General features: G+C 44.4%; 1 protein-coding gene across 1 annotated transcript; it reads left to right on the top strand.

Annotated features, from left to right (window-relative positions):
- Window positions 1–12,606: 12,606 nt before the first annotated feature.
- Window positions 12,607–122,427, top strand: LOC130111955 (C-myc promoter-binding protein-like). The gene is made up of 33 exons (XM_056279262.1): window positions 12,607–12,725; window positions 33,112–33,442; window positions 38,231–38,477; window positions 42,589–42,658; window positions 44,210–44,379; window positions 49,908–50,164; window positions 50,844–50,910; window positions 51,153–51,211; window positions 51,833–51,977; window positions 52,174–52,349; window positions 53,116–53,216; window positions 54,657–54,664; window positions 55,060–55,270; window positions 57,543–57,688; window positions 58,033–58,071; window positions 72,087–72,220; window positions 86,671–86,800; window positions 89,145–89,351; window positions 90,793–90,921; window positions 94,372–94,513; window positions 97,796–97,900; window positions 98,209–98,358; window positions 98,634–99,823; window positions 100,260–100,488; window positions 101,490–101,590; window positions 109,887–110,062; window positions 110,643–110,801; window positions 113,570–113,750; window positions 116,581–116,835; window positions 117,525–117,642; window positions 119,822–119,984; window positions 121,629–121,693; window positions 121,796–122,427. Exons 2-33 carry the CDS (start codon window positions 33,132–33,134, stop codon window positions 121,930–121,932), a joined length of 5,778 nt encoding a protein of 1,925 aa, XP_056135237.1. The 5' UTR covers window positions 12,607–12,725; window positions 33,112–33,131; the 3' UTR covers window positions 121,933–122,427.
- The last annotated feature ends 2,172 nt before the right edge of the window (window positions 122,428–124,599 follow it).

The following is a 124,599-nucleotide window of genomic DNA, read 5'->3' as shown; positions in this document are numbered from 1 at the left end:
GTAATGTGACTTTTAGTTGATTATATTTATATACTATGTTTATATCACTGTACAACGCTGCACATTACGTGACGTTTTTTTTACTGTTTACCTGCACTGGTGCTAGGTTGTGCAACATCAACTTGTGCACGAGTGGCAGGTGTCTCCTCATTGACATGCTTTAAAAAAGTTATGTTTTTGCCACATGCACAGCAAAAGGCAGGGAAAGCTGTAAGTGCAGATCCACAGAATGGACAGTACATCTGCAAAAGGAAAAAAAGGACAGGGTTTAGGTATGGAAGACTGTGATAAGAGGGCTTTTTTTTACATATTTTTTTTCTTTAATTGCAAAAAATACACATACAGGAATCAACATAACGGCAATGTACACACAACTTCAAACAGAAAACAGAAACTGACAGTGAACAAAACACACTCCCCATTTCAAATACAACAATGTTCTTCAAAATGAAAAATACATAAACTGAATAGAAAATAATGAAATTTAAAAAAACCCAATTGCATTAAAATTGGAAATATAAGAATAAAGAAGCATTAAGTCACAGAATGTCAGCGGATTATTTAAAGATGTTGTCGTAGTAGTTTAGCAGTGTTGTACTCTTGTTGTCTTCTACTAATCTAGTAGAACTTCAGAGAGGTTCTAGTTGGGAGTAGAACATTTCTGCTTGTGTATGAAGAAATTTTTTTCTATAAACTTTATTTTCCAATTTTCAAGTTTTTTTGGAACAGGTATACAAAGCACACGAACAACAACAACAACAACAAAAATAAACATGCAGGAATCCCCCCTCCCCCCCAAGGCTCAAAAAAAAAAAGGACTACGCAGGGATTTCTTATTCCAATTCCACATAATAACCATATATTTGAAGAAAATATAAAGTTGTACACATATATCTATAAGTATTTTCGTTACAACCAGGTAAATAAAAAGTACATTCAATAAAAGGGAAACCCTTCAATAAAGTCTATGAAAGGACTCCAGGTCAAAGTAAAGTTTTTGCGGGTTTTACATATTTTATATCGGAGCTTTTCTAAAGGTAGAAAGGACAGCACCTCCCTCAACCACTGCAAAAATGATGGCGCTTTATTTGACTTCCAGTTAAATAGGATAAGTCTGCGTGCTAATTTGCCTGCAAAGTTGTGACCCTACAGTTAGGGAGTGGTATGCCAAAGACGGCTGTGTGAAAAATAAGAGGGCTTTTTAATGTACTGTTATAACTGGTGCTTTATATCAATCTAATCATAATTTTATCTTATTAAGCAGGCTAATCTACGTGCAAATATGCAGCCTTGTATCGTCTGGTGTAAAATACAATAAAAAAACGTCACGTAATGTGCAGCGTTGTACAGTGATATTGTAGCAGACCAACAGCGCTACCTAGTGGTGGTTAAGCTAGGCTCTCATATACCCCGGATGTTGACTGCTGCGACAGTCGGAGAGCTACAATAAAGAGGACAAGACGTTGGGAATTGGTCTTCGGCTCAAATCACTGTTATGGATATATTAGCAGTATAGGATACATCCAGATAACATAGCGAAAATATTACAGTGGCGACGACGGATGGGATACCTTTAATGTGAGAAGGTAATCCCGGTAGTTAATAAAAGCGGACGAAGCAACGTGACGCTACAAGCTAGCTTGCAGCCAGCTAGCAAGAAAAGACTAGCTAGCCAAGCCAAGCACAAGCATGGCGCATTTCATCGGCAATATTGCTGAATACAAGGAAGGTAAAGAGGACTTCGAGTCGTACCTTGAAAGATTGGAGCAATGGATGATCGTTAATGAAGTGGAGGACGGTAAGAAGGCCAATGTTTTCCTGTCTGTGATAGGCGCAGAAGCCTATGGCCTACTAAAGAATCTCTGCATACCAGAAAAACCGAGTAGCCTCACGTATGCAGTACTGAGCGGGAAACTAGCATCCCATTATAAACCCAAGCCACTAATCATAGCTGAACGTTTTAGATTTCAGAAAAGAAACCAACTAGAAAATGAGTCAGTGTGTGACTATGTGGTTGCTTTAAAGCACTTGTCCACACATTGTGAATTCGGTCAGCATTTAAATGAAGCACTGAGAGACCGATTTGTTAGTGGTTTAAAGGTGGAGGCTATTCAGAGAAAGTTGCTCGCAGAACACAATCTGACTTTTGCAAAAGCATGTGAGCTGGCCTTATCTATGGAAATGGCGTCAAAGAATACGCTGGAGTTTGCCAGCAAACCAAGCGGAGCTGCAACTGTGAATAAGATAGACAAGAAGAGAACAAGCAAGGGTGTGTGGAGAAGCAAGTCGTCCACCAGCGAGTGGAAAAGCAAGAAACCTACCAGTGATAACTCTAGACCACAGAGAACAGAAACGCACCAACCCTGTTACCGATGTGGAGGTAACAACCATGCAGCTCAAGTATGTAGATATAAAACCGAGACATGCCACAAGTGTTTCAAGGTAGGGCACATAGCAAGAATGTGTAAAACTAAAAATAGACAGGGACATACACAGTATGTGGCTGAAGACCACAGTCCAAGTGAGAGAGGAGATGGAATTGAGGATGAACTGTTTGGTGCGTATCCGATGAATACAGTGTACTCCACGAATACAGTTGGTAAAGGAAAAAAGGACATTAAGGTCAGTATTAAGTTAGAAGGAAACCCTGTAGACACGCAGCTTGACATAGGAGCTGCCGTAACCCTGGTATCTGAGATAGCGTACAAGGAACATCTCTCACACCTGCCACTGAAAGAAAGTAAAGTGCGTCTGTCAACCTTTTCCGGTGAGAACATTCCCTTGATGGGCCAAGTGACTGTCAATGCGAAATATGACAACCAGAGTGGAGATTTACCTCTTGTGATTGTGAAAGGTGACAGACCAGCCCTCTTTGGCCGTAACTGGCTGGCCAATTTTAAACTAGACTGGGCAAGCATATTCTCAGTTACACCAGCAGGAGGCAGTGATAACACAGATGTAGAGGCAGTGTTACAGAGACACAAAGCAGTATTTGCTGAGGAGCCTGGCACTATTCGTGAATTTAAGGCAAATATCAAAGTGAAGCCAGATACAAAACCTGTCTTCAGAAAGGCAAGACCAGTGCCATACGCACTAAAAGACACAGTTGAAAAAGAGCTAGATAGGCTGGAAAAAGCTGGTATTATCTCAAAGATAGACCATAGTCAGTGGGCTGCCCCGATAGTAGTTGTACCCAAATCAGACAAGTCAATTCGTATCTGTGGAGACTATAAAGTCACAGTTAATCAGAGTGTGGAAGAGGAGACCTATCTCTTCGCCACACTGGCCGGGGGCACTCTCTTTAGCAAATTAGATCTCTCACATGCCTACCAACAGCTTGAGTTAGAGAAGGACTCAGAGAAGTATTTAACAATAAATACCCACAAAGGACTGTATGTTTATCACAGACTTTCATATGGAGTGTCGAGTGCACCTTCTATGTTCCAGAATGTGATGGACTAGATACTACAAGGCTTAGAGCATGTGACCTGCTTCCTCGATGACATACTAGTCACAGGCAGAACAAGAGAGGAGCACCTGAGGAACCTAGATGAGGTTTTGAGCCGACTGGAGAGCTACGGGGTAAGAGTGAAAAGAGCAAAATGTGACTTCATGCAGGAGAAAGTAGAGTACCTGGGGCATCTGATAGATAAAGAGGGACTTCACCTCACTGAGACAAAGGTTGCCGCCATCGTAAATGCACCCCAGCCCACAAACGTCACAGAGCTACGGTCATTCCTAGGACTGTTAAACTATTATGGCCGTTTCATGAAAGATCTGTCGACCGTATTGCAGCCACTACACCAACTCCTGAAGAAGGAAGTCGAATGGAAATGGACACCAGAGTGTGCAGCAGCATCCAAGGCTGCCAAAGAACAGTTAGTGAAAAGCTCAGTAGTAGTAGACTACGACACGCAGAAACCACTGAGATTAGCTTGTGACGCATCCCCTTATGGGATAGGTGCGGTAATGTCACACATAATGGAAAATGGGGACGAGAAACCAATCGCCTTTGCGTCACGTACGTTGACAGAGGCAGAGAGTAAATATAGTCAGATAGAGGAGGCGTTAGCCATAATATTTGGCGTGACCAAATTTCATAAATATCTCTATGGCCGCAAATTCAGTTTAATAACTGACCACAAACCCCTCCTTGCCATCTTAGGACCCAAGTCAGAAATCCCTACACTAGCCGCTTTGCGTATGCAGAGATGGGCACTGAGGCTTATGGCTTATGTCTACAGTATAGAGTACAGAACGTCAGCGGACAATGCAAATGCGGATGCGTTATCTAGACTGCCGGGGAAAGAAAAGGACAAAACAGCGGAGGAGAACAGCATTTTTTTATTTCTCATTAGTAGATGAGCTACCCGTGCAGGCTACAGAGATTGCACAGAGCACTCTCAAGGACCCAGTCCTATGCAAGGTACTGGAACTGACCCGGTCTGGATGGCCGAGTTACATCAACGAGGACACACTGAAACCGTACTTCAACCGAAGGAATGAACTGTCTGTGGAACAAGGATGCATTCTGTGGGGAATTCGAATTATCATCCCACCAGCACACAGAGAACGACTACTGTACGACCTACACCAAGGGCACCCCGGAGGGTGCAGGATGAAAAGTTTGGCGAGGGGCTATTTATGGTGGCCTCAGTTGGACAGTGATATTGAACGTGCAGTGCAGCAATGTGATGCTTGTCAGAGTGTGAGGAAACTACCAGCAGTAGCACCACTACACTGCTGGCAGTGGCCTACGAGAGTGTGGCAGAGGCTACATATTGACTTTGCAGAGAAGGATCAGCAACATTTCCTAGTGTTAGTAGACAGTCATTCAAGATGGCTTGAGGTGATCCCCATGGCAACAACTACCGTCGCCAAAACGATCAAAGTGCTGCGGAGCATCTTTTCGTCCTACGGTCTTCCTGAGGAGATCATCTCGGACAACGGTCCACAATTCACCTCGCTGGAGTACAAAACATTCCTGAAAAGCAACGGCATTAAGCAGACCTTGGTGCCAGCTTACCATCCTGCTTCTAATGGTGCCGCAGAGAGAGCAGTCCAGACGGTGAAAGCTTCACTTCTGAAACAGCTGCTCGATGAGAAGAAACAAAACGTCACTATTACAGTAAAACACAGGCTCGCCAACTTCCTGTTGTCATACAGGACCACACCACACAGCGTTACAGGTTGCACACCATCAGAACTGTTCCTCAAACGTCAGCCTAGGACCAGGTTCAGCCTGCTGAAGCCAGACCTCACTTGAGTGGTGGGGGACAAACAACAAAAGCAGAAGGACTATCATGACCAACCCGCCTTGAAGCTGAGACATCTGTCAGAGGGGGACTCAGTACTGATCCGAAACTTCCGTGGAGGAAAGGAGAGGTGGACGAAAGGGACAGTGGAAAAGAGACTCGGACCAGTCACCTACCTGGTGTGGAATGGAGTGAACCAACGTTCAGTCCACATTGACCATCTGCTGTTCGACCGACCCTCCAGTCCTCCTGAGGCATTTCAGTTTCAGGATGACCAGATGGGTATCAGCAACACCTACCCTGCAGTTGCGGATTTGGGGGGGAAAGGCACACCTGGAGCCATAGGTGCTAGCCCATACTCACCTGAAGATACACCCGTTCCAAGGATGCAGGCTCCGGAGAAGCTTGCAACACCCTTACGAGGTTCGGTGGGCAAGGCCGTCGCCTCCTCACCGAGCATCCACTTCCCCTGAGGTGGTTGAGCGCCGATACCCTCAGAGAGAGAGGGCACCTCCAAAACGACTGTCTTTGTAAGATCAGCCGAGTTCCTGAATAAAAGAGTTCCTGAGAGACTAAATTGTTCAACTCCTGTTCAGAAAAAAAATGTGAAAAAAGAGTTCCTGAGACTGATATGTAAATGGGCAAATGTGGGTCGAAGTGGGTTGTGTAACCAGTAATGACCAAGTGAAAGATGCTGAAAGTAATTTGCCATATCAGCATGTTTTAGAGTGATAATATTTTATTAGGGGAACTTCATAGTTTAAGGGGGAGGAGTGTAGTAGACCAACAGCGCTACCTAGTGGTGGTTAAGCTAGGCTCTCATATACCCCGGATGTTGACTGCTGCGACAGTCGGAGAGCTACAATAAAGAGGACAAGACGTTGGGAATTGGTCTTTGGCTCAAATCACTGTTATGGATATATTAGCAGTATAGGATACATCCAGATAATATAGCGAAAATATTACAGATAAACATAGTATATAAATATAATCAAATAAAAGTCACATTACCGTTCCCGCTGAATGTTGAAACAGTCAGCTGTTCCAGAGACGGCTGTTCTGTCTCTCTCCATCCCGTGTCTTTCCATTGAGCTGTTACGCTGAGAGCGCCCCCTGCAGGTTTGGAGCGTTATGAAGCGTTTTTCTTTTGAAGATCGTTCTTGGTTTGTATCGTTTTGTCCTTTGCATCGTTTCTCTATTTGCAGCGCGTTTGATGATGCTGCATTTGTCTTTGTTTTTTTCAGCACGTTTTTTCATTTGCACCACGTTCCTCTTTTTGTACCTCGTTTAGACTTGTGTTTGAGTTTGTGAATTTGAATCGTTTCTGTACTTGAAGCTGTTTTCCTCAACTGAGACGCATTAGTCCGTCGCAGTGCGTTTGGCCCTTGTCGGCCACCGTAGGAAACCCTACGTCACAGTATTTAGATTTCAGATAAGACAAAACTTTTTTCCTCTTAACCGGCGAATGTAGACCCTTAACATTTAGGCTCAAGTAGCACACACCCTTATGTGACTGCATACTGCGCGTGTGCATTATGTTTTTTCTTACCCCTATCTGCCTTAGTAGACTCACACAAAAAACAAGAAAAACACATAGCGTGGGCATTCAAAGAAACAAACACATGAACAACTGTGAGTTGTGTAAACTCTGCCATGCAGTCTAACACTGCTTAGCTCTAAAACAAAACAGAATGGTCCGCGACTCGTAGAAATACGCTGCTCTCAGACCAAACCGGCATGGCTTTCAACTATTGCAGACGATTGAACGACGTCAAAGAGCGAAATGGTAGCCTAATTTAACACAATTAACTATGAGCAAACATGTTAATGTTACCAACACTATGCAAGTATGCAAAGCCTGTTTTCAACCTCAGGCAGGGTGCACTGACATAACAAAACTATTAGGCTGTCAGGCGAGTTAATGTTATGCTCTGCCTGCAACCAACTCTTTCACACGCACTCACCCCCCCCCCCATGTGATCAGACGATTGCCTTACAACATTTAAAGCTAAAATCAAAATTCACGTCCAACAAATAGAGAACAGAAAACAATAGCCTAATACGGCTTTAGCCTAAGTGAAGAAATGAATATTAAAGTATAGGCTAATAAAATAAACCCTGACTTAGTCAGATAAACACAGGCCAGCTCATTGTAAAGTAGAACAGACGTTTCAAATGAGCTTGGACGTTACCTGTACGTTACGTCTTTGAGAGATTGGCAATCCTGCCCAAGGCTTGATTTAGGGGGGGGGGGGAGTTATGTTCTAACGTTATGGGCAGTGAGGAACGATGTTCAGAAGTCTATGGGCCATATGGATCAGCGGTCAAGTGTGTGGGCTCCAGTTAAGTCAGTCACAGGGTCTTGATGTACTCTAGGGCTTTTCTCGGGTCCTCGAACACATGTCGCTGTCCTCCCTGACCCTTAGGGTTGATGACCAACACTGCCGGAAAACACAGGGAAAATGCAACTCGGCGTTCATGGAGCATCTCCTTGCATTGCTTGAATTGTCTGCGTTTATCATTCACCGCCTTTGCATAGTCAGGGAAGATCATGATGCTTTGCCCTCTCCATTCCAGGTTACCCTTGTTTCGGCTTGCTTGCATGATCCGGTCACGGTCCTGAAAGCGCAGGAACCTGGCCACAATGGCCCTCGGTGGTTGGTCGTCTGTTCTCCGTGGGGCTAGTGCACGATGGGCTCTGTCTTTGGGAAAGTCCAGACCCAAGATATCCGGGATCACCTCGGTTAGAAATGAGAGAGCCCTTTTATCCTCACAGGACTCGGGAAAGCCTACGAACACAAGGCTGTTGCGGCGGCCTCGGGAGTCTAGATCATCATCGAGTTCGGCCCGGGTGGCAGGCGGGTCCTTTTCGCTATCCTCCAGGAAGCCTAGCCGACCTTCGACGTCGGACATGCGTGTGTTAATGGCAGTCAGTTTGGACTCCATGGAGGTGATGGTTCGTTGGATTTCATCAAGCTTGTTGTTGTGCCCAGTGGACATGTTTGTCAGGAGGGTGAATATATTCTTGATATCGGTGGCCACGTTGCTAGCTCGTTGTCTGTGATGCTAGTAGTAGCGTCAGCCAACCCGCCACGCGTGTCGCTGCTAGGTTGATCAGGAGAGTGCTCTTTTTGACGTTGCGTTCTTTCCTTGGTGTTTCTTTTCTTTTCCCGACATTTCTTCGGTTGTAACTTTGTTTTAGCTCAGCAAATATTAACTATGGCGTCGTTCAACTATAATTTAAAACTTATTTTAAAAGCCACGCTGGTCGGAGACGGTCTTCAAGCAGCAATTCTCAAACTCCGCGTCACGTGACCCCCTTTTCGCTTTCGTTTTTTTTTAAAGTTAAGGCGTTAGTAAAGTTAAAGTTAAAATTAAAATTAAAGTCTAATTCCTCCCTCAGTCCAACGACATGTAGATCAGATGAATTGGCCATACTAAATTGTCCTTAGGTGTGTGTGTGTGTGTGGGTGTGTGTGTCTGTGTACCAGTGGAAAGCACACTCCAAGTTTCACAATGAATCTTCACTCTACTAAACATCACAGTTACCGTAAATAGATTACACACGTCATTAATATTGCATTTGGAGCACAAATGTTGGCACACACACACACAAAGCTTCGCAGAACATTTCGAAAATATATGTAGACTTCAAATCAAACAATAAACCTGGTATATCACCAAAATTTGTGTAAAACGGTTGCAAATAACAGTTTTTCTCTCTCTGTCGTTTTAAAGAAAATAAATGAAAGTTAAGGTGTTAGTAAAGTTAACGTTGAAATTAAAGTTTAATTAAAGTGCTCTGGTTTCCTCCCACAGTACAAAGACATGTAGGTCAGGTGAATTGGCCATACTAAATTGTCCCTAGGTGTGTGTGTGTGTGTGTGTGTGTGTGTGTGTGTGTGTGTGTGTGTGTGTGTGTGTGTGTGTGTGTGTGTGTGTGTGTGAGAGAGAGAGATGGACTGGCGGCTTGCCCAGGGTTTCTCCCCACCTGCCGCCTAATGACTGCTGGGATAGGCTCCAGCATCCCCGTGAACCTTGATAGCGAGATAAGGGGTTTAGATAATGGGTGGATGGATGGATGGATTTTTAAAGTGTTTCTGCTTCCTAATTCCTGGTTAAAGTTTTCACACATTGGAAATTGTGTTGAGGTGACACGTCATCCCAGGGCAGCAGGGGGCGCCAGAGTAACCGGAACTGTCGCATATTCAGGCACATGTAAAACAGCCACGTCTCATGGTCCAGATTACATTATCACATAAAAGTTTCATTTGTATGAGCAGAGTTGTTGTTGTTGTTGTTGTTGTTGTTTTACCACAGATCAACACATACTTCTGCACTGTATTTTCCACAGCCTCCATAAACGCAATGAGTACTAAGAGTGCAGATGATCCTGGAAGAATCAGTATATCCTACTATTATTGCAGGGGCATTTTTTTTGGGTTGAATTTAACTTGTTAAGTAACCCGTCAGTAAAGTAGAAGGCTGTGCTAAATATAACCCTGTTATTGTTTCAAATGCCCTTATTCTCTGACATGAGAGAGAGAGAGAGAGAGAGAGAGAGAGAGAGAGAGAGAGAGAGAGAGAGAGAGATGTAGTCGGCCTAAGACATAATTAAAACTAGCGTTACTATTTCCCTGAGCAGATTCACCAGAACAAAGTTTGCAACGCGTTATAGTGTTGCCCAGTTATCAGACAGGCAGTAAGGCAAATGTATTTAGCAGCAGTTTCCATGAGATGGCAGCAGAGAAATGTGACAAACCAGTTAAACCAACATAAATCTGTACTGTCATATGATTTAACATAACTAATGCTGGCACCATTATTATCACTATTATAAATCAATAATAATGATAAATTCTATTTATATAGCACTTTTTATACATGAAATGCAGCTCAAAGTGCATTTGCATTAGAAGGGAAAAAATTAAAACAATAACAAGAAGAAGAAAAAAATCAATAAAAAGCCTGTTTATAGAAGTGCTCTGCAATCAAGGAGAGAAAATGAAAAGCAATTTAAGAGCATGTGAGATTATAAACGTAGAACATTACAACGAAGATTAAGATAAAAAAGATAAAAGTACAACTATTTTAAACAAGGAACATCATTTGTCGAACAAATAAAGCATGCCATAAGTATTAATCAATATTAGTTCAATATTAGCGTTAATATTAGTTGAATAGTCGTCTCCCATTGTCAACTCAAATCAAGCCAATTTCATTTGTATAGTCCCGAATCACAGTTAACAACCTCAGAGGGCTTCACAAAGTAATTAAAAAATAGATCGATAGAGTTTGTAACATATGTAATATCAGTATATATGTGTGAAGGCTAAGTTGTAACATCACTGAGTTTACTCAACCTGCCCAGAAATGTGATAAAACAATTTCACATAGGTAGATTCCATATGAACTTTGCAGGAACAGTACTAATACATTTGTATTGTACTGGGGAAGAGCCCATCAGATGTTGTAGGTGTGTGTTGTCTGTATAGACAGACCGCCTCAGCAACCAAGAAGAGTCTTGATAGAAAAAAAAGTCTTAAAGGTCACAGTGCTGACCAATGGTGAGACATGTCCTGTTTCTTAGAGCGCTCATGCTGCCACAGTACTCCATACAGCCATGCCATTATGGATTGTGCCTTAATTGCTTATTTTCTGGTGTACAAATGGGTTCTGGGAATGAGGTAGCCATGTTAACTGTAATAAAGACTGGTTAGGACTTCAACATTAATAAGATGAAATGCTTTGTGTCTTGTCTCTGTCCCACCCGGTCATCATAAAGGCCCTACATTCACTCACTGCGCAGCCAGTCTATCTTCTCATATTCACTGGCCTTCATCACAAAATAAAGAGGTTAAAGTAGAGGATTAATCACACAAAATATTAAAACTCATGATAAAAAAGAGTCCCCAGGAATAGAGTTTAAACTGTAAAGCCAGCAAAAATTATTTTCTAAATGGTTGGCACATCTCTGCCACTTAGGTTTAAATTTCCTCTTCTTTTGTTCTTCTTCATCCCATGTATATTTTCACAAATGAACACAAACATTGCCTATAAAATCTTTTCCTGACCTGCAAAATAGTGAACTTGTGAACTCAGTTGGAGGTAAAAGCTGGTCGTTGTTAGTTCTTTATTGGATACAGAGAATATTGACTGTGGACCTGTTGTATATGATGTAGAACTGTTGTATATGATGTAGAACTATTGTATATCGTGTAGAACTGTTGTATATCGCGTAGAACTGTTGTATAACATGAAGAACTGTTGCACATCATGTAGAACTGTTGCACATCATGTAGAACTGTTGCACATCATGTAGAACTGTTGTATATTGTGTAAAACTGTTGTATATCATGTAGAACTGGTCTGATGAGTCAGAATCCAAATTTGATTTATGCCTAAGACTTGTCATTCATGAATTGTGTTGATTTTGTATCACTCTTGTCTTTGCTGAGTTTGTTGTCATTTGTGCCTTTCCCCGTCTTTCAGTTTTGCAATGAAATGCCTTTGCAAACGTGTTAGACTCTGTCTCTTAACTGTTATTTCTCTTCTCATCCGGTTTGCATTAAATGCATATTATATCTACATGCAAAGTTGGTCAAAGATAGTATAAGGCAGATTTGCCTTGCACTATCTTTGACCAACTACTAGCAGTCTTTGACGACTATTTAAGGATGACTAAAAACTTTTTTGTTCAGTTTTATATGTAGTGTTTAGTTATGCTGTATGTAACAGATCATAATTAAACACTACTACTACTATATAATAATAATAATAATATGATGATGATGATGGTGGTGGTGGTGGTTATGATCAATCGATCTATCGATCGATCAATCAATCAATCAAGTTGCATTTTATATAGCGTTTTTCTTTTATTATATGTAATACTGCATTTATAAAAACCTTAATATAGCATACATATTGCATACCATTTTTTCACAGACTAATTAGGTTATACTAGATATAGTCCATAACATATGGGCTCGAAGCACAACACTGAAAACTGGTACTGGAGAAACTGGAAAGATGTCACTTGTTTATTCTGTACAGCAGAACAACAGAGCTGAGTGAGGTTTGTTTTATTTATTTATTTATTTGTAATTGCGCTCGCCTATAGCCATCGCCCTCCCGTGCGGTGTGCACAGCGCTGTAATTGGCAGGGAGAGGCAGGTCGGCTCTGTCAGAATGAAAAAAAGAAAAAAGAAAAAATAGAAGTGATGCAAACGTCGCTCTTAAAGCGGCGCCCGGCGGATTCGCATCACAACCAAAATGGCGGCGGGGCGCAGAGCCGGCTCGGCACATTGAATGGTCTGGTAGAGGGGAACCAAAGAGAGAGAGAGGGGGAAAAAAATAGCCAGAAAAGTTATCTCACCGTTTCTGCACCGACGGCGCCGTAATGCAACAGTGACGGCAGGCGATCGCGGGGGAAGTTACGTGAGGATTAATTTCGCATTCGCAAGTGGCGTAAGTATGAAATGATGGACCGTTATAGTGACTGAGGAGGGATTACACCGAACAGCTGCCGGGTACTAGTCAGGCGAACCGACTGGAAAAGCCCCGCTCCGGTGTGCTGCCTGTCTGTCTGTCCCTGTCTGATCGCACAGCACACGGCATGACAACCAATTGCGCTGGGTTTTCCTATTTTTTATTTTTGCAAATGGGGGAAAAAACCCTATTATATCGATTTGGTGAATTGATTGCATTTCTCGGAGCTTTACGGTGAGCCCTCCACAGCCACGCATGTGCCACAGGTTGTTTGCTGTCGTGGGTAATCCAGCTTTAATAGATGGTGCAAAGGAAAACTAGTCGCAACACACCGACGCACTCGGCTCCTCCAGCACTATTTGACGCTTTCATCCGCCAGTGTGCAGTCGTTCATTGCTATAAATAACTCAAAAACACTGGTCTCTCCATATCTCGCTGCACCGAAAGATATTTTAGGTCGTCCGGTGTTACTTCTGCCCCCAAATAACGATAACATAACGTTCTTTCTAGTTTGCTGGATGATGTGTATATATAGACTATGCCCTTGCCCGTCTGCAGCAAAGGACTAAAGCATAGTCATTTCCAATCGTGTTTTGGCTATGATTTTCAGTCATTGTATAACAGCCATCCCAAAGGATTAGAGATAGATCTTGCCGGTGTCTGTTTGAAGTAGACAAGAGATGAAGAGTCTAGCAAGAAATGAATAGTGTCAATGGAAAGCGTCATGTTATGTAACCTCCCTTGTTATTGAAATGCTGTGCCACTTTTGGAAATATGTTGGTCGTGGGCTTGCCCGATATGTCCTATTAGGTTGACACTATTAAGGTAGAGGAAATGGAGCTGCTGAAAATGTAGCCCAGCTGACATCTGTGAATTTTAACATGTGTGGCAGAGATGGGGTCCTGACATTCCTATGTATTGCATCACAACATTTCCCCACTCTTTTTAAGTTTTGTTTAGTGACACCAAGGACAAACTTGCCCCTTCCAGACCTTTGAATCTGCCCACTCCATTGAGTTGAGTGTAACGACTTGGCAATTCTGTCTGATATCAGGCAAAGGATAGCAAGTCTGGTTAAATCGTATGTTATCTCACAAACGTTCTCACAAGACCATGGTGAGATTCTCAGTTTCGTGTAAGAAAGGTAACACACTCTGGCCCCATCGCAAGTTGGTCATTTCACTTTTTGCGAGTGCTGATCTCCACATCATCTCCCCTTTGGTGGTCAGCTCTGTTGTTATACTTCTGACTGACAGTTTTTTTTCTTTTTGTTTTTTGCGGCCATGTCTGTTCTTGTTGAGAGTGCTGCAGGCTGCCACGTTGGAATGTGGGAAAAGCAAAAAGGAGTTGTGCTTGAAATGAAAACTGCATCGTGTCACACGTGTGAGCCCAGGACAGTCGGCTTGGCGAGGCCCTAGTCCTGCGCAGATCCCAGAGGAGGATTTATTGCAGTTAGTAAAAAGATCACAGGCCAGACGCAGCCAGACGGTGTCTGCTTTGCTGATTGAAGGCTTCAGGTATACCCAGTAACCCTGATTCCCTGTGACCTGACAATTACTCAAGGGTTATTTGCCTGTCTTATTTCATTTGAATCATTTCGCTGAGACAAGGTGTCCCTGATGCAGATAATATGGTCCTTTTACATTGTAATGCAGAATTTATGTAATTCCAATGATCTCCTGTCATCCTAAACAACCTTTTTCTACGATCTAGAGCACTGACACCACTCTGTTTTTACATAGAGGGAAGCTGACATTATTGTTTTGTAAAAAAAAAAAAATTGTGACATGTGATGTCAACATGAGCTTCATGCAAAAGTGGTACTGCATATTTCCCCCTGAGAAAATGTGAGAATAACCTTGAAAATTTGCCTCAGGGACCGTCACGGTGAAGTTGGTTTCCCACTTACTTACTATCAGGCAAACATTTTGACAGCGCTTGCTTCTCAATGACATCACGGGTGGCACGGTGGCGCAGTGGTTAGCGCGGTCGCCTCACAGCAAGAGGGTCCTGGGTTCCAGCCCTGGGGTAGTCCAACCTTGGTGGGTCATCCCGGGTTGTCCTCTGTGTGGAGTTTGCATGTTGTTCCCATGTCTGTGTGGGTTTCCTCCGGGGGCTCCTGTTTCCTCCCTCAGTCCAAAGACATGTAAGTCAGGTGAATCGGCCATACTAAATTGTCCCTTGGTATGAATGTGTGTGTGTGTGTGTGTGTGTGTGTGTGTGTGTGTGTGTGTGTGTGTGTGTGTGTGTGTGTGTGTGTGTGTGTGTGTGTGTGTGTGTGTGTGGGCGGGCCCTGTGATGGCCTGGCGGCCTGTCCAGGGTGTCTCACCGCCTGCTGCCCAATGACTGCTGGAATAGGCTCCAGCATCCCTGTGATTCTGAGAGCAGGATAAGTGGTTCAGATAGTGGATGGATGAATGGATTGTTTCTCAATGACATCACAGATTAAAGCCTTGTTTTTTTCTAGTTTGGCAGAGAAATTATCATTTACTCATATTTGGACTTAGCTTTGTGCCTTCATAGGAGTCATTTTAGTATGTTAGGATAAGGTTTAGCCAAAATGGTATGTTTACCTGGGAAAAGATGCAGAAAGACTAAGCACAGCATGACGAGGGTCCCGGGAATTCTGTCCATAAACATTAATTACCTAAGAACTGAGTATTCCCTGAAGTGGGAAAGACAGCATGTGTCCTCAGTTAGTGGGTGGCCTGTAGCATTACATGAATTACACTGGGGAGGCGGGGCTGGTCTTCAGGGCTGGCCCTGGTCTACTGTTAAGATGCAGTTTGCTAGCAAATATTTCTTTAAGATAACACAGTTTGTTCAGATCAGTTGATCGTTTTTTTCTACTTGAGGTTAATAATTGAATGGTGCTCAAATTTTCCAACTAAAAGAAAATTTGGTTGTTTATAGTGGCACAGTGACACTTGCACATTTGCACTGTTGCTTGGCAGGAAGAAGGTTCAGGGATCCCAGCCCTTCTGTATGCAGTTTGCATGTTCTTCCCGTGGTTGTGGGTTTCCTCCCATAGTGCAAACACCTGCATGTTGGCTGAATTGGAGACTCTAAATTGTTCGTTGGTATGAGTCTGTGTGTGTATGTGTGTGTGTGTGTGTGTGTGTGTGTGTGTGTGTGTGTGTGTGTGTGTGTGTGTGTGTGTGTGTGTGTGTGTGTGTGTGTGTGTGTGTGTGTGTGGGTTTGTGTTTGGGCGCTGTGCTGGACTGGTGACCTTCTAACCAAGACTTCCGAGGACACACTCAAGAGATGCTTTTATACCTAAACAGGTATAAAGGATGAATGACCCTTGTCCTCATACTCTGAATGAACAGGCGCACTTGCACAGAAATGGCTGGTGTCTTTCCACTGATGAGCTATACGCAGCCTGAGGTGTTCTCAAGAATTAAGGGGTTTTCCCTGTTTTAATCAATTTTCCTAATAGTGTTGAGAGGCAGGGTGCTTAAAAGACTGAAGTCGAGCACACAATTCGTTCAAAGCCTCTAAACTAAAATGCTGAGTGAGAAATCTGAGAAGTCAAACGGAAAAAAACACAAATATTGTCCTTTAAATCATCTTGTCTTACTTGAAGAAGTAAAAGCAGTCGTCAAAACGATGTACTGCCAACAAGGGAATCCAAGGATCAAGTTTAGAGTTTAGGCAGGATAGCAAGCTTCTCTTTCCCAGAAACATGGTCCACAGGGCTCTGCAGAAGCACTTTACCTGTGTTAATGTGCAAAGACAGACCAGTGGCATCTGGCTGATCTTCAAGTGGCTATTTATCCTGATTGTCATGAAAAAGCTATTCATTCACTCATGTTTTTTGTTTTTCTAGCACGGTTTTGCCTCCAAGCGTGAGCTCTGTTGAATGTGTTTCAGGATACACACTTGGTTGGCATTGCCATCTTTATTGAAACTAACTGCCTTTCTTTGTTTTTCAGTTGAGTGTGAAATAAACATTAAAAATGAAGCAACATCCCTATAAACACATAGTATGCTTGCAAAAGGGATACAATCTTTAGTGATTTGCAAGATTTCAACTTTAATGAATGTCCAATGAATGTTTAGAGACAGATGTTCATTGCTGATGGGAGTTCGTGTTTTGCTGCTTAGAAATACTCGAAGTAGAGATAATAATAATAATAATAATAATAATAGATGGAGGTCTCTGTCAAGGAAGGTTCGGCATTGCTGTGTCCCCTGTAGCTGTTTATGTGTGAAGGCAGGGCAATCCAACTCCTGCTGTAGGCATAAAGATTACCCAGCATGCAACTAGAGCACTCACATTCACTTACATACGTCCCAATGTCCCAATCAGTGGGTGCTTTAGCCTGAACACCCTCAGAGTTTCATGGGCATATGCATTGTTGCTACTCATCGGCTGACTTAGTTGGACTCCAGTATCTAAGGCTGACAATGCTGGGTCTATATTCTGCCCACTGAGCTCCCATCCTGTGTGCAGTCAGCAGCGATGCTGCTTGAGATTGGTGTAAAAACCTGTTCTCACCTCAGCGGCATTATATACCATTCATTTTCAGACCAGCTAATGTTCACAGACACAGTGAACGTGGTCATCGGACCTCTGCTGTGGCGAGTACTAACCCTTTGGACATTTGAGTGTGTTGATAGAGAAAACTATTCTGTGGCCAAAGTGCAAAGAAAACCCCTTTTCCTAACAAAGCTGTTGGTCTTTTTGTAGCTGTGCTGCTTGTCTGGAAAGTCGTGCAAAGGGAATAATCATAAAAGCCGAGTGACTTCAGAGGGGTTTGTTTTGAACGACATGCAGAGGAAAAAAGCCATGGTTCTCTCTCCCTTTTTATTCTGGAGGCGAGTGATGCCAGTTGTGAGATGAGTCCCAAGAGGGAAAACAATGAGAGAGGAATACATTTTCCAAAGTTGCTCTGTTTTAAAAAGTATTGGCCCAAATGGCTCCTGAATGAAGCCACAGACATATATTTTTGACTTTGAAAAGTACAGCTCTCTGCTGTTGTTGCTGTTGCAAAAATGCACTTGCATACTTAGAAGCATCTTTCTTGTTGAGGCACAAGTACAAGTTGAGGCTTAGACAATAAGTTGAGCTGGTAACCCATTTGCAAATTCTGTACTAGATTTATTTTTGTGAAGGGAGCTTCACTCGTAGCATTTTAGGAAAGCTTGTTCAATGAAATGGCAACAAAGATGCAACCAAAATCTACCTTACCAAGTGGATTTTTTTTTTTGTGGATCCCCCCCCCCCCCTTTTCTCCCCAATTGTACTTGGCCAATTACCTCACTCTTCTGAGCCATCCCGGTCGCTACTCCACCCCCTCTGCTGATCTGGGGAGGGCTGCAGACTATCATATGTCTCCTCCAATACATGTGGAGTCACCAGCCGCTTCTTTTCACCTGACAGTGAAGAGTTTCGCCAGGGGGCGTAGCGCGTGGGAGGATCACGCTATTCCCCCCCAGTTCCCCCTCCCCGCTGAACAGGTGCCCCGACCGACCAGAGGAGGCGCTAGTGCGGCGACCAGGACACATACCCACACCTGGCTTCCCACCCGCAGACACGGCCAATTGTGTCTGTAGGGACGCTCGACCAAACCAGAGGTAACACGGGGATTTGAACCGCCAATCCCTGTGTTGGTAGGCAACGGAATAGACCGCAATGCCACCCAGATGCCCATGGAAATGTTTTAAGAATACCGTCAAACAAATGCGTAATTTATACAAATAGAAGAATCATCAACATTGCCAACTTATTAAAGTCCTTGTGTTTCAAAGAATCCTTTGCAAAGTAAACTGCAGACATTTTAAGGCACTGCAGATCCGTTGTTAATAGATCTGTTGTTAATCAACAATTTCCTATAAAAAAGTTGACTCACGACCCACCACTCCCCAGATTAATGCATAATAAACACAACAGCCAGGCTAGCACAGTGATTGTGTTGATGCCCTGCCCTCATAGGACTTGGGTCACTCTTGCAGTGATTGTAGCAAACAGATATTGATTGAATAGGGGTGTAACGATCAATCGATCTGGATTATTGATTCAATGATCAATGATGCAATATCATTGATACAAAGTGAAAACATTGAGCCATATCCCCATCTTTAAGATATACCTAGGATGTGAAAATTTCAAAGCTTGATATCTCTTAACCACTGAGCCCACAGACAGAACCTTGTAAACCCAAGGTGATGAAGCATAGATGTGCATGGTTTATGTTCATAATTGAAGGGTCATCAAGGGCTCTTTAAGTTAATTGATAAAAAAATATTTGCACTTAAACATAAGAAATATGGCACATTATAGTGAACAGCAACAGGTCTATTTTTGTTCTTTTTATTAAAAAGAATTGGTTGTTTTTCATTTAAATCTCTGCAAGAGCTCAGTAATAAAATTGTTAAATCAAATTTTAGTTGCTTTTTGTGAGTTGATGTAAATGTACAGCAGCATGGTGGTGCAGTGGTTAGTGTGGTCGCCTCACAGCAAGAGGGTCCTGGATTTGAACCCCGGGGTTGTCCAACTTTGGGGGTCATCCCGCGTTGTCCTCTGTGTGAGGTTTGCATGTTCTCCCCGTGTCTGCGTAGGTTTCCTCCTACAGTCCAAAGACATGTAGGTCAGGTGAATCAGCCATACTAAATTGTTCCTAGGTGTGAATGTGATGGCCCCGTGATGGACTGGCGGCCTGTCCAGGGTGTCTCCCTGCCTGCTGCCCAATGACTGCTGGGATAGGTGCCAGCATCCCTGCAACCCTAATTATGATAAGTGGCTTGGATAATGGATGGATGAATATAAGTATAACTGATTGTGTTAAATGGGCATATGCTATCATCTCATATCAATCGCAGGCCCCTGAATTGAGTCGAAATCATACCGTGGCAGACTTTATGATATCAGCAAATATCATATTGTTATCAAAAGAATCAATATAATATCGTATGGTGACGAAACTTGTGATTTACGCCTCTACTTTTGAAGGTGTTTGAAAATGGCCAATCTTGTCAAAAATGCCAGCTGTCCTAAATATTTGTCTTTACAATTATCTTTGCTTTCTTGAGGGGCAAAGCAGCATGTCTTATCTTAATTTGTTCACATCCCCAAAGGCTAGAGGTGAGCATTCAGGTAGAAATTATTTATTGCCGCTATAATGAAACAACTTGGTCAATTTCCGCTCCTCTTATTTTCAGCAGTTGTGCATGAAAATGACCTTTTCGGGTTAGATGATATAAGCTCATTATTTCGATAAAGTTTCCCCTCAGTCTGTTCACTCTAGCACAAAAACATCCTTAAACATAGTAGGCAAACCCTCAAAACTGTAACATGGTGACTGTATTGTTCCAGTCTCTCCTGAAGACTTCTGTCCAGTGTTTTTCTGTTTTCAAAGAGTGACAGATGAGGGGGTGTCCAGGTGGCGTAGCGGTCTTTTCCGTTGCCTACCAAAATGGGGCTCGCCGGTTTGAATCCCCGTGCTACCTCAGACTTGGTCGGGCGTCCCTACAGACGCCAATTGGCTTTGTCAGCAGGTGGGAAGCCAGATGTGGGTATATATCCTGGTTGCTGCACTAGTGCCTCCTCTGGTTGGTTGGGGTGCCTTTTCAGGGGGGAGGGGAAACTGGGGGAATAGCGTGATCCTCCCACATGCTACGTCCCCCTGGCAAAACTCCTCACTGTCAGGTGAAAAAAAGCAGCTGGCGACTCCACATGTATCGGAGGAGGCATGTGGTAGTCTGCAGCCCTCCCCAGATCGGCGGGGGGGTGGAACAGTGACCAGGATGGCTCGGAAGAGTGGGGTAATTGGCCAAGTACAATTGGGGAGAAAAGGGGGGAAATCCCCCCCTAAAAGAGTGACAGATGCTACTGACCATTTGCAGCCCCCCCTGAAAAAAACAAACAAAACAACAACAACAACAACAACACAAAACAGTAAATGTGGTTTTGGTGAGGGGTAGGAAACTCGATTTTTTCCCCCTCCATTTTGTTATATGGATCCCAAATTTCACCAAATCCTTATTTTACAATCTAATTTATTATTTGTAGACCAGGGTAGTTATCTTGTGAAGATGGACGAGATGAACTTCCCACTGGCTACACAAAATAGGCTGTGTGATTTTGTAACTCTATTCTTAGGGGTAACAAGATTCTTTCTGCGTTTTGCTCATGCCTTTGTGAATATTTTTTCATTTGCTATACTTTCTTAATCAAGTTCAAGGTTGCAAGAGGCTGGAACCTATTCCAGCACGAGTTAAATGGAAGGCAGGCAGGGAGACACCATTGGCACAATGCCGGTCCAGCACAGGGCCAATATACACATAACCACTTGCACACCATTTATACCTGTGGTCTCTTATTCAGCTAAATTGTCTCTGGTTAACAGATGGAAACAAGAGCACCTGGACAAAACCCACATAACACACACTGGGAGAAAATGCAAACTCCACACAGAAGGACTGAGGTCAAATGCAGGAACCTCTTGCTTTTAAGTTACACAACTAACCACAAAGCCGATGTTGTGCTTGATTTATGGCTATTATGAATGCACATATCAATGCACATATGCATGTTGCTTTGAGAGCAGGAAGTAGCAGGGATTATTATTTATTCATATTAACCATATCTCACTGTTGCGTGTCATATGTGTCACACAGCTGGTCAGAGTGGAGCAGATTGAACTGAGTGGAGTTTCCCTCTCCTTTCAATTCAACATGATCATCTTGTATCACAGGCACGAAATCACACAGAAAAACAAACTGTCAATGTCCCTCAAAGCCCTCTCTCTCCCTGCAGATATCACATGACTTGCCAGCATCGAAAGAGACAGGAACTGAACGCCCACCCCTCTGGGCTAACTGGAAGCAGATGCTTGGCCAGTGAGGCTTTCTACTGGCCTGTGTTTATGTTCTCGAGCACATTCCTTTCAACCTCTTCCACGTGTCTGTACGCTGTGTCCATCTCTCTGCAGGACACCTCCACAGCTGGAGGTGCAAGCACTGACAACTATCAGAGCCCTGACAGTCCCTTCATTGGTACTCATCATCCATGGTCCTCCCAGGTTTTACACAGCTGGAAATCGTTGCCCTGTCATGTTGTCTTAAGACGAGCCTTGGTGGAGGAGGCTAAATGCTTGTTGGATCCTGACATGTTATCCAACTCCTCCCTGAAGTCCAGCTGTGGCTTTTAGGTCAGAGAGTTTGAGCTGAGGAGCTTTGTCTTTGACTTTGGCATCAAGCCCTTATACCGACATGTTTTTGGGTTTCTGGGTTCATGGCTCGTCTCTGCCAAGCCTTGTTTCTCTTGCTTAAACTGGTCATTTCAAACTTTTTCATATAAACAAACGCCCGTTTCATTACTATCTATCACCGACTATGCTAAAACAATAATGATTCAGTTTACTCTCAGTTCATGAAGGCCTTTGCTTCTGAAAGTGTGTACATTGTAAAAACAGTGTCAGTCTCACCCTTTCCATGAAAAAATTTTCAAGCTGTGCATATGAACCATGATAGGAACTGATGTGTTTTACTTCAGTCAGTAGCGATTGGTCCACCAGAGACCAACCGCTGCTCTTCTATTGACCAACCAGAGAGACGCTTTGCTTGGTCCAACAAAAATAATATATTTAACACAAGCTTGGATTGGATATTTGTGAGCATTGGATATTTGGATATTGGGTATAGGATTGGAGCATTGGATATTTGTGAGCAGTGATTGGCCCACCAGAGAGGATAAGGTAGAACTTCCTCTCTGGTGGAAATCTTCAAGATTGCCATTTTAATGATCATTCACACAGTTCTGTAACCTACATGATTTCTACTGACTAACCTGTATAATCTGTGCATGTAGCTGAGCCATGGTGTAAAAGTGTCTTTTCAGCATATTATTCACATGATATTTAGCCCTTTATAAAATCTCGGGTAAGCATTTGCTTATGTTACAACCTGGAAAAGCCCTATTTCAAAGCATTCGTGCTGCTGAGGGCCCATATAATTAATTATTGATTGACATAAATATTTACTATAGTGTTTCAGGACCATTAAGCAGGACTCAGATGATCTTTTAAAATGGGTGTGTGTTGAGAATGACCTTCCATCAGCATTGAGTGCTTTTTACACTGGGAGAAATCAGTGGTGACTCCTTTCTAGGCGTTAGCTTCAAAATCGAGGCGAGCTTTCTGCCAGGGTCAGTCTGCCAAAGCGAAGTAGGGCAGCCAGCAATGAAGGTATTTAGATTAGCCCACTTACACTGAGATGTAGATTTTTATTCTTATATGATGGGCCCAGGGTGAGTCACTATTCTAAATGCATTGGATGCGGTCCCTGAGAGAATGATCCAATTATGATCTGTGCTTGAAGACACATGCGGGCGAGTCTTGCATAGCTGGATATCAGGAAATGTTGTCGCGCTTTCTCAGTGTACATGCTGCACCTAAATTAAACTTTTACGGCTACACAGCCATATGGCAGCTAACCCTTCCTTGACGTTTGTGGAGTTTGTTCTGATCCAAGGCAGTTTTATAACATCTCCCGATCCAACCTCACAGGAAATGTCACTGGAGTCTCTTTTCAAAAGTCCTATGCTGTTACCAATGTAAAATGCATTTTCATTGTAGTTGCTGGTGTTTCCATGGTGAGCTCAGTGGGGCAGATTTCCTCCATTCCTTCCTCATGTAGAGGAGGCGGAGAGTGATACAGAGCGAGAGTGAGTGAGCGATGGGGATGTGATGAGCACAGGAACGGGGGTGTGTCATACTTAAAAAGTGTTGTGTAATGTGTGCCACGGTGCTGTCTGCATTTAGTCTGAAAGGTATATTTAGTAGGCTGGCAGGATGGCTAAGATGGATGGCATTCTTTGACTTGTCATGTGGCTCTGTGGTCTTACATGGGAGTTATGGCAGTGCTATCATGCACTCTTCATCCATAGAACAACAAAAATGTTAGATAGAAATAGGCGCTAGCATTGATTAAAGTCTCAGTGAGGATTTCTTTCACTTGTGTGAAATTTTTATTCTACATTCTACATGTGGGTATTTTTTCCTCTCGTGTCCCAGCTATTCCATTCACCAACAGGGAAGCAGAGAATACATAGTTTACAGGGCAGCTTAGCATTGCCATCTTTGTACTGTGGGGCCCTGGGCTCACCCCCAGCCATATCACAGTCATCTGCCAAGCTCAGCGGTCCTTTAACCAGATCCTGATTCCTATCTGGGTTTGGGGATTGTTGTTTAGCAGGTGACCCTGCTCTCTGACCTCATTGTGGAGGGGGTGAAAAGTGAAAGACAGTTTTCCTACAGCATTAAAAGTTTTGGATTATTTATATTATCAGGGTTACCACTAGGGCTGCACAATATGGGCAAAATATGCGATGTGTGATTAGTGTGTTGCATATTGCGATGACGATCAGACATATGATATCAGAGCAACAGCACAACGTTCATGCAAGGAGCAAAATATCAGTCTAACTGTGGCCGTTTCAGAGCTTAACATTACATATGATATATCAATAGGTGTGCTGAAAAAGTCCCTGAAAACTAAAAAGATTGTAATTTAAATCAAATGAGATTATTATTGACCAGTCACTGAGTTCAGTGGCTATGACAATGTTGGATTGTGATACAAATTGTTCATGCAAACTCCCACTTGACATTTTGAAAGCATTGTGCATCTTGCAGGCATCTGTAAACACTTAAAAAAAAAATTAAGTCATTGCTGAAAAAAATGCATTGTGCGGCTGATGCAGGATTCTGATTTGCTTTGGTTTTGATTCCACAGACTTCCAACATTTCTCATGTTTTTAGCATCTGTGTTATAGTATCAGGTACTGTTAATCCAAACTACCCCCCCTCCCCCAATTGCCGGCAGTGCAATTTAGCAGCATATCTTGTGCCACATATTTTGTGATTGTGTGTGAGCGCATCCAGAATCTGTAAAGCCCACTCAGGCAAATTTGTAATTTGGGATATTGGGCTATACAAATAAAATTGACTTGACTTATGTTACCTCGATGGGTTATCATATGGCATATTGCTCATAAAACTGCAAGAGGCTGGAGATTGAGTCGGAAGGATGCTGACATTACTCGTTTCAGCATTTTATGAATAAAATTAATCAATTGGTTGAATTTGGGGTGGTGGTAATAGGTAATTTGTAGCGTCTGATCTTGTGATCATCAACTGCTGGGCCATCGCTCAACTTGTTGTGTACTGTCCTGTGTTCATGTGATGTCATTGTGGTTTTTTTTAATCCAAAGTACCTCCACACAATAGATGGAACTGTATTGCCATTTTCTGCACCAACTCCTCCTTTGCATTCAAATTGTTTTCAAAACCATTTGGTTTATTCCTAATTCGTGTGTATTCTATGTAGCCCATCTCTGATCTGTTTAGTTTACATCACATTTTTGGAAGGCCTTAGCTGATCAGGCCATTTGGTTTATATGCAGAGTGTGGAACATATAGGGACTGATTGCCTGATTGTGCTCATTGCTGATATTGCAGCCCTTTGCGATGTGTATATCATACATTTTTATACTGCGACAACAAGGAAATGATATGTCATGTAGCCCTAGTTACTACTAATAGACTTGACAGCCTAAGATGATCAGTTGGTTTGAATATTAGCCAAGGTAATTGAGTCATGTATTTGGTTTAGTGACATTTGTTAAATTAGATGATGAAATGCATGAGTATCAATTGGAAAGAACATACCATGTGTGCTGGGGCCTGATTACAGTGTCCTGGGTTGGAATCCTGCTGCACTTAATTCCCCCTCTAGTCTCCACCTCCCACTTCCTGTCTCTCTCTAATATGCTGTGTGTAATAAAAGCTAAAACTGCCAAAAATAATAAAATATGTTGATATAATGTCATTTTATAAACCAACTGAGATTCCTTGTACACCCATTACTTCATAAATCTGTCCTTAATTTGAAGTGATCTTTTTTGCAAACATGCAGGGAAAGAGAAATGGTCCTCTTTCCCACCTCCTTTCCCTGGTTCTGATGTGCTGGGATGTGAGTGTCCCAGCCTGGTGTGTAGAACTGGAGGCTGAACTAGAGACTCTTGTCTCAGATACAGGATGCTCTACAGATGTGAGGTCCTTTGAGCTGTCTCGGCCATTTTAGGTTCAACCAATTCTTTTCCAGCTGCACAGCTGTTGTTATTAATGAGGTCTCCAGCCAAAACAAAGGTTGATTTGAATACTGCGTCCAGCCGAGTTTCTCGGTAAATTACAAGGATAAATGTACAAACCATACATTGCTCTCATTCCCCTCTTCATTAGCGGACTTGAACCAGGCATCACTTTTACGAAGTCCTGCTGTCACCTCCTCTTTGTGAGAAAGTGATGAGGTGAGATACATTTGTAATCTGAGAACACGTTCCAGAACACAGTGAACCAGTGTTTCTCACTATCTGTCAATAGTTGGAAGAGACGGCCAAAAGAGGAAAGTTCACTATTTCCTCTCTTGGATGAAAGTCAGGACTCACTGACCCTGTGATAATCAAATAGTAATGTTATAACATGCCAAGTCTTAGTTAATGGATATTCCCCGATAAATGCCAGACAATATTGTAAATGCTTTTCTGATTTACATGTTGGTTATCTACAGTATATCAGAAGTATCTACAACCACATGTAAACATGTATCCTCTGCATGGCTGATGCAAGTAGTGTGTGCAATATCAATATGGAGGAAATTGTGCCTGTTTCATGCTTAGGCATCTGACAGACTGAAAGCTATTCAAAGGTATGTTACACCATAAAAGATATAGTAGAAAAATCACTACCTTACTTGGTAGAGTGAGTGAGACTCAATAATTTTGTCATAGGTTTTAAAAGACAGTCTCTGAGGTAGATAACCTCCTCTCCCATTGATAGAAGAACGCCATACACAGATGCTGGATGTCAGACTAGTGCAATTAGCATCAACCACGTATATGGTGCAACAGTTGCAAGGAGCTATGAGTTATGCTGAAAGCCAGTAAAACAGTAATTGATGCAAGTGTGTGATTGCTGGAAGCTGGAGCAGCTAGCTAGCTTTGCATCACATAGATGCAAAGGCTGTTGGCAGCCTTTGCATCTCTGCCTGAGCCAGCACATTTAAGCCAAAACATTTAAGGCCGTCAGCACACCCTGTTAATGAGACCACTCGCCCCACACCCTCTGACACCATATGCTTAGAATCACAGACCTTGAATCCTGGTTACCGTTGAATTATATAGTATAAAATAAACAAACTCTTAGATTAGAAAATCTGGTTGTAATAAAAAGCCTCTCTCAAGAGTCTGGAAATAAAAAATGCAAGGTTTTCAAATCTGACCCTCCCACGCCCTGTGAAGAACCTTGCTGAAGAAACCAATGTCCCATTTCACAACTGCCCTATGTACAAAAGGTATGTTTGAATTGAGCCTCATTTCTTACATCCAGTTGGCATGTGGGCTCCACAGGAATGGGCTAACCACAGCTCCAGGCTTCCTCTTTGTTTTTGTTTTTTTTGAACCAGTTCCCAATTTTACTTCATGGTCATTTAAAGTCAGAATTCAACATTCAATACTTTCAAATTCAGTTCTTACATTTCTGATTCAAATCTCTGCAACACACATCTGGGGATTCAGAAAAAAACAATCGAGCAAAGATTTTACAACCACTATATCTGAAATGAAGGAAAACTGTATCCTAATACAGAAAACTACAAACACTATCTCAATGCAACTCATATCCATTTACAACAAATACACCCCTAAAGTAAACTCGTACGATTAGTAACTAAGATAGCTTTGCACTGCTGATGTCATACTGCTTATAGATATAGCTTTAGAAATAAACTTTTCTTTTTGGGGGGGGGGGTTCCCCTTTTTTATCCCCAATTGTACTTGGCCAATTACCCCACTCTTCCGAGCTGTCCCGGTCGCTGCTCCACCCCTCTGCTGATCTGGGGAGGGCTGCAGACTACCACATGCCTCCTCCAATACATGTGGAATCGCCAGCCACTTCTTTTCACCTGACAGTGTGAACTTTCGCCAGGGGGTGTAGTGCTTGGGAGGATCATGCTATTCCCCCCAGTTCCCAGTACATTTATATATTCAAGGTAAAAGCAAACAAACTAGTAACTGGTAACTGTTCCCTGGGTGCTGCAGCTGCCCCTGCTCCTATACAATAGGATGAGTTAAATGCAGAGAACAAATTCATTGTGATACAATTCGTTGTAAAAATACAATGTCAAATAAAGTGACTTTCATTCGTTCAACTAAGTGGTAGCAAAGTAGTAAAAAACACTGAGCATACAATGGAGCCATTTGGAGTCATGGCTTATAAACAGGCAAAACCCAAAGTCTAAGGCACTCATGAATTCTGCTGTTGCAAATGTTAAAAGCCTTTAGTCGAGGCACAGCAGACACCTGACAAGTCCCAGCAGCAGTCTTGGTCAGGCTGTACAACAAAACGCTACAGACATACAACTACCCACAAATCACACACATCACAAATGAGCCTCAGCTGTGTTGGTAGGAATCAGGAAGAGAGGCATATGTGGCTTTCGGCCCATAAGAATACCATTAAACCCAGCAGCAATATGTATTCATTTAAAATCTCACTATATCTGGAAGACACCACAGACTAAATTGTGACCCAAACTTCAACAATCACCTCACAGCAAGAAGGTTCTGAGTTCGAGCCCTGGGGGAGTCCAACCTTGGGTGTCGTCCCGGATCGTCCTCTGTGTGGAGTTTGCATGTTTGCATGTCTGCGTGGGTTTCCTCTGGGTGCTGCGGTTTCCTCCCACAGTCCAAAGACATGTAGGTCAGGTGAATCGGCTGTACTAAATTGTCCCTAGGTGTGAATGTGTGTGTGTCGGCCCTGTGATGGACTGGCGGCTTGTCCAAGGTGTCTCCCCGCCTGCCACCCAATGACTGCTGGGATAGGCTCCAGCATCCCCACGACCCTGATCAGGATAAGTGATTTGGATAATGGAAGGATGGACGGATGGACTTCAACAATATTGAAATACAAAGCTAGAAAAGAACAGGTCCAGTAATCAATAGGAATTGCTAAACAGGGAACAATAACAAGCTAAACAGCCATATTGAATTCCTTCAAATGCATAAAAGAAGTGGAATTAATAGATACATTGGAATTAAAGACAGAGAAATGTAGCTTTTAGAGCAGAAATGCTGAAGGTTTCCCTCTGGAGCAGTTTAAGTCTGTCTCCAGCCTTATGAATGCAGCTGTCAACTCAGTGACAGCGCCTCTAAAACAGTCAGCATTACTGCCATGGGCTATGTTATAGTGTTTAGCCATGGGTTTTCACGTACTTATTTTACATTATTTTCATCTTATTTCGTTCTCTGTACCAGTGCGTACCAACAATGTCATGCTAAACTCCTAGTGCATGTAATGCACATGGCAATAAGCAAATTTCTGATTGTGATTCTGATTTTCATTACCGACTCCTGTTGCATATTTATGTTCAGATACTTTACTTTAATTTTCATTTTGTTCGGCCAACACAAAACCGTCCATTGGAATTCGAAGCAGTAAATGACAAAAGGGGTATTACCACTGATGAACACATTGATCATATTAGTTTTATATGCATGTAAGAAAAGATTGGAGTCATTTTAATGTGATTAGAATGACTGCATCTGCCACATTGGAAGCAGCCATGAGGCTGACAGGCAGGCCAAGCAGACTTTTGGGCTGGGGATAAATGACTGCATGTATCCTCTTCACCAGCTGTGGGTGCCTGTTAAAAACACAAATCCCCAAATTGCATTCAGATTTAAATTGGACAATACAAATTCAAAATGAAGTAAAATCATCACCTGGAGCCTCATGAAAAAACATTTTATTTACATCACTTTCATTCGTTCTGTGGTCCCAAACAACTAAATCAGTTTTCGGGAGCATGTAAAGCTTTGTTTGCAAATCTGGAGGACCTAAATCCAAATCTGTAATCATTGATGCCTTCAAAGATATGTTCTCATCTGCTCCATATATGGATAGGAGTTAGAGTACATCTGTCTAAAAACCTGGGAAGGATTTTTGTCACAGGCCACATACACACTGGTATTGATTATGACCCTTGGATTCAAGCAGGTATATACTGATCAGCCAAAACATTAAACCCACTGCATGGTAAGTGAATAACATTGATTATCTCATTACAATGGCACCTGTCCAGGGGTGGGATATATTAGACAGCAAGTGAACAGTCAGTTCTTGAAGTTGATGTGTTGGAAGCAGGAAAAATGGGCAAGGGTAAGGATCTGGGCAACTTTTACAAGGGCCAAATTGTGATGGCTGGATGACTGGGTCAGAACATCGCCAAAATGGCAGGTCTTGTGGGATGTTTCCGGTATGCAGCACTCAGTATCTACCAAATGTGGTCCAAGGAAAGACAACCGGTGAATCGGCTGCAGGGTCATGGGTGCCCAAGGCTCATTGATGCATGTGGAGAGTGAAGGCTAGTCCGTCTGGTCTGATCCCACAGAAGAGGTACTGTAGCTCAAATTGCTGAAAAAGGTAATGCTGGCTATGATAGAGAGGTTTCAGAACACAGTGCATCATGGCTTACCGCGTATGGGACTGTGTAGATTCAGACTGGTCAAAGTGCCCATGATGACCGTTATTCACTGCCGAAAGCACCTACAATGGGCACGTGAGCGTCAGAACTGGACCATGGAGCAATGGAAGAAGGTGGCCTGGTCTGACAAATCACACGTGTATGTTGTTTACCTGGGGAAGAGATGGCACCAGGATGCACTATGGGAAGAGAGCAAGCCAGTGGAGGCAGTGTGATGCTCTGGGCAATGTTCTGCTGGGAAACCTTGGGTCCTGGCTGTTACTTTGACATATACCACCTACCTAAACATTGTTGCAGACCAGGTACACCCCTTCATGGCAATGGTATCCCCTGATGGCAGTGTCTTCAGGAGGTTTTAATGTTTTGGCTGATCGGTGTGTATGTGTTCTGCTTGTATTTTTGGTGCTTGTGAGAGCAGAGTTGGTGTGATTTATGTCTCTTCTCCCCCAAGTTCTCCCAGCTTGCTGTGAACAGTAATACTAACCATGTTTATGTTCTTTGCGCCAAATGTAGAACCGCTATTATTTTTGTGCTCAAGCAATTAAAAGTAGACAACACAACAGCATTTAGCTGCAAAAAACAAAACAAAACAAAAACCAAAACAAAAACCAAAAAAACCCCCAAACAAACCATAAACCCACAACGCAAACAAAATTAAGTCAAATCCCAAAAACATGCACACAACACAACGGAAGTTGGGAGGGGTGGAATTTGATGTCTCATTTTCATTTTAAACTAACTTCTGCCATAACCACACCCCCAAGTATATCTCAGGGATTTTGCCTAATTTCAGTGGATAATAGTTTGTCTAAGGCAATAATCATTGGTTGGTGAAAGTTGAGCCTTATGCTGTATTTCTCTCACATTGATTATTTAAGTAGTATCTCCTGTGCTGATACTGCTTGTCAAACAAAGTAAAGCACCACACTAAGTACATACCAAGTAAACCTCTCGTTTGAAAACCTTAGGCAACGTAGGTTGATAGTTCACTAGTAGTCTATTTCATTAGTTATTCTCTTTGAAACTTGGTTTTCATCTGCTTGTGTTGGTTCCCAATGATAATCTTGATAATCTCCCATATCAGATATACTATATATAACAATATATTGTTGTGTTGTCTTGTTGTTATTCTATGTAAAGTACACTGAGAGAGCCATGAAACCAGAGTCAAATTCCATGTGTGCAAACCTACATGCCAATAAACATAAACATGACGAACATGATGTCAGAGGACAGCTGCAGTATTTGTGGGTGCTGCATTGAGACTCATTGCATCTTGGTCCAAATCAGGTCCAAATTTATTCTAACGAATTAGATTTATTCTAATCCATTAGAATAAAGGCTTTTTTGTCTCTCTTTTTTCCCCTATTTGTATACTGCCAATTACCACACTCTTGGTTGTTGCTCCACCCCTTCTGCTGATCCGGGGAGGGCGGCAGACTACCACATGCCTCCTGCGATACATGTGGAGTCACCAGCTGCTTCTTTTCACCTGACACTGAGGAGTTTCACCAGGGGGAAATAGCGCGCGGAGGATCACGCTATTCCCCCTCCCCCCTGAACAGGCGCCCCGACCGACCAGAGGAGGCGCTAGTGCAGCGACCAAGACACATAGCCACATCCGGCTTCCCACCTGCAGACACGGCCAATTGTGTCTGTAGGGACGCTCAACCAAGCCGGAAATAACATGGGGATTTGAACCGGTGATTCCCGTGTTGGTAGGCAACAGAATAGACTGCCACACTACCAGGACGCCCCAGAATAAAGGCATAACAATACCCAACCAGTAGTGGTTAGGTAGTGTTTTTTTTTTTAACTTCATTATCCTGCATGACTTCAGTCCTCTACTTTTTGGAGTGCATAGAGCATCCTAGTCCATTTGGACTACTTTTTTTCTCCTAAAGAGTGCCTTATGGTGAATGTTCATTTTTAATGCCTTCATTTCATTTCATTGAGATGGGACTCCAGCTGGGGAAAAAAACTCAAGCTTGGACTTTTTTTTGTTGTTGTTGTAACCTCTGCGATCAGGACAGTCACATCTAATTTTAAGAGTCACCAGCTGTCTCCAGCAAGTAGTTAGTGAAGGAATAATGGCGTCATACTTTCCACATGGCCATGTAGAAGAAAAAAAAACAGATCTGGAGTAGTTAATGTTTCTGTTACTTGAATTTTCAGCATGGGTCATACTGCCAGACTGCACTAAGGGCATGGAAGTAGCATAGTGTGAATGCAGTGTTCAGGCTGGTCTCTTGCTTGAGGGCTACACTGCTCAGTGGATGAATGTAGCTGAGATGATGAAAAAGGAACTGTCACTGTTCCTCCTGAGCCATGTTGTTAGGATCTTAAAGTAGATAAATCAGCAACCAAAATTTCATCAGCGAAGTATGTTTTAACACACAAGAATTTAGAGCTGGCGGACTGCTGGCACAAAATGATAAAACAGAAAAATAGAATGAAAAACAGTATGGTGAGTAAGAAAGTAAGATTGACTCAAAAGAAAATTAATCTAGGAAATAGAAGGTCTCTTAAGGTCTCTGTAAGAATCTGATTGCAGTGATGGGTGCCAGTAATACAAAGAAATCCCTAGAAATCTATACAGATTGAGAGAACATTGCATTGGTTGTGTAGCGCAAACAGTTTGTGACTGTTTGTATAGGCCCAGTAATGGACTGGAAACCTATAAAGAGTGTCTTCCTGCCTCTTACCCAATGTTTGCTGTGATGTACTCTTACCCTTAACCCCCAAATGGAGTAAGTTTAAAGAATATCAGGATGCAAAGATCTAAAACCTTTCTTTCTCCTCCTGTCTCACCCTGCAGGCAGTTGGCGGGGATGGGAGATGCTGGAAGACAAAGGTCCCCGCGTTGCCGACTACTTTGTTGTAGCCGGCCTTACCGACGCTTCCACTCCACTGGAACAGGAGATCCACTTTGACGATGCCTGCCACAAGACGGCCAAACCCAAGGCGCCCATAACTGATGTTGCTGTGGTGATACGCTCGCTGGGCGAGGAGGTGCCCCCAGGGTTCACCTGCGTGGAGACCACACCCACTGGCCTGTCAGCTGACTTAAACAACGGTGGCCTCATGGCACCTCAGATCTTCCTGTGTTACAGGCGGGGTCGTGACAAACCCCCCCTCACTGACCTGGGGTAAGTGCGTTTAGGTTACTGCATCCTTGAGCTCTACTTCTGTGTCTGACTGCATTTGTGTTGTGCACAGTATGCAATGCAAAAAAATACAACTTATGATAAAGTGGAGACAGTGATATGTTTTATTGTGCAGATGTTAAATATACAAGTACTCCGTTTTTTTTGTTGTTGTTTTTTTTCACTTTGCATCTTGCACAAAGAAAATTATAATTGCCTAAGTGGATTTACTCCCTTCCCTACCTGATATTCAGGTAGTCTTAGATTCACAGAAACTCTTTTCTAGATATTCTTGTTCACTCTTGGTCTTCCTGTGTTAGAACGTTGCTCCATGTCCTTTTTATCTGATCATAAAAACAAGGCAGGATCCCTGTAAGTGCATACTTTGTTGGCAGTCGATAAAACCTGCCCTTGAACTTAAAAGGTTGCTGGAACACTGGCTAGTCTTCATAGATAGGATAGAAATTTGAGCTGTATTAAGTCTTGTTTTTATTTCAACAGAAATACACAAAATACAGGCAAAATCAATATTTCCCCTTCAAGAAATGCAATAAACCATATATAATGGGCAGTTTTTTAAGGCCATCGTTCCTCAAGTCGGTCATCATTGCAGCCTTAGCTCAGGCTCAGTGCCATCGTGTCCCTTCAACTTCATCAAGCACCCAGATGTACTGGATGTTTTTTTCAGCACAGATTGTCTTGGTGGGTGCTTGGGGTTCTTTTCATTACTCTGCCAATGTGCACTACCAGCTCCACCTTTCCATTGTAATTTGTTATCGCCAAACTGATTCATGCTCTCATAGTTTTGGATTTAGATGCAGTTGGTGAGGTTGTACCATTTACACACCAGTGTTGCAACATTTTATTGTCATTGATAATTGATATTACCATCATTCTCTTCTACAAGGGGTTAATCACTTCCATCTTGTGCGTTTTTGCATGGTTACTCTGAAAGTTTGGAAACACCACTGCTCATTTGAGACTGTAAATGAACCAGGTATGATACCAGCAAATAACACTATGAGGCTAGACAGTGACACCCCTCTTTTCCCATGTCCTTGATTAGTGATCAGCATGTTGGGTGCATTGTTGTGGGCTTTTATTGATTTTTAAAGCGACAATCCGGGATTTTTAAAATTTTTTATTTATCTTGCTGACACCTATGATGATGATAATTGTAGTGATGTTTGACACCTAGAAATCTCAGAGATTCATTCAAAGTGAAAGCGATTGACACTGCTGTTGTGTTAGAGCCCTCCCTGCTACCAAATAATAACATGTGGTTGATCCTGGGTTGTAGCTTTGTTGTAGGATCAGTTTCTAAAGGTCTTCTACAACCTCCGCTTTATCTGCTTGTAAGCCACAACAATTTTGCTTCATCTTCACACTGCCATGTTTTTCCACATTTGCTATGGCGAAGATGTATATAACTGCTAAATGTGTGATCTGTGTGTGTGTGTGTGTGTGTGTGTGTGTGTGTGTGTGTGTGTGTGTGTGTGTGTGTGTGTGAAAGCAAGACAAAGACACAGACATAGACAGAAACCAATAATGGTGCATTTGTGAGCACAGTCTGAGTCCCCTCTTCTCATTCAGATATTCAGAATGTATGTAGTTGAGAGGGGTCTGGTAGCATACTTGTGGATACCTCCAAACTCCTTCCACCTCCGAAGTTGCCCTCCCACTGTAAGGGACAACCGTCTGTGAAGCACAATATATGCAGAGACATATTTCTCCAGCAATGGCACAGCAAAACAGACTTCTGCATACTAAGGGACCATTGCAAAAGCACACACTGAGAAAATGTAAAATGGAATATCATGGAACCCCATTGACATAGAGACTTCAAATGACTTTAAACTGGCTGCATTTGAAGGTCACTTGAAGAGCCCATTTGAACGCAATACATGAAAGAATAATTAAACTCTAGATCATGTTTATTTTTTAGCTTTAAACGTGTTTTTTTTTTTTTTTTTGATTTTGAGATACTTTATTGATCCCCATGGGGAAATTACGCTCTGCATTTAACCCATCCTAGCTGTGTAGCTAGGAGCAGTGGGCAGCTGCTGTGCAGCACCCGGGGACCAACTCCAGTTCATCTTGCCATGCCTCGATCAGGGCACAGACAGGAGTATTAACCCTAACATGCATGTCTTTTTGATGGTGGGGGAAACTGGAGCACCCGGAGAAAATCCACCGCAGACACGTGGAGAACATGCAAATATACCGCTATATAATATAGAAAGAAAAGTAGAAAAGAGAAATTTTGTACCACCATCTAATGTTGGAAATTTTCACTCTGCTGCCCACACTGACCCTACCCCATTAGTGATGTCAGAGTACCTCTTCCGAGATACTATAGCATCAAATGGTGGATAGAAATGTAATCCGAGAAGAAAATTTACTGGCTACAACTGAGATGGGATCAGGTGCACTCCCTGATCATAAGGACAAATACTCCATCACCCTCCCCACAATGAATTTTTCAGAATTGTGTCAAAAAAAGCCAGTCTGGAACCCTGAAACATCAAATTCAACATCCTGTTTGAACAGAAATTTTCCGGATTGTAGCTTTTGCCAACTGCTAGTGTTGGCACAAGAATATCTGCTTAATCTTTGTAAACACAAAAACTGGTGTCTAATTAATGCCACTGGCGTTGTTCTAATCCTGTATTTGAAATAGGAAAACCAAGTCTGTACGGTGACATCAGATGTCTTCATGTCGGCATCATCACTGCATACTCCATCATCTTCTGTTTTGAGCAGAAGAAGTTAACTGCTAGTGGTCAATTTACTTGCTCCTCGGGCTAAGAGAGACAGGCAGGTGGTGACATTGCCGAGGGCATCGGTACTATTCTCTGACGCTGCAGAGCACAGTGCTTATCAGGCGCTTACACAGTGGCTGTCCTCAGGCCGCCTCAGCAACTCTTGTCTGCTGATAGCATGAAGAGAGTGCACCTCCATGCCACAGACAGGACTGAGGAGGAGCTGTGTGTATGTATGTGTGTGTGTGTGTATGTGTGTGTGTGTGTGTGGCCATCATACTAAGTGCCATTTTACTTTTTGCTCCATGCAAGACTGATCCGTTGCAGCACTGTTGTTCCACCAAATAGGGAAATCATTTGGAAAATAACACTCAGTTCTGCTTTCAGCTCTCAGAAGGTGCTGCAGTCCACCTGCACAGTTCCAGTTTACATCATCTGAGATGGTTAGGGAGGATAAGCGTGAGACACGTTCGTGATGACCAGCTTCTATTGTAGTTGCCACAGATCATCATCCTGTCCCTCCCTCTCTCTGTCTTGTATGTGTGTGTGTGTGTGTGTGTGTGTGTGTGTGTGTGTGTGTGTGTGTGTGTGTGTGTACAGCATTACCTGTTCAGTATTCATGAGGGTACAATGGCACATGTTGAGTGTTTCATATGGTGTTGAGCTGTCACATTAACTGAAATTGAAATCTCATTCACACCATCATCAGTCTATGTGGGTCACCTGTCAGGCTGTAACAAAAGATCATTAGGTCATTACAGTGGAGATGGCTCTCAAGTTATCATGTCCAAAGTAGCTTTTTTTCTTTATGAATTATTTGAATATTTGGACATTCAACTTGTTATTCTAAATTCCAGTTGATATTTTCCATCTAAATACTCACAGCGTTTCCCATTTAATTGTGAAAGAGCATCATTTTCAAGCCTTTGACCCATTCTGACACCTTAATGAAAAGCAATGAGTGTTAGGCCCATATTAGTATTGTTCTTAACCTGATGCCACCTTGTAAGAATAGATGGGATGGTTTTGGAGGAATATTACTTACCTCATTAAAACAGACTTAAAACTGGAGCTGTGCGCTGTTCAGTGGCCGACAGTTGTTAACAATTTTTCTCCAAGTTACTTTAAAGTTCCTCTCCGGTGAATTTTCACTCTCAGTTATTGACATCACAGAGAATGCTGCTCTTTTGGTTCACCAAGTGCCAAGTGGGCAAATTGTCTCACAGACTCAGTTATACACAGGGGAAATGGGGCACCAAGCCAAACCTTACATGTAAACTTGGAACAACAATTAATTTATCCAATCTAAATGTAAACTTCATGGATCAATGCTTTCCCCAGAAGCAGTGGACAAATTTGCTGGTACAGTCTTATCTGTGCAGAAACTTTATTTTGTTGGTGCTTCGTAGCTGCATTATATAACATTAACGTTTTCAGACTTTCACTAGTGCATTGTAAATTAAGGGCATGTGGTGAGGAATTTATTGCTTCAATTGACCCCTGTCTAATCAGGATTGAGCAATTTAGTCTCTCACCCTCTAATTTCAGATGGTTATTAAAGGTGCAACATTTTGTCTTCCCTAAAGCATAATAAGACTAGTAAAAATATCATAAGGGGCTGCTGAATGGCACCCACTGAAAGAAAGTTACCCCCCGCGGATTTCAATTTCTGCATTGAAAAACACAGGGGCACCGGGCAGTTGAGTTTTTGTTGCTATTTGATGACTCAAAGACTTGACTCACACTTGACTCACACTGACTCACACTTGCAGTCCTCAGCAAACTATTTAGCGATCACAGCACACTGATATCTGCTAAGGGTGTTCAAAAAAGGAAAAAGGAGATGTTGGTAAACTGGGAAATGTGTTGGGTTTTCCAATTGCCTTTTAGGTTTGATTATGTATGTTTTGCTTGCTAGAGGGCTCGAACATTAGAGTTCAGCATTCAGGGAGAAATTGTACATAGCAGGTTTAGGACAGTGATTACACAGTATGTGATTGGCTGATACCTATACCCTCCCTCCCCCAAGGGTGCTGTATGAGTGGAAGGAGCGTCTGAAGCAGGGCTGCCACCTCATCCAGACCACACCTTCTGGTCGCCCGGCCAACATCAGTAGCACTTCGTCACAGCGAATCTACGTCACGTATCGCCGCGCCCCTGAGAGCCAGCCCCACGCTGCCCTGGCCGTCACTGACATCTGCATCATCATCCCGAGCAAGGGGGAGACGCCGCCTCACACCTTCTGCAAGGTGGAGAAAAATCTCAACAGCAGCATGGTGAGCAGAGACCCCAGGGCTGCAACACTGCCTCTGGTGCAGAATGATGATGAGGTGTTAGAGGCTGATCTGAAGGCTGGAATGAGAAAAGATTAGGTTAGATTATAATAGATAAAATTAGATTACATACAATCAGACAAAATCACATTAGATAGTAGTTTATGAGAAACTGGATCTTTGCAGCAGTCGATAACAGTGCACGGCTATGAGAAAATAGGATGGAAATGGGAAATGGGGATGCTCTGGTGGTTCAAATAGGCATGTACGATTTCTGAAAGCTACACCCGGCGTTTTAATTTCACTCCAAATGTATTCTCTTGCTGTGCGCCCTGAACAGGACAGTTTCAATTGGACATGTAGAGGTAAAACTTGCCAAAACATAGAAAATGGAGCAAGGAAAAATTGAAAATAAAGAAATCAACAGAGCAAAAGAGTGGCTGATGCAATATGTTAAGCAGAAACACAGCATAAATGTTGCTCAAAAGCAGAAAAATAGACTGACATTACATTACCACAATGTGTTAAAGTATGAATTTACAAGCATAGGTCTGATCAATATAGTAGTGATTTGCAGTGGCCTCCACATGGGTGTACAAGCAGCCTATCTTCAGAGCATGCACAGCAGTAGATGGATAGTTTATGAGGAGAGAGTTGTGGGCAGTGATTCGCTCCTCTTCTTTTCCTGTCAAGGTGATGCAAAATGAAAAACCACGTAAAAGGGACACACTGACATTTAAAATGTTCTTTGGCACAGCGTTTTTTTTTTCCTATTACATAGTTGTCTGAAATTCAAAATGTCAAGATGTTTTGGTTATCAAGAGTCCCTGCTCCTCAACCACACCCCTGGTGCCAAAATCTCATGATCCCCTCTTCGCTGATGCTATTGGGTTAGAATTTCATGTTGGTGATAAGAACTCTTGAAATGTCACCAGTTATAATTATAAAATATTTGTAGCTTAATAACAGCCATGAGCTCACTTTGACAGAGTGCTGATGAGAGCTGTTTAGTTCAATCCTGCACTCTGTTATGGGATCTACATTTTAAAATCTGAATGCGTGAGTACTGAAAAGAAGGATGCTGCTACATACAGGAATAGCTTGCCACTGTTCTGTTTTGCATCAAGTGCAGGAAGTGACCTACCACCACCCTATTATCCCTAACGTAGCTGAAAACTAGATATTCAAAAATATCTGGTAATAATAATACAAAGAAATGCCGTGTTCATGTCATAGTGTCTTTATGCTGAACATCCCACCAAGGCATATTCCTACTATGTGCAGCTATGTGTAAATTTCCTTGCCGTCAATACATTTGAGCTTCAACTTGAAATGATCCACTGATGTCTGAGAGCTGCCCTTGAACGGTACACTTCAAACTGGCAATTTTCCTTTATACAGTCCTTCAGAAAGGAAAAAAAAAAAGAATCTTAACTTAAGGCTAGAATAGGGCTGCTCTTATCTGACCTTTTCTGTTCGGAGTCAACATTTTTTTTTTATTCTTCCTCTTGACAGACACAACCAGATTGGCTCCTGGAGAGATGCTCTGAGTTGTCTGTGCACTCCGTTAATGGAGAGTTGTCCAAACAAGTTATTTGCTGCCTCGGGATATTTTCTTTTAGTGTGGGTGGATATCTTGTTTCGATTCCAACTCAATTTTTTTTTCCCACAAGAAACATGGAGCCCACCAACCCATCCAGCACCACCACCATCCTGACACACACAAGCCTGGGCACGCACACACATGCACATTGGCATGCACACACACACACACACACACACACACACACACACACACACACACACACACACACACACGCACACACACAAATCAGCGTTAGCTTGCTATATGATAAATGTCCTTGCTGTGTCAGCTGGGTCTGTTTTTGTCATTGGGTAGTACAGGCACATCCCCGAGCAGCCCTCGCGTGTGCATGGGTGTTTGCAGACATTTGTGTAGCTGCGTGTGCATGAGCATAGAATGGGTGCAAGTGGGGAGACCTTGGGGAGAAACACAGCCTGGGTAGCAGTCTGCAGAGATTTGTCATACTTTTTCAACATGTAAAAAGAATGTTTTTTTTTTTTTATTATTTGGATTTTCCTCCCAAATTGTATCCGGCCAATTACCTCACTCGTCTGAGCCATCCTGGTCACTGCTCCACTCACTCTGCCGATTTGGGGAGGGCTGCAGACTACCACATGTCTCCTCCGATACATGTAGAGTCAGCCACTTCTTTTCACCTGACAGTGAGGAGTTTCACCAGGGGGATGTAGCACGTGGGAGGTTCATGCTATTCCCCCCAGCCCCCCCCCCGAACAGGTGCCCCGACCGACCAGAGGAGGCGCTAGTGCAGCGACCAGGACATACACCCACATCCGGCTTCCCAAACGTAGACACGGCCAATCTTGTCTTTAGGGACGCCTGACCAATGGAGGTAACACAGGGATTCGAACCAGCGATCCCCGTGTTGGTAGGCAACGGAATAAACCACTATGCTAAAAGCATGTTTTAAAACAACTAGCATCAACCGAAATCCCTGATTTAAATTAAAACAAAAACTGACAACAGAATAAGAAAAGAAAAAAGGCGTTAAATGATAAAATGACTGCAAGAAAACAGGCAGGTCTAACTAACAGGCAGGTTGTTGTATCTAACAAGTAAATACAAGAATTGTTTTATTCCTCAGGCCATCAGCCTGTATATAGCGTACAGGTTTCATCAACAGGTCTCTTAGCTGGCCGCTTGCGCTGTTGCATTTTTCAAAATTGATTTTACTGATTTGGATCAACTGTTCTTATTTGAATTGTTTTACTCTGTCTCAATGTGATCAAATGTGTTTTATTGTGGTCTTATTGGGTATTCTATTGTTGTTACCGTGGATTTTATTAGTGCCCGACCAATATAGGATTTTTAAGACCGATACCAATTTTGATATTTGAGGATTTAAAAATCCGATAATGCTGTATCGCCGATATTGTTATTTTTTTTCAGAAAAACATAACATAAACAAAGATTTTCTCTAACATTTGTTATATGTAGTTATTTAGGAGTCCTCACCAAGCTAACATGACATAATGCAATTTAACACTAAACTTGATTTATTGTCATAAATAGTACCTTAAACAAAAGTACAGCAAAATATCTTAATGTTTTAATAAATAAGAGTCCAGTGCATAAAAATACAACAGAGTAAACCTTAACACTGCTGTTGAATGCATCTAATACTATATGACTATCTGCAATGAGGACTTGCAACTTTGGGATTTCACACTCCATGTTGGAAAGAGAAGCTAACTTTGTTTGGCCATGTTAAATACTTGTTCAGCTCACATTTATTTACCTGTCCCCTCTGGTCTAATAATATCCAACGCAGCGACTGTAACTACAGACATGCGAGTCGCAGATATATTTACCATTGCTTCCTATAAGCAGAATAAGTTAAACGCTATAATATAACCGCTCATCAATGTTAGCGGTCTTGCACTGATCAACATGGCATTACCTAGCTTTGTGGGTAACCTAATTTAGCCTTATAAACTGCTGTAAGCGATGTTGCCAGAACATTTTTAGAAGTGATGAGGGAGAAATTATGGGACCATTGAACCGACCAAACCGGAGTTAACACGGGGATTCAAACTGGCGATCCCGTGTTGATAGGCAACGGAATAGAATGCTACACTACTTGGATGCCCAACAGTGATTTCTTTAGGTGGAAATTAAACTAGTCAATACTGAGGGAGGTTCAGATGGATTGAGATGCATGAAATGGAAGTTGGAACAAATGTGGAAGTTATACCTTTGACACACGCTTCCTCACATGTACACAATTATTATCACAACTACCCACATTCAAATTGGCCAGTGTTTACAACAATGAGCTCTGAAGATAACCCTGGTATATTTTAGCTTAGTGTAAGGAACATTTGTCTTTTTCAGACATCTGGTTGTGGAAGATATTACGCAAAGCTCACCTCCAAGAGCAATCCCAACTTGGTTGTCACAAACAGAGCATTGTTTACAAAGATATGTCTATATGTAAATGTTATGGCAACATCCATACAGAAACACTTCGTCATGCTCATTCAATTTTGCCTCCTTTTTTTTTTGGTTTAGTGGGGTTCTGCTGTCTACCTGTGTTACAAGAAATCTGTGGCCAAGACCAACACATTAGCCTACAAAGCAGGTAAGTGTCCATAATACCTCAGCTATGAGCAGCACACAGATGTTATTACTGACTGTTATCTCCTATAAGTGGTAAGAGTTTATAACCCCCCCCCCCCAATTAAAGGCCATAACAGGATGAACAAGATTAACCAAATATTCAAAGAATCAGTCTTGCAGTGATGTGGTCACCTTTTTAAATCTGAAAACAAAGGTTGATAACAAAAACAAAAAGTGACGGGCTTCACGTAAAATAACTTTGAACTGTTAATGCTGCAGAGCATTGTGGGTTGGCACGCTGTTCAGGCTGTGTGCCAGCCACAGCTAACGGGTCCGGGCTTGCAGGATGTTGAGGTGTCAGATTTGAAGTTTCCAGAGAGGCGTATGGTACTGTAGTGTGCTTTACTCTGAAGGGACTTGGCTATGTACTTCACAGGAATATCAACATCTTTGGCTCATTTTAATTCAAACTGCTTTGACCTCTCAGCGCAACAGCACAGACACCAGAAAATCCATGACCAGCTCTGATCTTCATACTCTGATAATCCTGTTTGCTCAGGGTTTGTTTTTTTTTCTTGTCTTTTAAGCTGGTTGACATATTTTTCCCCCCATCCATTTGTTGAACATGCCACAGACTGTGAATGGAGTGATCCTATCTCTTTCTGGGTGTTGTTTTGAATGAGTCAGCCAAGAGATAGGAAGTCTGACGATGGAGGAACCCGACAAACTCAAGGCTGGGGTTTTGGGGACAGATTTTGTTTTGCCTCTTTCATCTTTACAGATAGAGCGATAAAGACATGCTGACCTACAAATGAACAGGATAACGTGTGTGGCTTTTTGAAGACCAGTCAATATACATATTTAACAGTGTACAAATTTCCCATAGTCTGTATATTATCTTCACATTAGCCTGTTAATTATGGTGGAAAAACACAAGCACAGTGGTATGAGACTCTCTCCTATTCTCCTATTACGTTGTCTGTTCTTCTAAAGCGCTGTAATTGTACACCTGTAGATATTTGATGAATTATCAGATAAGGTAAGGCATTGTTTTGGATTGTTAATGGTACTTCCTTGGATCTTTTTTTTACCACCCCACTGGTAAATGTGCACAGAGAGGGAATACAGGTAGCTACTGTGACTTTCTTTACTTTGTAAAAGATCTTAAATTAGGGCTTTAATGGAGATCTTGGTTCTGTGTTTCTCACTTATATTAAAGCCATAGAAATAATGCTCTGGCTGAAGCCAGTTGCTGCTCAGAGTAGAGTAAGTGTAGAAAATAAAATCGTTACTTGTGTTTTTCTGACTTGTAGCCACTGACAATGACTAATTACCCAAAGGCCCGAATTACCCACCAGTGATTGCTCTTATACAAAGCCAGCTGTCTCTAGTGCCAACAGTGGTTCAATAATGCTGTAAATTAGCACTGTGATAATGATAAATTAAAGGTGACTTTACTTTATGTTAACTCAAAGAATGGTTGTGTGTCTGATCATTACTGGTTATTACAGGGGAGGGTTTGCACTTTGCCACTTTAGTAAATCGAGACTTCGGTTTATTTTCCCTCTCCTAGGTTTGTTCAGCAGATATCCAGAAGAGGACTATGAGTCATTCCCCTTGCCAGAGTCTGTCCCTCTCTTCTGCCTGCCCATGGGGGCCACTATCGAGTGCTGGCCCACCCAGACTAAATACTCTTTCCCAGTCTTCTCCACTTTTGTGCTGACCGGAGGCTCTGGAGAGAAGGTGAGACATATTAATGGGCTTGTTCTCTCTCTATCTCTCTCTCCCTAGCCCCTCTGTTTGTTTGTTTGTCTGTCTGTCTGTCTCTCCCTCGCTGGCATACATGCGCTCTCAACTCGTTCTCTTGCTCTTGCTCCCTTTCTCGTTTCTATGCCCTCTGTCTCACCCTCTCTCATTTTCTTTTTTCTTTCTCTTTCTTTTGCCCTCCCCCTCGCCTTGTCTTTCTCTTTCATGGCGTTAAACAATCCATGTCTCTCACGGGGAATCATGGGTAATGTAATAGACTGTGACTGCTTTATCGTATGAACAGGCCCTAACTGCCATCCAAATGGCTGATGGGGCCCCAGCCTCACAAACGAAACCTCAACATGGAAAGTGGGGCAGCCATACATATTCATGTGTACAGCCAGCCACACACATTGCACACACACACACACACACACACACACACAATAGAGTTTGTGTGAAGAGCTGCCTGGACTTGTTTTACCTGAGAATGGAGACCATGGGATGGTCTCTCTCTCTCTCTCTCTCTCTCTCTCTCCTCTCTCTCTCTCTCTCTCTCTCTCTCTCTCTCTCTCTCTCTCTCTCTCTCTCTCTCTCTCTCTCTCTCTCTCTCTCTCTCTCTCTCTCTCTCTGTCTGTCTGTCTGTCTCTCTCTCCCCCTCTCTCTCCATCTCTCACTCTTTCTCGCTCTCTCTACTCCCATTTACACTTGGTATTAAAATGCGATCTGTATCCAGATACGTTATCCGGATAAGAAACGATCCAATCTTGCCTTTACATTTACACCTGGTATTTTTAATGCGTTCTCATTATCCTCATTGAGATCAAAACTTTATCCTCCAGAGCAAAACCTGCGTGTGACTAATTTGCGGTGGCGGCAAATTAGCTATGGGGACCGGCCATTCGGCAAAGTCAACCCAGCCACAGAGGCCTCTATTAGGCCTTATTTCGTTGAAAATCCTGGTACTGGTCCGGAGGTATTCACGGTCAAAGGTTAGAGCAGGAATGATGGCGTTGTATAGGTACGGATGCCAGCACGTTGTACAGATTGGGTTAGACTGACCTAAGATCTGAACACAGTGCAAGCCAGACTACCTCCAGATGTAGTCAGGCAGATACGATCATGACGCATTTGCACCTTGCATTAGTCTGCATTTTTCCTTATCTGGATAATGTATCTGCATACAAATGACATGTTAATACCAGGTGTAATTGGGTCACTCACACTCTCTCTCTCTCTCTCTCTCTCTCTCTCTCTCTCTCTCTCTCTCTCTCTCTCTCTCTCTCTCTCTCTCTCTCTCTCTCTCTCTCTCACACACACACACACACATAGAGGAATCAGTGGAACCAAAAAGATAGAGTTCCTGACCTCTTACTGCCCTCAGTGGACTCTTGGACCACCACAACCTATCTAAACTTTAAGCTGTTAAGAGTACATATGGGGGCAGGAGAGTTTATGGTTTTTGTGTAAATGTATGCAATTTTTTTATGTCTGTGTGTGTTTATAGGTGTGTGTGCATGTTTGTGTGTGGGTGTGTGTGTGATGCACAGGGCGTGTGTGATGCGTCAGTGCAGTAATACTGGGGTAGTAGCGCTTGTAGTTAGTGCATGCTGCATGCTGCTTCTGCTTGCTACTCTCTGCTCTCAGCTACTGCCGCCGGCTAGCCCTCTTTGTGGGGGTGAAAAGAGGAGCCGAGTGCGTAAGTCTCCCCTGCCGGTACATAGCCTCTCTACCGCCAAGACTCCTGCAGTGCCTCCTCGTGGCCACACATGGTAACTGGGTACCTTGCGGTCCCTGGCTAAACTGTAGGGGATCTCGGAGCTACAGTGGTCCCCAGAGGTCTAATGCGCAGGCCCATGTGAAGTGGATACGCCCTGGCATTGACCAACTACTGTCCCACTGTCTTGTGGGTAAGTGTAGGACGACAAAGGCTAGGGGAGCACACCCTGAGAGAAAAGCAATGTGCATGGCGGCGCACGATAGGCGGTCCTCTGACAGACTGGAGCTCCGGCAGCCTCCTGCAGCTGTGGAAGAGTGCTGGTCGTCTTGGGCCCCCCTTGCCACCAGATCCCACCCTCTCACAGTGAAGAAGTGCTGCTGGGACATGCGCACCCCGAAGCGGCACTGTAAATAATCTCTTTGCGCAGGTATCCACCTCTGCCTCGGTGAGACCAGCAACCGGAATATGGATCAAAGTCTGGCGGCGATGGGGTGTCTGGTGATGGGAGCAGGTATGAATGCACTGGAAGCTCCTAATCAGACCCCTGCACGCCAGCGGCACAGGGCTATTCATGGTCGCCAGCAGCTGGGCTTGAGTGGCAGCTGCTCTCGGCAGACCCCTGTGTGTCTGAGCAGCCCTATTTAGGAGCCACACTGCTCACCCCAACTGGGGAGGGGCCTAGAAAAGGTGGCCTAAACATTGCCCAATCAAAACATCCTGGATAGGCTACCGCACCTATTGGGACATTCCACTCTGCGGTCGAAATAAAAAAAAGAAAATAATTCCCTTTAAACTGGCAACATGGAACATAAGAACTCTGCTGGACGTTAATGCCGAAAGACCTCAGCGAAGGACTGCACTAATTGCAGCGGAACTCAATCGCTACAATATTGACATTGCTGCACTCAGTGAAACCAGGTTCCTGGATGAAGGCTCCCTGAAGGAGGACACCTACACCTTCTTCTGGAAGGGATACCCTGCAGGAGGACAACATCAGCATGGTGTGGGATTTGCAATAAAAAACAGCCTCCTACCAAGACTCACTGAAACACCGATTGGCATAAGTGAAAGGCTCATGTCACTCAAGATCCCTCTGGCCAAGAAACGTTATGCCACCCTCCTAGGTGCCTATGCACCAACACTGCCATCAGAGGATGACGTAAAGGACCGCTTCTATCAGTCACTAGATGAGGCTCTCCGTCATATACCCAAGGAGGACAAGATCTTTTTGCTGGGCGATTTCAATGCCAGAGTGGGGAAAGACAACAAGGTGTGGAGTGGTGTCATTGGTGGGCATGGCATTGGGAAAGTCAGTGCAAATGGACTGCGCCTCCTAAGCCTCTGTGCTGAGCATGGCTTGACCATTACAAACACCCTCTTCCAATTAAAAAATAAGCACAAAACATCCTGGATGCACCCACGCTCCAAACATTGGCACCTATTGGACTACATCATTGTGAGACGTGCTGATACAAAAGACGTCTTACTCACTCGTGCAATGAGAGGTGCTGAGTGCTGGACAGATCACCGGCTCATCATGACCAGGCTCCAGGTGGAGGTACGCCCTGCTGTTCGCCTCCAGAGTTCAGGAAAGAAGAGGCTTGACTGTACCCGGCTAGAAAAGGCTGAGGTCCAGAACAATCTCCGCCTCTCTCTGGCTGAAAACCTGGAAGACATTGAGCTTCTCTTGAGCACGGATGATTCCATTGACAGGAAATGGTCTTCCGTGAGCTCCAGACTCTACAAGGCAGCATCCCAATCCATCGGTTACAAGAGCAGAAAACACCAGGACTGGTTAAATGACAACACAGGCACAATAACTTCCATACTCAAAGGCATGCATAAAGCACATAGTGCTGTCCTCAACAATCCCACATCAGCTACACTCCGGCAACAATGGCAAGCATCCAGGAGAGAGGTGCAGTCAAAATTGCGTGCCCTGCAGAATGAGTGGTGGATATCGAAGGCAAATGAAATACAATCCCATGCCGATAGAAATGATATGCACAACTTTTATGATGCAGTGAAAACCATCTACGGCCCAAGAAACTGCTCTGTCTCCCCCCTGAAGTCTGATGATGGTACCACCCTCATAAAGGACCAGAAACTCATCACAAAAAGATGGGCAGAACATTTTGAGACTCTTTTGAACCAGCCCTCCCCAACAGATCCCTCGATCTTGGATGAACTACCTGTCCGCCCCACCATCCAAGACCTTGACCTTCCACCAACCTTTGAAGAGGTTCATTGTGCAGTTAGGTCGCTGAAAAATAACAAGACCCCTGGCCCTGACAGTATCCCTGCAGAGATTTTTAAACAGGGAGGCTACCTCTGCACCCGTGCACTTTTCCTGTTCATCTCACACGTATGGAAGAATGAAACTGTCCCTCAGCAGTGGAGGGATGCTAACATCATCTCCATATATAAAGGCAAAGGAGACAAGTCCCTCTGTGGCAACAGCCGTGGCATTTCACTACTGGCTGTTGCTGGAAAAGTCCTGGCCAAACTCATGTTACACAGGCTGGTAAAACACATCTCAGAGGAGCTGTTGCCTGAGTCACAGTGTGGGTTTAGGAGGAATAGGCGTACTGTGGACATGGTGTTCACAGCACGGCAACTCCAAGAGAAGTGCAGGGAGCAACATCAGAACCTCTTCATAGCCTTTATCGACCTGTCAAAGGCTTTCGACACAGTCAACAGGGACATCCTATGGAACATCCTCCTGAAGTTTGGCTGTCCACGAAAGTTTGTCAACATCCTTCAAAGATTGCACGTGGGGATGATGGCACGTGTGACCATTGGAGGCCAGGAATCCGAGCCCTTCAGGGTGTGCACCGGGGTACATCAGGGGTAGAAAAAGAAGTGGGAGGCCGCGTTGCACAACTGAGCAAGAAGATAAGTACATTAGAGTCTCTAGTTTGAGAAACAGACGCCTCACAGGTCCCCAACTGGCATCTTCATTAAATAGTACCTGTTAGAGCCTGTTTGTGCTGTCCTCTGAAGGGAGTAGTACACACCGGTGTTGGAAATCTTCAATTTCTTAGCAATTTCTCGCATGGAATAGCCTTCATTTCTAAGAACAAGAATAGACTGTCGAGTTTCAGATGAAAGTTCTCTTTTTCTGGCCATTTTGAGCGTTTAATTGACCCCACAAATGTGATGCTCCAGAAACTCAATCTGCTCAAAGAAGTGCCCATCCAACCAATCCAACTTGTGGGAGCTGCTTCTGGAAGCGTGGGGTGCAATTTCTCCAGATTACCTCAACAAATTAACAGCTAGAATGCCAAAGGTCTGCAATGCTGTAATTGCTGCAAATGGAGGATTCTTTGACGAAAGCAAAGTTTGATGTAAAAAAAATCTTATTTCAAATACAAATCATTATTTCTAACCTTGTCAATGTCTTGACTCTATTTTCTATTCATTTCACAACATATGGTGGTGAATAAGTGTGACTTTTCATGGAAAACACGAAATTGTTTGGGTGATCCCAAACTTTTGAACGGTAGTGTATGTACATGCAGAATATCTATATCTTATCTATGGCTAAATCAGTTGAGCTGCCAGTATACAGATATGTAGAAAACATAGATGTCATCAACAGCTCAAGTAAGGGATAATCCGCCACGAGGTGGTCTTCTATAGAAAAAAATTATGACTGATCTGCCACAGAGAGAGTTGAAGACTCTTATCAGGTCTTGGTGTCAGACTGGTCTGTGACGTAAACATTCTACTTGCCAGCCAGTTTTGGGTCTTTTGTTTGGATATTTCATGACTTCCTGCACATATCAAATGTCCTGTGTTGCAGGTCTACGGTGCTGCCATTCAGTTCTATGAGCCCTACCCCCCGGAGTGCCTGACAGACAGGCAGTGCTCTCAGCTTTGCCTGCAGGACCCAGAGCCCAACAAACCCAAATCCTCCAGCACTTTGGCCCTGCGCACAGTCCACACCAACAAGTGCATCTGCCTCCTCTCCCACTGGCCCTTCTTTGACGCCTTCCGCAAGTTCCTCACATTCCTGTATCGGTACTCCATCTCCGGTCCTCACGCACTGCCCATTGAGAAGTAAGACACTAGTTTCCAAAACATCTTATCTGCTTTCAGCCTCATGTTGTGATGTGTTTTTGTAATTATTATTATTATTTTAGTTTTAAGTTTCACTTTATGAATGAATTTACAGTTTCTCACCTTACTGATATGAAACTGTGGTTGCTGTAACAACCACTGAATGTTTAAATAATTTATTAATTTTTCATCTTTTTCCCCGTATGTTTCTGTGACAGAAAACATGGAGCTTTGTGATTTGTTGTGTTATTGTTTTGCCTTAATGTCTTGGCTTTAGAGATAAAACTGAATGCTGTAACTGTTACTGAGCATTGCTAATAACTTTTCAATTTTTTTCCTTTTTATTGCATCTTCTATGGGACAGAGGCTCTATTTCTTTGTAAAGCATGAGAGTTTCTCTTGCAGGAATCAAGGAGCAAACTTTCTCTTTGGTCAGTGTGCATAATCCCTCATACAAGCTTCTGAAATGGGGTCAGTTTGACTAAATTTATACCACACATCCCATGCTGACTTTGCTTTGGTCTGGAGGTGTGGGGCAGATGATTCGTACTATCTTTATTTTACTGCAGCTCATAACTCCAAGACCATCTGAGAGGCGTACATTGACGGATTACGCCCACTTCCACTGCAGTTATTTTTGGCTTCTTGCCTTTCCTCTAATTTTCCTTCTTCTTTCCAGGCACATCTCTCACTTTATGCACAAAGTTCCCTTCCCTTCCTCCCAGAGACCCCGGATCCTGGTGCAGGTGAGTTCAAGTGTCTCAAGCTGAACTGTTTTCAAGCCCAAGCCTATAAACAAGTTTCATTTTGTATTCTGTAGAGCCTGCTGCATCAAGTGTGAGTCTGATTGCAGTGATTTTTTTTTTTTAGCATGAGATGACCTTTCATCTCAGAGTTCTTGTTACCTGCGTTTGTAATGCATTGATTCAACTTAGACATTTTGGCTTTGAAGGGGAGTGATTCATCCCATCTTCTAATTTCTCCACAGCTCTCCCCTCATGACAGCCTGATGCTGAGCCAGCCGGTGTCTTCTCCATTACCACTCAGGTGAGAGTTTTTCTCCTTTTTTGGTGCCCTCTGTACCCCCTCTCACAAATATGCAAATCATGAACACTTTTGTAGTTGCTTATTTTTAATGGTATCTGTTGGATAGAACTTGCACCATGCCTGCCAGATGTGAAGGAATAAGGTGGGTAGCAGCCAGTTCGAAGAAGTTGCAAAGTTGTTTTTGCCAACAAGAAGATTATGGCAGAGCAAGCTTGTAGAAGATGTTGTAGCAAGTGGTTAGAGGGAAATCTTGCATACACTTGGCATTCCATGGCAAGATGGTTGCCTATGCCTGGAGACCTTTAATAATACAACTTCAATAGCTAAAATGTGATGTAAAAAGCTAAATCAATAGCTAAAATGTCAATTGCATTTTTTGTTTGGTGGTGGGAAAGGTACTGACACAACAATACTGGTTTCATTTTGAATGGCTCTCTGGTATTTGGAGTGATCAAATACCACTGCAATTACCATGTCCCCCATAGGTGTCAACAAGTGAAACAAAGAAGATGATCTTCAGGATTGTAAATTTAAGGTCATGAAACTTTGTTTGTAACGCATGCAATATTTCAAAATGATCTGATTTTATTCCCATATTGTTGTTATTTCCCCTCATCCCAGTGGTGGACGGTTCTCCACATTGCTGCAGAGCCTCGGACCAGAGAACGCTGTCACACTGTTGGTTTTTGCTGTCACAGAACACAAGATCCTGGTCCACTCTCTACGACCAGCAGTACTGACCAGTGTCACTGAGGCTCTGGTTTCTGTAAGTGAGACCAACACAGGGTAGTTTTGCTCAGTGTTGCTAGCAGCTGTTTGTATGGCTGTACATCTTATTTGAGTGACTGAGTTCTTTCTGGCCGTCTCACTTTCTTTCTTTGTTTCTTTCGATGTTTCCATCTCTCTCTCACCCATCACCTGTCACTACTCCTTCTCCTCGTCTTTGTCCTCGTCCTCCTCAGATGATATTCCCTTTCCATTGGCCGTGTCCTTACATCCCCCTTTGCCCCCTGGCGCTGGCTGATGTGTTGAGCGCTCCTTGCCCCTTCATAGTGGGCGTGGACTCCCGCTACTTTGACCTGTATGACCCTCCACCAGACGTCAGCTGCGTGGATCTGGATACCAACACCATCTTCCAGTGAGGCTCAGGCAGCTGCTAAAATGCTCACATAGCAACGAATTACGCTAGCTGTTACTGTTCAGACTTGTAAATCTGCAAATTATAGTGGAGTTTATTTTTTCCATTCCATTATCCAAACTGCTTATCCTGCTCTCAGGGTCACGGGGATGCTGGAGCCTGTCCCAGCAGTCATTGGGCAGCAGGCGGGGAGACACCCTGGACAGGCCGCCAGGCCATCATAGGGCAATATATATATATATATATATATATATATATATATATATATATATATATATATATATATATATATATATATATATATATATATATATATATATATATCAAGCTTAGTTCTGCGACATTAATGATCTGTCATGGTGTCATGGTGGATATTGTACAGTGCCACTGTGTTTATGTGTGATGGGGGGTGGGGGTCAGTCATAGAGGACAGTGTTCCACCTTATCATCCCTGCCACTATTCTGTCTCTTTATTCATCAGACTACATCACTGCAGGCTCATTAGTTCTAAGCTTATAGACAAGAGCTTTTTTTAGAGAGCCTGGAAGGAAATGGTTACTTTATATTGTCACTTGCATTTTAAAATGAACAAAATGCAATTTTCTGGACTGTCAGGCCAGTTTAGTAATGGTTTGCATCATTTTTGGACCTTGTTATCAGCCAGATGGCTTTAGGGTGGTCCAGGCTTCTGTTAAGGGACCTCTACTCTTTTTTTTCGGCCTCCCGGCCTCACAAAAAACTTTACTGCAAGTTTCTGCTTTTCCAGCCATGAAGATAAGCGGGCACTCACATGGAAGATCCTGCCAAAGAAAGCCTGTAAAAACCTAATGAATGCGCTGAATCATCTCCACCAGCAACTGGCTGATGGTGAGTACCGAGCATAGATATGAATGCATAAAAATGACTGAAAACAAACTAAAATGATAAACGTCTTCCATACAGACTTAGGCCTCATCAGACATCCTGGTTTTTAAGTCTTCATCAATTGCATCGCCAATGTTGGTCAGCTATTGTTTTTTCCATAGATACAAAAAAAGAAAACTAAAAAAAAAAAATGTTTTTCACCAAAATTTTTACTTTAGTTTTAGCAATGAAGTGAACTTGTTTGGTTTACTATGTTGATTAAAAATACAAATTATGCCATTATGCCAACTTGTCATGTTTTTTCAGTCACAGGTTCGCTGGGAGCTATATATTGATGGCTTGATGGCTTTATCTTCTTGTAATCTGCCATTTTATTGATGCATTACGTTTAAAGGAAATCCAACATGCACACACAAAGAAAATTATACTTTTAGTGTATCCTACTTTTCTATGCAGTGGAAACCTCCTGTTAGTCAGTTCATTGCTCAGTTTTGTTTTGAGTAATAAGTTAAAAATCCCATCTCAATTCGACCCAATGGTGTTATGATCCCCATGTCTTCAATGTGCCATGAAGAGCCATGTGTATGCAGGTTTTCATTCCAACCCAAACAACACCAGATTAAGTCTCCCCTGTGAAATCAGCTGGAGTGGTTACGGGCCAGAGCGAAAACCTGCATACACATGGTCCTCCATGGCACATGATTGGACACAACTGCTGTAAGATGAACTATAGCCTCTGTTCGACATAGGCAACCGTGTTTCATGGATTTTCAGGCGTATGCACGTTTCCCTTCTAATTAATCACACTCAGGTGCTGAATATCCAGACATTTTTCGAAAAACCCGCACTTGGCAAGCTGTGATCTGTACATGCCCTGTAAAGCATGTAGAGCGACGCATTGGATGCAACGCTGATGGTGATGCAATACAATGCTGGTAGTGACAGGGCAAACAATGAGATCATCTAGGTGTAGTGAGTGGTTAGAAGGGAATGTTGCATTCACTTCACACTCCATGGGAAATGGTTGCCTATGTCTGGTCTCTGTGGTCTTGGAGCTCCTCTAACACCCAATTTAACCAGGAGTTAAGTAAAGTGAAATGCACTTCTGGCCTAGTTGAGGTTTTCAGAGCAAATCAAAATATTTTATCTATGTGTTGCTCAACTATTGTGAGGCTAAATTAATAGATTCTTGTATCTTATGTTATCTCTCTTGCTTGATGTGGTGTTCCCAACACAGAATATTAACCAGTGTGGGTTGGTTGGTTTTGAATGTGCACATTCAAATGTGATTGGTGCTGAATGAGGTGGAGGTCAGCTATTGGTTGTTCCTGAAGAGTATATAAGGCAGAATCGCCACCAGGGCGTTCTCTTGGTACTCCGCTCTACTCGGGATAGCTAGGTTGTTACAGCGTAATAATAAATATACTACGTTACTGTCATAAGTCTGCCGTGTGCACTTTCCAGTTATCTACTTAAACAGTTTTAGAACAGTATTAGTGTTTCATACACCACACTTGACTTTTGTGAGTAGAATATTTTTCTGCTATTGCAGTTGAAACTTCTGAATATCTATTTACCCTGCCAAGTGCAACCTCAGCTGCAATACTAACTGCACACACTGAAATTTGATAATCTGAAAGTTTTTTGTTGTATATAAGTGCACAACAGAAAAATCCATTCTCTCCATTCCTTAAATCACAGCAGCTCTAACAAAATGTCATTACATTTTTCAGTCGAAGTATCCATTTGAAATGCTAATTCAACCTTTCCAAACAAGTAAAAACTTAGAGGTTCGTAGTAGTAGCAGCTGTTCACTGTATTTATGTTTTGCCCTGCTTCAGGTCAGCACAGGCCTGATGGGCTGCTGGAGCCCAGCATGAGTGATTCATCTGAGCTCAACTGCGGTAAGAGCCTCCACATGCTGGAACTGGAGATCCAGGAAGCTTTCCTGCGCTTCATGGCGGCTATTTTGAAGGGTTACCGCTCCTACCTGCGACCCATCACCCAGGCACCCTCAGAGAAAGCCACTGATGCTAGCTCGCTCTTCGACCTCCAAGGTATAGTGGCTGACGATTGTACGATGGAGTTGGGAGCCCAAGACAGTTACAGAATTCTGTCCATGTTCCTACTGCTATCAGAAGGGGCTCTAAACCATATTTGAAATCCATCCCCTATATTTTGCAACATACAGTACCAAACACCTGTCAATATGTATTGAATACTAATGCTAGAATTTTATTCACAAAGGTTTGTGTAGCTTACACAATACAACATGCATCTCAGGTGTCCTTAGTTTCTTACCAGTAGCTATAAAGGTGCTTTAATCCACAGCCTTAGTATGATGTTAAATGATTATTGATGAGAATTTAGGGGCTAAAACTGTAGCACTTTCTGCAGTTGGTGTGCTTCAATAGCAGCTGGTGTTGTTTAATACATGAGCCTTCATAAGTGCCCCCCCCCCCCCATTATCACTCATGCACACATGCATACACACAAAAACTGTTTGGGGAGTTGGGGAGGACATTGAAATTGCGCGTGATGTGGGGATGAAAGAATTTAGGGGACCGGGGGTTCAAGGCTGTTTGCAGATGGAAAATATCAGCAAGCCAACACTGCAGTGAGTCTGGTTTTTGGACCACGGCCCGTTGAAGCCGGCTCATATCACAGCTGAAGTAAGTTTGGCTGTGATGGCTAATTCTCTAAAGGATCGGCATGGCCAAGGTTGTGTAGAGTGTGAATTATAGGACATATTCCATAGGAAAGGTGTGGCTTTTATTTCATTATTTAAGGAAACCCCTGCAGCCCTGTTACATAATCACTTAAGAAGCGGACGCATGTTCATGGATGAGTAAGCATGAAGGTGTGGCCACTAAAGGATTAACAGGCTGTATCACCTTTAATGATGTCTAAGATGCAAAAGTACTTCTAGTTTCGCACCTCAGAATATACCTTAGAGTTTTGCAGCTTTGTCTATTTATGCTTTATACCTTTTTTTTCCCTGACAGTATATTTTTTGTGATGCTTATTTAAATTTGTTTTATATACAGTAAGATATATGCACATAATGGCTAATATTTGCTATATTAACATAAGAATTAATACAGATTTATCAAAATCTGCACTCCGTCTTTGCTAATTTCTTCGGTTATGAACTGTTGCTGTTGGTGGATGAACCAGACTTGTACTAATAATGGCAAATGTATATAGTATTTCACATCAGTGTGAACCATGCAAACTGATCACATGCAGGGTGACGGTTTGGGGTGGATTATCCGGGGACCTGTCATTGGACATTTCTGGTGTCAGATGACCTTTCTGCTAAATTGTTAGAAGTGGGGTTGGTTTGAGATTATATATATTTCAACAGTTGGTTACTAGTATGTTCATGTGTTAGAGAGAGAGAGTTTAAATATCTGTGAAGGGTGTCCGGGTAGCATAGCAGTCTATTCCGTTGCCTACCAACATGGGGATTGCTGGTTCGAATCCCCATGTTAGCTCCGGCCTGGTCGGGTGTCCCTACAGACACAACTGGCCGTGTCTGCGTATGGGAAGCCGGATGTGGGTATGTGTCCTGGTCGCTGCACTAGCGCCCCCTCTGGTCGGTTGGGGCACCTGTTCAGGGGGGAGGGGGAACTGGGGGGAATAGTGTGATCCTCCCACGTGCTATGTGCCCCTGGCGAAACTCCTCAGTCTGCAGCCCTCCCCGGATTGGCAGGTGGGGTGGAGCAGTGACCAGGATGGCTCGGAAGAGTGGGGTAATTGGCCAGGTACAGTTGGGGAGACAGAGGCGGAAAAAAATATGTGTGAAGAGTGTCTATCAGAGAGTCTGATAGACACTCTTCACAGATATTTTTTTTTGAGATGTCTGATTCAGATATCTCAAGTGTTACTTGGCGGGGACGCTTGACCTCTACCTCTACTGTGCTGGCCAAAGGCTATTCATCCTTGTCTTGGGTCCCACAGTACCAGTGGTCTGTTATTCTTGTGCTGCTGCTTTCAGCACCTATTAAGAAAGCCATTCATCATGTTGCTATGCATCCCAAATAAGCCATTACACTAATAACATTCTGTTGGCTTGCATCATCCCGACCAAGAAAAATGGATGATTCTACATGGAGCCATTTATTGGATAATTCATGTTGTTTACCACAGCGGGATGCACATTTTAACAGCTGATCCCTCTCACGGTAGCAGGCGAGCTGAGCTGTGAAAGTAAACTGGTTATGTGTAACACCGATCAATCTTTTCCCTTCTTAGAGAGGCAACTTATTGTTTTAACAACACATGCAGTATGTAAAACACGTTGACTTGTCCCTTGTATTCCTTCAGGGTTCCTGAAGAGCCGCGACCGCTCGCACCAGAAGTTCTACACGCTGATGACCAAGACCCAGATGTTTATCCGCTTTATTGAGGAGTGCTCCTTTGTTAGCGACAAAGACACAAGCCTGGCATTCTTTGATGACTGCGTGGACAAAGTGAGCATTGTGTTTAATATATTTGTTCTTCTAGTGTTGATCCAGTAGAATTAAACTTCTCCCATCCCCTACTGGGTATCTTCCTTATTTTCCACCACTTTCCCACTTATAATCACTCTTTCACTGACCCCTGTCTCCCTCTGTTTTAAGTAGCTCTGTGTTTTCGTCGCCTAACCTGTCAGTGGATGAGATAGACCTTGTTAAGTTTGCATCAAGGTCTGTCTCATCCCATTACTCCGCCTGTTTGCTTTTCGCCTATGTTTAACCAAACATACTTCTCTCCTGTTCCTCATCAACTTCTTCTCTCTTCTTCTTTTCTTCCCTCTGCCTCTGTTTGCGAGCAGCTCTACAGCTCAGAGCGCACTGCAGACAAAGGGGGCAAGGTGAGTGCCTTACTTTTGGTAGGTAGTTTTCATTAGCCAGAGCAATCCAACGAGCCATACCTACATGGATCTTTTGTGAGATTCCATTTAGCCTCCCTCTCATTGAGAGCGATTTAAAATGATTGGCCTGTCTACAACTCTCAGAATCACAGCTATCAAGCCTGACCCAGCTGGGCCATCTAGTTGCGATAACATACAGCCGAATTGTAAACAGCAATGGCAGCAGTGATGAATGGCTCGACTGTCTTGGAGGCCTGAAAACAGAAGCCTCATCCCTCAGGCACAGTGCACAACATGATGGCAAGGAAATCACTGCTTTAGTAGTATTGATATCACCGTCTCTGCTGCCACTGCCAGTGACACGTCTCAACTGTGTAACACGTTTAGATTCGTCTCCCAAGCTGCGATTGGACCGTTCACTTATTAGGAGGCCTCACCTTTATCACTCTCAATGACAGGGAGGCCAGACCCCAGCTCCCAAAAAATTTACTGGTCTGGCTTGCGAGGTTAAGATTTCACCTGTTCTGGCAACATTTTGTATCTAGATGGGGATTCGTCCGTTTGATGTATCTGTATAGCAAAGCTGGAAAAACTATTTCAGTTGTGATCCACGTAGGAAAGGTAAATTTGAAACCAGGAGAAACAAGTAGAGTGTTTTGGTAAAGCCCTCCAGCCTTGGTCTGTATTCCGATAGTTGTCCCACTCTTGCGTCAGTGAGTCATCAGCAAACATGTACTTTAACCAACCTCACGACTTGCTATTTCCTGAGCATAAAAAATTAATGCCCGTGTGCAATTTGCAGCAACAGCGATTTGACTGGAGATAGTGTGAGTCGAGTTGTGCTGAAAAACCTGCTCGCACAGTTTTTCCTCAAAGCCCTCAAATTTTCATAACTGGAGCTGGGAAGGGCTTTTTTCTTTTTCCACTTTGATGGTTTCTGAAGTCCCTATGCAGTTTGAAGTCCAGGATGAGTTCTGATATGCCCCCCACCCCAGCATTAAGGCTAGGCTTTTGTGCAGGTGCACACAGTGAAGCCTCGCAGAGAAGGGGTTTCTGGGTAACCGTATCTAGGCTCGCAGAGTTGTGCATCGGTGCACACCTCCTAAATCTCAACCATCTCAACCGTCCACCATGTCAAGTGCATGTTGCGGTTACTGTCCTGTTTGTGCAACGACAGCAAATAATGAATTCGGGCCTGAATTACATCAAAGCAAATTAACTGCAGGTTTGACAACCCCCAAAGTAATATCGCCACCAAACCCATGAAGTTCACTGAGCTGTACGTGGGGTGTGTGTATGTTTTTTTTGTTTTGTTGTGTGTGTTATGTTGTGTTTGTGTACATGCCAAACTGAGAGTTACATGTGTGTGTCTATAACCACGAGTTTTGATGGTGTGTGTGTGTGTGTGTGTGTGTGTGTGTGTGTGTGTGTGTGTGTGTGTGTGTGTGTGTGTGTGCCCAACTGCGAGAGATGTGTCTTTGAGGGTAATGGTGTGTGTGTGTGTGTGTGTGCGTGTGCGTGTGCGTGTGTGTGTGTGTGTGTGTGTGTGTGTGTGTGTGTGTGTGTGTGTGTTGTGCTTACTGTGCATGATACATAGTGGAAGTGAATCCAATGGGCTGAGTCCAGAGCCTCTCCTCCTCGCCTGCACAGACCTGAGGTGAGGGCCAGGTGTCCTCGTCCTCACCCTGAGTGTCTGTGAGCACTGAGACCTGTTACTCCTCTGACAGTACCTCTGCACCGTGGAGTCTCTGTTGGGATTATACCAGCTAGTTTCCTTGAGGGGGAGGGGGGAGTCTGTGTGAGTGTATGCTCGTGCACCCACACAGACACGCAGTCTTCACTTGGGGAGAAAAGCAAATCTGGAATCATTCAGCTCTCTCTATGTCTTGCTGGCTCTCTTTCCTTGTCTCTCTCTGTCTCTTTTACTCAGTACAGAATGTATTTTAAGAGACAGAGACAGAGGGCTGTTAACCTGACTGTCATGTCTGGTCATTTAGTCTGTGATGCCTGCAAAACAGATAGCAGATGGGCTGCTGAGAGTTCCTACTCCCCTCATTCCAGCTTTTTCATCTCTTTCTGAAGCTTATAGGCTGCCTCTGCTACAAAACTTTCTCATATGACAGGTTTACCCCCCCCCTCTTGGGGTAAGTACATTCATATCTTAAAGTTTTACAGCATTGAGTCATTGTGGACTTTCATGAAGTCAAAGTGAAAGACAAGAGGTGGAGGTGGAGGTGGCGGAGTTGAAGATGCTGGGATTTTGCTTGGGAATGAGTATATTGGAGGGACAGCTTGGGTTGGATGGTTTGGAGACGGGGTAGGAGAGGCAGGATTGAGATGGTTTGGACATGTGCGGAGAAGGGATGCTGGGTGTATCGGGGGAGGGGTGCTGAGTGTGGAGCTGCCAGGGAGGGAAAGAGGAGAATGGCCAAGGAGGAGGTTTGTGGGTGTGGTCGGGGAGGACATGCGGATGGCTTGGATGGCGGAGGAGTATGGAGAGGACAGGAAGAGATGGAAACGGATGATCCGCTGGGGTGACCCCTAATGGGAGCAGCTAAAAGTAGTCGTAGTAAAGATATAGATTAGTTTTAACAATATAAAATTATGAACGGTAAATTCTCATAAGCATTCAATGGCAAAATGTCTGATTAAATTATTGATTTAGTGATGGGGGGAGGGATAAAATACAAAAATGTAGGTCAAATAATTTTTATAACCCCTGTATTTCAACAATGAAAGTGCTTCTACATCACTTTGCTTAAACGTATTGGCGTCAACACAAACATTCTCCTGAAGATCAGAAAAAGACTCAAGTTCTGTTGCTAGGTGGTTTTGATTAAGTTGCTGAGGGGGTCCGAAAAGTTGAATTGTCCAGCGACAATGTCACCAGGTTGACAACAGTGGTTACAAGCAGCTCTGATGAGGAGTCACATGGGGCTGAAGTTGTTCTTTAATGTGTTGTACTTAAAATTGTTGACTGTTTTTTGCAATTTCTTTTTCATTTTCAAGCCTCTCCGGCCTTGCTGATATTTAAATGTTAGAATGCTCTGAGCTTTATTTTTTCCCCCTTGCCCTTCCCCGTAGGGATGGACTAGTTGACTGCGGGAATGTGAATGAGTGAATGAGTTCCTTTCCGAGTCCATAAGTTGCTTCCCATCTAAACGCAGCAGAAACTCAACACGTTTCTAACATCGGGTCAATTCAAAGATCACTGATATTATAAACTAGAATGAACATTTTGTAAATTTTGATTTCAAGCGTCTTGTTGGTCTTGGTCGTCTCTCCATTACAGCCCAGTTGTAGACCTGCTCATGCATATACAGTGTATCTGGAAAGTATTCACACCCCTTCACTTTCCCCACATTTTGTTATGTCACAGCCTTATTCCAAAATGGATTAAATTCCCTTTTTTTTCTCATCAATCTACACACAATACCCCATAATGACAAAGCAAAAAAGGTTTTGTAGAAATTTTTGCAAATTTATTAGAAATAAAAAACTGAAATATTGCATGTACATAAGTATTCACACCCTTTACTCTGTACTTGGTTGAGGCACCCTTGGCAGCGATTACAGCCTCAAGTCTTTTTGGGTACGAAGCTACAAGCTTGGCACACCTATATTTGGGGTATTTCTCCCATTCTTCTCTGCAGATCCTCTTGAGCTCTGTAAGGTTAGATGGGGAGCGTCACTGCACAGCTATTTTCAGGTCTTTCCAGAGGTGTTCAATGGGGTTGAAGTCTGGGCTCTGGCTGGGCCACTTAAGGACATTCACAGACTTGTCCCAAAGCCACTCCTTTGTTGTCTTGGCTGTGTGCTTAGGGTCGTTGTCGTGTTGAAAGGTAAACCTTCGCCCCAGTCTGAGGTCCTGAGTGCTCTGGAGCAGGTTTTCATCAAGGATCTCTCTGTACTTTGCTCCATTCATCTTTCCCTCGATCCTGACTAGTCTCCCAGTTCCTGCCACTGAAGAACATCCCCACAGCATGATGCTGCCACCACCATGCTTCACTGTAGGGATGGTATTAGCAAGGTGATGAGAGGTGCCTGGTTTCCTCCAGACGTGACGTTTGGCATTCGGGCCAAAGAGTTGAATCTTGGTTTCATCAGACCAGAGAATCTTGTTTCTCATGGTCTGAGAGTCCTTTAGGTGCTTTCTGGCAAACTCCAAGCGGGCTGTTATGTGCCTTTTACTGAGCAGAGGCTTCCGTCTGGCCACTCTACCATAAAGGCCTGATTGGTGGAGTGCTGCAGAGATGGTTGTCCTTCTGGAAGGTTCTCCCATCTCCAAAGAGGAACGCTGGAGCTCTGTCAGAGTGACCATTGGGTTCTTGGTCACCTCCCTGACCAAGGCCCTTCTCCCCCGATTGCTCAGTTTGGCTGGGCGGCCAGCTCTAGGAAGAGTCCTGGTGGATCCAAACTTCTTCCATTTACGAATGATGGAGACCACTGTGCTCTTTGGGACCTTCAAAACTGTAGAAAATTTTTTGTACCCTTCCCCAGATCTGTGCCTCGATACAATCCTGTCTCGGAGGTCCACAGACATTCCTTTGACTTCATGGCTTGGTTTCTGCTCTGACATGCACTGTCAACAGTGGGACCTTATATAGACAGGTGAGTGCCTTTCCAAATCATATCCGATCAATTGAATTTACTACAGGTGCACTCCAATCAAGACGTAGAAACTTCTCAAGGATGATCAGTGGAAACAGGATGAACCTGAGCTCAATTTTGAGTGTCATAGCAAAGGGTGTGAATACTTATGTCCATGCAATATTTCAGTTTTTTATTTTTAATAAATTTGCAAAAATTTCAACAAAACCTTTTTTCACGTTGTCTTTATGGGGTATTGTGTGTAGATTGATGAGAAAAAAAGTCCATTTCGGAATAAGGCTGTAACATAACAAAATGTTGGGAAAGTGAAGGGGTGTGAATACTTTCTGGATGCACTGTACATATATTGATTTAGTGCTGCTGTTTTTTTGTCTTGTTTTTTTATTTTTTGCTGTTGTCTAAGTTTATATTACAACAGTTTGTCATTTTATTATTTGAAGAAACAATGGCAAATAAATGGGTAGCATCACACTGTGGATAAGTATTGACTCGGGCATTTATTATGGAGTACCGGTAAACACAAAATAGAAACATTGGCACAGCCACACTTGGCAAACAGGCAGCCTATTGATCTGTTGTTAGACTCCACAAATTCCCCTTTCATTGCTGAGATTTTGTTGCTGTTAAGGATCTGACGACAGATCCTATTAAAGATCTGCAGTCAGAGCCTTGAATTGTTTGCACTGTGTGCTGTGATTATGTCTGCATGAAAAGTCTTTTAAGATAAATAAAATTTATCTTGATGCATACTCAATAGTCCAGGTATAGAAATCCCAGAAAAGTGGGAGAAAAGAAATGGTCGGGACAGTTTGCATATGAAACCGGTGGTGGATGGCTGGTGTAACCAGGTTAAAATTAATGTTTTTATTTTATTTTGTTTGAGTATGAAATATCACCAAATCCTGTCTGTGTGCTGTTATTTGTGTTTACTACATTTTATTTTATGTCATTATTTACTTTTATGTATGTTTTACAACGACCGTCATATACGTGTACTGTCGCTTTAAGAGAGAGGTCTTGTGGGTACACGGAAGAGGGAACGCGGGAGAGGCCATTTTTTGTTTTGTGGGAGGAGTCTCAAGCAGCGATCGAGCCGAGCCACGCGTGTTTCTTACGGTAGGACAGTTTTGCTGGTTGAGGAGAACGTAACCTTGAGTATCCCTGTAAGAAGATACTGCAAGCTGTGGGATAAAATACTTGTTTATCCTTTCTTACATCGGAGTCCCGTGGACGGTTTCTCCTTCTAATGCACACGAGTGAAGTCCGGGCAGTGGTTGAACTTCGACCCCCACGTCCGTAAGAAACACCGCTCCCGCTGGAGGACTGGACGTTTGTCGAAGGGTTTGAAACCAAAATAAATGGCAAGGTGGGCCAAATAGACTCCTGTGTGTCCCCCCTTCTTCCTTGATCATGATGATGATGATGATGAGAGACTGAGGGCCCCCCACAACACCTGGGACCCCACCGAAAATAGAACACAACGCAGAGCTAATGATGAGAGTAACGGGCGTGCAGCAGGCTGACCAGCATAGAACAGCATAGGACTGCCCCCGTTACATTGGTGCTGTGACCCTCCTGGATCCTGAGAGCGACATCAGTTGCTCGCCGCGGGGGGCTGATGTCGTCATCAAGCCCCAGACGTCCTCAGGTATTTCTATAGACTGTACACTCACGTTACAGTGGACTGGAGTTGAGCTGTGTGGACACTGGACAGTCATAGCTGTGGTTACCATGGACTGAGCTTGTGAACAGGACATTTGTATATACTGAAGGAAGAAAAACACACGAAAAAAAAAAGGAAAAAAGGTTCATGTTGATGTGATTGAAGGACTCGTGTGAATAATCTATTGATGTAAACTACTGGATATGTGCATATGTGATTAATCTATTGGTGAATTTGTTGATTGTGTGTGATTGTTTCAATCTCTTAGTGATTTCTAGATTCAATTATTTAAATGAATTGAGCTTTTCACTTTTTTATTTTATTTTTTATTTTATCTGAGTGTTAGAGGTGGGAACATGGCAGATGGTGGTTCGTACGTAGGTGGGGGTAACATTGCTGATCAGGATCTTTTGGATCGCCAGTGTGCTATGGAGAGGGGGTACCAGTTAGATGTGGGTGGGGGTTTACGGCTAGGTGTAGGTAGGAGTTTCGGGTAGCTCTTAGAGGGCGGGGAACCAGACACCAGAGCACCAGGACCTAGAGACCTGACCACATTTGGCACTCCTCAGTTCACCTCCACACGCTACGTAGAACGGGCCAGGCCAGGTATCAGCGAAGGGGCTGTGCTGGGTAACAGCAAGCAGCCAGTGGGTGAGTTAGCCATGCTCATTACTCAGTTGGCAGAGAAGATAGGAGAGTCAATCACTGCTAAGCTGCAGGAAACACAAATGCTTAGAAACACACACACAGACAGTGCTAAGTCTGCTGAACAGCGTTCGGAGACAGTGCCTAGTGTTAGAGTAGTAATGCAGACAGACACTAGGGAGCCTCCTATTTTCACGGGCGATAGCTCTGATAAGTTTACAGTTCATGAGTGGGAGAGCCTTATGACTTTGTATTTGAGGAAGCGAGCCATTCCAGTTAGTGAGCAGTCACATGAGATTCTAGCTAAGCTTATGGGGAAAGCAGGGGACGTGGTGAGGATAAAGCTGCGCAACACATCTGTCGACCACATAGCGAACCCCCACATTATTTTTGATGTACTGAAGCAACACTTTAGTGACCTCACATACTCGAGCATGCCCCTGGCGGACTTTTACAGTACGCTGCCCAAGCCAGGTGAGGACGCTATGGAGTATTGGATTAGGCTTAATAAGACAGTGGAGGTGGCTGACGAATGCTTGAAGCGGCAAGGCCGTAGTATTGAAGAGCCAAGCCACGAGGTAAGCATGATGTTTATCAAACACTGTCCAGATCAGTCTCTTGCCAATGTTTTTAAGTTCAAGTCCGCAGGGAAATGGTCTGCTAGCGAGATCCAAGAGAGGCTTGATGAGCACATGCTGGAGAGGAAGTCCCGTGTTGCTGCAGGTGGACAACGTGAAGCAGGCGCGGTAGAGCGTAGGTTCCATTCACAGGTTCATGTCCCTGTAGTCGACGTGGCTCCCGACTTGAACACGACCGTGCCGGTGGTGCCATCTCCCGTCCCGGCTCATGCGTCATCTCCTATACCATTTTGTGTAAGGTCTCCTACACCGTCTCCTGCACCTGTCTCTGGCGGTGATGATTATATGAGGAGTTTGGTGAGCTTGCTAGACCGTTTGGTCAAAATGCAGACTCAGGTTCCAGTTAGCGCTGCAGTCCGGACACCGACGCAGACTCAACCTCCAGCTAGCGCCGCAGGGCAGGTGCCAGACGCACCGCAGCGGTTGTGCAGGGTTTGTAAGTCTCTGGATCACTCCACATTTTCCCACTGCAGCCGGGAGAACCGATGTATAAACTGTTTGTCTCCTGGTCATTGGAAGAGGGACTGTCCTCACCCTCAGCCGCCCAACCAGCTCCGTTCTCAGCCTGGTGGAAGAGCTGGTCATCAGTCTCGTCCGTTAAACTACCAAACCCACACCTAGAGAGGGATGGTGTGGGTAAAGTAGATGCATCCCTCACTGATGTCTCCGACCTGGCTCACTTGTATGAAGACAAGTGTGCCAAAGCACCTCAGGGTTCGCGTATGGTCATTCAGGTGACACAGAGGATTCAGGCTTTCAGTGACTTGTTCTATGCTCCTGTTCTTGTCAACCAGAGTGTGCAGCTTAATGGCATGTTGGATACTGGCTCTATGTCATGCAGTATCAGTGAAAATGCAGTAGAGAAGCTCCGCTCTGGGGGTGTTTTACCTGAGAAGCAGCAGCCTGAAGAGAACATTGTCTTGATTGGCTGCGGTGGTCTGGAGACTAGGCCTGATGGTTTTTATGACCTCAACATGCAGCTTTATGGTGTTTCCTTTGTCATACCCACTCTGGTCGTGCCCGGTCAGCATGATGATCTGATAGTCGGCACAAACGTCATTAAACATGTGGCCCATGTACTCAAGAGTGGTACTGAGTACTGGGACATCGCGTCCAGACAGGAACATCCGTCTAGTCCTGACGTTGAACAGTTCTTGTCCATGTTCACGAATGTAGAGCGCTGGAGGGGTGGTGCAGTTCCTGAGAAGATAGGTACTGTTAAGCTCACCCAGGCTGTGACACTCTTACCGAGGCACGAGCACTTAGTCTGGGGCAGACTTCCTGCTAAGGTGCCTATGTCAGCTGGAAGCACTGTTGTTGTGGAGCCGACAGACTCCAAGGCCATGCCACGCGGTGTCCTCATAGGTCGACTTGTCACACCGCTCTGGGGTGATAGGTGGGTACCCATGACTGTTGTCAATCCATCTGACAAAGCCATCACGCTGAAAAGGAACTGCAAGTTGGCTGATGTGTTTCCATGCTTGGCGATTGAGGACTTTAATGTTTTCCAGGGACTGCAATCAGTTGTGGGGAGGCATGAGTCCAACGCCACAGGTAGTGCCTGTCCCCCTGTCCAGCCGGCTAGGAGTTTGTCAGAGCTCGGACTCAGTGACATTGACCTCAGCTCCTGTCAGGTTAGTGAGGCATGCAAATCCCAGCTCACTCAGCTGCTCACCGAGTACCATGACATCTTCTCCAGGGACTCTCTGGACTGTGGCGAGGTCACAGGATACACACACCGCATCCATCTGGTGGATGAGCGCCCCTTTCGCTTGCCCTACAGGAGGGCTCCCCCAGCCCACTATCAGAAGTTGAGACAGGTTCTCACTGATATGGAGGAGAAAGGGATTATCCGGAAGTCCTCGAGCGTATATGCTTCACCGCTGGTTATGGTATGGAAGAAGGATGGCGGGCTTCGGATCTGCACTGATTTCAGATGGCTGAATGCTCGGACCTTGAAAGACGCTCATCCCTTGCCACACCAGTCGGACTGTCTTGCCGCGCTGGGTGGTAACTGCCTCTTTAGTACGATGGACCTCACCTCTGGCTTCTTCAACATCCCAATGCATGAAGATGACAAGAAGTACACTGCTTTCACGACTCCCCTTGGGTTGCATGAATACAATCGCATGCCACAGGGCCTTTGTAATAGCCCTGCAGCCTTCATGAGAATGATGATTGGGATCTTTGGGGATCTGAACTTCACGAAGCTTTTGTGCTATCTTGATGATCTTCTTATCTTCGCGCCGTCAGAGGTTGAGGCTCTGTCGAGGCTCCGCACTGTGTTTCAGAGGTTGAGGGAGAACAACTTGAAACTGGCTCCGAAAAAGTGTCATCTGCTGCAGAAGCGGGTGCGGTTTTTGGGCCACGTGGTTGATGGCGGAGGTGTGTCTGTCGATCCCTCCAAAGTAGAGGTCATCTCCAACATGACAGTGCAGGATCTCATGGAAGGTGATGGGTGCACGCCTTCTGTTCGTAGGATCAAATCTTTCCTTGGTATGGTATTTTACTACCAGCATTTCCTCCCGAACTGCTCCTCCGTGGCTAAGCCCCTGTTCGCCCTTACAGCTGGACAAAAGAGGAGGGAGAGGTCGGCTAAGGATAAGAAGCCCCATGGCAGCTTCCGTAAGCTTACCTCCGCAGAGTGGACGGTGGAATGTGGGGAAGCATTTGATCTGTTGAAGACGATGTTACTGGAGTGTGTGGTGCTTGCCCATCCAGACTTTGAGGTGTCTTTCATTTTGTCGGTCGATGCGTCTTTGGACGGACTCGGTGTGGTGCTGTCTCAAGTGCCCCGAGGAGAGTCCAAGGCCAGACCTGTTGGTTTGCAAGCAAGTCCCTCAGTGCCTCACAGCGGAAGTATCCAGCTCATAGACTGGAGTTCATGGCGCTGAAGTGGAGTGTTTGTGAAAAGTTCAGCCACTGGCTGAAGGGTCAAAGCTTCACCGTTTGGACAGATAATAATCCGCTGACTTATCTCCTAACGAAGCCGAAGCTTGACGCGTGTGAGATCCGCTGGGTGTCTAAGTTGGCGTCTTACACTTTCGATCTCAAACACCTGCCAGGGAAGAAAAACGTGGTGGTGGATGCCTTGAGTCGCGACCCTTTTTCCAAGCCCGTCAGTCAGAGGCTACTTAGGGAGCCCTACCCGGCCCTTGTTCAGGAAGCCAACGGGGTTGAGGGGGACTCTGTGCAGGATGTTTTCAGACTCAGTTGCCAGTCCCAAACAGTGAGTAGTGCGCGATCTGGGTTTGCTTGTGATGCAGCTGAGGTCAGGGCTTTTTGTCAAGCCAAATGTGACTGGCCTGATGCATCAGTATTCACAGCACTCAGTTTGGTCCAGCACGTTCAGCATCTGTCGGGTGGTCAGGATACACTGCCAATGTTATCCACCGAGGAGCTCAGGTTGAGTCAGGAGCAGGACCCCTGCATCTCCAAGGTGTTGCCCTTTGTCGCTGTTCGGAAGCGGCCATCGAGACGTGAGAGGCATGGTGCTGACCAGAAGGTCCTCAGGCTGTTGAAACAGTGGGAGAAGTTGGAAGTCAATGATGGTGTTTTGTACAGGGTGACAAAGGACCCAGTGTCCAAGCAGAGGAGGTCTCAGTATGTTTTACCTCTGAGTCTGAAAGACAAGGCACTGTCTGGCATCCACGATCACGCTGGTCATCAGGGCCAGGACCGTACTCTCTCTCTTGCAAGGCAGCGTTTTTATTGGCCTGACATGGAGAGGGATATCAGAGCATATGTCAGATGCTGTCGGAGATGTGTGTTTGGGAAGACCCCAGAGCCAGCTGCTTGCGTGCCCCTGGAGAGCATTAAAACTTCCACACCGATGCAGCTTGTGTGTATGGATTTCTGGTCCGCTGAGGACAGTAAGCAGCGGTCAGTCGATGTCTTAGTGGTTACTGAACACTTCACTAAGCTTGCTCACGCGTTCCCCTGCACCAATCAGACAGCGAAGCAGGTCGCCAAGAAACTCTGGGATCATGTATTCTGTGTTTACGGGTTTCCGGAGAGAATACATTCTGACCAGGGCACAAACTTTGAGAGCAACCTGATTGCAGAGCTTCTCAAGTTGGCGGGTGTAGCGAAGTCCCACACGACGGCCTACCATCCTATGGGTAATGGCGGGACAGAGCGTTTTAATCGCACGATGGGGAATATGCTCCGTTCCCTTCCGCTTCAGCAGAAGCAACAGTGGCCTCAGCAGATCCATTCTCTCACGCTCGCGTACAATGCCACTGTTCACGAGACCACGGGTTATGCGCCTTTCTTCCTGATGTATGGGCGTGTCCCAAGACTGCCGGTGGATGTTATGTTCAGGCAGGTTTTGCATGATCCTCACGTTGTTGACTATGACTCTTATGCTCACTCTCTGCTTTCCTGTCTAAGGAGTTCAATGGAGATCACTCAGAAGCACTCCACGACTGAGCAGCAGCATCAGGCACGACAGTACAACAGGCACGCCAAGGGCACTGTCCTGTCTGTCGGGGATCGTGTTTTGGTTGCGAACCAGAGTGAGCGAGGGAAGAGAAAGTTGGCTGACAAATGGGAGAACGGAGTGTACACGGTTGTCGGTGTCAACCCCAATATCCAAGTCTACAAGATTCAGGATGCAGAGGGGCACACCAGGGTGGTGCACAGGAACCGTTTGTTGGAGGTCAACTTCTTGCCCCTTCCTGAGTTAGATCAGGGTGAGGAGTCCAGTACAACCAGTCAGTTGCTTGACTGCGCAGAGTCCGATGAGGAGGACAGTGCAGATGGCCTGACGGTTTCAGGGGATGCAGTGGGACTAGCAGTCTCATCACTTGGAGACTCGCCTAGACCTGAGTGGGCAGAAGCGGAAGAGTTCATTCCGTCTAGTCTGGTAGTCAGTCCTGTGGGGGCCACTGCTCAGACTCCACCCAACACACACGCACCACACAACACACATGCACCACACATAGAGGCATCACACTCACTCGATGTTGGTGTTATATCTCACACTGATTCGCACACAGAAGCACCACACTCACTCGATACAGATGTTGCAGCTCGCACTGTCTCACGCACACAAGTAGAGAGCGATGGTCGGGTTAGGACACGCACAGGGAGGGTGGTGAGGTCAGTGAACAGGTTAATAGAATCTATGGCTCAGATGCCATTTCTACGGAGTGTGAGGGTTTGAACTTTGATGGAGGTTGGAGTCATTCAAACTAGTTTAATGTGAGTTATTAGGTGTCTATCAGACAGGGTTGTTTTGGACCAAGTGCATGGTGTGGCGTATCAGGCGTCACATTGATCTAGGGGAATACTGAGACTTGATCAACCTCATTATTTTCTGAACCTCGTAACCGAGGTAGCTCCTAAGTTGACTGGAGGACTAGGTCCTTCTTTTCACTTGTGCCAGTAGTCAGTGATGGGCTTTTCCTTTCCTCTTTCTCTTTTTATCCTGCTGTCAGGATGTTGGTGAATTTCAGGAGGGGTGAATGTAACCAGGTTAAAATTAATGTTTTTTTTTTATTTTGTTTGAGTATGAAATATCACCAAATCCTGTCTGTGTGCTGTTATTTGTGTTTACTACATTTTATTTTATGTCATTATTTACTTTTATGTATGTTTTACAACGACCGTCATATACGTGTACTGTCGCTTTAAGAGAGAGGTCTTGTGGGTACACGGAAGAGGGAACGCGGGAGAGGCCATTTTTTGTTTTGTGGGAGGAGTCTCAAGCAGCGATCGAGCCGAGCCACGCGTGTTTCTTACGGTAGGACAGTTTTGCTGGTTGAGGAGAACGTAACCTTGAGTATCCCTGTAAGAAGATACTGCAAGCTGTGGGATAAAATACTTGTTTATCCTTTCTTACATCGGAGTCCCGTGGACGGTTTCTCCTTCTAATGCACACGAGTGAAGTCCGGGCAGTGGTTGAACTTCGACCCCCACGTCCGTAAGAAACACCGCTCCCGCTGGAGGACTGGACGTTTGTCGAAGGGTTTGAAACCAAAATAAATGGCAAGGTGGGCCAAATAGACTCCTGTGTGTCCCCCCTCCTTCCTTGATCATGATGATGATGATGATGATGATGAGAGACTGAGGGCCCCCCACAACACCTGGGACCCCACCGAAAATAGAACACAACGCAGAGCTAATGATGAGAGTGACGGGCGTGCAGCAGGCTGACCAGCATAGAACAGCATAGGACTGCCCCCGTTACACTGGTTTCGGTTGTTATGTAACTGTGCTGTTTGTAAGCACACTTAGACAAGTGATGAAACATTTCTTCCACTAAACCTTGTGTCCAGATGAACTGATTCAACTATTGTGGGACTAAGTAAAAGGTGAATCGGCTCAGGACTCAGGAGATGACCCCCACCCCCCGCCTTATGCATCAGCCGCGACATTTTAAAATCGCTATCTGTTCTGACTGTGGTGACACTGTCCGAATATCGTGGCTCATTTTTGTTTGCTCCTCCCTACAGGTGGACAGTGATAGGGCAGAGGAGACCAGACTGATAGAGATCGACGAATCACAGCGCAGCGAGCACACAGTGTTTATTACTCCTCCAGAACTGCCCCCCCTGCCTGAGGGGGAGGAGCATCTGCTCTGTTACAGGTAATAGACAACACTGAGAAGCAGGTACAGTGGTCCTTAATTGTAAAGCGCTTTGAGTGGCTGTTGCAGTTAGAAAAGCGCTATATAAAATGCAACTTGATATATATATATATATATATATATATATATATATATATATATATATATATATATATGTATAGTGTTTTTTTCCCCGAAACCGTCAATGGTGTTGTTATAAGTGCTCAAATAATGAGAAGCAGAATATCAATACAGATACAGGAAAAAAAAGTTTTAATACATTGCAGTACAGGCCTGTTTCGTGCGTCTCGCACTCATCAGCTGCTAAACCCCGAGAGATGTGCAGCTGATGAGTGCGCGAGGCACGAAACAGGACTGTACTGCAGTGTATTAAAACTTTTTTCCCTGTATCTGTGTGTATATATATACATATATATATATATAAAATCCAGTGAGTCAAGTAAATTCCTTATGAGACAGTACAAGCCTGTTTCATGCCATAAGCAATCATCAGCTGTCAATCTGATTGACAGCCACTAGTCTTTCCATTGAGCTATACTCTATTGATAGGATAACCATTGGGATGTGGTGAGATTGTTTCTACTTTTCCAGCTGAGTAGAACTGTTTACATGGCAAGTGTTAAAGCAATCAAAATGGGTTGCAGGAGTTTGAGTGGTGCTTTGACCGAGGAGAGCTCTCAAAGACTCACCGATGGGTAAACTGGAATACTGTGGCTCAGGAGAGAGAATAGTTTATTATGTTGGGCCAGAATGTTTGAATAGGTGGGCAGAGCCAAATAGTGTAGAAGTAATTGTCCGTGGTATTGAGTGTTCGATATGAGCAAGTGTCTTTCTCTAGGAATCCCATTTTGAACATTTGGTGTTGAGTGATATGTGCTCTATGTGTGAACTGTTCAGAGACGCAAGGCAAGAGGTTCACTGATGCATCACAGACGTATCCCAGATATCTAGCAGGCTAAATAAGTATCTGGACTGGTCGAGGAGTCTAAATCCTGTAGTGTGAAACGTGTTGTGACCAGCAATGAGGGCAGCAACGAGCTACAGCCAATGATCGGAATGAAAGCCAGTGAAAAGCAATGCTTAATAAGTTAATCAGTTTTGTTTACATTATCAGTATTTGATTTACTTTTTTTTATATAGGTGGATTGTTGTTCATTTTTGTAATTTTTCCACTGTAGTGAAATTGCTACAGTGGAAAAACTGTTGCTTTTTAGACTGTGTCACATGTGTGTATTTATTAATGTTTACCTTTTCAATAAATGTTTGCTACTAAGGCCCAATTTATACTCCAAATGTCGGCTAGCAGAAAGATGTCTCTCGACAATTTTGACGTCATGAGAGACACTTTTTTGTGTCTCCCAGGGCTGTCATGTACACGACACATTTTCTTATGTTGGCCGACATTTGGAGCATAAATTGGGCTTAAGTTTACAAAAAGTAGTCTGTTTGAACATGTAATTGAAACAATTACATCATAAAATGCAACTTGTGTATATTTTATCTTGAAACTATGCATGACATTCTGTACCAAAGGTGTTGAATCAATAACAGAACCACAGTAATAGTAATAACCTAATTTGTATAGCACTTTTCAAAACATAACGTTTTTAAAAAGCAATGCAGTACAACATGAAAAAAACATATAGAAACATACACATATATAGCAAGAAAAAATGCATCTCTCTGCAGAACAAACAATCTCCTGGTTCTGTAGAGAACCTAGGTTCTATGAGCTACGGAGTAGTGCTATATTTACATATTGCCCTCTGACCTCGCCTCTGGCGATGCTAGGCTCTGAAATTCACCGCTCATGCGACAGCATCCCCTAAGCCCCGCCCACACCTGCACTTGACATGCGTCACCACATCACTCGTCAGTTCAACCCACCAAAGCCTCCTTCAAGGGACCTCAGCAGGCGAGCAGGAAAATATAGCACTACTCCGTAGCTCATAGAACCTAGGTTCTTTACAGAACCAGGAGTTCTATTATCGCTACTCCGTAGTGCTATATTTACATATTGCCCCAACTACGGAGTAGCGGCGGACTAATGCCCCTCGCCTGCCACCCGCGCTGAGGACAATAAGGGGAACAACACCTCACACCCAGTACTCAAATCCCCCCTTTGGCCGGCTAGTATATCGTAGAGGGGAGGCTCGCATAAAGGGGCGGGAAAAAAGAGAAAAGGGAACGTAACCGTTCCAACTTTCCATATACATATACACATAGGCTATAACCTATATATAATATAGTCTTTTTTTTTTTAAATTAACTATGTACAAACGTCCGCGCTCCCGACGGGAGACACTTGCATATGGCCGGAGTGCATTAGGCATCAGTGCGCCTCGCTGTGCCAAGCACAGCACCGGTCACTGTCATAGCAGACTGGTCAGTTAAGTAATGATTAATGAACGAATGTGGCGAAGACCACATTGCCGTTGACATAATAGACTCCATCGCCACACCAGCATAGAGAGCCACCGAAGCAGCTGTGCCCCTCGTGGAGTGCGCTTTAAACCTGGGTACTTCTGTACCAGCCCCCACATAGACTTGGGAGATCCCGGAGCAAATCCAATGAGAAAGCCTCTGGCTAGACAGCGCCTCTCCTTTCCCGCCCGTCGCCCCGTAGCAGACAAGGACACTTGTCTGAAAGGACCAGTGCGCTCCAGGTAAACCCGTAGCGCACGAACCGGGCAGAGGAGATGGAGCCTCCTCTCCTCCTCCGAAGAGGGAGAAGGATAAAAGGCCGACAACACCAATGGCACCCGCTGGTAACGCGCGGTGACGTTTCGGACGAAACGACGGATTCGGGTAGACTATCACCTTTGAACTGTCCGCGGCAAATTCGATGCCCTCCGTGGAGAGCGCGCACAGTTCGCTGACCCTACCCAAAGACACCAGGGCCAGCAGGAGCGCCACCTTGGCCGACAGCCACTTAACGTCAGCCGATTCCAAAGGCTCGAATGGCGCAGAACACAACGCCGACAGTGGCCGTGCGGTCGTTCCGAACACCCTGCCTGTTCCTCACCCCCTTGAGGAACGCCCCCATACGGGGGTGAGAGAAGACAGTGTCGCCACCCAGCCTAGGCATAAAGGCTGAGATCGCTGCCAAGTACCCCTTGATCATTTCGTAGGCTAAATTGTCAGTCGATCTCTTGTATTCCAAGAACCCCGCAACGTGGGCCAAGGATGCAGACAGAGGTTCCACGCCCTCTCCCACGCACCACCTAGCAAAAACTCTCCACTTGGAGTCGTATTGCGCCGATGTGCTCGGAGCGCGCGCGGCTTGTATAGTGGCCACCGTGGCCTCATCAAAGTCCTCCTCTCTCAGCCTGGCCCTCTCAGAAGCCAGGCCGCCAGTTGGAACCCCGCTAGAAGGGGCTCCTGTTGGATAATCCCGTCTGCCTGCGTCAGAGCGTCCAGCCACATCGGGAGGAGGAACTGTGGCGCGCGCACCATGGAAACCATGTTCGGAAACCACGGCGCGCCTGGGTTGTTGGCAGCCACCAGGATCACCGACGCGCCCGTGCATCTGATCCGTTCCACCACCGCCGGTATCAGACCCAGAGGGGGAAAAGCATAGAGCAGCTCGCGTGGCCACGGCTCGATGCCCAGCGCATTCACCCCCATAGGCGGGTTGTCGCTCGGGCAGAGCGAATACCATCGTGCGCATTTGGCGTTCCTCTTGGACGCAAACAAGTCCACCTGCGCCACTCCGAACCTCGCCCAGATCATCTCCACGATAAGAGGATTGAGGGACCAGTTGTCCCAGCTGGGCCTGCCGCGCGACATGATGTCCGCTGCCTCGTTCTGGCTGCCAGGCACATGAACTGCCCGAATGGACTGCGCGTTCTGATGCACCCAACTCCACAGGTCGTAGGCTAACGCACGGCACTCAGCCGACCGCGTCCCGCCCTGCCTGTTGATATACGCCACCGTAGTGGTACTGTCCGACCTGACCAGAATGTGTCGATGTCGTAGGAGAGGAGCGAAATGACGCACCGCCAACAGCACTGCCTCCAGCTCCAGCGCGTTGATTTGCGTATGATTCACGGGCCATACTCCTCTGATTGTGCTGTGGCCACAGATCGCACCCCAACCTCCCAGGGATGCGTCCGTGAATAGAATCACCTCCTCCGATCTGGGTCCGAGGGGAACCCCAACCCTGGATCTGCAGGCCTCTGCCCAGTGATCCAGGTCCAAGCTCACCTCCTCCGGGACCACTAACCTGTGCCGTTGGCGCAGCCGGCGGAACCGGCCCTCTCGAATAAGCCAACACTGGAGTCTCCTCATAAAAAGCAGACCCAGAGGCACCACCTGGTGAGCAGAGGACATGATGCCCAGGAGCCGACGCAGTTGACCTACTATCACCGACCGGCCCGGGGCAAAAACTGGCAAGAAGGTCCTCTAACCCCTGCCACCGCTCCTCCGAGACGGAAGCCAGCATCCTCCCTGAGTCCAACGCTAATCACAGATAGGTGGCTTCGCGTGACGGCCACAGACAGCGAGTCATGCGCTCCGGTAACCCTGCTTTACGCACGGGAAAACCCAGCGCGTAACTCTGGACGCCTGTCTGATGGGATAAACTAATTTCATTCCCATCTGACAGCTCATGATTATCCGAGACAGGCATAGATACAGAGTTCAACAACCCATAACCTTGTGTACGGTTTGAAACAGAACTGATCTCAGCGGTATAATTCACATAGCCTACACCCTGTGAAGCTAGTGAACCCGTTGCCATATCTGGAACATCTTCGTTTCTTCTGACTTGCTTGCAGAGTCCGGTGGCATGTGACACAACATTACTCACTACACCATGTGCGTGTGGAATAAAAGTAGCATCGACATCACCAACATTATATGACAGACCACCCACCGTAGAATAATCTACAGACGAGGAACACGAAGGATAAAATGCAGAACTGAAATCTTTATTCATCAACATGTTCCCCTCATTGCATGGTAAAACCTTGCCACCAGTGGCCATAACATCAATACCTGCAATGTTCGAATAGGGGGTGTGGGGGTCTGTCGCGCACCGTCAGCGGCGGCGCGGATCTCCCGAGCTGGCACCCCTGGTCTGGTGCTCGTACTTCCGCTTCACGTCAGGCTGAGGACCCCCCGCGCCGCCTCCGCCAGCGTGGTGGGACTGACTGTGAGCCCCAGGGGCTGGCGCGGGGCCAGCCGACTGGCTCTTGTCGTAGTTCTTGCGGCGCTTCGAGGCTCGACCTCGCCCCCCCTGCGGCTGGGGCTTCGGAGAGCCTTGAGCGCGTGCCGGAGGCTGCGCGGGACCCTTCTCTTTGAAGGTCTTAGCCAGCAGCTCCGCGTTGGCCAGGTCGTGACGGATCTTTTCCAGTGCTGGCTCATCCACACCGAAAAGGCCGTCCGTGTTGATGGGGAGCTTGCGGATCATCTTAACGACCCCGTCCTCCAAGCGACAGTCCTTCGTCCAGAACTCGCGCCTCAGCAGGACTGAGGAGGACAGAGCCGCACCCAGGTTCACCGCGGCATCACGGAGGAACGTGCCGATGATCTGAGAAGCCCTCCAAGCCTCGTCCAGGCGTGAGGCATCGGTGTCGTCATCCCCCTGGCTCTCACTGTCCACCGCCCGCGCCAGATGACCAGCTGCCAGACCAGCTGTGGAGATGGCCGCTGCGGAGCGGAGAACACTGAACCAGATTTGGCGCGCGTGGTCATCCATGGACGCTATGTCTGGCGAGGGATGTTTTATCTTCATCGCCGCCTCCTTGCTCTCCGGTTCGCGTAGCTTACCAGGGTAGAGCCGGGGAAAAATAAATTTCTCCACAGTGGGGGGCGGCATAGAAGCAGGAGACCAGTCGGCAACCGTCAGGTGGCTCTTGGTGTTCACTTTAACAGTGGAGCGCACCTTCTCTGGTTCCGGCCATGTGGCTTTGATTGACTCCGTGATGGGGGGGGGGGCGGAATGTGCTTCGGGTCTTTGTGCACCTCCACTGAGGCAGAGAACGCCTGATCCATTCCGGGCGTCACCGAGGCATGGACTGGGGCAACCCTTGTGGTCCCCGTCGAAGCCAAGGCCCTTTCGAGGAAAAAAAGGGAAAAAGTCGTCGAACTTTGCCTCCTCCTCGGACCCTTCCTCAGGGACTTGGTAGGAGCAAGATCCGCCATCTTGAGTAGCAGCCTGCGGAACCGCCGGCGGGCACATGTGGTCCTGGCTCCCAGGTAGCACAGAAACCAACGAGCCCGGCCGGGGAGGGATCTCGATCACACCGGCACCAACCTGAGTGGAAAAGGCGTGTGAAACCCAGCTCGTCCGTCGACTGAGCGGCCATGAAGCGCACACCATGCATGGTGGCGCCTCTAGGCTAGCTGCAGTCTCCCGAACATGAGCCATGCTAGGATGGTCGCTGCCAAAAGGATGGAAATCGCCAGCGTCCTTCTTCCTGTGGCAACAACTATAAAACTCGGCGAAAAGAACATCGACGTCGACGTTAACACCAGCCATAGTGACGGAGAAAACCGCACTATTGTCAAAATAGAGAAAATAGCTAAGCTAGCTAGCAATGAAGAAAAACCCCGCAACAGAGCTCAGCGCGACACGTCTTCCCTTGAAGGAGGCTCTAGTCAAACTGACGAGTGATGTGGTGACGCATGTCAAGTGCAGTTGTGGGCGGGGCTTAGGGGATGCTGTCGCATGAGCGGTGAATTTCAGAGCCTAGCGTCGCCAGAGGCGAGGTCAGAGGGCAATATGTAAATATAGCACTACGAAGTAGCGATAATAGAACCTTACTGTATGCACATCCCAATCCATTCTTTCACCCATTTCCTTTTCTCTTTCTTCTTTGTTTGATCATTGCAAACCAGTGCACTAACAATTTATAAGCGCTTGTTTCTGGTGGACATCCATTTTGGGAGAAAAACATCCTTTCTCGCACATGGTATTGCATCATTTCCTGTGTCACTTCTCCCCGTGTTTTCGTGACAAAAGATAGATTGGAGACCAGACAGACTCATTGGGGATTCCTCCTGGTGAAAGATCATGTAATACAATGTTTCTCAAAAGTGTGTGGCACGTCCCCCGTGGGGGGCACAGAGGCATGATGGGGGGGTGTGTGACCGGGGGGGGGGTGTAGTGCAGAACTACTGTTTTGACATCGGAATCTTTTTAACGGCACAACAATCAACAAGAAATGCTTTCATGAGACAGAGAGTCTGTAGGTTTACAGAATGGAGAGATATTTGACAGGGACAAAAAGAAAGACAGGCGATGCTTCAGAGACAAACAAGACAAAGTGCTTAGCTGATGTTAATCAACCAAAAACCAAGTTAAGAAAATATGACGATGTCTATCTTTCTTTTGGGTTCACAGTGGATGTGGTGGGAGATGAGGAGAGACCAGTGTGTATTTTATGTCTGAAAATTCTGGCAGCTGGTAGTATGAGACCAAACAAATTAAGAAGACACTTAGAGACATTAAGCCTCAGTCACGTCAATAAGCCACTCAAGTTCTTTCAGAGAAAACTTGGTGCATACTGTCAGTAGGAACATTGCTTTGTAAAAACTGCATCAGTGAACAACAACGCATTAATGGCATCATACAAAGTCGCATGCAGAATTGCCCAGTGCAAGAAACCACACACAATAGCAGAAGAGCTTACATCCCGCGGCTTTAGATATGGTGTCAACTACACTGCTCAAAAAAATAAAGGGAACACATAAGCAATGCAATGTAGCTCCAAGTCAATCACACTTTTGAGATATCAACCTGTCCAGTTAAGAAGCAACACTGATTTGTGAATCAATTTCACCTGTTGGTAAATTGTCTAATTTCCACCAGGTGGAAATTAGACAATTTGCAAGACAACCCCTATAAAAGGAATGGATTTGCAGGTGGTGGCCACAGGCCATTTGCCTGTCCTCATCTTTTCTGGCCGATCTTTGGTTAGTTTTTCATTTTGCTAGTGCCCTCACCACTAGAGGTGGCATGAGGCGGTATCTGCAACCTACAGAAGTTGCTCAGGTAGTGCAGCTCATCCAGGATGGCACATCAATGCGTGCTGTGGCAAGAAGATTTGATGTGTCTCCCAGCACAGTGTCCAGAGCATGGAGGAGGTACCAGGAGACAGGCCAGTACACCAGGAGACGTGGAGGGGGCCGCAGGAGGACAACAACCCCGCAGCAGGACCGCTATCTGGTCCTTTGTGCAAGGAGGAACAGGAGGAGCACTGCCGGAGCCCTACAAAACGACTTTCAACAGGCCACTACTGTGCAGGTTTCTGCTCAAACAATGAGAAACAGAATGCATGAGGATGGTATGAGGGTCCGATGTCCACAATTAGGGCCTGTGCTCACAGCCCAACACCGTGCAGCCCGATTGACCTTTTCCAGAGAACATCTTGGTTGGCAGATTCGCCATTGGCGCCCTGTGCTCTTCACAGATGAGAGCAGGTTCACACTGAACACATGTGACAGACGTGAGAGAGTCTGGAGATGCTGTGGAGAACGTTCTGCTGCCTGCAACATCCTCCAGCATGACCGGTTTGGCGGTGGGTCAGTGATGGTCTGGGGAGGCATATCCTTGGAGGGCCGCACAGACCTCTACGTGCTAGCCAGAGGTACCATGACTGCCATTAGGTACCGGGATGAGATCCTCGGACCCATTGTCAGACCATATGCTGGTGCAGTGGGCCCTGGGTTCCTGCTCATGCATGACAATGCTCGTCCTCATGTGGCCAGAGTGTGTCAGCAGTTCCTGTATGTCGAGGGCATTGATGCTATGGACTGGCCTGCACGTTCCCCAGACCTGAATCCAATCGAGCACCTCTGGGACATCATTTCTCGTACCATCCGCCAACGCGATGTCGCACCACAGACTGTCCAGGAGTTGACCGATGCCCTGATCCAGGTCTGGGAGGAGATCCCTCAGGAGACCATCCGTCGTCTCATCAGGAGCATGCCCAGACGTTGTAGGGAGTGCATACAGGCACGTGGAGGCCACACACACTACTGAGCCTCATTTTGAATCGTCTTGAGGAATTTCCACAGAAGTTGGATCAGCCTATGTTCTCATTTTCCACTTTGATTTTGAGTATGATTCTGAATCCAGACCTTAATGGGCTAATGATTTTGATTTCCATTGATCATTCTTAGGTTATTTTGCTCTAAACACATTCCTCTGTCTAATAAATAAAGATTTTCAGCTGAAATATTTCATTCATCGAGGTCTATATTGTGTTTTTAGGTGTTCCCTTTATTTTTTTGAGCAGTGTATGTTTGATGAGACAAGCACCGCAAAACTGAAGGCTGTCCCTCTGTCCAATGATACAGTTGCAAGATGTATATGTGACATTTCAAATGACCTTCAAGAACAACTCATTGAAAAACTGAAAGACAAATGTTTCGCCTTAAAATGGATGAGGCTACTGACAACAATAAAGACTGCTTGTTTATTGCTTATGTTCACTTTGTCATGCCAGAGTCACTGTGTGAGGATTTGCTGTTTTGCAAGTACGTCCCAAGTAGAGCAACAGCTGATGAGGTGTTTAGGCTTCTAGACTGTTACCTGACAGAACATGGGCTGAAATGGGAGAACTGTGCAGGTATTTGCATGGATGGTGCACAGACCATGGCAGGGAAAATTAAGGGATTGCAGGCACTAATCAAGAGGGTCTCGCCAGATGGACGCACTGTCATACACAGAGAAGCACTAGCATCAAGACAGATTAGCCCTGACCTAAATGAGGTTTTGACCAATGTTGTTAGTGTGGTCAATTTCATCTAAACAAGACCCCTGAGAGCACAGCGGCATCCTGCACTTTGTGAGGATATGGCAGCTGAACGTTCAGCTGTGTGTTTCACAGCGATTGTTGTAAAGTGTCGTCGGGAGTCTTTGAGCTCAGAGAGGAAATTCGGGTGTTTCTGGAGGAGGAGCATATGCATGAAGTTGCAAGCAAGTTTAGTCATGAACAATTTCTGATGAAAATGGCCTATCTCAGCGATATATTTGGAAAGCTGAATGAATTAAATCTTCAGCTTCAAAGCAGAGACAACCACCTTCCTCACCTGGCAGACGAAATCAGTGCATTCATTTGAAAGCTTGAGATGTGGGGCAGGTGACTTGATTAAGGAAATACTGATTTCTTTGAGAAGCTGAGTGAATTTGTTGAAACCAGTGATTCTGGAGCCACAACCGTGATTTCATGTCTTAAAGAGCACATCTCTTCCCTGAGAGAATTATTTCAAAAATACTTCCCAAACAACAGTGCTCAGTATGACTGGGTGACAGATCCATTCAATGCAGCAGCACCTGCTAGTTTCAGCTCTGCTGAAGAGGACCAGTTCATTAAGATGACATCTGACTCCACCCTAAGGCTGAGTTTTACAGACCAGACATTGAGTGACTTCTGGCTTGGTGTGGAGGAGGAGTATCCACTCAGGACAGAGGGCTGTGGCCATTCTGCTTCCCTTTGCCACATCCTATCTCTGTGAGATGGGCCTTTCTGCTGTTGCCTTACTTAAAACAAAGTACAAATCTAAGCCCAACATTGAGCATGACTTGAGAGTGACAGTATCAAGCCTACAACCCCATTTTGAAAAGATGTGCCGTCCAAAACAGGTTCATTGCAGCCACTAATGCAGTGATAAGACGTGAGCTCATTTACTTGCTCATCGTTTTTCCCAAATATCTGCATTTGTTCTTTTTTTGTACAGATTTAACTTTATTGTTATTGTTCTAGCAAAGTCTCATCTCATCTCATCATCAGCCGCTTCTCCGGGGTCGGGTCGCGGTGGCAGCAAGCTAAGTAGGGCACTCCATGTGTCCCTTTCCCCAGCAACGCTCTCCAGCTCCTCCTCTGGGATCTTAAGGTGTTCCCAGGCCAGGTTGGACATGTCCCTCCAGCAAGTTCTGGGTCTACCCTGGGGTCTCCCTGCAGTTGGACGTGCCTGGAAAACTTCCAAAGGAAGGCACCCAGGAGGCATCCTAATCAGATGCCCGAACCACCTCAACTGGCTCCTTTCGATGCGAAGCAGCAGCGGCTCTACTCCGAGCTCCCTCCGGATGTCCAAGCTCCTCACCCTAACCTCAACTGTTCTAGCATTTTGAATTTTATTTCATTTTTCTCTGTTTTTGAAAAAGCACATGGACTGATGGAGCAAAATAGTGACAAATGTCACAAAAAGAGGTTTGATAAAGTCGAAGTGGAACTTGCGTTTGTTATTTGCACAACAGAAATTACTGAAAGAAAAGTGAAAGGAATGTTCATGATCTTGATGTTATTTAAATAAAGTCAAACTTGGCCTGTTTTGTCACCATTTTGTTGGGGCAGGGGGCATGAAAATTCTTCTTCCTCCAGAGGGGGGGCATGACAGAAAAAGTTTGAGAACCACTAGTGTGATGTATGACACCCCCCCCCTCCCCCCCGTCGTTGCTCGGTCATGTAGTGAGAAAACAACAATGATTTCAAGATTCCCGGTTACAAGACAGCACGTTGTGTAGTGTGAACAGTACAGCGATCTGACGGCTTTAAAAGTTGTGTAGAGTGAACTAGGCTTAACTCTAATTGTTAAACACTTTCTGGGCATCTAGGGAAGCAATAATTGTATTTAGGTTATTCCTTTGGGATATACTAATGAGACCGAGTAAACAGCGCATATTGCCGGACGAGTGTCTGCCTTTGATAAAACCTGTTTGGTCTGGGTGAATTATATAAGAAATGACTGATTCAATTCTGGTGGTTTTACTAATGATCTTCACATCACAATCTGTTAGGCTTATGGGTCTATATAACTGGAAGGGAGAGTTAGGTCCTTATTAGGTTTGAGCAAAATTGAAATGAGCGCAGTAATAATATATGGAGGTAGAGGAGGATGATTTAATCTAGGCAATCATTCGGATGAATGCTGGGGATGTGATTGGCCAGAAGTGAGTATAGAATTCCAGTGGGTGGCCGTCTGAGCCAGGTGATTTATTGTTGGGCATGGAATTATATTTTGATCCAACTTTTTTTTGTTTACTTCCAAAAGTGTCTTTTACTGTAAAACATTAAAAAAAAGTCAGTAGTTTTACTTTTATTTTAATTTGAATTGTAATATGTAACAGGTGCAGCCAGTGCAATGAAATGGTTGCTCCCAGCAATCAAATATGAAAAAATAGCAATTAAAATTTCTAAAGAGGTAGAATGTAAAATATACACTACCGTTCAAAAGTTTGGGATCACCCAAACAATTTTGTGTTTTCCATGAAAAGTCACACTTATTCACCACCATATGTTGTGAAATGAATAGAAAATAGAGTCAAGACATTGACAAGGTTAGAAATAATGATTTGTATTTGAAATAAGATTTTTTTTACATCAAACTTTGCTTTCGTCAAAGAATCCTCCATTTGCAGCAATTACAGCATTGCAGACCTTTGGCATTCTAGCTGTTAATTTGTTGAGGTAATCTGGAGAAATTGCACCCCACGCTTCCAGAAGCAGCTCCCACAAGTTGGATTGGTTGGATGGGCACTTCTTTGAGCAGATTGAGTTTCTGGAGCATCACATTTGTGGGGTCAATTAAACGCTCAAAATGGCCAGAAAAAGAGAACTTTCATCTGAAACTCGACAGTCTATTCTTGTTCTTAGAAATGAAGGCTATTCCATGCGAGAAATTGCTAAGAAATTGAAGATTTCCTACACCGGTGTGTACTACTCCCTTCAGAGGACAGCACAAACAGGCTCTAACCAGAGTAGAAAAAGAAGTGGGAGGCCGCGTTGCACAACTGAGCAAGAAGATAAGTACATTAGAGTCTCTAGTTTGAGAAACAGACGCCTCACAGGTCCCCAACTGGCATCTTCATTAAATAGTACCTGTTAGAGCCTGTTTGTGCTGTCCTCTGAAGGGAGTAGTACACACCGGTGTAGGAAATCTTCAATTTCTTAGCAATTTCTCGCATGGAATAGCCTTCATTTCTAAGAACAAGAATAGACTGTCGAGTTTCAGATGAAAGTTCTCTTTTTCTGGCCATTTTGAGCGTTTAATTGACCCCACAAATGTGATGCTCCAGAAACTCAATCTGCTCAAAGAAGTGCCCATCCAACCAATCCAACTTGTGGGAGCTGCTTCTGGAAGCGTGGGGTGCAATTTCTCCAGATTACCTCAACAAATTAACAGCTAGGATGCCAAAGGTCTGCAATGCTGTAATTGCTGCAAATGGAGGATTCTTTGACGAAAGCAAAGTTTGATGTAAAAAAAATCTTATTTCAAATACAAATCATTATTTCTAACCTTGTCAATGTCTTGACTCTATTTTCTATTCATTTCACAACATATGGTGGTGAATAAGTGTGACTTTTCATGGAAAACACGAAATTGTTTGGGTGATCCCAAACTTTTGAACGGTAGTGTATAGGGTAAAAATAATAATCGGTTGTACTGTGCTTGCCGGCAGTGAATTACTATGTCTATTTCTGAGTCTAGTTTCTAAATTAATGTTAAGGAGGTGAATGTTTGTAACAATGGCAGTGTAAATGGAAAACATTTTCCTATTTCCTCATGGCAGGAAAGAACAAACTGTACAAAATTATTTAGATTATTGAGCAACATCCTAATGGAACAGTGCAACCATTTCAATTACACAAGATAAATGTAATTTCAGAGGTGTCAAATTGTATTATTTTGCTAATAGGACGCAAACAGTCTGACGTCTTAGATCAGAGACTACCAAGACTGACATTCAAACTGCAAAGTGGTATTAAAATTGAGCTAAACATCCCCTAATTATTCTGGTAGTGTTGGAACTCTGGAGCCTAGAGTGTGTGTTTGCACACACACACACACACACACACACACACACACACACACACACACACACACACACACACACACACACACACACACACACACACACACACACACACACACACACAGAGGACTCGCCACCAGGAAGCCGTCCACCAACTAGACTAAAAACAATTCCATTCCAGTTATCTAGCTATCAATCAAACCTTACTTATCAAACAACTTTCAAACATAAAATATAAAGCCATCCTCTTCACACGAAATTAATCTTTTTAAAAAAAGAATCATAATTTTTTTCCTCAAAATAGCCATGTCAAAGGATATTTAATTTAAGGTGAACGTGAGCTGCTCAGATAATCCACATTTGCCATTAAATTAAAAGCTTTCCATTGGTCCTCCTACTTCATTAATAATTACAGACTGGTAGAATTCTTGAAGCCTGTGTCCTTAGACATACCACAAAAGCCTTTTAATGGAAAGCACTGGCATAAGTTTTGTTGGAATATGTCTAAAATATTGATTGCGGTCACTTTGCCGAAATGAGGAATATTAGTTAAGAACTTATAATTTGTATAACATGATATCCTATGTGTGTGTGCGTGTGTGTGTGTGTGTGTGTGTGTGTGTGTGTGTGTGTGTGTGTGTGTGTGTGTGTGTGTGTGTGTGTGTGTGTGTGTGTGTGATTTCAGGTACGATGGATTCCCAGTTTTGAGCATGGATCTCTTTGACCCAGTAGAAGGTCCACGGACTTCTTCCCGTCCCACCGCTCGGCACAGCTGTCCCACCAGCCCTGCACCCGTGTTTAGACGAAGCAAGCAGGTTAGAACACACATATTATGTACATGGTATGCAAACACCTGCACGCGCAGGCACACAGGCACACATAGAGGCACACAAAAAACAGCATTCACAGAATCACACAGATGCTGTCACATAATGTTTAAAGTTTTACCTGTTTCACACAGTCCTGTTCATTTATTCTCTCATTCATTTCTATTTTACACTTAAGACTGTCAGTGGATACTTTTATTTACATTAACTAATAGGGGTGTAACGGTACACAAACATACCTCAGTTTTGAAGTCAAAGTTTGGTACGTTTTCTGTACAGTGAAAAAAGACATGCAAAACTTTTCATTTATTATGAATTTAACTTGTAAACATGTAAACTTTTACAAACTTGTAATCAGTGGCAAACTGGCAATAATTTCCTGAACAAATAAGGAAGGCAAATGAAGGCACAAACCTTTCTTTCTTAAAAAAAAAAAACAAGAGGGAAGGTCAAACTGGGGCTGAATCCCTTTCAACATGTGTTTAAAACCTGTATTATCTACAATATAGTCGTATGGTCACAGATCTTCTCCTGGGTCGCCACGTTGTCATGGTGGAGAAGCTTGGTTGTACCAATGATCCCAAACGCTATGCCGTCCGGAGCTTGGCTCCTGGTAGGGTCACCCAAGGCGGATAGGTAAAGGGGGAGGTTCTAGATGAAGTGCGATCCAACAAAGACCTCAACAGCAGAACCGGTGGACAATGTCTCCAGGTCACAATGGCAGTGAAGGTGGATGAAGGCTGCAACAGAAGGTGGTCCCCAATCATCTTGGTTCTCCATGCCATTTGACTCTGGCCACCCCCTGCCAAGGACCGTGTGGTGGCTCAGGCACACCAGCCACTCCACGTAAAAAGTTGTCACACGCAGACATCCTCCCGCAAGGATACCCACAAGGATCTAGAAGGAGGGCAGTCATACTCGACCCTGAGTGACCGCTGATGATGATGATGATGATGATGGTCGCTGATCCGAAGTAATAAAAACCCCTATGGTGTTTGTTATTGCTTTTGTCTGGTCTGAATTAGCAGGGAGAGGTTGCTTAGATACCACAGGGAGCAGTGTTTGCACTCCACTCGGTTTTTAACTTGTACCGCTGATATTCAAATTTGGATGATGCCGTCTCAAATGAGTAATCATGTTCGACGTACTGCCAGCAACATACTTGGTTTCAGCTGAACAATGTTGGCATGCTGCCGTCGTCTTGTCCGCATGTCTTTGTCCGTTGCTACTGTAGTTCACTGGAAAATGTTCCCAAACAGGGGACCTGACGGCTATGGGAGGGTCCTCAAGCTCTGGCTTTGCGGTCACCATACTTAGGAGGCTGCATCGCTAATTCAGTTGCTAAGTTACGGCTCCATTATGGAATCTGAGAGGAAACTGAGTTTTAAAATGTGTTTCTGCATACAGAAATGTAGAAGAGGGCACACTATCTTGTCATCCATTCATCCAGCCAATATTCAAACTGCTTATCCTGCTCTCAAGGATGCTGGAGCCTATCCCAGCAGTCATTGGCAGCCGGCGGGTAGACACCCTTGACAGTCCGCCAGGCCATCACAGGGCTGACACACACACATTCATACCTAGGGACAATTTAATATGGCCACCTGATTCACATGACCTACATGTCTTTGGACTGTGGGAGGAAACCGGAGCACCCGGAGGAAACCCACGCAGACACGGGGAGAACAATCAAACTCCACACAGAGGATGACCCGGGACAATGCCCAAGGTTGGACTACCCCAGGGCTCTAACACAGGACCTTCTGGCTGTGAGGCAACCGCGCTAACCACTGCGCCACCGTGCTGCCTATCTTGTCATGTGTCACTTTATTCTCTTAACATTTCAGTCAACTGACCATCATAGCATAAAAAAGTTATGCACGTAATGTATGTGGTTAAAACTGGACTATATTCACTCAGATTACAATGCACACCGAACCGAATGTCCTGTATCAAGCGGTATGGTACAAATACTGGTACCGTTACACCCCTGTTGACTAAGAATGAGATCAGCAGAGGAAAGGGCCTCAGTTGCTATTGCTAAAGCATTACAGGAAGTTAATAGTAAAGAGGTCAAAGTTCAGAGATGCAGCACCTTGACAACATTTTTGAGTTCATAGAAAGAGGGTGAACAAGAAAATTAAATAAAATGAGAACTGAGCAGAGAGGTTTTTTTTTTTTTTTTTTTTAGAAGATGTAAAGAAGAGGAGATAATTGTTGACTAGATTCATTTTCTGCCAAAACGGGAGACTGGGAGAGACTGCTGCTCTGAGTTTGATACACACACTTGCTTACACTCTTTCTCTAAAACTTGCCAAAACTCTGTCCACAGGAGATCAGGTTGGCCCAAAAAATAGCCAAGAAGTACTCGTCAGTTCCCCAGCTGTGGTCCAAGTGCCTGCTCCGACACTGCTACGGTCTGTGGTTCATCTGCCTGCCGGCCTATGTTAAGGTGTGCCACTCCAAGGTCCGGGCACTGCGCACCGCCTACGATGTGCTCCGCAAGATGCAGGCTAAAAAGCTCCAGCCCCCAGATGAGGTACAGTCAGTGGTTAATCTGTTTTACTGGACCCACTGAGCCATTATCGAGACTAACAGCTTAAAGATAACAATAGCAACAAAAAAAGCAGCTTTTAAGTCTTACTTACACTGGGGTAACACTATGTGACAGTAAGGCTGATCATTGCCAACAATTGGCCATCATGGAAGGTTTTTAGGTACATGCTTCATTGGTGTGTTCGGTGTGTAGTGATTGACATTTGGCAGAGATTGCAATTTTGAATTGTGTGATGTTAAACCCACAGTCTGTTGAGTTGTGCAGTCTGTCCCCAGCCTTACTGTCTCAGTTTTGGTTCGTATTTGGCTCTTGTTTTTAGACCAACCCAGTGGTAAGTTTTATGTCCTGTTTGCTTTAGCTGTGTGTGTTTACATGTTTACATGACATGTTGACCCTATATTTATATGCACACAGCATCGTCGATACTAGCTCATATCCAGGTTAAAGTGTTATCTTGGATAAGCTGTTTACATTCATTTTGATATGCCCTCTTTTATGCCTATACCCATTTCTCTGCCTGATGCATCTGCTTGCCTCCTCAGCCACTTTATTGAATCTTTAAAATGTTTTATGTTGTTTTTTTTTACAAAAGAAAAGAAAACAACAAAACCAAATCAAAATATTAACAACTTCTGTTTCAAAAGACTCCGTTTCTTGATTGCTCCAAAAATTAGATGATCTCACATTTCCTCAGTTTGCTGCCATGTTTTAATGTTTTGCCAGATTGTACCCATAATACCTTGGTTGGGCGTCCCTACAGACACAATTGGCTGTGTTTGTGGGTGGGAAGCCGGATGTAGGTTTGTGTCCTGGTCGCTGCATTAGTGCCTCCTCTGGTCGGTCAGGGCACCTGTTCGGGGGGGGGGGTACTGGGGGGAATAGCATGATCCTCCCATGTGCTATGTCCCCGTGGCAAAACTCCTCACTGTCGGGTGAAAAGAAGTGGCTGGCGACTCCACATGTATTGGAGGAGGCATGTGGTAGTTTGCAGCCCTCCCCAGATCAGCAGAGGGGGTGGAGCAGCGACCGGGATGGCTCAGAAAAATAGGGTAATTGGCCAAGTACAATTGGTGGAAAAAAGGGGGGGGATCCAAAAAAAAAGAAAGAAAATGTACCCATAATACATTGCAAAATAAAGATTGCATAGTACACAGAAAAAAGGGGTAGATGGGATCACATTTTTATATGTTACAGTATCCTGGTTACGCATTATATTTCAGGGGTATTATTAAGCTTTCTTGGCAGTTTAAGAGCTTAGGGTTGTTGTAAATGGTCATAGTGTTTACGTATGCCAATTCAGATGGCATACTTTAGCATCCCTTACGCATCCCTTATGGTTCACATGTAAACATAGCCACTAAAATTGCACTTTATGGGGTCGCTACCACCTCTGAAGTGAGTCAGCATTTCTCGGGTCCTCCAGGTGTGCTACCGGGTGCTGATGCAGCTCTGTGGTCAGTACGGTCAACCTGTCCTAGCTGTTAGGGTTCTCTTCGAGATGAAGAAGGCAGGAGTCCACCCCAACGCCATCACCTACGGCTACTACAACAAGGTAGATAACCCCGTGTGTGTGTGTGTGTGTGTGTGTGTGTGTGTGTGTGTGTGTGTGTGTGTGTGTGTGTGTGTGTGTGTGTGTGTGCGCATGCGTGCGTGCATTTGTGTTTGCACCCAACCAAATATCATCAGATTGGAGAAATAACTAATGTATTTATAGTGTCACAGACTACGTGCTCTATTTGTTATGTTGTGATAATCTGAAACTGTTTGGACATTGGGACAGCTGGTAGCTTAGTATTTATAAGTTATTGGTAGTTAACTTGTGCCCATTAGGGGATCAGTTCAAATCCCTGTTTTTTTGTTTGTTTGTTTTTTTTTGGGAAGGGGGGGAGGTATTTCTGAGGTTGTGAATAAGAAACACCCTTCCCTCTCCTAGCAGCTGTCATCTACTAAGGCTTTAGCAAGGCACTTACTTTGGAAATCTCTAGTAGCCAAAACAGCCATAGAACAGTAATTATGCATGTTCAATAATCCAGGTAAGGAAATCCCAGAGACTTGAATCAATTCCATAAATGTGTCCAGATGGACTGATTCAATTTTCTGTGAATCACAGAACTGTAATTTTGTCGGGCAGAATGAAGCAGAACTTTCTTGTAAAGAGCATATTTACCTACCAAAACCTTTCCTGAATTATTATAATGTGACTGTAATATTGTAATGGGACAAATCAGAGAAGTCTGACTGTTTGAGTTTGTCTATAGCATTAGCGGCTTATAAACATCAAGTTGAGAACATTACCACTGAATTATTCTGCCATTGCAAACACTTTATTCTACATACAGTTACCAAAATCCATAAAATTCCCCCGAAGTCACTATGTCAACACAGACAATATGTCAAATTATTCCCCTCCAGGGCACTTCCTTTTTCCCTCCCAAGGTCATCGGACATAATCAGTGAGCACACCTTAAGATGAATTGTCACTCTAACCTGTCAGCCTTCAGTACCAGCCCCTCAGAATTGCCCCCAGCCGGATCCCAGCCAGCTTCACCCATTGAAACTGAGTGACCCAGCAGGAATATGCCACGGATCTGTATGGGTCCTGTCATGGACCCACCAGCAATTCTGAGCGGCTGTATCAGTACCGTCCTTATCTGGCAAGGGAGTGAAAAAAAATGTGTCTGATGTTGGAGTAGGTTATAAACAGAGAAGGCTGTGGTAAAGGTTACTCTGGTGTGTTTCGTTGCCAAAAGTTTTTAGCTATTATTTTGATATTGTAGCTTTGTAATTGATGGCTTGGAGGTATCAGCTGTCTGGGCCACACTTTCAACTGGAACAGATTGAATTCCTGGAAGCCGTCAATTTGATTTACAATGTTACAATGTTACAATTACATGTAGCAGAAGCGATGTACATCTGAGAGTTAATACAACACAAGCAAGGCTCTAGTCAGGAGGCAACAACACAAGTAAAGTGCCAAAAAAACTAGGTTCAAGTCTGATAGGACATAGGTGTCAACAGGCAGTGCACAAAGTGAATGCCAAAGCCCCCGCAAAGCTAGCGGAATTCCCGTCACCTTGCTTGGTCCACACACGTAGTTGCTGCTGACTCGTCTGCACTCTCCGCTGTAGCTCCTCGCATGCCCTTTTCCTGCTGTCCCCCGCTGGATATTTCGATGCAAATGAAGCATGGTGCGTATCGAAGTGCCGCTTTATATTTGACCGTTTCATCGATGCAATTTTATCATTGCATATTAGACATACCGCAGATCCTGCTCTCTCCACAAATGCAAATTCCTCTGTCCACGCAGCCTGGAATGCACGGTAATCATCGTCTTTTTTTCTTTTCGCCATCTTTTCCGTTACAAGGGTTGAAGCGGATAAACTAGTTGGCTATCTGATAAAATTGATTTCTTCACCTTTACAATGACCCGGACATGCTCGCGAGCCATTGGTTCCCGACCCGACCCACGGGTGACCCGTGACCCGTGAAATTTATCTTCAAAACTAATTTCTGTTTACTTTAAAATGACACAGTATTATTAAGAAATATCACAAGTATTTTAAAATCAGTTCCAAACTGATTTTTTTGAAAAAAAAATAATTTTCAACTCAAAATTGTCTGGGAGCCATATGCCGTCACCGGAAGAGCCATATATGGCTCGCGAGCCATAGGTTCCCGACCGCTGCACTAGACGCTTCACAACAACCCGACTTCTTACACAAGAATGTCAGACACACAAATTATATCATACCAGTCCTATATAGATGGGGTGTCTGGCTTAAGCCATTTCTTTGTAATTGTTTTTCTAGCAGCTACAATCAATATCCCAAATAAGTAACTTGTATTAATGTTTATGGGTGTTGCATGTAATAGACCAAAGAGGAGTTCATCCCAATTAAAAGTAATTTGTGTCCCAAATATAGTCACTAATCTTACATAAATCTTATGCCAAAAGGTATTTACTTTTGGGCAAGCCCAAAACAAGTGGTAGTGATTGGCTTCCTGGGTTCTACAATTTCTCCAGCAGCTGGAAGAGCCTGAGTGGTGAGATGTCTGAACAGGTGTGATAAAATATCTACTAAGACTCTTCCAGCCAAACAGCCTCCATGAGGTTGAGCTTGTTATCCTCCATTGAGATTTGCAATAGCCAATTAGGATAGCCAATTACCCCACTCTTCCGAGCCGTCCCGGTCGCTGCTCCACCCACTCTGCTGATCGGGGGGGGGGGGGGCTGCAGACTACCACATGCCTCCCCCGATACATATGGAGTTGCCACTAGCCGCTTCTTTTCACCTGACAGTGAGGGGTTTCGCCAGGGGGACATAGCGCGTGGGAGGATCATGCTATTCCCCCCCAGTTTCCCCTCCCCCCTGAACCGGCGCCCTGACTGACCAGAGGAGACGCTAGTGCAGCAACCAGGAAACATACCCACATCTGGCTTCCCACCCGCAGACATGGCCAATTGTGTCTGTAGGGATGACTGACCAAGCTGGCAGTAACACGGGTAGTCAAACCGGTGATCCCCATGTTGATGGGCAACGGAATAGACCATAACACTAGCTGCACGCCCCCCTCCATTTTTTTTTTTGAACAGATGACTACAGCACCTACTCTATATATTTTCTTGCTATCACAGCTCTTTTGTTCATAGGCATGCAGCCATGTAGTTTTTGACTGCTGCTTACTAGTGGCGACTCTAGCACATTGTTTGTTTCACTTGGTTTGTGCGACTCTTTAGCATGTTGTTTATTTCACTTGGTTTGTCACATTGACTGAGAATCCTCACGTCTCTGCCTATTGTTCAATTGTTATTTGTTGATCACTGTTGATGGTGCTCAAGCACATCTGCCTCAGACGCATACCTAGGAACCGCTAGAGCAAATAAGCAGAAAATTTGTCAGGGAAAGGTTGCTCTTTTATTCCCCTTTTTACTCTTCTTTTATCACCTCCTCTTTTCTGTCTTTCTCCTTGTTTGCCCCTTTGCCCCTCGCTCCTCATCCAGGCTGTCTTAGAGAGCACGTGGCCCTCCAGTACCAGAGGAGGTTACTTCCTGTGGATGAAGCTGAGGAATGTGGTTCTTGGTGTTGCCCAGTTTAAGCAGGCGCTCCGCAGACATGCCCGGCTCACACAGAGCCCTTTGTCAGGTAAAGCAGGATACCCCCCAACAGCCACTGATGTTGTTGATTATGTTGACGGAGTGAATCCCCTGCCTTTCTTTAATCACTCATGGAGGAAGTGGATGCACGCACTAGAAAGCACAAGTAATGAACTGCACTTTAACTTCCTGGATTTTGGAAGTGGTGGTATCCATACGTCCAAGGTATTTGGTTCTACTTTGACTCAAAATAAGCACATTTTCCACAAAGCCCTTTATGCTGGTTTTGTCTTTGTCCATGATCATTAAGAGACATTATGTTGTGGGGAGGATTTCCACATTCATGTCATTACCTGCTTACATTATCACTGAATGTGCTGCAAGATGTACAATTTTATTACTGATTTTACTTTTACACAAACACTTCAGAAAAGGCAAGAGGGGAGACAGATACTTTGTGTGGCTGTTGGGTTACATAGGCTCCAGGACAAACTACCCATTTAGTCTACTACTACTTTCGGCTGCTCCCGTTAGGGGTCGCCACAGCGGATCAAACGTTTCCATTTCTTCCTGTCTTCTGCGTCTACCCATTTAGTCACCTTTAAAAATGATGCAAATCAATTTGAGGGCTTACATAATCCCACCTTCCAGGAATATGTTAAAGTTTAACCAACCAATTGCTACAGTAGCTTGAGTTGATCATGTAGGCTAGTTGAATAAATAAAAATATCATGTGAATAAATGATGATAAAAGATTAACATATTTAAAGGGTAATTGGATAATTCAAAATCCTAATTTCTTGCAACATAATCAGTCTCACGCCACTGTATGCTTTTGCACAGCTGTAAATATTTCACTACTAACTGTGTCTAAAACAAACTTGGTATGAACAGAAATGTTTGAACAGAGAAAACTTTTAACCCCAAATTGTCATAGTCTGAAAGTATGTGATTAAACACACTTGACCCATGCATGCCTGTCAGCGCCCCCCTCCCTCCATACCCAATGCATGCATGCTGCCAATCCATGTCCTGCAGATACCTGCTTTTGTAAAGTAACTTCCTTATACCGGTTGTTAGCATTTTACCCATGAGACGGCATACCCTCTTCCTGATTTAACTCGAGTCCAGAATTTATCATTTAATTTTTTGCATTTTTTTAGGAGTCAAGCGCTTGTGTGAAAGATAGACTAAATGCTTCATCCACACACACACAACACCTGAATAGAGGGACCTACAACACTTAGACTCAACCTCAATGCTTTACAGTAACCTGTAGAAATACAGGCACTCTTTTTAGACAAGTGTCAACAGGAGGCTCCGTCCAGTTGTCTACAATATTCATCTCCCCAGCATGGAGCCAAACTGGCACCCAGCGTTCTTTTAATGCCTTGTTGTCTTTGGGCAGATGGGAGCGATCTGGACGCCGTGAGTCACGGCAGCATGGATAGCTCTGCCGACACTAACCCCGCTGAGCAGGGCCCCTACGCCACTGCCTTCATCAAAGTAGACCCCACTGATGATAGATCTAGCACAGGTACACTCAAAATGGCTGCTGCTTGACTTGATTTCCCCTATCACGTGGGTGGCCATCTTGTTATACCTTCTCTTCTTTTCCACTGACATTTGTTTGTTTGCTTGTTTTCTTCCTCCCTCCATCTTTGTCTGCTGACATCCTCCCCTCTGCCTCCTCCCATCCTATGTCATACTTTGCCTGCTCTGTCCTTCTGTCTTCCTGGATGTTCATCCCATGTCACTTCCTGTTTTTACTCTCCTGGTTTCTGCCTTGCTGCACCCCTAACCCCGCCCCTCACTCTGGCCCTGCCTGTGTGTGCTCTTGCATGCAGTCGGTCGTCGGGGTGACAGCATAGGCTCGAGGGGCCATGTGACCCCATCACAAACAGGGGGTTCTGAGCCCAGAGAACCTGCCCTGCACTCAGGTAAACCTGTCTGTCTGTCTGTCTGTCTGCATTCAGGTAAACCTGTCTGTCTGTCTATCGCTCTGTCTGTCTGTCTCTCATCTTTCCGTCAGTCCAGGGTGCTTTCTCTGGCTGTCAGCCTTTCTCAATCATCTCTGTCTCTTTTTTACTTGCTCTGTACTTTCCCTTTTTTTCCCTCCAACTTCTTCGCTCAGAGCATTTCTCTCCTCCTTTCCTTCGCCTTTGCCAACTCGCCCCCTATCACAGCAGATTCAGCAGCACCTCCTCCTCATCCTCCTCCACTCCTTTACTCACCTTTCTCCTGCTTCTTTGCCTCCCTCTCATTCCTAGACTCACCACAGAGTGATTTGTCAATGTCAATTATGCCAAGTAATTACCCAGAGGCACGTTCTCTTTGATTACAGCTACAATATCAGTCATTGAGATGCCACCTCTGAGGGAGATTAAAAGAAATCATGGAGACAGCGCAGCAAGGAAAATCACCGTGTTATGGTGTAACTGTGTTTTTGCTGGGTTGCTCATCATGCACCCTAAAAGAGTTAAGTTGTCATCAGTCAAGATTAGCTGATATCTGTCTGTCTACACTGTACATCAGCTACTGCCTCATGCTTTATTTAGAGCCAGAGAGCAACATGAGAAAGATGAAAGAGGGAGAGCAAATCACCACCCAGCTGGTTGCTGGGAGACCCGAGGAAGATGGAGAGAAAGAGACAGTGAAGGAGAAATGGGTGGAAAGAGAAGGAAGGTAGTGAGAGACAGAGAAATGCGGAGAAAGATGGACTGATGGAGAGCGACAGAGTGAGTCAGAGAGGGAGACCATGAGAGACAAAGAAAACTAGTCATGGGTGTGGCCTTAAGTAGATCCTGTTAATGCATGGGGGGGGGCACAACCCCTGCTGGATGTGCCTGCTTGAGTAGAGTAGATAAAAAGGACAAAGCACCTCACTACTCTCCACTGTATTTCTCATTTATCTGTTCTGGGACACATTCTTCTTCACTTTGTTTCTCAGTCTGAAGCAGACATCTTTTTCTTGGTTGTAAAGAGTCATAATGGAGAGGGCCTTTGTGAATAAGGGATTTAACTAACAGTTTACAGAGAATGGCCACAGTGTGCACAGTGACTGCTGTGAAATAAAGAACTATGTGGACAGGTTTAACAGAGATGCCATTGGTATAAACCGATTTCTTAATCATTATGGACAGGAATAGTATAGATATGGAAGAACCGCATTGAAATTACTCCTCTTTTATATTTTTGTGGTCATACAGATTACTCACTGTATTCTGAAACTATCTTATATATTGATTTGATTAATATTATGTTCAGTGGCCATATTTAGACAATGCTCTGTCTGCCCCCCCCCCCCCGTGTTTTTCTCTCTTTTCCCCAGGAGATCAATCAGATTTGGGATATAACTCGCTGTCCAAAGAGGAGGTGCGCAGAGGAGACCTCAGTGCTCCTGACCGAGAAAAGAAGGAGAGCGACAGCAGCTCCTGTCAGTAGCCAATCAGATATCAGCTGGCCTTTGTCTAAAATCCCCAGTCTTGATGTCACTTCCCTTTTTCTGTTTGAGTTTTTCATAAACATCAAAACATTTTGGTCATCTGTTGTTTCCCCCACTATGTCTGACCTTCTGCACTTCATAGAGATTCTGGATGAGTCTGATATGGGTTTATTTTCTATTTGTGTGTGTGTGTGTGTGTGTGTGTGTGTGTGTGTGTGTGTGTGTGTGTGTGTGTGTGTGTGTGTGTGTGTGTGCGCGCGCGCGCACGCACGTACGCACGTACGCACGCATGAATGTAGTATCAGAGACAGAGAGTACTAAGGGTAGTGGCGACAGTCTCCCCCAACTGGACATTGAGGTCAATCCCTGCTTCAAGTGCCATGGAATCGTCCGTGGCACCCGACCCTATGAGGACACAGCTTGCCAGTCCTGGAGCTCTGCCAGTGCAGGTAGAGTGAGGGATCAGTTCAATGATTAATTTATAACAGTTAAACAAGTAATCATCAATACTTCGTCAGTTCTCTCATTTTTTCTTTGTTCTTCATTTTCTTTTTCTCTCTCTCTCCCCCTCTTTCCCTCTCTCTACCCTCCCTTTGTTGTTTTGTCTTCCCCTTTCTCTCTGTGTGTGTATGCACATATGCGTCTTGCTCTCTCTCATCATCTGTCCCTCTTTCACTGTATGTGTGGGTGTGTGTGTCTCTGTCTGTCTCTCTCTCTTTCTCAGACCACGTTGCAGGTCTCTTGTTCACCTCCTCTCTGGAGGAGATTGGGGAGGTGCAGACCAACAGCTTGCTGAGGAGACACAAAAGCGCCCTGGAGGAGGTAGTGGGCAGTACCAACAGCAGCAGTTCCACTTCAGACAGGCTGGGGCGGCGGAGCCGCCGGCTGAGTGGGGACACGGCTGGCAGCACTGGCAGCGGTAGCACAGTCCTGGGCCTTGGCCTTAACCAAGGTGAGACCGATCCAGAGAAGATCGCAGGAAACCTGGGCACCGATGCCAAGTTTCTCTCCAGCACCAAGTTCAGCAAGACCAGCCGGCCTCAATCCCTGACGCTCAGTGGGTCCGATCGTACACAGGCTATGGCGGGCACGGGGAGGAACTCTGGGGCCCGGGAGGAGGCAGGTGACCAGAACTCCTGTGATGAGGATAAGGGTGCTGCAGACACCATCTTTGATCTGGAGGATCTAGACTTGGATGAGCCCACCTCAGAGGTCGCCAGCATCTCATGCAATAGAAGTGTAAAGAGGACTGTGGAGCGCAGCGCAAGCTATGGGGGTGTGGGCGTTGTAATGTCAAGGGGAGCAGTGAAGCGAACAGGCATCGAAATGGGCTATGACCCCCTGTCCCTGCTGGCGGCACAGAGTCAGTCCCAGCAGCATGATGACAACCGGGGCCCAGAGGAGGACGAGGTTGGCACACCCAGCACCCGCAGACACCTGGCCAGAGAGATTGAACTCTACATGAGCCATATGGGCAGTCCACTAAGCAGCCGCACCCCTAGCCTGGACTTCCAGGATCCCTCTAGCCCCTTGCTCCTCCACCCGTACTCCTCTGTCCACCGCCGGGCCAGTCTGCCCCACAGCTCCCCTCTCAGGACTGGAGGGGTACCACGATCTCGCACTTACCACCCACCTTCGCCATCCCAGCCCGTCGCACGCCAACGCCTTTGGTCCTCCCCTCCCAGTAGGCGATCTAGCACCACACCCAGCCCCTACAGGGAGAGAGCTGACAGAGACTCCTTGAGCATGAGTCTTGCCTCTCCCTCCCCCTCCTCTTCCTCCTTTGCCCTGGACTCCCTGCTCACCCCGACTCTGGACATTTTCCGTAGCAGTGTGTTCTCTGCAGGGAAGGGTGTGGCAGAGAAGGCCAGCCGCTGGTACTCCCGTCTGGCCACCTATACCACGCCCACTAAGGTACGGCACAATGGGTTTACTGTGATGGGAGGAATTGGCATATTGTGTCTTGAGGATCATGTCTGATGCGCCTGTTCAGCGGTGGTAATAACATAGTGCAAAATGAGCACAAAATTGAAGCACCACTGCCCCCTTGTGTCCTTTTAGAGCACTCTAAATCCCATGAATAAACCTGTGCTTTTTAATGAGTTGACTTAGTCAGACTTTACAACTTTTAATGAGCAAGTATTTGAGATTTAGGGATGTAATATATTTATTTCCTTGGTGTCTGGTCCTCTGTATGAACAGATGTTGAAACCATGTTGAAGCTTCCATTTCCCTTACATAATTGAATAATGTATTTCTTCAATAAAGCAAAGGTGTCGCCATCATACCAGCAGCGAAAACTCTTCATAAGATCATCATGGTCTTAATTCAGCCTCTTCTTCACATCCAGGATGATAACAGTGACCATTTGAGTGTGTCTTCCCTGGGCATGGATGATGCAGAAACTTCCTCCCTCCTGTATGAGGAGTGCTGTGGAGAGCCAGACGGGCCCTTACTCTCCCCACCAAGAAATGGCCCTGTGGTCCCCCGGAGGAGCCCCAGACGCAGCCCCTTCCGCAGCAGACTGGACAGCTCTGCCATGGGCTCCAGCTTTGGAACACCCACACCTCTACAACCCAGTGAGACAACCCTACATCGAAGACACCATGATGATTATGATAATAAATCACATTTTGTTATAACAGACTTCTTTTGGACATCCATGGTATTCATGTAATGGAAAAAAGAAACAAGGGTCAAGATCCTTTAGTTATACACAAGAACACAAGAAAATCATAACATAAGCACAAAATGACAAGAATTGTTAAATTCAAGCAAAACACAAACCAATGAATGGGTGGAGTGGGTATCAGTCCAGATTCGGCACAGTACTGGTCCCACCCCCAGGATAAATTGCAAAACCCTTTTATGCAATCTTGTGTCCGTTAGTTTAACAAAAATTAAAGGTACTGGTCCGCGTTGGTGTAGCGGTCTAAGCATTGGCTTTGTGTCAATGCAGTTGCCCACTGGGGACCGGGGTTCACGCCCTGGTCTCGTCAGATCCGACTATGGCCGGACTCGATGAAGCAGCAATAATTGGCAACACTGTCTTCGGGAGGGGGGCAGAGTCGGCTTGTGTTCGTCACATGAATGCGTCTCTGTGTGTGTCAGAAAAAGCAGTGGTTCGCCCTGGATTCGCCTTGTCATGAAAGTGGTGAGGCGTCTCCTTCGAGACTGCCAGCCGGAGAGATGCAATTGGCGAACGCATGCAGTACGAGGGTGGGTGTTTGAATTAAAATAGGGATCGATTGGCCACTAAATTGGGGGAAAAACCAGAAATAAAAAATGAAAAAAAAAATTATTAAAGATCCTCATCACTGTCGACAGCTACTTTGGACATTTTTGCAACCGAGCTTCCTGGAATGTAAATCTGATTCTCTTTTTTTGCACAGGGGAGCTTTGAATGTTTTGTGGTTCCTTTTGTCCCTCTAAACAAGGACCTGTGGAAAATGAGATGTTAATGATTCAGCAGTTATAGCCGTAACATCTCCAGCATGTGTTTTTAAAGATAAGGCTGACTTATTTACTTTGCTTGAGTATTGTGTGATGGAGACTTATCTTCTCTGTGCTGCTGTGGTAGGTTGTGTGGTGTCTCCAGGCTTCAATCTGCCAGACAAATCAGACCTTGGCTCTTCACGCTACACCAGCAATACTAGCATCTTCAACAACTATGCCATGGAGGTAATACAACACTACATGCAGATAAGCTCCTGCATTTCAGTAATAAGATCACGTTGTTTTCTTTTGCTTGAGCGGAGCAAACTTTCACACTTATCATCTCGATCTCGAGTAAAACCAGGCATAAGCCTTAGCTGGCATATTATCCTACTTCTACCTTGGCCACTTACCAAGGAAACCACACAATCACTGTTGTTAACATCCTCTTTTCTTGAGTAAAATGTAATTTATGTTATACTCACTATTGATTTTTGGCAAGATACTCTTTTTTTCTCACATAAGTTTGTATTGAGTTTTCAAAAAGATATAAACAGAATAGCACAATAACATAAACACAAAAAAGAATACAGTAAGATATACAAACAGATAAAAATAAAAAAAATAACAATAAATAGTTGTCTGGAAATATTTCAATAGCACACAAATATTTTAATTCGGCATTCATTAAGTCGGTGTCATTTCCCATATAAATGGTCAAGTTTTCCCAGTTCTTTTTAAATATATTCTCTTGGACTCTCAAAATGTATGTCAACTTTTCCATAACAAAAATGTCTTGGACAATTTCCATCCACTGTTCCTGTTTTGGAGTGTTTACATTAAGCCAATTTTTGGTAACGGCTTTCTTACTTGCTGCAAGTAAAACTTAAGTCAAGTAGAGATCTTCTCTCATCACAACATCATCAACGTTACCAAGATACATCACGGGTTAGGTATTTGGGATTTCATATTGCAAAATATTTTTGACACCTACATTTATAGTCTCCCAATATAACCTTCGTGCATTTCCAGAAAATATGTGAGTGGTCAGCCTCCATGCTCCCACACAGCCTCCAACACTGTTGTTGTGCAGCAAGTTGCCTGCTTTTTATTTTGAGTGTTATGAAAAAGCGAGTTAAATTCTTCCAGCAGAATTCCCTCCATATTTGTGAGATTGTGGATGTACATTGTGTCTCTCACACATTTGATACCATTCTTCGTCTGTTATCTGAATCTTTAACTCTGCTTCCTTTTTGCTTTTACGTAGGTTGTTGAATTCCCCCTGCTTCCCCCAAAAGCTTGGTACAAAGCAGAGATGACCCTAAGCCCCTTCTGTTTGTATGCATCCACAATCACCCCAATCACATTATTTTCAGTTTCATCTGGTTCCGACCTTATCTGTTTTGTAAAGTAGTTGTAGGCTACTAACATTGAATGTCTGTGGAACCATTTTTACTCCTGATGTGTCAGTGTCGTGTCTCTTCTTAAACAAAATACTGGAGTCAAAATATAATTTCACTATTTACAAGTATAATTGAAGTCTCAATCTTTTTGTTCAAAGTCTTTTTGCTTTCACGGACACGTTCACGGTAAAAACCGTGTGTTGCGCCATTGTCTCTCCAGCAGGAACTGACACGTGCACTCCTTGCGTCCTCTGGCTTTCCAAGTCTGTCAAAATAAAAGTCCTCACGGGAGAACATCACTACACCATGATTCAAGATTCAAAAAAGGACTGGTTGTTAAAATCCCTAGTGTTTGCACTGCAACAGATTCAGTGGAGATCAAACTGGAGATGTCTGCCAAGGTGACATTGCCACCACCAGGACACATCATCAGTTGTGTACCTCAGCATCACAGGGTGTTTCGGCCTTTTATCACAAGACACCCCCCGCTGAGGCAGGCCCACCACAGGTTGATCGGTCCTGGGTGTGTGACCTGTGGTTAGCTGTTCACCCTGGCAGCCCAGACGGCGTCTCTCCTTTTGAGCCAGATCCAGTGGCTAGTCCTCTCAGCAGTGTTGGCTAGCTCTTTGATCACTCTCCTGTGGGCCTGCCCCCTGACTCCTAGTTCCCTCAGGAGTTTTGCTGTGGAGCTGGCAACAAAGCCCCTACAACCCACCTCCACAGGGCGCACCTTCACCTTCCAGCCTCTGTCCTCTGATTCGGCTGCTAGGTTGGCGTACCGCAGCTTCTTACGCTCGTACACTTCATCGACTGCATCCTCCCGGGGACTGTGAGCTCAATGATGTAAGCGAGCTGGTTAGAATTGGACCAGAGGATGAGGTCTGGTCGCAAGGTGGTTGTTGCGATCTCTGTCGGGAAGATGAGGTTCTGGCCTAAGTCCACTCGCATTTCCCAATCCCTGGCTGAGTTTAGTGAGCCTAAGTTGGGAAGTGAAGGGTTGGCCTTCAGTTTATCCCCCTTTCGAATGAAAGCTGGAAACCGCTGGGGCCCTTCCTGGTTGTTGAAAGGTTGGGCATTGATGGAAACCCTCTTGCAATCGAGTTCAGCTGCCAAGCACCTGAGCACCTGATTGTGTCGCCAGGTGTATCTGCCTTGGGTAAGGCTGGTCTTGCAGCCAACCAAGATATGCTTGAGGGTTGCTGGGGCTGTACACAGGGAGCAAGATGGATTCTCTCCAAACCAGAGATTTAGATTTATGGGAGAGGGCAGGACATCATATGTGGCCTTGATGATGAAACTCAGCCTGTTTGATTCCATGCTCCAGAGCTCACTCCATGTGAGTTTCCTCTTTTCAACACCCTCCCACCTCATCCAGCGACCCTGTTTGGCTTGTGCTACGGCTTTAGCACATCTGGCTGCTTCTTCCTGTCGGCGAACCTCCTCAACCACCATAGTTCGCCGTTCGGTAGTAGTCGCCTTTTGCCAGGTAGGTGTTTTTATTCCCAGGCCAAGGCCGCCTCTGCCTTGTTGAACATGGCCTACTACGTCTCGGTGGCGGAGGGCAGATTTCGCCTCCAGTACAGCTGCAGCCGGGGTCCGTTTCTTCCCTGTTGCTAGGGTTGGAGCAACTCCTCTCACTACTGGGTCTCGGGATTCTGTGAGCAACATGTCCAGCCTCACTTTGGCACATTTGAATTCCTCAACCAGGCTGGAAATTGGCAGTGCGAGGGCTCCATTGCCGTAGAGTCCAACACTGCTGAGGCACCTTGGCAGTCCAAGCCACTTCCTCACCTGTGAGTTCACTAGCCTCTCCAAGCGATTGGCATGAGATAGTGAGACTTCGTACATGGTTATTGGCCACATGAGTCGGGGTAGCAGCCCAAACTGAAAGCACCAAAGCTTCAACTTCCCGGGCAGTGCAGTGTTGTTGATTTGCCTGAGGCCACTGATTGTATCCTGGCGAAGTTGCTCCAGTTGCTGGGTGTCTTTGAGGTCTGCATTGTACCACCGTCCGAGGCTCTTGATGGGCTTCTCCCGGACTGTGGGGATTGGTTGATCACTAATGCAGAACCGTTCATCTGCTAGTTGGCCTTTGACAATGGAGATGCTGCGAGATTTACTTGGTTTGAACTCCATTCGTGCCCACTTGATGTTCTCCTGGAGTTTCTGCAGCAGGCGCCTGGTGCATGGTTTTGTTGTTGCTATGGTGGTCAAGTCATCCATGTATCCCCGGATTGGTGGAAGACGCAGGCCATTCCTTGACCTTTCGCCTCCCACCACCCATTGAGATGCACGAATGACGAGCTCCATTGCCATGGTGAATGCCAGAGGGGAAATAGTGCAGCCCGCCATAATGCCCATTTCCAGATGTTGCCAAGTGGTGGTGGCGTTCTGTGTTGTGACACAGAATTGGAGATCCTGAAAATAGGTCTTGACCAACTCTGTGATATTTTTGGGGACATGGAAAAAATCAAACGCCGTCCACAGGATCTTGTGAGGAACTGATCCAAAAGCGTCGGCAAGGTCTAAGAAAACCACGTGCAGGTCTCTCCGTTCTTTCTTGGCAGCTTGTATCTGGTGCCAGATGATATTAGCATGCTCCAGACATCCTGAGAAGCCACGGATCCCAGCTGTCTGCACTGATGTATCGACAAAGTTGTTTCTTTGCAGGAATGTGGAGAGCCTTTGGGCAATCACACTAAAAAATATCTTTCCCTCTACATTAAGAAGGCTGATCTGGCGAAACTGGCTGATGCAGGAAGAGTTCTTTTCCTTGGGGATCAGAATGCCTCCTGCTCTTCGCCATGCCCTGGGTATGACTCTTTTCTGCCATGCCACTTTCATCAGCTTCCAGAGGTATTTCAGGACTCCAGGAGTGTTCTTATAGAGTCTATACTGAATACCATTGGGCCCAGAAGCTGACATCGATCTTGCCTGCTTTACCGTCCTCTCCACCTTGCTCCATGTGAGGGGTCTTGTGTCCATATGGTGGTCAGGTGGGTGAATTGGTGGCATGTCATCTGGGATGGTGACTGGCTCATGTCTCCGGACATCAGAGTAGGTCTTCTTTAGGTGCTCTTCCAGATCTCGTATGGGGACTCTAAGGCTCCCATTTTTTTTGCTATCAAAAAGGCTCTTGACAAAGCTGTAAGGGTTGCTGTAGAAACGAGTCCTAGCCCGTTCTTTCCTCTTATGCTGTCGTCTGAGGTGTTCTGCTCTTCACAGCTTTGTCAAACGCTGCTTTATTTCAGCCTGCAGTGCGTCAAGCCCAACCCTCTCTTCCTCTGTGGCCTTCCTCCACTGCTTCCTCAGTTGTCTTCTCTCCTTCACCAATCTGTCAATTTCCCGCTGTCTCCTGGATTTGGGCTGGGTTGAAGGGTCTTTCTGCCTACTGGATATCTTCTCCTTTACCCCAAATCTCTCTACACCATAGCTGTAAATGATGGCTCCCATGTTCTCCAGTTTTCTTTCAACTGTTCCCTTTTGACCTTCTAGTAAGAGGACAAGGTCAGAGTTGATGGTCTCCCACTCAATCTTCTGGCTGGACTTGGGCCACAGGATTTGAGGTTTTCTTCCTTCCATCTTCCTCTCTGCTGCTGGCTGTGGCTGGCCGGGCTCCAGACCGGAGTCCACTGGAGGGTCTATGCAAAGTTGAGCTTCGTCTGGGGTGCTGATACCCTGAGGACTGTGGGGGTTCTCCTGCCTCCGGGCTTCACTCGACTGATTTGGCCTACTTCTTAAGACGTATTGGTCAATGCGAGGCCCCTTACCGAGCTCACTAAGGCACTTCTTTTTTCCTTGATGGATCTTAAGACCCTTCACTGATGTAACCTTTGACCAGTCACAGATGCAGCTGTGCAGCTTTTGTCCTGCCAGTGCTGATGATCCATCGGTTGCAGTGCTGGTCATCCGACTCGTTGTCAAATCCTTTCCTTGTTCTGTTACCTTGTGATCCACCTGTGAGTCATCTTGCGCCCCCGCTCTCGCAGACTCTGGGGGAATTCTTCTGCATAAAAAACTGGCATTTAAACTAACCAAAAATATTACCAAATAACATTATGGCTCTTACAGCCCAGCCCCTAATTGCATGGGTCGTTACACACGCAATTACAAACTTTTCTTACATAGAGCCATGGAAAATGTTCTTACTTGCAGTCATATAAACAATATCATAATACCACATTACAATATTATTACAATTACACAGCATTGTTTCTTAATTTCTTAACTTAATAATAATAATGTCCATGATTTCACAGTCATAGTCTCTCATCCCGCTTCTTGAAGGAAGCACAGCTTGGTGATTGGTCGCTCCACCATGCTGGTCTTGGTCTGGATGCAAGAATGGTGAACAACTCCCCTGGAGTCAGCGAAGGTCTTGAGTATTATTCCCATCATCCAGGAATTTCTTGGTGCAGTACTATCAATGAACAGGAGTATATCACCAGGCTCAAAGTTTCTCTTCAATTGGGTCCACTTCTGACGCTCTTGGAGAAGAGGTAAGTACTCTTGGGTCCATCGGGTCCAGAAAAGGTGTGATAAGTACTGGACTTGTCTCCACCTTCTGCGTGCATATGAATCTTCTTTTTTAAAGACACCAGGGGGCAAGACTGGTTGCTTTTTTTTATCAGCAGAAGATGGTTCGAAGTCAAAACCTCCAAATCACCGGGGTCATCAGAGGCCTTTGTGATTGGACGATCATTCACTACTGCTTCCACTTCACACGTGACTGTACTAAGTGCCTCGTCATCTAACATTTGCTGTTTGACAATAACTGGAAGAATTTTCCTCACTATGCGTATCTGCTTTTCCCAAATGCCTCCTTGGTGAAATGCTGTTTGAGTGTTGAAAATCTACTTTATCCCTCTTTTCAGCATTGTTTCATGTATCTTTGATTGATCCATTGCTTGAATTGATTTGCGCAGCTCTCTTTCTGTGGCCACAAAGTTCGTGCCATTGTCTGACCTCATGACTGACACCATCCTTCTTTGGCAGACAAATCGTCGTAGGGCACTGACACATGTATCCGTATCAAGGGGGTGAGCCACTTCTATATGAACAGCTCTAGTTGTCAGACATGTGAACAAAACACCATATCTTTTAACCAGGCTGCGTCCTTGCTTTACCTCGGACGGTCCTAAATAGTCCATCCCTACATTAGTGAATGGTGGCTTGTCTGGCAATAAACGGTCATCAGGCAAGTGTGCCATCTTCTGTTCTCCGAGTCTTGAACGCAGTTTTCTGCAGACAGTGCACTCAGATATCACTTTACTCACTGCTGTATTTGCAGATGGAATCCAACACTTTTGTCTTACTTTGGCTAACACACGATTCCTTCCAGCATGCCCTTCTTCTTGATGAATCTGTCTCAGGATCAGAGGGGTGATGTGGAGATTCTTGTACAGGATAGCCAGTTGTTCAGCTTCCTCTGGCATTGCACTTTGACTCAATCTGCCATCCACTCTCAAAACTCCATTCTGTAGAAAAGGATCAAGTCTATACATGTGACTTTGTTTTCTTCACATGTATGCTCTTGTTTTGCAGAATCTTGTACTCCTCTGGATATGCCTGTTTCTGACTAAAGTGAATCAACTGAAGTTCAGCATTCTCCAGATCATCGACTGAGAGAGGTCTTCTATCCATTGTAGCCTTGTAGTTCATAATCTGCTTCTCAGTACTGTTTCCGGCTGTTTCGGTTTCTTCCTGGTACTCCTTTTGTTTAATGCTTAGATTATACAGAATTTCTTACAATCTGAGAATCCATGCAATAGCTTTCTTGAGTTGGTACCAGGGTGAATAATGCTCTATCAGTTTGTTCACTGTATCCACACTGTCTATGGTAATGACACTGCTGACCACTGCATTTTTCTTGACCTCAGGATCATCAGTAATCTCACTGAGAATGTCTGGTGCTTTTGTCCCTCTTGAAGCAAAGTCTGCAGGGTTCAGAACTGATTGGACATGTTGAAACTATGGTGGTGCTGTGGCCTCACGAATGATTGCAACTCTGTTTGCAACAAACGTCTTGAAATGTGCTGCTTCGTTTTCAATGTACTACAACACAGTCATGCTATCTGTCCAAAAGAGCTGACCGCATGGTTTCTATCGAGTCGTCGTTTGAGTGTTGAGCGTCGTCCATCTCCACTGAATTCTTTCCTTCCTGTTCATCACGTTTCTTTCGACTTCTAGTTTTCTTTCCCCCACTCATTCAAATAAAGATTACATCAATGTATGTGGCAATCTGACTCGGACTGAGGTAATGGAGACTTGACTCGGCCTCTTCTTTGGGGACTCGGACTCGAACACTGGGGACTCGAGACTCGACCTCGAGGTTTAGTGACTCGACTACAACACTGACTAGAGTTACAATGGCTATGTGTACTATTCACAGAGGACTGGGGAACGGTTGCAATCACAGCATTGTAAGATGGCAACAGATCTACTCTTAGCCCCTCCCCCAGTTCAATGATGGTCGTTCCATCTTCACATAGATGGCCTCTTTCACTCCCCGTTCAAACCACCATTCCTTCCTATCCTTTTCAGGATGTGAACATCCTCATCCTTGACCTTGAAAGAGTGGTCACTAGCCTGTAGAGAGGTGTAGACTGTGGAGTCGTGGCCTGGCGCATTAGCTCTTCTGTCTTGTGCCATCCTCTTCACCAGTGTCTGTTTGGTTTCCGCGATGTACAAGTCACAGCAATGCTTCCGGCACTTTAACAGCGTACACTATATTGCTCTGTTTGTGCCGGGGGGACCCGATCCTTGGGGTGGACCAATTTCTAGTGCAGCAGGTTTTGTGGTTTGAAAGCAACTGAGATGGTAATTTGCATATGAAACCAATTGTTGGTTTTGGTCGTTATGCAACTGTATTGTTAATAAAGGGTGGGGATCCCGGCAGTCAGTTAAGGCTGAAGAGGTCACTTAGATGAGTGATGAAACGTTTCTCTCAATAAACGTTGTGTCCAGATGAACTGATTTAACTTTCTGTGATTCCCTTACCTGGATTATTGAGCATGCTGATGACATCAATTTTGCCTGCTGAAGCTCTGCAGGCAGGCTGTTTCAAAGCCTATGGCCGCTGGTGGGTACAGGCAGGATAGGCATTCAGTTCCCAGCTCTGTGTCTCTCTCCTTCCCCAGCTTCTCATCTCCAGCTGCTCTCGCTGTAAGACGTGTGACTGCCTGGTGTATGACGAGGAGATCATGGCTGGCTGGACGGCAGATGACTCCAACCTCAACACCACCTGCCCCTTCTGTGGAAACCCCTTCCTCCCCTTTCTCAATGTGGAGATCAGAGACCTACGAGGACCTGGGAGGTAAGCTTTGGCGTCCCATAACAATCTGCTGTGATACTGTAAACACATTTTATCACCACCACAGTGGCTTAACAAGAACAGTCTGTGAACGTAAGATTTTGCAAAAGCTGAATATTTTGGGCATTTAACATCATACACCCATGCTTTCTAATTCTTGGCTCCTTGGTGAACCAGAACTAGAGAGTATATTTCCTGGAGAAAATAAATGAGATCGCTGAAAGTGCTATCAAGGTGGTTATAGTGGTTAAAAGTGGGATTATGAATTGAGTTTATGACACCATCATGTCTCTCTCCTTTGAAAGATGTGACATTTATTTTCATGGGATTTTTTTTGTTAAATATCTCGGGATTTCACCGGCAGTATCTGATCAAGTGTTCTTCTGCCCAAGGCCTGTGTGCTCACAGTTTGGTGAGAATCCGTTAATTCATTCTGAGATACTAGCTTGCAAACTGACAGAAAAATGAGGGCCAAAAACATAAACTCCTTGCCAGAGGTAATAAAGTCTCATCCCTTACCATGCAAAAGTAATTCCCCTCCACCTCATCCTCATCTGTGTGCCCGCCTGTCTTTTCCTCCCAGACTCTTCCTGAAGAACAGCCCTTCAGGGGACGATGCAGCAAGCTCCTCTTACTCGGCGTCTACAGGCATGGACACAGGGACGTCAACGCTGTCCACCCCCTGTCCCACCAATGTCCTCTCTCCCCATTCTCGCAGGGTCACTGTCCACGAGTACGCCAGGTATCAAGAAAGTGTGAAGCCATTCACTTCAAGTGCTAACTCTCTGGTTACATTCCATGATGATACCACTTCATGATGTGTTGTTAGACATGAGTTGACCGTACACTATACGGCCTTGGTAAAGGCTGCACCTGACCACTATCACACAGGATGGCAGTGAACTTAGCGATATTGTATTTGAAATGCAGCTGCCTTCTAATGTTGAAAATGCTTAATGACACTAGCACTGCATGCACTTATGTGAGGCACTGTTCTTTTTAGTGAGTTAAAATTATTGAAATTATTGAAAACATCCTACATATTTCACGTACAATAAGCTGATCAAATGTAGCCTGTGCTTCTAGTTGATATAAATTTGGTCAGAAGGGAGCAGAGAGAGAAAGTGATTAGTCAATCAAAAAATCAGTCTTTATTCATATAGCATTATTCAAATCTGATTTGTATAGAGCCTTTTACACAAAAAGATTGCAAGGCATTTTACACGATAGCAGGTAAATCATAAGTTAGGGCAAGACAAGTATCCACTTACACACAAGATAAATGTGTGTGTGTGTGTGTGTGTGTGTGTGTGTGTGTGTGTGTGTGTGTGTGTGTGTGTGTGTGTGTGTGTGTGTGTGTGTGTGTGTGTGTGTGTGTGTGTGGTGTTTTAGGTGAACAAAGATAAGGTGAGGATGATGACACAGATTTAGAGAAAGCATTTTTCCCTTGCTGTAGTCTGGTTTGTGTTGTATCATTCTTACTCACCGGGTTTCCAGTTGGTCTCATTAAGAGAATGTCTTTGAAGTAGAACCACACTGTGGCACCTACAGTGCACAAACTCCATCTGCAATGTAAATTGCCACACTGACATAGTCTGCAGCACCTGGTCCTGACGAAGGTGTGTGTGTGTGTGTGTGTGTGTGTGTGGGTGTGGGTGTGGGTGTGGGTGTGTGTGTGTGTGTGTGTCTGTGTGTGTGTAAATGGATGAACAATGGAAATAAAGTGCTTGTAGGCTTGTGTGCTTTGTTTTCCCTTCTAGTAATTACGAAACTGATTTTCATTGGTGTGCAATATTTATTTTTTAAATCTTTAAGAAAACAAAAATGTTTGAATACAAACAGGTGTGAGATTAGATATATTTTCAATTCCTAAAATATGCTCAGTTTAAATAAAGGTTTATACATTTGGATAGCTTTTTAAGGCAGCTGTCTGAAATACTTGCAATGAAGGACTACAGAAGGACTACAGGCTGTTGTAGATTAGTAGGATATATACCGAGTCCAGTTGCACTTGATTCAAGTCCTTTGGATTAGTAGGCGATTAGTGGCAGAATAAGAGTCAATATTTCAGTTTCAACTCTAAAGGGGGTATTCTGCCTTTTTTTTTTTACAAATTGATATAACTACTCTATGTCAATGAAATAGGCTACATCTGTGACATTTTTTCAACAACAGCTCCAGTTTTATCAAAAGTTATTTGGTAGCCAATGTTCTGCATCCGCCTCTTAAGTGGAGTTTACACCAAAGATTTGTGACGGGACCAGTTGAAACGTACTACTACTTGCAAAAGAATGTGGTCTCCAGTGGTCTAAAACCTGCTAGTTTACACCGAAGAGACTAGACATCATTTCCATAGCAACGACTCTGTACTTCCATTCTAACTGCCAGTTTTCCAGGCTTCTTTCTAGCTGGATACTTTGTAGCATCTTAAAATATGAATGAGGAAAGTGATGTGAGTTATTTGCTACAGTTGCAGTTTTAGGTGATCCTCTCTGCCATTTTGACCTGCTGAGAGTTTGTAACTGTCTTGACCGTCTGACTGCGCTATGAGCTGATTGGCTGTTGAAACAGGTGATATGGGTACGTTCTAACAAGCTATGTCATAGGCAACACCATCAGCTTGCTTGATTCCAGATGAGGCTATGTATTTACACCGCTGCAACTTTTCTCTGCAGTGTTCTAAAAAGGTTTCATCTCATCATGAATCTTTGGTCTAATCTGGTCTTAATGAAACGGGCTGGTTGGCAGTCATGAATAGTGTTGTTCATATGCGACTACTCTAATTAGCTGGTAGTACAAACTAGCCCCATCCCCCCTATCTACAGAAACATCCATCCATCCATCCATTATCCGAACCGCTTATCCTGCTCTCAGGGTCGCGGGGATGCTGGAGCCTATCCCAGCAGTCATTGGGCAGCAGGTGGGGAGACACCCTGGACAGGCCACCAAGCCATCACACAGGGCCGACATACACACCCACACCCACACATTCATACCTAGGGGCAATTTAGTATGGCCGATTCACATGACCTACGTGTCTTTGGACTGTGGGAGGAAACCGGAGCACCTGGAGGAAACCCACGCAGACATGGGGAGAACATGCAAACTCCACACAGAGGACGACCCGGGACGACCCCCTCAAGATTGGACTACCCTGGGGCTCGAACCCAGGACCTTCTTGCTGTGAGGCGACCACACTAACCACTGCGCCACCTGCCACCTCTACAGAAACAATGACTGCTGAACCAGAGGCGCTACCATGCTCTTAGCGTGGGTGGCCTTATGCAATATCTGGGTTATTCCCAGTGGGGGGTGAGGGGTTATTAGTTGTTTACTTTGTTTCATTCACTACCATTCAGCTACTCTGTCGATATTTTCAACAGTCATATTATGTTTTAACGAGGGGAAATATTACACATGGCATTTTTAATAGATTTCTATTCTTTATTTTTTAAATTGTGGAACCAAACTGAGCTAGGTCTTTTATACTTACTGTTCGTGTCTTTCCAGGACTGGATCGGCCAGAGCACGGGGTATAGATATCCCCACAGAACGCCGCCAAGGGACGCTGTCCCCAGGGGCTCCCATGGTACGCAGCATCAGCGCCTTCGGCCCTATAGAGAATCCTTCCAGGTTCAACCACTTCTTGCCCACATCAGGAAGCTTGCCCAGCCGGCTCAATGAGACCACTGTGAGTCCCTATGCATTTTATCAAAAGTCTACGAAGAGAGACACAGTCTGGAAGCAAGCTAGAGCTACAACTCCTTGAGACATAAAGCCACAAACTCAGTTCTGCTGCTGTAGTGTGAGCAGGCTTTTTCTCGGCACAAAATATAAGCGATGCCAACAAATAATTGTTCCATTTGTGATTTTGTAGATGTCAATCTGAGGTAATTAAATATAGTTTATACTAGTGTTGTCTCTGAGTGAGCCTCCCCAGTCATGCGGCTAACTGTGAAAATACTTGAGTTGTATGACTTATCGCCGAACATGTCGACATGCTGATATGTCTAAATAAAAAGGAACAGATTTACTTCTCCTATCCATTTACCCCAGCACTTTTATCCAGTGTGTTTTTGATTTGGATTTACACATTTCTGGTCCATCTTACACCAGCAATCTTGCATAAGTCATAACTTATAAGTCATAAGTTTTGCATTTTGTGAAAAATCAAAATATTAAAGGGTCCTTAGATGCTACGTGCAAAGTTTCGTAAAGATTGGACTTACAACCTAAGACAAGTGTGAAAAAATAGGTTTAGCATATTTTGAAAGTGCCATCTAGTGGCCGAAAACCTGTTTATGATGTTTTAATTAACACTTATGTAGTCTAATTAACACGTAATAATCCATCCATCCATTATCCGAACGCTTATCCTGCTCTCAGGGTCACGGGGATGCTGGAGCATATCCCAGCAGTCATTGGGCGGCAGGCGGGGAGACACCCTGGACATCAAACAGGGACCACACACATGCACTCACACACACATTCATACCAAGGGGCAATTTAGTACGGCCCATTCACCTGACCTACATGTCTTTGGACTATGGGAGGAAACCGGAGCACCTGGAGGAAACCCATACAAACACGGGTAGAACATGCAGAATCCACACAGAGGATGACCTGGGATGACCCCCAAGGTTGGACTACCCCGGGGCTCGAACCCAGAACCTTCTTGCTGTGAGGCAACCGCGCTAACCACTGCGCCACTGTGCTGCCCACGCATGATAATGTTATTAAGAATTTTATAGGGACTTATAATGGCCTTATTACCTATTAAATAACACGTATTACATACACTTAATGTAAAACGTTGCCACATATTTTTATATATACCTGTGGTATATACACTACCGTTCAAAAGTTTGGGATCACCCAAACAATTTTGTGTTTTCCATGAAAAGTCACACTTATTCACCACCATATGTTGTGAAATGAATAGAAAATAGAGTCAAGACATTGACAAGGTTAGAAATAATGATTTGTATTTGAAATAAGATTTTTTTTACATCAAACTTTGCTTTCGTCAAAGAATCCTCCATTTGCAGCAATTACAGCATTGCAGACCTTTGGCATTCTAGCTGTTAATTTGTTGAGGTAATCTGGAGAAATTGCAACCCACGCTTCCAGAAGCAGCTCCCACAAGTTGGATTGGTTGGATGGGCACTTCTTTGAGCAGATTGAGTTTCTGGAGCATCACATTTGTGGGGTCAATTAAACGCTCAAAATGGCCAGAAAAAGCGAACTTTCATCTGAAACTCGACAGTCTATTCTTGTTCTTAGAAATGAAGGCTATTCCATGCGAGAAATTGCTAAGAAATTGAAGATTTCCTACACCGGTGTGTACTACTCCCTTCAGAGGACAGCACAAACAGGCTCTAACAGGTACTATTTAATGAAGATGCCAGTTGGGGACCTGTGAGGCGTCTGTTTCTCAAACTAGAGACTCTAATGTACTTATCTTCTTGCTCAGTTGTGCAACGCGGCCTCCCACTTCTTTTTCTACTCTGGTTAGAGCCTGTTTGTGCTGTCCTCTGAAGGGAGTAGTACACACCTGTGTAGGAAATCTTCAATTTCTTAGCAATTTCTCGCATGGAATAGCCTTCATTTCTAAGAACAAGAATAGACTGTCGAGTTTCAGATGAAAGTTCTCTTTTTCTGGCCATTTTGAGCGTTTAATTGACCCCACAAATGTGATGCTCCAGAAACTCAATCTGCTCAAAGAAGTGCCCATCCAACCAATCCAACTTGTGGGAGCTGCTTCTGGAAGCGTGGGGTGCAATTTCTCCAGATTACCTCAACAAATTAACAGCTAGAATGCCAAAGGTCTGCAATGCTGTAATTGCTGCAAATGGAGGATTCTTTGACGAAAGCAAAGTTTGATGTAAAAAAAATCTTATTTCAAATACAAATCATTATTTCTAACCTTGTCAATGTCTTGACTCTATTTTCTATTCATTTCACAACATATGGTGGTGAATAAATGTGACTTTTCATGGAAAACACAAAATTGTTTGGGTGATCCCAAACTTTTGAACGGTAGTGTATATATATATATATATATATATATATATATATATATATATATATATATATATATATATATATATATATATATATATATATATATTATTTATCTGGCTTATCAAAGGTTGTTTGGGGCATGTAAACAATTTTATTGCTATATCGCTCTCTTTCTGAGATTTTGTAACACTTGCTGCAATCTGATGAGTAGCGACGGACGACATGGGCGATATGACTGACGGCACATCACCCATGTGGGGGCACATTAAGGATTAAGGTTTTAACGTAAATCATTGCTAGCCAGACCATCCTGAGTTGTATGTAAACTGGACTTGGAAATAATTTTTTTTCCCCGCAACTCTTGTAAATGACTTAATTGGACTATTGTTCAATTTGAATAAAGATTTATTTTGAATCGGTTTATTGTTTGCATGTAAAGTTTGACAGCATACAGCATCAACTTACATCCTTCTCTGGCACCGTCTCTTCCCAATCAGGACCCGCTCAGCATGGACTGGCGCCTCCATAACCCAGAGCCAGTGACTGTTCCGTATCTGAGCCCACTGGTTCTGTGGAAAGAGTTGGAGAGTCTGCTGGAAAACGAGGGTGATGCCGTGATCTCAGAAGCTGACATAGTGGACCATCACCCCATCATCTACTGGAACCTGCTGTGGTACTTTAGAAGACTGGACTTGCCCAGCAATCTGCCGGGCTTAATCCTCACCTCGGAGCACTGCAACAGGGGCTCACAGGTCAGACAGAGAGAGAGAGGAACACACACACACACACACACACACACACACACACACACACACACACACACACACACACACACAGATGCACATACATGCACACTAACTTAAACTTGTGCCTATACAAACACACAGATACACAAACATATGTATGTACATAAACACAAACACACACACACAGATACATGTACACAAACAAATGTGTACAGAAACATACACACACACAAAAATAGACACAGCTATGCAAACTCAGTGACACAAACCAAATATACACATACTTGATAAGTGACACAAGGTGTTTTTGAATATGAGAATATTTTAAACTTGTGTGTGTCCCTAACCTATAACTGATCTTAACCTTAACTTTCACCTAAACTGTAATCAAACAACTGTCATAAAGTGAGCAATCCACCAAGTTAAATTCCTTGCTTTTGCAAATTAAACTAGGACAATGTAATGGATATCATTCTAATTTGAGTCTTTATAAAGCATTGCTTTCTCTCTCTCGCTCTCTCTCGCTTTCTCTCCCCTTCTCTCTCTTTCTTTTCAGTTGAGTCCAATGAGAGTTTATTGGCATGGCTGTAGCTACAGGAAAAGGAAAAGTTGATCATTCTTCTGTCACTCCCTCTCTCTTTCCCTTTGTTTTCCTCTCCCTCACTCCTTTTGTTTTTTGCCCTCTCTCTGTGTAGGTCCCTCGTCAATGGATGTCAGAGGACAGTAAACATGTTCTGATCCAGATCTTGTGGGACAACCTTAAGCTGCACCAAGACCAAGTTCAGCCGCTCTACATCCTGTGGAACACTTACAGTGAGTCCCTCTTCTTTTTCCCTGGCTGGAAAACACCATCCACCACCTGAAAGGGGGGCGGGGGGCGCTGGGCTTCCTTGTAATGGATCGCAAATCTTTTGCCATCATCTTAAATAATGATTCTCAAACGTTTTGAAACACTGCTCGCATGACGATCTGAGGTTCCTCTGTGATTTGATACCAGTAGGAATCAACACGTGGTTGCACAGAGGCATGTTTTTACACGGTAAATGATTCGTTTCCAGCACATTCCATGCATTGTTGCACATTTCAAAATTAACAAGTGTCAGCACTACCACAATAACATGGAGTTTCATTTTGTAATGACAAACTATGGGTATTGACAGTGTTGAGTTAACACTTCTGGAGCTGCTCTAATACCAAATGCTGCTTGCAAAAATGCCCACCCCTACAAGCCTAGTTGTTGTGGCATGTACTAGCAAGAAAGACGGTTTTAAAATGGTATGGTTAACGTTCTCTGTGTATGTTTGGCTGAAAAAAAATTTATCCCTGTTTGAAATCTGCTATTGTTTGTGGCATCAACATTAATAGGTGAACCCTAAGATGCTTGCTGGGTTGGCCAGTCTGTGCCAGCTCTCTTAGCGGAGGGGATGGTGTGGGGGTGGCCAGCCTCTTTTGCCAGCTCTTTGTTGATATTGCTGCCTGCTGAACCATCTGCTAACAAGCTCTGTCTGTTCTCTGTCTTCCAGGACTTAATTGTACTCTTTTGTTAGACAGTGAGTGTTCATCTTATATGGCTGCACATGCTTACAGACGAGTCCTCTAATTTTGTGTCTTGTTGTCTGCTCCAAACACACATGCAAATGGCAAATACACAAGTAGTTTTTCATCTGTTCTATGGTAGATGCTGTTTTTCATTTGTGTGTCGTCCAGGAGCTGCTCTTTTTTATTTCATATCGTGTAAACTGTGTTGGTGAAAGCCCGAAATGGACTCTAACAATGAAGTTGTTGCATTTGGTGAAACGTTGTTGATGTGGAACTTGCTTGTGTCTGTGCCCTGTGGACCAAATACAGTATTGTTCTGTATTTGAGGGTTGGTTTGAGCTCTGATGACACGTCTGTCTCATTTCTGTGTGTGTTTATTTGTTTTAGTAACTGATGACACATTACCATGGATATGAATTAGATTATATTGGTCTTCCTTGGGAAAATGAATTGTTGCATTAGCAAAAGATGAATAAAATTAAAGAAAAAACAAAAAAAGCATTAAAATAAACATTGAATCGTCCATCAATTGACAGATGTAGTATGTATAATGAGGCATTTTTCAGAGTAGGCTAGCTGTAAGCAGAGTAAATGTCTGCAAATGTATAAACATCTACATAGCCAGGATATTAGTTATTAGTTAATGCCATTAGTTAATGGATGAAGACACACCACTTATGCAGAGTGCCAAAGAACTCAATCTCAGATCCAATTCTCTTCTCTCTTCCTATGCTCCGCTTACGTAACACAATGTGTAAAAACAGCTCTTTTCACTATTAAGCAGGTGATAACTCATTTATATGCACACCTAGTGATCTTAACTTCCCCAGTCTCTTTAACAGATGGCAAACGTTTTGTGTCTCAAAATTTCTAACCATTGTAAAGAAAAAGAGAGAGAGAGTATGTCACATCTATCGTGGCTTCTTTTCACTGGCTAGAATTAGAGTTGAATTTAGAGTTTATTAAATCACCTTTTAAAACTCGTCTAGGCAACAGATTTGTTAATGCCTCATGACCCTGAATGCAGCCTGAGGTCCTCTAGATAGGCTCTTTGTGCTTCCCCAGGTCCACATTCAGCATCCCTGCACTTTGAAATGCCCTTCCTGATGAGCTTAGCCTGGCAAAATCAGTATAATCATTTAAAACAGACTGGCTTTTTTTGTAAGCCTATTTTACTGTTTAATGTTCTCTTATTACTTGTCCTCTCCACTTCTTATTCTAGCCCTTATTCCTTTATTTCCATTCTACTGTTTACTCTTTTATCATTTTCATGTTTAATAAGTCTACATTAGTCATAGTGTTTTGGAAAACACTTCTTAACAGGTCTTTTTGAAAGTGCTTTAAATTATACCTATCGATAATAATTGTTATAATTACTATTATCACTGTAATGTATTATTATTATTAGTGTTAATAACATTGTTATCACTAAACTTTAACTGTATGTATTCAGATGTGGGCTACCCTACATCGCACCCCATCCGGGAGGAGGAGAGGCCGTTCAGTGAAGAGCTCCTCCAGAGTGTGGTAAAGAGCATCCAGAAGAATGATGTGACCAGGCCCATGGGACAACTCCTCTACCTGCTGGGACAGACCCAGGGGGTCAAAAGGCAAAGGTCAGGGGTCCATCATGTCACTGTGTTTTGACTACAGCCATGGCGAGGCCATCCATGGAGGAAGGCGGTTCTCTTGCTCCCTCTCCATTGTTCTAATTGGTTGCCCTTTTCTTCCATTACCACATGCAGCCAGCAGTATCCCCATGATGATAGCACCTAATTTTTGGTAAAATCCTGCAAGGAAATTGTCAGTCATACTTCCCATTTGGGTGGTGTTCACGTAAACTAGAGTGTCCTTACCATGGTCCCTACATTAACACCATAGCAAAGAGCAAGTATCTTGCGCTGATGAAAAGTAAAACGCACAACAGTGTATTGGGACTGAAATTAAGATACCATAGATGCTAAAGAAAACAACAACAAAAGATTATCATAGGCTTTTTGAAGTGGACACACACAGTAAAAAAAGAAAAGCCATACGGTGTTTGGTTTTGCTGTGCTACCACAAAAAGAACGCCACCTCCCCCATTCACTCCTTAGTTCTTAGTAGAAAGGGACTCCCGTCCTCCCATTGTTGTAATCACAATCTTCTCCATCAATGTTTAGGCAAAACCTCTCAAGGAGAGGCCGGTTCACTTGGGTGCCATATGCTGCCTGGCATTACATTCTTGACCAACAAGACAAGATCCCTATCTTTTACAATTGGGGGTGATCTATACCTCAAATTCTGAGACACATATCATTTGCATTTCATATTTTTCCACTTTACTGATGCTTGTACGCATGCGCTATTCACCGCCTCAGGAATCATTGAAATTCACGTGTGATCTGTTGTAAATAACAGCACTCCAGCTACATCCATTGTGTATGTCCATCCAGGACATATACAATGGACGTTGTGTCAGCAAAGCCCGTAGGATTATCAAAGACCCCACTATGGACTGTTCCAGCTGCTACCATCAGGCAAGCAGTACCGCGGCCTCAAAGCCCGGACCAGTAGGCTGCGGAGCAGCTTTTTCCACCAAGCAACCAGGCTTTTGAACAAAGAACATTAAAGACACTAAGCCTGGTGCTGGACTGACTGGTACTGACTTATGGTCTTCAGCAGATAATCAGTTTGCACACAAACACACACACACACAGACCTAGCTTGGCATACACAAACACACACAAACATGCAAACAACTACACACGCATATATGCACATTTATTAAGGCTGAGCCTACACACACATACACAGCACCTTACATACACCGCACACTATTTGAATGTCAGCACTTAAGCCCAATTTATGCTCCAAATGTCGGCTAGCAGACAAATGTCTCCCGGCAGACAAAAAAGTGTCTCTCGAGTTGTTGCATTTATGCTTGTCGCAATGTTGCTGACTGTCTCCTGGTATCTATGGAAACGTTTCGCGTCACGCGCTGTGTTGTAATGTAAACAATGCTCTCAAGCAAAACCATGGCAACGCTCGAGCACCTCGTCCCTTCAATCCAACTATCAAATCACAGCTAAGCGACATAATGTGTGCGAGTCTGCGACATAAGAAAATGTGTCGTGTACACGACAGCCCTGGGAGACACAAAAAGTGTCTCTCATGATGTCAAAATTGTCGAGAGACATCTGTCTGCTAGCCGACATTTGGAGTATAAATTGGGCCTTAGCTTACTTGTTGATGTTGATTATGCTCTCTCTCCTCCCCAGGAGCTTGTATAGAGATATCCTGTTTCTTTCTCTAGTGGCTTTGGGAAAGGATAATATTGATATTGGTAAGCTCAGAGTTTGTTATGCTAGTTACATGCCATAATTACTGCACATTCGTTTTTGGGACTAGTATATTATTACATATATGCCCTTTGTATTTCCCTTAGATGCATTTGATCGGGAATACAAGCTGGCATATGACCGCCTCACCCCCAACCTGGTGAAGCTGACCCATAACTGTGACCGGCCCCCTAGCACGGGGGTAATGGAGTGTCGCCGGACATTTGGAGAACCCTACCTTTAAATGTGTAGGTGGTGCCTCTGAACTAACTGTGCATCTCATCTCCACCTTGCAGCGCCCCACACTGACCACGCATCTCTATTGATCGCTTTAAAGACAAACTCAGGAAATCTGTTGAAAGACTGTGAATGTGGTAATATACCTGTGCTAATCTGTCAGAAACACAACAGAGGCGCTGCAGATAACAGCCCTGAAGAGCCAAGGCAAGTGTTTTGGAACCCGGCTTGTAAAAAAGGAGTTACACAAATCGTGTTCATACATTTGGATCACCTTGGTCGATCTTTTATGATATGGTTCCATAATTGTTTACTGCTGTTGGTCATTTGTATGTCTCCATAAGAAACACTTAACACACAGTGTTATAGTGGTGGGCCAGCTTGGTTTGTTTTGAAACCTTGTACAAATTGTTGAATACAGTAGCAATGAACTGTGTGTGTGTGTGTATGTATGTATGTGTGTGTGTGTATATATATACATATACATATATATATATCAGCTGATGAGTGCGAAACAGGCCTGTACTACAATGTATTAAAACTTTTTTCCTGTATCTGTGTTGATATATATATATATATATATATATATATATATATATATATATATACATACATATATATATACACACACACACACTCAACTATGATTTTTTTTCTATAAAAAGGCAAAATTTGTATTGAATAGTCATATATGAAGACAAATAATAGCAATATTTTACTTAACTTGAATTGTATTTATACAAAGTTAGCTTTATTTATTGTCTTTGTTGGGCATTGTGTGTTTTAATGTTTGCATACAGTTGCGAGTGAAGGGAGACATAGGGCGTCCTATAATGTCAGGATCACATGGTACGCAGATTATTTTTGTCAAAATGTGGAAACTATATTGCAGTACATGTCATTTGTGTCTGTTGTGAACGGTGATTATGTTACCGTGCTTTATCCGTGTGAGCATTTTTTTTTCCAAGGGAAAAAAGTCGTCACACCACTTAGAATGTTTTAAGCAGCATTTAATATTGAACTTATATTGAAATACAAAATGTAAATTGTGCTGCCCAACCACAAGGTTACAGCAGCTCAGTCTTTGCATTGTCTAATTGTAATGTAAAATTTGTCTGATAAAAAAGTAAATTCTGATTTATGTTTATGGAACTTTCGTTTAGTGTAACGTTATATCATCCAACGCACATTACTTTTTTTAAGAATAATTATTTAATGGTCACCTGTGGAAGAATATGCTGCTGATGCAGTAGCAAATATCAGCATTACCGCTGACTGTCATTTCCCCTTTAAAGAATCCAGCAGTGAGTCATGGGATGAAGAGGGAGCTGCTGACAAATAAAACTATGGGAAATGTGCATGTGTTGATCTTTGATATTGTCCTGCCCTACACTAATGACGACAGTGAGTTTTTTGCTGTCTCTTGTTATTTGAAGTCTTATGTGAGGAGGATCTCGAGCAGGTGAAACTGCTGAGCCTTTAGAGATCATAAGCAATAGCTAATTGAAAACAGGTTAAACTAGAAGAGTGCACTCAGTACAGTGCAGATCTCCGCCAGGCGTGTCTCCCCTTCTCCGGTGCTCCGACTTGGGCGAAAAACCAGCTGAGGAGTTAGCACTTAACTGAGGTATAAAACAGGTTTTTCAAAGGTTTTGAATCACCGCAACCACGAGAGGTCCTTGATCATACAGTCATAACTGTGCACAAAAATTATACGTAAATGATAAAAGAACAATTTCCTCTAGTCAAAACAGGAAGCAGTCAAAACAGGAAGTGTTTCACATTCTTGTCACTGCCCGATCTGAGTCAACCGTAGGTGTGAGTCGCGCATGCGCAGGTATAAACGGTTTACCCAGCTTTATTATATTATGAAAAATAAAGACGGAGATTATTTTTGGTCAATCCAGTGTTCCTTCAGTTTTCCTGTGCTGAGATCAGCAGTGAATAATTTGCTGACTTGCGATATACGATCGACTTCTCGTTTGCTTTAGACTCATACCCGAATACATTATGTTTGGACACTCGCTGCCCAACCTAAGTCAACCGTACGTATGCGCGGCACACATCTATAGTTGACTCAGATCGGGCAGCGACAGGGCAGCGTTGGTCGAGTGAGCTGGAGAGTGAATGAAAAGTAAGAGCGGCGGTAGCGAGAACAAGCGATTTTCAAAGGTTTTGAATCACTGCAACCATGATAGGTTCTTGATCATACAGTCATAACTGCACAAAAAAAAATTGGGCTGGTAGGTCCAGTAGTATGCGAGATTAGCTGCAGACGGATGCACCCAAACACAATATCCCCTCCAGGCTATTGCCTGGTGGCGATAAAAATTGCCTTTCTGATTCATTCCTAATAGTCACCTCTGATGAGTTTATGTGACCCCATCTCAAAGTAACATAAAATTACGGGGAGATGGGGTCAAATATGGGCCTATTCTCTGCTTAGATGTTTTGGAAGGACATGCTTGAGCTGCTATCTTAATTTTGACAGTTTTTTTCTGACTGTTCATGTTATTATACTGCACATTGGATTTAAATTGTGTATCAATAAAGACCTCTCATTATTTGCCATTAGTTATGCCTATAGCAATTTATTTTCTAATGTCTTATAAGGATATTGTCATGATGTGCAGAGTTGTAGTAACCACAGATTTATAAAGTTGATCAGCCACAG

This window comes from Lampris incognitus, chromosome 4 (genome assembly GCF_029633865.1).
Source record: "Lampris incognitus isolate fLamInc1 chromosome 4, fLamInc1.hap2, whole genome shotgun sequence".
NCBI lineage: Eukaryota > Metazoa > Chordata > Actinopteri > Lampriformes > Lampridae > Lampris > Lampris incognitus.
The sequence above is the reverse complement of the archived record's forward strand: the minus strand, read 5'-3'. Positions and strand labels throughout refer to the sequence as shown.

Coding starts and splice junctions, on each gene's coding strand:
- LOC130111955 (XM_056279262.1), top strand. CDS start 33,132: ATGCTGGAAGACAAAGGTCCCCGCGTTGCCGACTACTTTGTTGTAGCC. Junction 58,072..72,086: donor CTGCAGACAAAGGGGGCAAG/GTGAGTGCCTTA, acceptor TCCTCCCTACAG/GTGGACAGTGATAGGGCAGA. Junction 99,824..100,259: donor CCTATACCACGCCCACTAAG/GTACGGCACAAT, acceptor CTTCACATCCAG/GATGATAACAGTGACCATTT.